Source organism: Ovis canadensis, chromosome 3 (assembly GCF_042477335.2).
Source record: "Ovis canadensis isolate MfBH-ARS-UI-01 breed Bighorn chromosome 3, ARS-UI_OviCan_v2, whole genome shotgun sequence".
NCBI classification, from domain to species: Eukaryota; Metazoa; Chordata; class Mammalia; order Artiodactyla; family Bovidae; genus Ovis; species Ovis canadensis.
In genome coordinates, this window is record NC_091247.1 from 145,845,684 (window position 1) to 145,989,862 (window position 144,179).

General features: G+C 41.0%; 1 protein-coding gene across 6 annotated transcripts; it reads left to right on the top strand.

Annotated features, from left to right (window-relative positions):
- The first annotated feature begins 25,750 nt into the window (after window positions 1-25,750).
- Window positions 25,751-103,310, top strand: SLC38A1 (solute carrier family 38 member 1). 6 transcript variants are annotated; one of them, XR_011255886.1, is made up of 18 exons: window positions 26,021-26,844; window positions 41,196-41,312; window positions 45,807-46,024; window positions 58,420-58,495; window positions 58,784-58,899; window positions 82,277-82,350; window positions 83,741-83,833; window positions 84,155-84,236; window positions 85,263-85,345; window positions 86,776-86,834; window positions 86,954-87,067; window positions 88,451-88,530; window positions 91,626-91,726; window positions 94,062-94,180; window positions 94,737-94,878; window positions 94,970-95,067; window positions 96,870-98,167; window positions 98,338-103,310. XR_011255886.1 is itself a non-coding variant. In XM_069584518.1 (17 exons), the coding sequence occupies exons 3-17, from the start codon at window positions 45,903-45,905 to the stop codon at window positions 96,969-96,971; spliced, it is 1,461 nt and encodes a 486-aa protein (XP_069440619.1). In that variant the 5' UTR covers window positions 25,751-26,523; window positions 41,196-41,312; window positions 45,807-45,902; the 3' UTR covers window positions 96,972-98,502. The 6 variants fall into 6 exon arrangements, 4 of the variants coding, with proteins under 4 accessions (XP_069440619.1, XP_069440618.1, XP_069440620.1 ...); XR_011255887.1 differs by having other exon boundaries at window positions 96,870-98,153; window positions 98,358-103,310; XM_069584518.1 differs by having other exon boundaries at window positions 25,751-26,523; window positions 96,870-98,502.
- The last annotated feature ends 40,869 nt before the right edge of the window (window positions 103,311-144,179 follow it).

Here is a 144,179-nt window from a genome sequence, read left to right on the forward strand (position 1 = left end):
TCTTTTAGGGAAATCCAGGTTTGCACAACTAGGTCTTGAAAGACTTATTCTAAGAAGCTATATGCTTACTCAGGCCAGGTTTGTGATTATCAGGTAAATTCAGGTAAAATAAGGGTTTTTTTCCCTGCTTGACTAGTTTCTAAATTTAATTGAAAAAAATCGTATATATATTTTACAAAATCCATTACAAAGCCTCATTTTGTTGATGTCATCTGATTGTCCATTAAGCAATGCTCTGCATGTAATTCTCACGGCAAAGTGAACTGGCTGTGTTACACTGACATATTCATCTCAACACCAAGCAGAATGAGAAAGAGTGAATGCTCTTAGCTCCTGCTGGGGCTTCTGAGTATAATGTCAACAAGCACCAACTCTTATTGGTGCCAGGCAGCATCATCATATCATTTCATATGCACGTAGGGTGCATAACTACCCAAGGTCACATAGGTAGTTACTTCTGGAGCTCAGATTTAATCCCAGGTCTTTCTGACTTTTTTTAAATTCCAGTCTATTACATTTTTATCCACTCCTTTATAGTGCCTTTATATGTTATAAACCTGGATGAGGGCAAATAAATCTATAAAAACACTTATCAAAGGACCTCACCTGTTTAGAACTCAGCTGTTAGACAAACTTCTTTGAATAGAACAGAGCTAAGAGTGGGAAAGAAACTAAAAGGACCAATATGTGATCAAAACAGATTTTATAAACCCTATACACTAAAATATATGCACATTGCTTATAGGATAATCCCTTGGGTTCTCTCTCCAAGACTTTTTAATTGTGTTAAAATATACATAATGAGATACATGAAATTTACCGCCTTAACCATTTAAGTTTGGTGCTAGTTAGTACCTTCATATTTTTGTGTAACCATTACTACCATCCATTTCCAGAACTATTTTGATCTTACAAGACTGAAACACTATCCCTACTAAACCATAATGCCCCATTACCTCTATCCCCCAACCTCTGGCACCAACCATTCTACTTTCTACGTCTGTGATTTGACAGCTCTAAGTGCCTCATGTAAGTGGAGTCATACATTATTTGTCTTTTTGTGACTAGCTCCATGTTGTGACGTGTTGGAGAATTTCTTTCCTTTCTAAGGCTAAGTAACATTCCGGTGTATGTAGTATCACATTCTGCCTTTCCATTCATCTGTCAATGGACCCCGATTTGCTTCCATGTTGTAGCTATTGTGAATACTGCTGCTACGAACATGGATGTAGAAACATCTCTCCAAGATCTTGCTTTCCATTTTGTGTATGTACCCAGAAATGGGGTTTGCTGGATCATACTCAAATTGTATTTTAATTTTTTGAGGAGCTGCCATAGTATTTCCCACATCAGCTGTATTGCTTCACATTCTCACCAACAGTGCACGAATTTTCCAATTTTTTGCTCGCTATTTTCTGTTGTTGTTTTTTTTTAAATAGTAGCCATACTTTTTAAATACATGTACTGTTCATGACATAAACTTGGGCAAACTCAGGGAGATGGTGAAGGACAGGGAAACTTGGCGTGTTGCAGTCCATGGGGTCGCAAAGAGTTGGACATGACTTAGAGACTGAACAACCACAGCATCTTAATGACTGTGAGGTAATAGCTCATTGTGATTTTGATTTGCATTTCCCTAGTGATTAATTATGTTGAGCATCTTTTCATATGCTTCTCGGCCATGTTGGAAAAATGCCTGTTCAAGTCATTTGCCCATTTTTGAATTGGATTGTTCTTTCCTTTGTGGTTACCATGGGGATTACTTTTAACATCCTAAAGTTATAACACTTTAATTTGGACATGTACCAGTTAACCATAATAACATACAAAATCTCTGCTCCGTTTCATCAGTTGTTATCATAAAATTACATTTTAAAATATTGTGTGTTCAAAACATAAATTAGCCTTTTGGATTATGCAGAAAGCAAGATGTAGAGTTATAGACCAAAGCTACAACAATCATTCTTTTTCTAAAAAAGTATGTTTCTTAACTCATGTAGAAATCAAAAAGTGGAGTTACAAAGCACTTTTACAATAGTACTAGATTTTATAATTGCCCATATATTTACCTTTATTGAGCTCTTTATTTTTTCATACAACTTTCAGTTGCTGTTTATTGTCCTTTTACTTCAACCTGCAGTACTTACTTTAGTATTTTTTGTAGGACAGGTCTAGTAATAACAAGTTCCCTCAGATTTTGTGTATCTGGAAATGATTTAATTTCCCCTTCATTTTTGACAAATAGTTCTGCCGGATGTAAGATTCTTGATTTTTTTTTCTCCTTTTAGCACTTTAAATATATCTACCCACTGCCTTCTAACCTTTGAAGTTTCTGATGAGAAAGTTGGTGATTATTTTATTGAGGATCCCTCATCTGTGACAAGTCACTTCTCTCAAGCTGCTTTCGAGATTCTGTCTGTCTTTTGATAGTTTAACTAAAATGTATCTTGCTGTGGGTCACTGAGTTTATTCTACTTGGAGCAGTTGAGTTTCTCTGATGTTTGTAGTCATGCCTTCAAATTTGGAAAGATTTTTACTATTATTTCTTTACATATTCTCTCTCCTCCTCCTCTTCTTCCTTGACTCCATCATGTGTATGTTGGTCTGCTCAGCAGTGTATTCCAAGTCCTTTAGGCTTTCTCTGCTCACTTTTCTTCAATCTTTTCCTTTCTGTTCCTCGCACTTGATCATTTCCATTGTCTTATCTGCAAATTCAGCGATTCTTGCTCTGTTCAATTCTACTTTGAATCGTTTTGGGTGAATTTTAAATTTTTGTTATTGTCCTTTCCAGCTTCGGAAGTCTTTTTCCTTAGTTAATTTTCATTTTTTTCATCCACATTACTTTTACTGTACTTTAGTACTGTGCTTTGAGCATCTTGAAGACATTTGTTTCAAAGACTATCTAGCAGATCTGCCATAAAGTCTTTTTCAGAAACAGTTTCACTTGCTGATTTTTTCTGTTGAATGAGCCTGACTTTCCTATTTTTTGTATGCCCTGTGATTTTTGTTGGTGGTGGTGAAAACTGGACGTTTGAATCTGATAACATAGAAACTTTGGAGGTCAGATTCTTCCCCTTCCCTAGGGTTGATGGGTTTTGTTTTTGTTTTCCTTTATTTTTTTTTGTCTTTATTTATTTATTTTTTATTATAGTGGACTGTCTCTGTGCCAAGGAGTAAACTTAAGATCTTCTCAGGTCTCTCCTAAGCCTGTGCCTTTCCCTGGGCATGTACAGTAACTTTCTAATCTCCCCTATTTTTCAGTATCTTTTGAAGTCTTAGTCTTTAATATCTGGCTCTCAGAAGGGAAGGAAAAAGAAAACTTACTGTGAAGAAGGGCACTGGCACTTAAATCCCCTGGAAGTAACTTCAGGAAGAGAAGGATCTTGCAACAAAGAGGAAAAGTGCAACAAAAGTTGCCACCCACTTCTTTGTACTTCTATGCTCAGAAGCAGTAATCAGAGCACAGATCTGGGGTATGCCTAATAGAGGATCCTTATTGCCCCCTCTGACTCTTACAAGCTACATACAAGCTTCTCCTGGAATGTGTGCATGGCTGGCTGCCTACCAAGGGTCTGGGGAGTGGGTACTGGGTAGCTGCTGCTGTGCAGTGAGCTGAATTAACTAAAATTAACTGCAATTTAACAGCCACACCCTCCTCTATAAGTTTCAAGTCTTTGACAATTTCCTAAATTCTGAGAAGGTTAATCAGATTCTGCCAGTGCAATTTTTTTTTCTAGGTGGGGTGACATTTCTGGTACTTCCTACTCTGATATCTCCCCAGGACTTTTTACTGTTATTTCACTGATGATTCTGATAAGACTGGATATCTAGTGTCCAAGACACTAGATCAAAAGCAGAAATTCAGAAAGAGGATGGCAAGCAGCTACAGGCAGGCCCTCTGCCTCACATGTTATCAGAATGGTGCCCAGAGCAGAGTTGTCCCTGCCTCAGTGTCCATCATGTTGGCCATCCCTGCCCCACCGGTGCTAATGCTCTGCTGCCCAGACTACAGCCTGGCCCGCCCACTCGAGGACTTTTCTCGCTCTCCGGCGGGGTGGAAATGTCCGCATTTCCTGGCTAGTTGTTTCCGAGAAAGATTTGCCACAGCAGAGATGTTGTACCCCAGGAGATACATTTTTCCTTTTTCTTATTATCATGTTCTCTTTCTAAGTGCTCAGAAGAGCACCAGTTCCTTTCAGCAGTCAGATCCTGCCTGTATTAGAACATGCCTTTATTCAAAGAGAATTTTTACTCTAAAGCTCAGTTGCCTCTTCCTGAATCTTAGTTTTTCTTCCTTCCTTCCTTCTTTCCTTTCTCCTTTTTCTTTCTTCATTGGAGGTTCTGTATTTTACCATTAAAACTTTTTACACCTGCTGACCCCCATTCACGAACTGAAGACTAATTAATTTCCACTGAGTTTCTGGACCAATGTAAGTAAGGAGGCACACTTGGGCATCTGTCCTGCACATACCACTGGAGTTAAATTCCTAGAACTTTCTGCCATAATCAGAAAAATTAGTCTGCCCAGACCATAAGAATACCTCTAGGGAGCATTGCTTCCTAATTCCACATGCCAGCCTATTGGAGGCTTTGCCCTGACTTAGCAAAAATCCTCATACATCATCATTAGCTTTTTACCAAATTAGTGAGCACACACAAGCACACAAGTGTGTGCAGTGCCTACACACAAGCTAACTTTAATATTCAATCCTGGCAATGGTGCAGGAAGACTACTGCTTTCAAATATTGATAATGGCATTGTAAATTGGAACAAGTTTGGAAATAAATATAGCAAAATGTATCCAGAACCAAGAAAATATTCATTGACACAGTAATTCCATAAAATTGTGTATGGTCTCAAGAAGAGGTCATCTAAAATGTAAGAAAAGGAATGTCCTGCATTACTTAACACTAAAAAATTTTAAGAAAATAGTCAATAATAGCGCTATTATAGTATATTTATCTATGGAATCTTATATTGATATTAAAATAATTAATATAAAGTCTATATAACAACATATGATACAATAAGTACCATATGCTTTCTATATTCTAGGCCATAAATTTGCAATGTTGCGGATATTACTTCATAGCTGTCTCACAGTAATTCTATGAAATGGGTATTACCCCCTTGGAAGTCTCTTTTGAATATTCTTCTTCATTTTTCCCCTGCCCTTTTTCAATGATCTCTTTCAGTGACTTCCCTTTTCCACTTAATGGAAGGAGAACTCCTTAAAGAATCTCCTACCTGACTGCAGAGCATGGGATTTTTAATCATTATCCTAAACTGACTCCTACCTAATATGGTGTTAAACAGAAAAACAAAAGGAAATCAGATTACAACTTTAGTATACCCACTACAACTTAGGGTTTAAAGATGTTGCCTCTAGAAAAACACTTATAAGATAATATACATAATTAATGACAGTTGTCCTAGGGTCATGGAATTTTAGAGGGATGATACTTTTTTTTCTTCAGAATTTCTGTAATGCAATTTGACTTTCTTATACTATGAGTATAAACACTTTAAAGTCCCCCAAATGGAAGTAATTTGGTTCTTGAGTGATGGATCATAATTTTCTTGCTCTACAGCATTCTTTATGGTCACTGTAATGTTATTTTCAGAATTTTAAAATATGTTAAACAATAAAAATTTTTGTCTGCTGCGTTTATGAAAGTCACTGTGATTGAAGTTGTAGAGCTTAAGGACCGAAATCATCTAAACAAATGCATCAATATAATGCTTTGTAGGTTTCAGTTTTATGTACATGGACTCACTTGATCTTTCTGAGAACTTCAGTGTTCTGAAGGCTGTCCAGAAAGCCCTGCTCCTAGAGTATCAGGGCAGCCCCAGCCCCACTGGTGCACTGACGAGTCTCCATGCCCTGGAGAAGGACCAGCAGGCACTTGACGGGCGCATCACCAGCCCCATCCACGCACAGCTGGAGACACAGCTGCAGGCTGCAGCTGGCAGAGCCCCTGTAATCATCACCCAAAAATGCTGAAGAGGAAGGCTCTTCTGAAGGTTCTTCCTTCCTTCCACCCCCTCTTTCTGTCCCTCTTGGCTGACTTTTCCACCTCATAGGAAGAGCAGTTCTACTTCATGTCGCTAAACAATCAACAGCTGGTGATGACAAGCTCCTCACTTCTTCCCTGAACTTAAGGCTCTCCCAAACAGCCCAATAACAGGGCAACTGCAGAGATCTTGGGGACTAACACTGCCCCCGCTAGGCAAAATATTTAGCAGAAACTACCGCTTTCCTTCAGATTTAAACACCTAACAGGAAAAACAGAGACTCTAAATGTTGCTTTTCTTTTTTTAAAGCATGGAAGTTTTCTGATTATAAAATAACTACTCAGTGTAGAAAAATAAAAATGAATTTAACGAATAAAATCACCTTAAATCTTATCACCTAGAAATAACAACTATTACATTTTTAATAAATTCCTGGCCTTTGAAGAATATGTGATAAATAAAAACATATATTTATACACATTTTGCTTTCACCATTTGAAAGAATCATACTGGGCATACTATATAGTCTCCTTTATTTTCAGTTAGTATTACTTGCATCTTCTTCTTAATGATGCAGCAAAATATCTTTTTAATGCTTTGTATATAGTATCATAACTTTAGAAGCCATTCCTTGCAGATTTGTTGTAATATCAGCACCATCTGACTCCTCTTCCTGTACTCTGTTCACTCCACTAGAATCCTCATGGGCATTTAACATTCTCTGGCTCAGTGAGAATTAAGCACAGGAAGAGGAAAAGCAGGCCATCTGTGCAGGAAGGTAAAACCAGTGTAAATTAAATGGGGTGTGAAAAAAAGCCACTTATGCTCTTTAAATATGTGCTACTTGAGAAATGCTCACCTGTGTACAGAACTAATCACTAAACACACAGGCTTCAGGTGAATGGTTGGTTCTGAGTGTCCTTTGTTCAAAAAAGCAAAAGCAATCTTATTTTTAAAAAATAATTCTTTATGGCTTTAAAACGATCCCAGAGATTTCGCTCAAACCTTAAACATTCCAAGCATGACAAGCCAAAACCCGAACAAGCCTCCATCCCTGGCAAGAGTTCCATTTTCCTCCCAGCTTTGCTCATCAGCTCAGGATTATTTTGGATTCTGGCTATTTATCCAGGGCTGTTTGCTCACTCACTGCCATCTCTTCCTCCCTGGTAGGTTTTTGCTCCTCCCTTTCTTTTCTATATCCCCCTCCAAACCTCTCTTCTTTGTCTTTACTGGAACACATGTAGCTGATAGAACACTGGAATAGCTGGTGGTGAAGAATGCTGGATCTGAAGTCACACCGTACATCTGAATTCTGTCTGTGGCAATTTATGAAAATCATTAGCCTCCCCTGTCCTTCAGTTTTCAACCGACAAATGGGGCTAACAGTACCTGTCTCAGAGGACTGCGGTCAGGAGTAATCCACTACTTTCTGTAAGGCACTTTTAGAAAAGCGCCCAGCTCACAGTGAGCATTTATTCACTGTTGTTTTTATTATTACTCCTAGAAGAGCTTCCTAGATGTGTTCTCTGCTTTCAGTCTCTGAAGAGTGGTAACAGAATAACTCCAGCTACCTCTGTGCCCATTCAGTGCGTTTTTATGTGCCAACCCTGGCCTGCACACTTCTCATGGTTTGCTTTTATTCTTTATTACAATCTTCACACTGGAAATGACCTTCCATTTGACAAATGCGAAAACTGAGGCTCAGGGAAGTTCCGCAGTCCACCTTTCACAACTTCTTTAAGACATCACAGCATCCTTCTTATACACAGTATTTCTTTGCTAAGTATCTACAAGATAGTCTCTTAACTGCCCCTACATTGCTTCCGCTTTCCAACCGGGGGGATTGGGTTAGTGGCTGGAAATTCATTCTCACTACCACCCAATATGGCCATTGCAAGTCCATCTTCTGCCCTTTCAGCTTCAGTCCTGAGATTACTTTAGATTCTGCTCATGTTTCTTTCTTTCCCCATCACCATATTTATCCTAAGACAATGATTTAAATCTCCTTCTTCTTCTAGAAGTACAGTAAAGTACCCTATCTCTAGTTCTTGGAGTATTTATGTCACCCATATCTTGAATTTCCCTGAATTTAACTACTCTTTTATGTTAGTCACTCAGTCATGTCTGACTCTTTGCAACCCCATGGACTGTAGCCTACCGGGCTCCTCTGTCCATAGACTTCTCCAGGCAAGAATACTGGAGTGGGTTGCCACTTCCTTCTCCAGGGGATCTTCTTGATCCAGGGATCGAACCTGGATCTTCTGCACTGCAGGCAGATTCTTGACCATCTAAGCCACCAGGGAAGCAAATTTAACTATATCCACCTTTGAGAGGAAAATCAATGCACACAGTCAAGGATAAATGACTAGGGTGTGTTGCTGCAATTTTGGAACACAATTTTAAGATTTTTCCAGCCCCTGCCAAGGAAGCATGGAGTATTTGCAGGTGCAATGGCACCCCACTCCAGTGCTCTTGCCTGGAAGATCCCATGGCCGGAGGAGCCTGGTGGGCTGCAGTCCACGGGGTCACTAAGAGTCAGACACGACTGAGCGACTTCACTTTCACTTTTCACTTTCATGCATTGGAGAAGGCAATGGCAACCCACTCCAGTGTTCTTGCCTGGAGAATCCCAGGGACGGGGAAGCCTGGTGGGCTGCCGTCTATGGATTCGCACAGAGTTGGACACGACTGAAGTGACTTAGCAACAGCAGTGAAGGTTAATAGAGTGCCTCTGAGACTTCAGTGGGCACAGGAATCACTTGAGTATCTGGTTAAAATGTATGTTCTGAGATTCTGCCTTTCTAACAGGCTCCCATGTGATGGTATTGGTTCTCCAGGTGGTACTGGTATTTTGAGTACTAAAGGTTGAGTAGATATTCTTAAGGAAAAAGTTGAACAATTAATTGAGGACCATAGAAGAAATTAACTTGTAAAGAGATAGGGAAGCAAGTATAATCTACAAAAGACAAATACTGATCTAGGAAAATAATGATCCAAAGTTTTAAGGGATTTCAGGTATAAACTGAATTGGATGCACTTTTCCTCTTTTGTATTAAGTTTAGACTCTCATTCTGTCTTCCCCTCTTGTGCCCGTATATCATATGAGAGTTATTATTTGTACCCTCTCCTCATATGTTCTGGTCACCCCTGTATTTCATGTCCATCAGTACTTTAGAATCATGGTTAGAGTTCTTTAGAAGTCAGCAGATTTTACAAGTACCTGTGTGAAACATTTAAGAAGTTGTAATGGGTCGAAGGGAAAGAAAGATAGCAAGATCAGGGGGTCAGAATGAGAGAAATTGGAGTAGCCTAGGAGTCTAGAGTAACAACTTCTCCAAACAAAATCTGGGACACATGGTTTGACAGCAGATAACAAAAGTGGGCACAGATCACATACTTGAAATTTCAAAAGTGCTTATGCTGAGAAAGAGAAGGCAAGGCAGATTGGGGCGTCGCTGGCCCCGGGGGAGGGTAGTGCTACCTATAGCTCTTGTTGAATATCTGGAGTTCTTGTCATGTGACAGAGGAGAGGAGAGGAATGGGTAGTGAAGGACAGAGAGAGGATAACCTGAAAATGAAATAAACAGTCCTAGGGGGCTAGAAGCCCCTTATCAGGGATGCTATGGAGGAAATTCCAGCATCCCAGCTTGAAATGCTACGTTTCTATTATGCTTTCAAGATCCAGTGGGGCACTTATTTAGCCACTGGTATATCCAAGGCACATCTAGTCTATTCAGAAAACTTGTCAAGGCCCTCACCTAAACCTATGTCTCCTTCCTCTTTTTAATATGACCCCTGTCTCCCTTTTTTTCCCAACTAAGAATGTGAAAGTGTCTCGGGTTGGGCGGAGGCGGTGGGGGGGGGGAATAGTCAAAGAACCTGACTAGGTAATGGTAGTAACAGTTTCTAAACCAAAACTAGGACCCTTGCTTTGCCCCCTCATCTGGGAAGGGAGTAATAGAGCTGATGTTGGTTGTGTCCTGGCAAACCCTGCCCTGTAACCCAGCACCCCCAGAGGAGCAGCCCCGAGAACAAAACCACATAGGCCTCTGCTCCACCCGCTGTGGGCGTTTCCCAAGCCAGACAGATATTAAGGACGGAGGGGAAGGGCTGGAGGGGCAGAAGCCGTGAAGGAGGCATTGCCTTTTCCTCCTTGTAAAAAATGAAAAGGCCCCCGGGGAGTTTTCCTACCTGAAGTTATCAGCAAACACTTTAATTAGAGTTCATATTTTGTGAAGGCACATTGTTGAAATTGGCTGAAACCAGGGACTGGGCACAGGAAGAGGCCCCAGGGGAGCACTGGTGGGTGGGAATGACGGAAGGAAGGAAAGCGGGCTGATAAGGCAGGTTCAGAGGGCACTGGGGTGAGCCTCCGACTTGGGCTCACTGTGCCACAGGCTGCACATTCCTGCCATCTTATCTTGCCCTTAGATTCTAGGACAAAAGTCAGGTCCCTTTCCCAGGGAAATTCAGCACAGAGAAGGGACTGTAGTGACATGGACTATTTGGAGCTGGTGTATGTGTGTGTGTGTGTGTGTGTGTGCGTACATCCAGTGTGTGTGTGCATACATTCCAGTGTGTGTGTATGTCTCAAGGCTTGTGTGTCCTCAACTACTGTGCCCACAGTGGGAAGGTTTCCCAAGATGGGGTCTATGGGAGGAATGGAGGGTTTGGGTTGGGAAAAACAGGATGAATTCAATTTTGGACATGTTACACCTGAAATCAAGAACTTGGAATATTTTATTTTAGGAGTACGTATACATGCACGTATGCAGGTAACTATAAAAACATAGGTCTTCAAGATGGTCTTGTTCTAGAGGCTTCACGTACATGAACTCACGATCTTCGCAACATTGAAGAAAGATCTGTTATAATCCCCACTTTGCAGGCAAGAGAACTGAGGCACAGTGCGAGTAAGTAACTCGCTCAAGGTCACACGTGCAGTCAGTACAAGGCAGAGCTTGGGCTTGAACTCAGGCTGTCCAGTTTCAGAGACCACTTTTTAAACCAACTGTCTCCCACATTAAATATAAAACAGAGTTAAATAAATGTTCAAGTAAAGCATAGTAATTCTTAATCAGAGCTAATAAGTAGAAAGCATTAAGCGTCAGACTCTATCTAAGCTTGTATCTCAGGTAACCCACACGACAAGTCTACGAGATGGGTACTATGAATATTCTTTGTTTTAGAAGTACAGAGACGCTCAAGGTAACGGAAGTTAAGTCACTTGCCCACATATGCATCTTGCATGTGGACCAGATGGAAACTTGGGTATATTTAGTAACAAAGCCTTTGCTTGTAACCAGGACTCCATACCAAGAGAAAGAATGAACAGTATTAACTTACTCTTTTAGGTTCCTCAATGAAGCCAACAAACAATTAAGAATGTCCTCCTCATCTCTCATTTTCCACTCCTTTACATCACATTCTTTTTAAAAAATATTTATTTATTTGGCTGCACTGGGTGTTAGTTGTGGCACACAGGATCTAGTTCCTTGACTAGGAATCAGTCCCAGACCCCCTGTCTTGGGAGTGCAGAATCTTAGCCGCTGGACCACCAGGGAGGTCCCTACATCACATCTTTTACTTTGCCTCCATTGGAAAGATGAGTCCCCTGTCCATGCCAGCAGCTTCTTTCATCTCCAAAAATCTGTGTCAAGGTATGTGCATCCTCAGTCTCAGTTGCGTCCAACTCTGAGACCCCATGGTCTGTAGCCTGAAAGGCTTCTCTGCCCATGGAATTTCCCAGGCAAGAATACTAGCGTCGGTTGTCATTTCCTATTCCAGGGGATCTTCCTGACCCAGGGATTCAACCTGCTTATCCTGTGTCTCCTGCATTGGCAGACCAGTTCTTTACCACTCCACCACCTGGGAAACCTGTCAGGGCATACCTTATGTTTGTAATGTCTTTCGAATGCTAGCTTGTCAGGCAGCTTGGTAACTCAGGCAAGCTAAAGAAGAAATTAATTGGATAATCATTTTTGTTACTTTGCCACTGATAGGGAACAAAATAGCACAACCAACATGCTAGTAATTGATAAACTCAGTACATCTTATGACTAAAATTGTATATTACTCATCTCTTTTTAATCCCAACAAATATTAAAGGGCCTGATAATCACTCAATAAATATTCATTAAACCACATGGATGATAAAGGTGAATGATACTAGAATGGCAGGATGACTTCTAATTGTTTTCTTCTATTCTATCCCTCATATTTACAGCATATAACAGAAAGAAACACAGGTGCAGAAGGCCAACAGATGGGAGTTCTAATTCCAGCTCAGCTGCTGCCTATGAAATCTCGACTAAGTTACAGTACCTCTCTGCCTTTCACATTTCCCTCTGAAAATTGGGCACAATAGTGTCTACCTTGGGAATAGGAAATGGCAACCCACTCCAGTATTTCTTGCCTGGAAAATTTCATGGACAGAGCAGCCTGGCAGGCTACAGTCCTTGGGGTCTCAAAGACTCTAACAGAACTGAGTGACTGAGCAGTACCAGCGTCTACCTTAGAGGCTGTTGTGAAGGCACAACAGGCAACACACAAGCAGGTGACCTGAAAGTGGGCACTGGTAGGGGTTTGGTCATTTTCTTTCCGTTTCCTCCTCCGCACTGGTCCTCAGCTGCCACCTCTGCAATGCCCTCCATTCTCCCCTTCTACCTGTCCCCCCATCCCCCAACCCCACTTCAGAAAGGCCATAAAACTGAGTGCTCTGTGTTAATATGGACAGACAATTCTTAACATTCCCTGACCAAGAATGTATGTGTACGTTGATCTGCTCCTATTTCTTCCTGGCTTCTTTATATTTTGCTACTTCACTAAAGAGGGGAATGAGAAGAAAAAAAAGGAATGGAAATTCTTCCGTTCTGGTTTTGCGTGCGGACGAGTCAGACAAGACACAACAATGAGGACTTCAGGACGCTTTCTTATCTAGTTCTTATCCATTTATAACATGGAGTGTACTAGGCTGGGTGTTTTTAAAAAATACTTCTCTCAAGATTTGTTTTCTACTTTTACAAATCTTACTGAGTAGGCACTGATGATTGACTCACAACAAGGAAATGATGAGGTCTACTTTTAAGTTTATGCCACAGAGCACACCGTAGGACACTGTCCCTTCCCCCTTCAAGATTGCAGCTGACGGAAACCCTCACTTATCTGCCCCCTTGTGGAAGAATCTGGCGAAAGCAAGCTGATTTGTCCGAAGTCCCTTCCCAGGGCAGTCTGCATCCCATGACTGGTCCATATGGTGGTGAGAAAAATACAATTCTAAAGGACCACCCCAACCTTGAGCTCCCTGTAGGGCTGGCTGAGGATTTCGCTCTAACTGTGTTGTGGCCCAACTACTTCCTCCTCCCTAATCTTGCTTGTTTTCCTTCTCTTCCTCAAGTGTGGATCGCAAGAGCATCTCTGATAAACCTCACACTCATTCATTTCAGTCTCCCCCTGTTTCCCAGGGAACCCAACCTGTGACAGAAGTCTGATTGGTTGATTTTCAAACATTCTTGGTGACTTAGACCTGCAAAATAAGAATGTCAATGTTTACCTGCAAAACAAGAATGTCAATCAATATATTGTGGATAGCTAAAAATTGACTACATGAAAAGTTCCTATATATGCTTACCTGATAGAGAAATGTAATTTACCTAAAAATGGTGTCTTAGTTGTGCATGGTGTCTTAGTTAGGAAAGTTCATATTTTTATTTTAAAAAGTAAGATTGGATTGGCAAAGTTCCGTTTCTACAAATTAATTTAGGAAAAGTTGCTATATTCAGGTTGTTCAGGAGTATGGTATACTTCTCAATGTATTCAGATCTTTATTTATATTTTACACTTTAAAAAATATAGAAAGACAACACACATATTTCATGTTAAGAGAATCCTTGGGTAGTCTAGGTTTTCTTTGTAAATCCTTTATGTGTGTGTTTAAGTTGAATTATAGGTGTGGCAAAAGTTGAAATGTTTGGTTTTATTGACTTAATAATCTTAAATTCATCTGGCATAATAAACTGTAATAAATAATAACATTGAATAAAAGAGGCACCACAACTGAGGAAAGAAAGAATTTTCACAGCTGGCACTGGAATAATAGGTTAGTGATTTGGAACAAATCAGTTTAGATTCTTAAGCCTCCCTAGATGGATTAAAGAAGTAAACAGGTGGAAAAATATCTAAGTCATAAGAACTAAAGCCATGCGCTGGTGAATATTATCTCTGTATAAGCAATTAATTTGTAAGTTTAAGAAAAAAAACCCAGCAATTTATTGACATAGAAATTTCCACTTCTGAACATAAAAAAATAAAAGGCAGACAAAAACAGAAAAAAAATACAGCTATAATTTATGACTTTAAAATATAAAAAGCTTACACATTGGGAATGCATGTAAGAATTAAAGATTTTAAAATTAAAAAAAAAGCTTACACAAATGGATTACAAAACACTAAAATACTGGGAGAAAATACACATAATATACAATTCAGAGAAGAAATAAAAGGTCTAATAAGTGCATTTAAAAAGTTCAACAGAACTGGTAACAAAAGAAATGCAAATTAAACCCAGAAACTTTTCATACTAGATTAATAAAAATGAGTAAAGTTATAATACCCAAGAATGCTGAAGCAGCAAGCCCATGACTACCTTCACATACTATTAGTGTTTCATTGCATACTTTCTTTCAAGAAAGTGATTTTAAACTTCTGGCAAGTATTTTAAAGCATTGCTACATTTTAACTCTAGAATTCCTCTTCTAGAAATTTATCTATGGGAATAATCAGAGATGGGGAAAAGTACCATACACTTCTATAAAAAAGTAAAAATCTGAAATCAATGAGCATGACTGCAAAAGCATATGATGGAATAATTTGTAATCTTAAAATTTTATGGTTTTGAAGAATTTTTAATGAGAGTAAAATGATCAAAATTTAATGTCACAAAAATACAAAACTGCACATGATTCTGATTGTAGTAATGGTATGCACATATGCAAAATGAACTAAATGTCAATAGTGGTTATCTAGAGTCTATCAACTTATAAATGGTTTGGATGGTCTTTTTTTCATTTGACTGCATTTTCCAACTTTTCCATGGTGAGAATAAATCTTACAGTTGTATGTGTATGTGTGTATTTAAAAAGCGAATGAGAGGAAAAGAATTGGAACATATTGTTAACTATTCTTTGGAGGAGCTTGACACTTAAATGGAAGACAAAGGCTATAGCCAGAGAGAAATGTAAAATCATGGGGAATTTCCTCCAAATTTCCCCCCCTCCCTAACTCCTCCATCCTCTTTTTTTCTTTATTTTAATGATAGGAGAAGTTTGAATACTTTACAGTCAGTAGAGAAGAGGATGAAAATACAGTAGTAAAAAAAATAATTGCAGGAGTAAGTTTCCCAAGGAGAGTCAGATAAAGAGCACTGCCAAAGGAATTAATTTTGAACACATTCATTGAACAAGTATTGAACAAACAAATGCCAAGCAATAAGACAATTTCCTTCATTCTGTTCCTTTTCAAAATTGAAAAGGAAGAACCAGTGCATTTCTTTTTTGATCTAAGTTACAATAACAAATATAAAGATACAAAGTTACAATAAATATAAAGTTACATGAAATAACAGTTCATACTTTTATTTTAAAATAAATATAAATATGTAAATATAAAGTTAGAATAACAAATATAAAGAACTGTTGAATTCATTATAAATTGATATTGCTAAGTACTTTGTATCTTAACTATAGGATGATGTCTAAATATTGTTATAAGAAGAGCAAGGAGGAACAACAGGACAAATTAATTTATAACTGTTCTTTTAAAAAAAATTTAATTAGACTCCATTTACAAATGTTTCATAGAGCAAATGTGAATTAGACATGCTGGCACATATCCAGACAAGTCTGGAAGAAAACCCATACTCATTATTAAGGAATGGCCATTTTTAGGGGGTTGGGGCTCTTAATTTTCTAGATAATTCCGATGAGCTAGAACCTTATTGAACTAAATTCTTTACTTAAATTTTTTTGTTTCTTATTGAAGTATAGTTGACTTACAATGTTTCAGGTGTACAGCCAAGTTATTCAGTTTCCTTTATACATACGTGTGTGTGTGTGTGTGTGTGTGTGTGTGTGAACGCACTCAGTCATGGCTGACTCGTTGTGATCCGATGGACTGTAGCCTGCCAGGCTCCTCTGTCTGTGGGATTCTCTAGGCAAGAATACTGGAGAAGGTTGCCATTTCCTCCTCCAGAGGATCTTTCCAGCCCAGGGATTGAACCCACATCCCTTGTGTCTCCGGCATTGGCAGGTGAATTCTTTACCACTGTGCCGCCTGGGAAAGCCTTATACATGTATTGTTTTCCATTACTTAAAAAATGTTTGCTGCTGCTGCTGCTGCTAAGTCTCGGCAGTCGTGTCTGACTCTGTGCGACCCCATAGACGGCAGTCCACCAGGCTCCGCCGCCCCTGGGATTCTCCAGGCAAGAACACTGGAGTGGGTTGCCATTTCCTTCTCCAATGCATGAAAGTGAAAAGTGAAAGTGAGGTTGCTCAGTTGTGTCCGACTCTTCGCGACCCCATGGACTGGAGCCTACCAGGCTCCTCCATCCATGGGATTTTCCAGGCAAGAGTACTGGAGTGGGGTGCCATCGCCTTCCCCTTTACTTATTTAGTTTTGGCTGTGCTGGGCCTTTGTTGCTGCATGGGCTTTTCTCTAGCTGTGGTGAAAGGGGGCTACTTTCTAGTTGTGCACAAGCTTCTCATTGCTGTGGATTTTCTTGCTGCAGAGCACAGGTTCCAGGGCCCGCGGGCTCCAGTATTTGCTGCCACATGGCCTCAGTAGTTGAGGCTCCCGGGCTCTAGAGCGCAGGCTCAGTAGTTGCGGCGCATGGGCCTGTTTCCTTGCGTCATGTGGGACCTTCCCAGATCAGGGATCGAACCCGTGTCTCCTGCATTGGAAGGCTGATTCCTTACCACTGAGCCACCAGAGAAGCCCAACACATTACTTTTTAAACATGGGTTGAAGTTCCTTTTTTCCTTTTAAAAGTGTCATTCGATAAGCTCTTACCCCTGATGTTTTAAAATGGTAATTCATTAGCCACAAGTTTCCAAAAATGGCTATTCATTTTCTTTGTGTATATAGGTTCTCAGGCTTTAAAAATTTAGCTATATGTACATTTGATAAATATTTTATAAATACTTTTATATTCTTCATCATTTTAAGGACCTGAAATTTAAATTCAAGAGAAAAGAATTAGAGCTACTGAACTATAAAGACATTCTACTTATTCATTCATACGTTCATTAATTGGATAAATATTTATTGAGCTTCTATTATGTCTAAGGTGCTTGGAAACAGTTAAAAAACATGCCATCTCCCCTTACGAAGCTTGCAGGCTGGTGGGGGAGATAATCTCTGAACAGATCATTTCGTAGGTTTCAGAAACTGTCATCTCAGGCAAGTGACTTCTAAACTGCCATGACAAAATCAAGCGGCCAAAAGTGGCTGGAGGGGTCCTCCAGCTGGAGGCTCTTGTGGGGTGACAAAGTGGGCTGCAGGGAGACAATATCGCTCCTCCTATTTAGATGAACAGATTGATGATGGCCCTGTCTCAGCTCACATGTTAGATGCAGCATCAATCGCAGCATCCAGGGTATCTTGAGGAAGGAGCACAGAGGGGGACACCGGTGCCCTGGTGAATTTGTCCCTGCTCAGTACATTGCAGTGCATTGCATTTGTGTATGCTCGGTTTAGTGAGTTTATAAAATATATTTTCTGTTTTATCTAGTTTAACTTATCCTCCAAAAATGGACAAAGTAAATTTGAAAGATTCCCCTAAAGAAACTTCAGATGAAAAATAATAGTAATACAAGCATAAGGAAATATGAAAAAGTAGAACTCATACTTTGCTCCTAGAGAGAGTTCTTTTTCATATTGCAAGGTAAAGCAATAACTATCAATCAAATGTGATAAGAAGTCCATCAAAACAAATTCAGAATTATCAAGTAAGGTCCATGAGTTCACTTTTATAACCATTGAAGATGACCTTTATCTAAGTGTACATTTGTAGAGCAACAACGAAATAACAAATCTTTGCAAATTAGTGGATAGGATTAAGAACTGAGTGACTTGGTTTGATAAGTATAGCCAATAGTACTTTGCCTCCATTGAGTCCCCATGTCTCTGTGAGGTTTCTTTTCCAGCTGTGACAGCCATAAAATAAAAGAATCAAAATTAATCAAATTTGGAACCAGAATTGTGAATTGCTGTATCACAGAGTGTTAACTAAGATTTTAAAAATAAAGCATACTCAATAGAATTTATCTTACTAAAATGTTAATATTGTAATAATAATTAGAAATATATTTTAGTAATACAAAAAATAACAAATAAGTATAAACTCCTGCTATTCAACTTTTTTGTGGATGTTTTTATGTATATGATAAATAGGACAATAATACAGATATATTAGTGACAAATATATACAGGTACATATTATGTTGCAGAAGTAAAATCAAGGTGTCTTTAGGTTAAATTAATTTTAAAAAATTGTTAATATATGTTTTTAGGATGACATATGTTATCAATGCCCTTTGATGAGAACTTTTCCGGAAGTGTGTTATTGGAGGCTCATGCCAGCTATGGTCATAAGCAGGAAGGAAAACGAACAAATGCCATTACTATTTAGGAGGTACAGTGACAGGATTGGTGATTATTCCTTTGAAAATGCTCTCTGGATCATGTCCATCACTGCTCCTTGCTAAAATCCTCCGCATAAGGAGGATAGCATCCAAGCAAGGCTCATGTCTTCAGGGGAGCCTCCCCAGATTCCCAGCTCAGCGCATGTGCCTCTGTTACCCCAGAGAGTCATGCTGAGGCTTCTCCCTCACAGCACTTCTCTCCATCTACAAACTTCATTCACTGGCGAGATAATCCGCAGAATGTTGGTACTTCTGAGCTCCGTGAAGGGCTAGCAGAATGCCTGGCATTTAGTAAATGTTAGTGCAAAGAATGCACTTCTGAAAGGTGAAGGAGACATGAAGATACTCCCTTACCTATAGCCTGAACAGCTGTGACCACGGTTGTAGACTTTCACAAGATGGGGTCTACATGGGAAGAGGAGGGTTTGGGCTGGGGGAAAAAAGGATGAGTTCAATTTTGGACATGTTACATCTGAATCAAAAACTTGTGGCGTATTTTACTTTAGAAGCACATATATATGTGTGTGTATTGTTAACTAGAAACATATCAATAAACCTCTCAGTAAAATTATCCCATTTGTGATTATGAAATAGCATTGGATATCTAAAATAAAACTGAATACATAGTCCTTCAAAATCAAGCACACTGAAAATTGCTGGGTATTTCCTATTTTAAGAACAATTACTTAAAATAGAAATTTATTTTAGTAAAGTGTGTTACTCTACTCAAGTAATGAATAGGGCTCTTCCCCTTTTATTGCTTGCCAGAAGAAATAGGGAAAAAAAAAAAGAAAAAAAAAAAACACAAAAAACCCTTCCCAAAGCTACCTTCTCAGCAGAAAAGGCAAACACTATATTTCTGCCCAGCAAGATTTTTGCATCATATATCCTCCCTCTAACTTCCTGAGATGACCTTGCTCTTGTCCTCACCTGAACTAGCTCATGCTATGCATCCGGGGCTTGTTTCAAATTTTCACGCCTTCTGATTTTGTCATTCATTTTCCCATTTTCTTACCTCTATCCTCACTTCCCTTGATACCTCTCATCACTTCCCTACTATTGCTTTAATTTCTCTGGCCCTTGGATGAAGATTCTTTCTCCGTTGTATTGCTTTTGAATACCCAAACTGATAAGAAAGTAAGAATGATCATACTGGTTCAGAACTAAGGAACAGTCAGCCCTGTATTCCATTTCTCAAACTATATCTAAGGGTTTGAGGGTTTAAAGATCTCCCTGAGTCTAGCCACCTGAGTATTTAATTTGGACCTATTATTTAAATTTATGTTATCCTTACTTTGAATGAATACTTTCCAACATGCTTTTTACCTTTACTTGCCTGATTCCAAATCCTGTGCTCTTATCATCTGTGCTATTTGTGAACATCTCTGTGTATTATTTTTAGGATGCAGATTCCCAGAAGTGACACCAATGAGATCTAAGTTCTTCCTATTTATTGCCAAATTATTTTCCAGTAACTAATATTGTTATGTATTAAATACCTAAGATACATTATGACTTACTTGAAATGTTCACACATATTAACAAACATATTTCATATTACCATGGACAGTAGGTGTTATTATTTCCACTTTAAAGATGAGGAAATTGAGGAACAGAGACGTTAAGCAACTCACCCACGGTTGCAGAGTTATTAGGGTGGAATCAGAATTAGAATTCAGAAAATTTCGCTTCAAGGCCCACATTTTAATCACTAAATTATATGTGATTAAATTTAATTTTATCACAAAAAAGTTATAATAACTTATACTGGCACCATTAACAAGTGTAGATAAAATACTCAACTTTGGAACAATTTTACATTTTGACTAGCACATTCGTATGTAGAGCTTAAATTCCCTTTGTCAGTTTAAAATTAAGGTTTGGAGTGGACATGGAGGACTATTTTCTAATACTTTGTCTCCTTACTGCCATAGTGGGAGAACGGATTAGAGGTGTTGGTCCGACAGCTGTTTCAGAATAGAATGAGCATAATGCAATACTCATGCCTGTAAACTGGGGCTTTGAAAATTATTGCCCTGTGCTTATTTCTGCAAAGCATGCAAGAAAGTAACAGATACCACTTATTGTAAACTTACTGTGTGCCAAGCATTGTGGTGAAGATCTGGAGACACAAGAGTCATTCAAACGTCAGATGGGTATTGTTACCTCATTTGGTAAGAAGCTAGGGAGATCCACGCATGTTGATCTGCATAACAATGCGTAAAGGTCAGGTAAATAAACCCCTGGGACTGATCACTGGCTCTGGTTCTTTAGTTTAGCTTCAGTGAATGAGACCATATTGCCATCCAGTCACAATACGGAACAAACCCTACTCTCTGCTCCCCTAACAGATGAAAATTAAGTGACCCTACAAAGCTAACCTGAGCCAAAATCAGGAACAATAGACATTTTTAAAGAGGACTGCGCTGTGATTTTATTTTAAATTCGGTTTAGATTCAGTAGAATTTGTTGACCTCCTGCCAGAGCCAGTTACAGATCTGGAGAGGTAGATTGTCTATTGAGATGCTGGAAGAGATGACAGCAGATCCTGTCACAGTGCTACTGGGGGGAGGGGTGTCTGCTCCAAGGACGGCCCAGACGACTGGGACTCTTAGGTTGCAAAGTTATTCTTTGCTGTAGCTCCTTTAACTCCTATTGTCAAAATATTGTCATCTATGAATGAGACCCAAAGAACATTGAAATGGGTTAATTTGGCAAAGAAATGTGATTACATCCATCAAAAGAAAAACTAGGTAATTTTAAAGACCATCTGATGTTTTAGACCATATTAGTTGGAGTAAAAGACTGATTTCAAAATAAATAACTTATTTTCTAATGAGGTAAGATTTTTTTTCATAGATGGTCATATTACTTCTGTTATAAATAGAAGACATTCAGAACAGTTATTCTGCAAAAACTATACCTACTGATCTATTTTCCATCATTGTCAAAATTCAGACTGTCCTATAACTGATTAAAAAGAGAAAATTATACATATTCAGGAGATAGTTTTGATCCCATTTCAAAATTCATCCACAAAATATATATATAGATCTACCTACCAATATATTTGGACAGCTTTGAAAACCCATGGGGGAAAGCACCTTTTCTTTGTAAGTGCACAGCTCTCCTATTGGGCACGCAGACGGGAAGCATGTACAACCCAGGTGAGTACAGGGTGAAGCTGTGGTGAGAACAGGTGTGGCTCAAGTTCAGGCTGAATCTTGCTGGGGATGTGATTAATTTTTCTTCACAAAGCTGCCACTCCTTCCTGGAACCTTCCAGAAAGGGCCAATGGGAGCTACTAGAAAACTCCCAGGTGACCTGAGGTGATTCAATTCTCTTTTCACACTACAGATTCCTGCTCCAGCCTCACTTTCAGATACAGAAATGTTTCTTTTCTCAGTACCATAGGGCAGCCCACTATATAACCCATTAATATGTCCTGACCAGGTGAGTATCATTTGGGGAAATCTACTCAGTTGCAAAGGTCCACAGTAATTTTAGATACAATCAACAATGCCCTTGGAGCTCATAACTCTGTTACAAAGCAAACTGATTCCTGGGCTGCCTGGAAATAGGGCAGTGTTCCCCATGTGAAGGCAGGAGGTCCTTCATCCTCTTGGTCCTCCAAAGGGGTTGTTCCAGCATCAGGGAACATCTTAGAGCCAGGCACAGAAAACTGGCTTTGGAATCAGTGCTGGATGTAAGACCTAGATATGCCAGTTAGAGCTGAGTGGACTTGGAATAAATTCATTAGACTTTGAATCAGAGGTTATAATGGACTGTACCTCCTACAAATGATGTGAGGATTAAACGAGAGACCATCTATTAGGTGCTTTTGTTGTTGCTTGTCTCTTGAGAGGCACACAGCGAAGAGGAGAGTCATCATCACGATACCCCTTGCTTCCATTTGAGACCACAGCAATTGGGTTTAAATTGCTACTGAGCTACTGAAAGGACCTCTTACAGGAAGTTTCACCTACAAGTGGTTTTGGAAGAAAAGCCACACTGAAGCGACTGGGCACTCTTCCTGAATACCATCCCCATCCTCCTTCCCGGCAACTGTCTCCACAGCAGCTTCTTCACTTCAGCCTCCAAGGGGACATCTACACTCCATTTTCAAATTGTCAACTAAAATCCAGATGAGGGGCGAAGATCTTTCCACACTCAAAGCCCAAGAGTGTCTAGTTGCAAACAGTTGTAGAATTATGGTTAAGCCCGAGCGTGGACTTTGAATTTGGGCCTGAACAAGAATTCAAGCCCCTATCACCACTTACTGTCTTAATGTGAACTTAGCTTCTTCAAACCTGTTTTCTTGTTTACACACAGGCTAATATGGTACTGAGTAATTAAAAGGATAACATGTAATAATATTTACATGTAAAGTGCTTAGCACAGTAGTTGGCAAGGAGTGAAGCCCAATTCAACTACTGAATCGAGTTTGTAAAATGCTACCTTGATTACTATGGTCTTGTAGTATAGTCTGAAGTCAGGGAACCTGATTCCTCCAGCTCTGCTTTTCTTTCTCAAGATTGCTTTGGCTGTTCAGGGTTTTTTGTGTTTCCATACAAATTGCAAAATTTTTTGCTTTAATTCTGTGAAAAATGCCACTGTAATTTAATAGAATTGCACTGAATCTGTAAATTGCCTTGGATAGGATAGTCATTTTAACAATATTGATTCTTCTAATCCAAGAACATGGTATATCTTTCCATCTGTTTGTGTCCTCTTTATTTCATCAGTATCTTACAGTTTTCCGAGTAGAGGTCTTTTGCCTCCTTAGGTAGGTTTGTTCCTAAGTATTTGATTCTTTTTGTTAAAATGGTGAATGGGATTGTTTTCTTAATTTCTCTTTCCAGTCTTTTGTTGCTAATGTATAGGAATAGAAGAGATTTCTGTGCATTAATTTTGTATCTTGCAACTTTACCAAATTCATTGATTGGCACCAGTAGTTATTACTCAGCCATAAAAAGTAATGAAATTGTGGCATTTGCAGAGATGTGGATGGACATAGAGACTATCATACAGAGTGAAGTCAAAAAGAGAAAAACAAATATTGAATATTAACACACATATATAGAAAAATGGCACAGATGAACCCGTTAGCGAAGCAGAAATACACAGATGCAGAGGAGACAGAGTATGGAAAGCAAGGCGGAAAGGGCAGGTGGGATCAACTGGGAGACTGAGACTGACATATACACACTACTATGTATAAAATAGATAACTAATGAGAGTCTACTAGGAGAACAGGGAGGGGGAAAAAAGGTACAATCTGTTTATAAGACATAAGTTAACCTTAAAAAATGCATTACAACATATATTAAGAGCAGACAAATACTGCTTGATTCCACTTATACAAGGTAGCTACAACAGCTGTCAGAAAGTACTTTGGGGGTGGAAAGGGAATGGGGAGTTAAGTGTTTAAGGGAAACTGAGTTTCAGTACAGAAAGCTGAAAAATTCAGAAGATGGATGATGGTGAGAGTCGCAAAACAATATGCATGTACTTAGTGTCACAACTACACAGTTAAATACAGTTAAAATAGGCCAGTCCCTGGTGGCTCAGAGGTTAAAAATGTCTGCCTGCAATGCAGGAGACCTAGGTTCAATCCCTGGGTCAGGAAGATACCCTGGAGAAGGAAATGGCAACCCACTCCAGTATTCTTGCCTGGAGAATCCCATGGATGGAGAATCCCATGGACGGAGGAGCCTGGTGGACTACAGTTCATGGGGTCGCAAAGAGTCGGACACGGCTGAGCAACTTCACTCACTCACTGTATTATATGACTTTTACCACAATTAAAAAAATTTTTTTAATGCTACCTAACTGCAGCCTTAGGTGCACAGAAATAAGTTAAAACCCTAATCAAAAGATAAGCTTTCCATCAGACGATCAGACATGTTCTCTAAACACTGGGGAATATACCAGTGATGATAAGGTAAATATTTCAACCAGCTGATGGAGCCATGCTCGGTCTATTATTTTGCATGTTCAGATTTCCTTATTCATAAGCATTATCCCTGCCAGGCAAAGGGCACACTACTTATAATTAGCAAATTTCATTCTAAATTAGCTTCCTCTAGAAAAGGAGGGGGAAGAAAACCCAACTTTTGGGCGACGTGTATAATATTATTATGATATGGGTACTACTGTGTGTGTGTGTGTGTGTGTGTGTGTGTTTAAACAAACTTGGGAACAAAACTAAGGACAACGTCAAGCAGGCGAGGGAAGCAGTGTCAGAGGCCAAATTTGATCGCAGGTCTGTTTGAGCGAGGCTCCCCATCCATCATCTTCCCCTTTCTGTTTGCAAGGCCTTTCACTTTCTCTGGTTTATTCAACAGCTGGCCTTCTGAATAGGGTTCTCAGTCAGCCATTGTCGAACTAACCAAGACCAATTTCTGCCACTCGACGGAACGAGTATTCTAGTTACGAGGCGTTTGGTTTTCCTCTCGCTTTTCCAGCGGTGACTAAAAAGCCATAGCCACTCCATCAGAGGCTACTCCGTCTGCCCTTTTGAAATGCGCCTGGTAGATTAATTTTTGAAAGATGATTCACCTTCCTTTTCCTGTTTTCATGGAACACGGAGACGCAACCATTCCTGTCAATAGAAGGCTCGAGTTTCCACCCCGCAAATTCGCGCGGCGCTGACTGTCTCATTGGCTGACGCGCAGGTGGGATTTCCTGTCGCCATTTTAAGGAAACACACTGCCCTGCAAGGAAGTGGCCAGTCAGTGCAGAGGGGCTGTGCCCGGAACAAAGAGCAAAAGAAAGGGGAACGGGCCCTGCGGCCCCAGACCCCTCCATCCTGCGCCCTCGCTCCCCGCTGACCCCCGATTTCGAGCGCCCGGCTTCTTGATCCCCGACGCGCCACGCCCGGGGCTCGATCACGTGGGGTCTCCCCCCAGCCCAGAGCGCGCCCCAGCTCAGCAAAACCACGCAGTCCCCTCAACAGAGCCCCTCAGCATAGATCTCGGGGTGGGGGCTGGCCGGGACTGCGGGTGCTGGATCCGGAAGAGGGGAGGCGCCTCCCACTGCGGGTGACGGACGAAGGCTTTCCAGAGGTGCCCGCGCTCCCGGCCGTCCCCGGCCTCCTCCGCGCAGTCCCTCGGGAGCCTCCACGCCGCTCCCTCGCTGCCAGCGGCTGCCACGCTGCTTGCAGGGCTGTGAGCCGACCAGCCACTCCGGCGGCCATCCTCACGCGGCGCCCTTCCCACAATGCAATTCCCCGCGCTCACGCGCCCCGGCCCGGCTCCGGCGCACCCCCAATGCACCCCCAGCCCCCCATCGCACAGCCCTCCTCGCCTCCTTCCGTGCCCTCCCAGCCACCTCCCCTCTCCATCTCCAGGGCCCCCAGGCTGCGGCCACCGCTGCAGCTGGGCTCTGGGCTCGCTGCAGGGCACCAGGAGGGCGTGGGGCAGGTGTCCAGACTGCGCGCACACTCCGCTCCCGGGGCCACCGCCGGCGCTCCCGGCACACAAGCGCCCCGCAACCCCTCCCTCGCTCCCTCTCTTTCCGATGCTCAACCTTCGCCGGCTGCGGTCGCCGCGTCCTCGGCGGACGGCGACAAGGAGGCAGCCAGGGGCAGCCGCCTAGGCAAGAGACACCATGTGATGGGCATCGCTCAGTGACACGCAGCTTCGGTTAAAGAGCGGACGCGCAGGAGGGGAGGCGACGGCAGGCGAGACGCGGATGAATAGCCTGAACAGCTAAACCATCGCGAGCCATGGATGCGCAAGGGCGACGCGTCCCCCAGTAGGAGATGACTGATTTGATTCGAAAACCTCTGCGGCCAAGCGAGCGGATGTGAGTGCGAGCCTGGCGAGTACCGTGTGGGTAAGGGTTGCTGGTGGGGGGAGCTTCTGATGCAATCGGCCCCGAAAGGAGGAGGAGAGCCAGGAGTGCGCGGGCTGGGGCGGCACGCCGCTCCGCCTGAAGGTCGCCGCCCTTCACCTTCCTCGGAAATCCGCCACGCCACGCCGAGCCTCCCCGCCCAGCCCTGGCTGACGGAGGGCACCTTTCATCCGCCAAGGCAGCCAGACCTTGACACAAAGGACATCGCAAGGCTGGGGGAAAATCCGGGAAGGGCGGATACCACTTTCCCCCCCCTTTTTTTTTTGGCCCGAGGTAAGAGGATTTCCCGTTCCCAGGGAGAGCTGAGGGAGCAGCGGTGGGGAGGAAAGGGACGTTTTAGATGTGAGAGGAGGCGGTAACGCAGAAGTCATCCATGCGAGCGTGAAAGGAAGGAGTGCGCGGCTGAGCCGGATGCGGTCGGATTTTGCTTTTACCAAGAGAAAAGTCAGATCCACGGTTCTGCTGACCCCTGCGGCAGTGTAAAGAGGCGCGGAGCCCCTGGTTTCAGCGTTGCGTGGGCTGCGGCTTACTTCTGGGGTCTGTTTTCTTAGTGGCAGATTGTGGTGCCGGATCTGGTTAAATCATTCGCGGGTTAGGGACCACGCGGGTCTAGAGAGCGCGCCGAGGTGAGGGCTCCACTGCATTGCCGAGCAGTGGTTGAGTGCTGGGCATTTGCGGGGAATTTCCTGTGTCTTAGGAGCCCCAAGAAAGGCATGTGATGTGCCCGGGGTTGAGTGTGAGGCCGGCTGGGTCTCGGGGACTAGCCACGGAGCCCGAGTAAACAGGAACACGCTCGCCGGCCCTTCTCGAGCTCTGCCCGGCTCTCAGTAACGGAAAGGATGCGGGTTATGAGGTTGGGGGACGGGGTGGAGGGTGAGGAGGATTATTAAGCGATGCTGGCAGTGACTCACTGCCCTTTCCCGCCCCAAAGAGGTTCTTTCCCAAAGGAAGGAGAGAAAGAGAGAAGTGTCGTTCTGAAAGCTAGGAACCGCTGGAGCTGGCGAACAAAAGGGCACCGATTGCGCGGGGCCCGAGCGCCGAGTGGTCTCCCCAGCACTCCCACCTCTTCCCCCCACCCCCGAATCACCCTCGTGTCCCTAAATGTTACCACAATAGGCATTTAATCTCGGCTGGCGGGTGCCCGGAGGAAAGTGTTCCTTCGCCCCAGTGCACGCCCCCACCACCCGGAGCTTCGGGGTCCTCAGCCCCTCCCGGAACTCGGGGTCCTCAGCACCCACTGGTACCCCCAGGCTACAGGGCTGCCTGGGCGCCGATTCCCTGTGGAAGTGCCCAGCCCTGGGTTTGGACTGAACTGTAGTTAGAAGTACATATGGCGGCAAAAGGAATTTCGCGGTAACCGCGTCCCGGCGTTTCGCCCGTGCCTTTCACAGGCTGTCTTCGGCTTGGGAAGTTGGTGCTACAATTGTGAGTCCTTTGTGTCTGAGCGGGTTTTTATTGCTCTGGTTCTCCGGTGAAAACCTAATTGCCACCAGCATCACATAGTTTCGCGGACGAATCCCTGGTGATGTATTTCATGAGTTGAAAAGACCCCAGCGCTAGGAAACCGTATTTATTTGCGTTTGGAAAAGGATCTGACATCTCTGCCGTGGGTTTAAGACTTTTTAATATAAGGGGAAGGAGAGAATAAATCCATCGTTTGCAGACTCCAGGGCCCAACAAGACTGTAATTTGTCACCTTGATAGAAGAAACTGCGGCAACTCGTGCTTTTTCTGACGTCAGAACGACGACGGAAATAAAACCTGAGCTAGGTGGCTGGCTGGCCTCATTGTTAAATGAATCTCTCACCGGCTGGGTATTCCTGAAATCTATCAGCCAAGTCAGGGCTCTCTCTGATCGTAGTAGGCCCCCTGGATTTCAGTTTGGGCCCCAACTTCAAATTGGCTTTACTCCTCAAGAGTTAGGTAGTTTTCAGTAGTTCCTTAGACATCAGGAAACTCACCTGGTTTGGCGTGAGGTCTTAACTTTGATGAGGTGAATTCACTTTTTTTCCCCTAAACATATTCAATGAGTATTTCCTACTGAGAGTTTATGTGGCAGTTAGCAACTACAAGATAAAGTCCCTGTTTCTGTGAGATATCCCTTCTCCTGGGGGGAGACAGACAATAAATACACCTATAAATGAATGTTGGAGATTTGTTCTTACAGTGAACAAATAAAACCAGATCAATCTCGTGAGGAAGGCTGATGCCTGAGATAGATGACCCTCTAGGTGGGTCTTTGTAAGAGGGTACATTTGTCCTGAGACTAAGAGACCAGGCACCTGATTATTGCCAGACTGTCTTTTTTTTTCTCTCTGGGTGATACAAGAGGGCGAAACTAGTCTTACCATTGTTCCCTAATGCCCAGCACAGAATAACTGCTTAATAAATGCCTGTTGGATTGAGATCTTAATCAAAACATCTTTCACCTTTTAATGCTACTGTTGACCATCCCTTTCTTTCTAGATCTCGTTATTTGTTCCTCTGCTAAGTTGAAGCATCAGAGTCTCTACTCTGCTCCGTCTCTCATGCCTTCTCTTCATTTCTGAGCAGTTACCAGGAACCTGCAAATGACGCATAAACCTGTCTTTTCATCTCCATTCCCACTACCCAGGTTCAGGTCTCTATCACTTGATTTAGACAGGGCAATTTAAGGAGTTTATTGGGATTCAAAAATGGTGAAACAGACATGGAGGTGCCCTGAAGAAACCAGCACTCGGGAGCAGATGCAAGCACGGTGAAGGGTAAAGAGTAAAGTAGCCAGCAAAGGAGGCGTAATGGGCTTCTAGTTGGCCTCCTTGGTATCAAGCTCTGCTCCCCTAATTCAGTCTCCACACTTCCATGGGATCTGTATTTTTTAAACTAATTTTTAATTAATCTTTCTTAAAACCACTGGTTGTCAAAGTCAGTTGCCTACAATTAAAGTCTAAATTCCTTAGTCAGGCACCTGGGACCTTCCACAATCTGTTCCTCACCTCTTTCCATCACTTTCTCCCAGTTCACCCTATGTCCTCCCTGTCACTTTCTGCCTCAATATGGATGCTGATTCCAAACTGGAATGCCTGCTGAAATGCTATATATTTGTGAAAGGCTTAGCCCAAATACCACTTTCTGCCTCTTCAAATAAGTGTTCACTGATCACCTCCTAGCCTTTTCATATTTATCTTTCACATTTTGCACCATCAGTCCAGGTGATGGAAGGTGAAGTAAGGACAGATACTTTGAGTCAAATGTAAATGCCCAGTCTCAACTCACTAGCCTAGACACCTTGGGCAAGTTGTTTGGCATCTCTGAGCCTCAGTTCCCTGCCCCCATTTGTTAAATGGTAGTGATGGTGGTGATGATAGTGGTACTTATTGAGTTATCCTGAAGGGTTAGTGAGGATAATAGATGTGACGAGCTTGGTGCACTGTTAACTCCATAGGTACTCAATTAAAAGAGAGTTCAGGTTTCTCATCTATCAGAGGAGGTGGGGGAAGTTGATCAGGAAAGTTCCCTTACCTCTAATGTTCAATGAATATTTAATCATTTAAAAATATCTTTCTGAAAATGTCTTAACGGAAGCTACCTGAAACTTTTTAGTCCCTGGGCGAACGTGCATCTGTCTATGAAAGGTAGTATGGAGGTGGGGGAGGCAAGTGCATAGAAGGGAGTGAAATCCAAATAGCATCATAGACTTTAGAGAAGGACACCTTAGAACACTGGCCCTAAATTGAGTCTTTTTAAAAAACTTATATCTGGAAGTTGATCGCATTTTAGTCATTGGGTTTCAGCTCAGCACCTGTGTGTTAGGGTTACTTACTAAGCATAAAGGAATCCAGTGATAGGAAAGCAACATGGTTTGGGTAAACTTTGCAAGCACCCAGGTTCCTGTCAAGGAACTCTGCCTCAGGTAATGCTATAGTGTATCTTTGCCTGTAACTAACTGGGTCCCCTTGGGTAACTCAGCTAACATTTTTAATGCCTTCTTTTCTCATCTGTACGATACTAATGACAGTGTCTGAGTTGTGAAGGTACAATGAGAACAGAGCTGAGAATATCCTTGAACAAGTTCAAACTCTGGTAATCTGCAGGTTTAGGATAGGTTAAGATTAATGATTCTCAAAGCAGGCTTCACACCAGATTCACCTAAAGTCTCTTAAAAGCTACCGATGCCCAGACTCCATTTCCAGAGATTCAGATTTAGTTGGCCTGGCATAGAGCTCAGACAGCAGAATTTTTAAAAAACAATACTGGCGTAATTTTTATAAGTGATTTAGATTTAAAAACAAAACAAGAGCAGAAATTAAATGATGACTTACATATATTGTTTGTTTGATAAACCTCTTGGTAATATGGAGTTATGAGCTTGATTGGCTTTTCCCCCGACTTCACAAAACCAGCTGGTTGTTGATATCATGGAGTCACAGCCTCAGGTTACAATTTATAACTTGAATTTTCCCAGGTAGAGAAGCCCGTCAGAGTGATGCAGCCAGGGCCACATAAAGATTTAATGTGTGGATCTCAGTTTCCATCTCTTAGGAGTGACGGAAGACAAAGAAGATTGGAAAAGAAGGGAACAATGGAAAGGAAAAGGAAAGGGAGAGTTTATGGCTCGAGGTCTGGGAGGAGGGGCCTTTGAGTTGGGAGAATGGCAGGACAGAACACAGAGGAAAAGTTGGGCTTGATTTATTGAACTGGTTTTGTTATGTTGGTGACTATAGAACCAAATGAAACCTGTGGGTGTATTTTGTAAGACTTGTTCTCTTTAAATTGTTTGGAATTAGCTGTCAACATTTAAGTATCTGAATTTCACTTAAAACTTGATTTCTGGCATTTCTTGAAAAGAAATAAAAAGATCTGTCTTATTTTTACTGAAATAGACGAGACACATGTTCTCCAGTTTCTTGTACCCAATCTGCTTTGCTCATTTGTCTTACCTACTTGGGCTCCAGCTACATTTGTTTTTAGCTTTTAATATAATCTGCAGATCTTAATATTAGCAACACATTAGAATCTTCTCAAAGCATTTAAAATATCCATGCCTAGATTCCATTCTAGACGAACTGAATCAGAAACTGGTATGTATTAGGGGGCATGTTATCACTATTATTTTTCCAAACCTCCCAAGGTGATTTCTGTGTGTAGTTAGAATTGAGGATTACTAGTCTGCGTCTCCTATTCAAAAGATTTGTCTACAAACCCATCTTATCTCTGAAAGTGATCCATTAAGAAACAGTATATAGAATCATAAATTTAGAGGATTTTAAAACTAGGAGAGATCTTTGAGAGTGCATCTGTTAATCCGAACTTCAGATTTTGCCTGAGAAAAAGTCCAAAAAGAAAAAAAGCTTGTTCAAAGACTGTAACATCATTTAGTATGAATTATGGTGTTTTATTATATTTTCTCTTTTCAAATAAAAGTATATTTTTAAATGTTTACAAGTGATCCTCTTTATATGCACCACTCTGTGGTGCTTTCAATTTGTCATGATTTCTATTTTTCCTAGAGTAGTTTGTTTGGAGTTAGCCAGAACTTAAAAAAAAAAAAAAATAAGTTGCCATTCATTGTTTTTAGTCCAGTAGTAATTCTTGATCAGAGGTATTGCTAGAGCAAAAAGTACATGTGCAGAGAAAGAGACTTTCTCAAAGGTTATAGGAATATATTTTGGGCTCTTTTTGAACTCTGTACATAATTATTTAAATCTATTAATTTTCAGTTGATGAGAAAGATTTTTACTTTTGTGTATTCACACTGCTCAAAGACACTCACTGTTTTAATTAAAGTTAAATTTTTAAATGTAGTGTACAATACAGTCTGTCCTCCTGTATCCAGAGTTGCAGGTTAACTTCATTAACTTCTAAAGTTTATTAGTATTTTCTCTCTTTGAGAAATGAGAATAATTCCAAAAGATCTCAATGGGAAGGTTAACTCCTAGACATCTTAGGCTGGGCATGTTAATAAGAGACATTTGAAAAATCCATTTAGATGAGCCAAAGATTTTAATGTAAAAAATAAAATTGTGAAAGTTATAGAAGAAAACATGGGATGGAACTTTTGGGGGGATAGGCAGTGAAGGCTCTGGAGTAGGAAATGGCAACCCACTCCAGGATTCTTGCCTGGAAAATTCCATGGACAGAGGAGCCTGGCGGCCGACAGTCCGTGGAGTCGCAGAGTTTGGCACAACTGAGCACATCGCACAGCAGTGAAGGAGGCTTTTTTCACTGTAGATGCTTTTTTCACTGTAGACGCTTGTGTACTTTATGAATGGTGTACTGTGTACATGTATTACCTAGTCAAATATTTTCTAATAAAATGAAATAGTTCAATACAAAAATAAAAATAAAACATCATCTAGGAACCTGAACAGATTTCTTGTGGAGCAGGTGTTGGGATACTGTAAACAAGACAGGACCAGGGGTCCATCATTTCAAGGAAGTGAGCTGTTCCTCTCTGCCTCCTGCAGGAGTGGTCAGTCCTTATTCCTCTGTGAGCTTCCTGTAACACAGGGCTTCTCATCCCCAGTGCTCCTGGCCTTTGGGGCCAGATAAAGCTTTGATGTGAATAGCTGTCCTGTGCATTGTATGATGTTTAGCAGCACCTCTGAACTCTCTCTGCTAGAAGCCTACAATACCCCCTCACTTGTGACAGCCAAAAATGTCTCCAGGCATGGCCAATGTCCATTGAGGGCGGGGGCCAAAATGGTCCCTAGTTGAGAACCACTACTTTAATGTAACCCTTTCTGTGGGCTTGTAGAAATCATACCAAGAATTCTTAAACATTCCAGCCATAGTGACTGGGTTGTTAATGATAGATACCTTTCATTAATATAGTGCTTTACAATTTTAAGTATATTACATACTTTGTGCATGCTCAGATCGAAAGTAAAATACAGTGGCAGAGTTAATGAAAACTATATGGAGCAGCTGTACATGTTGCTTTTAACTTATCATCTTTGTTTTCCTGAGAAATTGTGTTTGTGAGGATTGTGCTATATTGTCTGCAGGCAGATGATCAGTTGAGTCATCATTATTGTTAACGTTTTTACTATCACTGTGTATTAGGGAGCTAAAAGGTCTGTGCTCCCTGTCCTCGAGAAGTTGAGAATGTAATTAGGAAAGAGGATAACTCCATAAAGAGATCATGAAAACATATAAGACCCCTTCCTATAATCCAATGAGTATACAAAAGTGCTATGAGAAGTCATCACAGGTAAATAATCACAAGTTGGTCACTGGAGGAAGACCTTAAGAGAAGGTTGGCTTGAAATAATCTTTTTTTAAAAAAACCCACTCAAGCCAGCAAGCTGGGCTTTTTGAAAGAAATGTACTTCAGTGAGCACAGGCTCAATGGGAAAGGAAGTGGCTGAGAAGTATGTTCAGGGCCAAGGTGGGGGGCAGTGAGAGGAAAGCTGAAAACTGCAAAGCAGATCCATTACAGCAGTGAAACGTTCAGAAGGAACATCCTGGGAGAGAAATTTAAAGAGTTAAGAGGGGACTTCCCTGATGATCCAGTGGCTAAGACTCCACACTCCCAAGAAGGCCTGAATTCCATACCTGGTCAGGGAACTAGATTCCACATTCCGCAACTAAGGCTCAGCACAGCCAAATAAATAAATAAATATTAAGGGGAAAAAGAAGAGTTCAGGGCAATCTTGGCTTTGAATTTGCTGTTCCAGGGGTTTGACTAGTAGAAACACTTAGGACTGGCAAGGGGAAAAGAGGAATACGAAAGACATGGATTTTCAAGAAGAATCTGTGTCTGTAAATGGAGTGGGCTGGGCTCAGTAGGCAGCATGGGGGGAAGCGACCAGCCAGGCTACGATTGTGGAGCCAGAAGGAACAAGAGGGAGGAAGGGATGGTATGAAATGTTGATAGGACTCAGAGACTGATTAGATACCTGGGTTCCAAGTCTGAGTGATGAGGGGAACCAACATTATCATGAACAGAAATAGAAAAGCTGACGTGTGAGGTCAGATGGTATGTTCAGTGGGGCACGTGGAGTCGGAGGTAATGACAAACATTCACGTGAAGAGGTCTCCCAGACAGCTGGGGTCTGAAAAGAATTTGTGAAAATTTTTCTGAGCAGGAGGAGGGAACCTGAGAGATTGTCTCTCCCCTCCAGCTTTCTCAGTTTACAGATGAAGAAATAAATGGCATGTTAAGTGACGTCATCATCAGCAAGTAGGAAGTATGACAGAAATCCTATCTCCTAGTTTCTAGAGGAATTCTAGTTTTGTAAAAGGAAAAGCCCTGGGGAAAGGAGATCTGAAAGACTCCCCTGTGGGATGAAGACTGACACTTCAGGCTTGAAACTTACAAAGGAAAGAGTTTGTGAGTGTGTGAAGGGAAGGGGGGTGGGGCTGGGGCTGCCCCACACGGAGCACAGAGGCTGGGAGGAGGGCAGGAGCTGGCAGTGGAGGCTGGAAACAGTTCCCCTGAGAATGCGGATGCTTGCAGATGCAGTGAGAAGCAAGGTGGTGGGGTTCAGGAAACAGTGTCCCTCCTGCGCAGGGAGGTGAAAGGCTGAGAACTGAGAAAAGGCCTCTTGCCTTGATTAGGAAGAGGTAGCAATAGTCGCAGTGACAGTCGCCCTCGCTTACCAGAACCAGGGCAGGCACAGACCCAGTTGCAGAAGCTTTATAGTGACTCTGCAAGGTAGATACTGTTTTATCTCCATTTTACAGATGGCAAAACTGAGACAGAAGTGAAGTGAAGTCGCTCAGTCGTGTCCAACTCTTTTCGACCCCGTGGACTGTAGCCCACCAAGCTCCTCTGTTCATGGGATTCTCCAGGCAAGAGTACTGGAGTGAGTTGCCATTTCCTTTTCCAGGGGATCTTCCCAACCCAGGGATCAAACCCAGGTCTCCCGCATTGCGGGCAGATGCTTTAACCTCTGAGCCACCAGGGAAGCCCCTAAAACTGAGACAAAGAGATATTAACCTGCTTGCCCAGAGACAGCACAGCTCCTGAGGGGTGGAGCCAGGATTTGCCAGTAGAACTAGGATTCAAGGGAGCGATGAGAACAGGGGTAAGCTGTTTAGACTGTTGGCAGCAGACACAGGAGCAGGCTGATTGTTCAAAGTCGCTTTCCAAATATGGAGCTAAGCGTGATTGACAGAAGCTGGGGGAGCCAGCAGAGGGAGAGAGGGAGGCCAGGTCCTAGCAGAGCCGAGACCAGGAGCACTGGCTAAGTCATCAGTGTTGAGTAAGAAGAGAGAAAACACCTTCTCTTCTGAGACTGCTCACTGAATCCCAGTCTTTCACTACTGAAGGTCATTCCCCACCTCCCAAGGACCCTGGGTTTTCAAAGATTGTATCCACTCTAAGTTTTTATTTTAGTTGAAGTATAATTTATATGCAGTGCAACAGCTGGATCTGAAGCATACTGTTTAGAGAGTTTTGACTATAATTTCAGTTCAGTTCAGTTCAGTCGCTCAGTCGTGTCCGATTCTTTGCGACACCATGAATTGCAGCATACCAGGCCTCCCTGTCCATCACCAACTCCCGGAGTTCACTCAGACTCACGTCCATCGAGTCGGTGATGCCATCCAGCCATCTCATCCTCTGTCGTCCCCTTCTCCTCCTGCCCCCAATCCCTCCCAGCACCAGAGTCTTTTCCAATGAATCAACTCTTCGCATGAGGTGGCCAAAGTACTGGAGTTTCAGCTTTAGCATCAATATTAATTCACTTCCCACTTTTGTTACTCTAAGATATATAACATTGCCAGTCAGAATCTAGGATTATCACACCAAGTTAAGGCAGTTTTGCCAAAAGTACGGACTCATGACATTGTGATTAAACTGTTTAGCCTGTTTAAGGCCTTTTGAAATATAGTGAAGCAGCTCATAGATTATATTATTACCATCTGAGAGTCCAGTGAGCCAGGGACCCCCAGTATGTAAATAGACTCACTTGGTTATGGGAAGAGATGTCGTGGGAAGAGTCGTCAGGAAGATAGAACCATAACTGGCCTTATACTTAACAGATTCTCAAAACCACTGACCTAGCTGTCGTAATTCATTCCCAGGAGCTGAACTAGGAGAGGTATGATCTTATTCTTCTTAATCACCAATAGTCATTCATAGCAGTTTTGCACTTAAGTATACTTGACTGGATATTTGGCTTCCAAGGTGGTGCTAGTGGAAAAGAACCTGCCTGCCAGTGCAGGAGATGTAAGACTCAGGTTTGATCCCTGAGTCAGGGAAGATCCCCTGGAGGAAGGCATGGCAACCCACTTCAGTATTCTTGCTTGGAGAATCCCATGAACAAAGGAGCCTGGCAGGCTACAGTACGTAGGGTTCCAGAGGGGGACATGACTGAAGTGACTTAGCACACATGTGTCGCTGACTATTTAGTGTCATTTAGGGGTTCTTGTTATGTTTTAGATGTGATTGTGATATGGTGGTATTGTTTTAAAAATGGATCTGACTTTTTAGAAATATGTATTGAAGTATTTACAGATGATACCTGGAATGTTTTGTAAAATAATTCTAGGTGATGCTGGGAATAAAACTTCAACAAGACCGGCCTGAAGTTGGTACATGGGGGTGCATTATTATGTTATGTTCACTTTTGTATATGTTTAAAAGTTCTCATAATAAAAAATTTCAGAGATTGAAAAAAATAAAATTAAGAATATCAGTCAGGGTTTAACTGCATATAAACAGAGATCTCTTGTATGTTAAGCAAAAGGGATTGAATACAGGGAATTAAAACCTGTAAAATTGCTAGAAAAGATGGCAGACCAGGCTTTGGGCTCAATCTCTAGGAATAAACACTGAGTACCACCACTCAGCTCGCCTAAGGGTCTTCTCTTATGCCTCCATCAGGAAGCCAGCTTCTCATTGTTTGAACTGCATCCTCCGGGAACACATCACTGAGGCCAAATCTGATGGTCAGGAATTCACCACCACAGTTGTTGGCTGCAGAGGACACCTTTGCAGCATCTGCTAAAATTGTACCAGCAGAATGGGTACCAGCTCCCACCACTTTGCTCTTTATTGTGTGAGTGCTAAGTCACTTCAGTTCTGTCCAATTCTTTGTGACCCTATAGGCTGTAGTCCGCCAGGCTCCTCTGTCCAGGGGATTTTCCAGGCAAGAATACTGGAGTGGTTGCCACTTCCTACTCCAGGGAATCTTCCTGACCTAGGGATAGAACCTGGATCTCCCGCATTTACAGGAAAATTCTTTATTGTTTAAGCCACCTGGAAATCCCACCTTGCTAATCAATAGATTGGGGGATTAGTTCAATTCAGTTCAGTCGCTCATTCGTGTCCTACTCTTTGTGACCCGATGGACTGCAGCACGCCAGGCTTTCCTGTCCATCACCAACTGCCACAGTTTACTCAAACTCATGTTCATTGAGTCAGTGATGCCATCCAGTCATCTCATCCTCTGTTGTCCCCTTCTCCTGCCCTCAATCTTTCCCAACATCAGGGTCTTTTCACATGAGTCAGTTCTTCGCATCAGGTGGCCAAAGTATTGGAGTTTCAGCTTCAACATCAGTCCTTCCACTGAATACTCAGGACTGATCTCCTTTAGGATGGACTGGTTGGATCTCCTTGCAGTGCAGGGGACTCTCAAGAGTCTTCCCCAACACCACAGTTCAAAAGCGTCGATTCTTCGGTGCTTAGCTTTCTTTATAGTCCAACTCTCACATCTATACGTGACTACTGGAAAAACCATAGCCTTGACTAGACGGACCTTTGTTGGCAAAGTAATGTCTGCTTTTTAATATGCTGTCTAGGTTGGTCATAACTTTCCTTCTAATTTGGGGGATTAATAAGCAAAAATACAATTTCAGTTGCAAAGACACTTTGTGATAGATTGGCCCAGTCAGTATGTGTTCCTACTTCTTTCTAGTCCAGTTCTGCAGTGGATGAAAAATTGAAAACTACATTTCCCACATTCATTTGCAGCTACACTTCTAGAGAGGATTTAGATTCCATCAATTTTGCTTTCTGTTCAGTTCAGTTCAGTTCAGTCGCTCAGTTGTGTCCGACTCTTTGCGACCCCATGAATCGCAGCACGCCAGGCCTCCCTGTTCATCAACATCTCCCGGAGTTCACTCAGACTCATGTCCATAGAGTCCGTGATGCCATCCAGCCATCTCATCCTCGGTCGTCCCCTTCTCCTCCTGCCCCCAATCCCTCCCAGCATCAGAGTCTTTTCCAATGAGTCAACTCTTCTCATGAGGTGGCCAAAGTACTGGAGTTCAGCTTTAGCATCATTCCTTCCAAAGAAATCCCAGGGTTGACCTCCTTCAGAATGGGCTGGTTGGATCTCCTTGCAGTCCAGGGGACTCTCAAGAGTCTTCTCCAACACCACAGTTCAAAAGCATCAATTCTTCAGCGCTCAGCCTTCTTCACAGTCCAACTCTCACATCCATACAAGACCACAGGAAAAACCATAGCCTTGACTAGACAGACCTTAGTTGGCAAAGTAATGTCTCTACTTTTGGATATGCTATCTAGGTTCGTCATAACTTTTCTTCCAAGGAGTAAGCGTCTTTTAATTTCATGGCTGCAGTCACCATCTGCAGTGATTCTGGAGCCCCAAAAAATAAAGTCTGACACCGTTTCCACCGTTTCCCCATCTATTTCCCATGAAGTGATGGGACCGGATGCCATGATCTTCGTTTTCTGAATGTTGAGCCTTAAGCCAACTTTTTCACTCTCCTCTTTCACTTTCATCAAGAGGCTTTTTAGCTCCTCTTCACTTTCTGCCATAAGGGTGGTGTCATTTGCATATCTGAGGTTATTGATATCTCTCCCGGCAATCTTGATTCCAGCTTGTGTTTCTTCCAGTCCAGCGTTTCTCATGATGTACTCTGCATATAAGTTAAATAAGCAGGATGACAAGATACAGCCTTGACGTACTCCTTTTCCTATTTCCAGTCTGTTGTTCCATGTCCAGTTCTAACTGTTGCTTCCTGACCTGCATACAGATTTCTCAAGAGGCAGGTCAGGTGGTCCGGTATTCCCATCTCTTGAAGTATTTTCCACAGTTTATTTTGATCCACACAGTCAAAGGCTTTGGCATAGTCAATAAAGCAGAAATCGATGTTTTTCTGGAACTCTCCTGCTTTTTCGATGATCCAGCGGATGTTGGCAATTTGATCTCTGGTTCTTCTGCCTTTTCTAAAACCAGCTTGAACGTCAGGGAGTTCACGGTTCACGTTTTGCTGAAACCTGGCTTGGAGAATTTTGAGCATTACTTTACTAGCATGTGAGATGAGTGCAATTGTGCAGTAGTTTGAGCATTGTTTGGCATTGCCTTTCTTTGGAATTGGAATGAAAATGGACCTTTTCCAGTCCTGTGGCCACTGCAGAGTTTTCCAAATTTGCTGGCATATTGAGTGCAGCACTTTCACAGCATCATCTTTCAGGATTTGAAACAGCTCAACTGGAATTCCATCACCTCCACTAGCTTTGTTCGTAGTGATGCTTTCTAAGGCCCACTTGACTTCACATTCCAAGATGTCTGGTTCTGGATGAGTGATCACATCATCATGATGTGGTTGTTTTACGGTTGTTTAGTCTTTGTTTTACGGTACAGTTTGGTCTCTATCATGCAAATGTTTTATTATTGTTACTTTATATGAAAAGGTCTTGCTTGTTTCAGTAGGCTGTATGTGCTTAGTCCTCAGTCATGCCCAACTTTTTGTGACCCCATGGACTGCAGCCTGCCAGGTTCCTCTGTCCACGGGCATTCTCCAGGCAAGAATACTGGAGGGGATTGCCATGCCCTTCTCCAGGGAATCTTCCTAATCCAGGGATCGAACTCAGGTGTCCCACATTGCAGGTGTGTTCTTTACCATCTAAGCCACCAGGGAAGGCCAAGTATACTGGTGTGGGTAAGCCTATCCCTTCTCTAGGGGATCTTCCTGACCCAGGAATCGAGCCGAGATTTCCTCCTTCGCAGGCAGATTCTTTACCAGCTGAGCTACCAAGGAAACCTGTAAGCAATGTTAAATTCTCTGTATAGCCTCTTCTTCGATATGTATCACCATGAAGAGTAGAGAAGTTTATGTTTTTCACATGGGTAGTATTAGTAAAATGTACCAATAAGCATACCAAGATAATACTGCTTCTTAAGAATATCTCTGAATTTTGTGGTGAAGGATCAGAAATGTTCTGTGCTTAGTCAACTGTCATTTGTAACCTGTTATAGACGCTGGGGGATAGTCATTGTAGTTGGGTTAACATCAAAATCTTCACGTGATGATCTCATTCAATCTTATAATTGACTGTACAGTCTGATAATTGCTTCTGTGCTTCAGTGAAACTGTAATTCTTTTGTTTCTTAAACTTGACCGGCACTTCCTGTCTCTTTGTCATGGGCCATGTTCCCCTTCATTGAGAAGTCTCAGCTTAGGGCCCGTCTCCACCTGTTGTCTCCCATCCACCAGGCACTGCGACTGGCCTGCAATAGCAGGCTGGATGTCAATTTATGGCACAGTCAAGCAGTTAAGGAGCATTTTCAGTAATGATGTAGAACTGTGTTATGGACATAACTCAGGATGGGAGACTATATCTTGTTAAGTGAAAAAATACATCTTAAAAACTCTGTGGTATGATTTCCATTTTTGTAAATGTACATATTTTTTAAAAATCTGTACTCATTCTTTTCATTTAACAGATACTTATCAAGTGTCTACTGTGCGCCAGGCACTATATCTATGTGCATAGAAAGACCCCTGAAGCTGATATTCCAATATATATATACAGTGATCATCTCTGCTTGCTGAGATAACAGGTGATTTTTTTTTCTTTTTATTTGTTTTTTCCTTCATTTGCAAGCTTGTATTTTCTAATTTTTCTACACATATTATTTATTAATATGGAACAAACATTTTTTAAAAAACATGTCTATTTTTCAAATGTGTACTATGTAGTATTACATGAAAAACAATAGACTAAAAACACTAAAATCTCAAAGTTAATAAAAGAGAGATAAAAAGGAAGAAAGAAAGGAAAAGAAAAAGAAGAAAAGAAGGGAGGAAAGAGCACATTAAACTTTAACAGTGGCCCATTTTGGGTGTTGGGTTTCTTGTACAATGTTTGTTCTAAAGATTCTGCAGTGGGTATATATTAGCTTTAGAACCAGAACTTTTTTTTCCCCCCCCTTTTTCAATAGCCAGTTCAAATGTGACTTTTCTGTGAAACTGCCTCAGATCCCTGAATTTGACACTTTCAAGCTTTTAAAATCCTTTCATCACCTCAATAAATATACGATAAACTGAATGGGTAGTATTTTCTAAGTATGGCCTTAACATTTTTAGTGACACATGTCACTAATTCTGTTACTTTTCCGCATTTTTCCAGTTTTTGTTTTCAAGACTAAGTTAGATTTCAGATAGGCTATTTCACAACAATAAAAATTTATTCTTAAAAAAAAATAGGAGATTACAACGTAGACAAAACAGAGACTGACAAAAAGCTATGTCAGGACAGAGCAGGAAGACAGCGACCTGTAAGGCAAGGAGAGAGGCCTCAGAAGAAACAAGACTTGCCAGCACCTGATTTTGGACTTCTGGAACTGTGAAAAAATGAATTTCTAAGCCAAAGGCAAAAATAAATGTATCCTATGTGATTAGCTTAGTACTGGCATTTGCCCAGTACTGACATAATTTTAACAGCCAGAACTTCATCTATTCTTTCTGTTCTTTTCCTCTTTTGTCCATTGCACACGCTCGTGTGTGTGTGTGTACCTAGTATATATTTGTATACACACATGTATATTAATATAAAAGTTTGGATACAAACAGTAGACCCAAATCTGTTGTTAGTCTCCTTTTCCTCTCCTTAGAAATTTTTCATCTAGTACCCTATTTCCTACAAGTTTATGGAGAGAAAAGGACTCCTTAGCCCAGATTGGAATCGCCATCCACTGAGTGAACTTTCTAGAAGCCCTGCAGGATCGCTTCAATAACCTCTGAGGGAGTCATTTAGGTGAGAGCCAGGGTGGCAAGACTCCTAGGAATGACCCAGTCCGATCCACTTGTGTGGCTTTCTTTAGGGGGAGCCAAAAGGTGACGGGGGCTTTAGCCTTTTTAATGCACTTCAACTTTTGCAAAGAAAACACAGGCTGTAGACATTGCTGCTGTGTGAAGGCACTAAAAGCAATTAGTCATGGCCCAAGCTCTAGCACCGCCACCCTGGCTGGAAGAATCAGCTCGGAGCTGCCAGGTTGGCTTTAAATCAGGAGTTCAAGGAGGTTTGGTCTCTTGTCCCTGCTTCCCGGTTTCCAGAAGAGGCCCTGTTCTGCAAAAAGGGTGAGCCTTCTGGAACCTGAGGTAGTAGACAGTATTTATCTTGTGGAAGCTTTAAAGGATCCTGGAACTAGGGAAGTCTTGTTCTAAATGTGTGAATGAAAAGGAGTAATGTGTGGCCTAGCTGTTGGGAAGAGAAGAAAGAAATTCTTGAAGAATTATCATTCCAGAGTACTTTCTGAGGGTCCAGAAAATATTACCATATTTTTACTATTTTAAATATTACATATTTTCAGTATTACTTCCTGGGTATTGTAGGATGCTTACATGGGCGCATTGGAGTTTTCACTCTTGACTGGGTTACAGTTGTGGAATTCAGGGTCAGACAAAATATCAAAACATCATCCAAGGGGGTTTACCATTGGAGGTGAAAAAAAACAATTCATGACATTCTGCTTCATCCCTTGGTCCCCAGGCTCCCATACCTTTACAGGCCTGACTTTGACAGTTGCATTTCCTTCTTAAAAGGATTCCTGGACCCAGTGCCAACATGTGCATATGCGTGGTTGTGCGTGGGTGTAGGCTTCCCCATACCAACAGTTGTCGACCCAATTCTGACATTATCTACCAGTAGATAGAAGGAGATTCTGCAGGTCAAGGTCTTCATCCCATGAGACTGCCCTCCACTTCAGACGCCATCACAAGTCCAGGTTGTCACCTGTGCTGCTGACTGACTGGCCATAAGTCAGAGGTTTTCATGACCTTCTCGTTGGGTTCCAGAACAGCTGGAACATCTCGTTGGGTTCCAGAACATCTTCCAGAACAGCTCACAGAACTCAGGAAAGCCTGTTTACTCACTTCGTTACCCATTTATTACAAAGGATATCAAAGGATACAAATGAAGTGAAAGTGAAAGTCACTCAATGGTGTCTGACTCTTTGGGACCCATGAGCTATACAGTCCATGGAATTCTCCAGGCCAGAATACTGGAGTGGGTAACCTTTCCCTTCTCCAGGGGATCTTCCCAACCCAGGGATCGAACCCAGGTCTCCCACATTGCAGGCAGATTCTTTACCCGCTGAGCCACCAGGGAAGCCCGAAAGGATACAGACCAACAGCCAAAGGTAGAGGTACAGTGGCGAGGTCCTCAACAAAAGAGCTTCTGTCCTTGTGGAGTGTGGGGTCCAGGACGTGGGGGAGTTCTGGGTCCCTAGTATGGGTGCTCTTTGAACCTCCTTTATTGATTTTTTTTTGCGGCTTCATTACATAGGCATCATTGATGAACTCATTGGCCATGAGTGATTGATTCAAGTTCTCTCCTCTCCCCTGAATTCATGGATGGGACTGAAAATTCCAGTCCTCTAATCAAATGTTTGACTCCACTGGCAACCAGCCCCCATCCTTAGGTGCTTTCCCAGAGTTGTCTCATTAACATAACAAAAGACATTTATCACTGTTACAGTGTGTGTAAGTCGCTCAGTCTTTGCCACCGCATGGGGTGTAGCCGGCCAGGCTCCTCTGTCCATGGAATTCTCCAGGCAAGAATACTGGAGTGGGTTGCCATTCACTTCTCCAGGAGATCTTCCCGACCCAGGGATCAAACCTGGTCTCCCTCATTACAGGCAGATTCTTAACTATCTGAGCTCTAAGGGTTTGGTGAGCTGTGAGCCAGAAGTAAGAACAAAGATCAAATATGTATTCTTTCTAACAAATCGGAGCTTCCCTCATAGCTCAGTTGGTAAAGGATCCATCTGCAGTGCAGGAGACCCTGGTTCGATTCCTGGGTTGGGAAGATCCGCTGGCGAAGGGATAGGCTACCCACTCCAGTATTCTTGGGCTTCCCTTGTGGCTCAGCTGGTGAAGAATCTGCCTGCAGTGTGGGAGACCTGAGTTCAGTCCCTGGGTTGGGAAGATCCCTTGGAGAAGGGAAAGTGAAAGTCACTCAGTCATGTCTGACTGTGACCCCGTGGACTATCGAGTCAGACATGACTGAGTGACTTTCACTGTATGATAAATCACAGTATCACACCTCTGTGGCCACCTGCTTTTTGATTTGTGATGCTGTGTGTCTGAAACTCTGTAGTGACAGTGCTCAGTTGCTAAGCCTGACTTGTGTCTGACTGTTTGCGACCCTATGGACTATAGCCTGCCAGGCTCCTCTGTCCATGGAATTGCCCAGGCAAGAATACTGGAGTGAGCTGCCGTTTCCTCCTCCAGGGGATCTTCCCAACTGAGGCGTGGAACTCTCATCCTCTGCGTCTTCTGTGTTGGCAGGTGGATTCTTTACCACTGAGCCACCTGGGGAGCCTGAAAGTCTTATATTAATGGTGACCCCTTTGAAATTTAAGTCACAGTCATCCATGTCGGGGAAAATGTGAACTCGGCAAGTCTTTCATTTCTGTGAGGAAATATAGTTTCAGGTGGATTAACCTAAATCCCCAGGGTATGAGTTTTTAATTCCCTAATTCCCTGACATGGAGTGATTTCATTGAAGAGATTGATTTAATCTCTTGCAGTTGATGGATAAACTGTTAGCTAAATTTCAAAACACAGATTTGTCCTTTGCTGCTTGACCTCCAAGTTGGGTGGTTGATCCTGCATGATGCCATTTATTGAGGATTTGCATTTTTATTAAACCGGGATTGCTAAATCAAAGGTGCTTTTGTGTCTGTTCAATCTGTACCCAGGTATGTGTGTGCCCTGTGGTCTGATGCATTAAAACAACTGAATCGCTTTCCTTTTAAACTTACTGCTTCATAAAAGGGCATCTCTATTGCCTAAAGATGACATGGTATTTCTATAAACGTGAACATAAAGATTATGGGACATGACTCCTTTTATAGTTAAAAATATAGGGAGATTTATGAAAAACATAAAATTTACAGTCTCTATAATTTGATGTGCCAAGATTGCTTTAATACATTGAATAACAAAATGTAAAAGTTATTTTATTAGTAAAGTAATTGTTTGTGTATAATAGTTTATTTTTAATCAGTAGTATTTTATGCTTAATTATTTTTCCTTGTGTTGTATTTTAGGGGTGTCAGCCTTATATTTTTGCTGCTGTCCAGTTGTAAATACTCTCAGAAAAAGAGAATTTGAACCCATTTTTTGACGACAGGTAGTTTCTAAACATGATGCATTTCAAAAGTGGACTCGAACTAACTGAGTTGCAAAACATGACAGTGCCCGAAGATGATAACATTAGCAATGATTCCAATGATTTCACTGAAGTAGAAAATGGTCAGATAAACAGGTGAGTATTTTTCCATTAACACTTTCTCTCCAATGAAAGAAATGTCTCTAAAATATTATTCTGGTTTTTCAGTTATTCTCTTGAATTATTCATTACTAAAGTTACGCTCTATTTGAAGATGTAATTTGAATTTCATATGTGACATCTGTTGGGCATAGTCTGCAATAGCAGATGAAGCAAATAGGAAAGGAATTTTATTCATCCTTTCGAATCTTTCAATTGAGTCTAATAAAAATGTATAAATACATTGGACCCCAACCAGCCCTAACTTTTCAAAAGCTTTATGCTTATGAATTAGACCAACTGTTGGAATTTAGCTGCATGCCATCTGAATGTGTACTACAGTCATCTGGCTTCGCCCACATTTTAATCAAGAAATGGTCAAAGTCTCGTTTGCCAATGTTCCCATGTTAAAATGACAAATAGGTCATTACAAGCGTCATTTGTAACATGGATTTTAAGTAATAATAACATAGAGCTCAATGCCTCTATGAGAAACTAGAGAAATAGTACATGAAACAGAGAGAAATAAAGAGATACTGTGAGTGAGGGGAGGTAGGGGGCAGATAGGAAGAATGCTGGCCTGGCAGCTCTCACCCTCAGCTGTGACCACAAGTCCTTCCAACCCTTGGGTCCTGTGTTTCTTAAGTTACAAGAGTAGGACTAAACATAAATATGTATATGTATATATATTTTAATGATTCGGGGCATTATCTGACCTGATTTTATTTTTTCTAATTTATTGAAGTGTAGTTGATTTATATATTGTGTTAGTTTCTGGTGTATGACAGAGTGATTCAGTTTTACATGTATATACACTCTTTCTCATACTGTCTTCTAGTATGGTTTCTCATAGGATAAATTGAATGTATTGAAATTGAATATATTGATAATTCCCTATGCTATACAGCAGGACCTTGTTGTTTATCCATTCTGTGTATAGTAGTTTGCGCTTGCTCACCCCGAGCTCCCTGTCCTTCTCTCCCCCGCCCCCTTCCCACCGACAGCCACAAGTCTGTTCTCTGTGTCTGTGAGTCTGTTTGCATCTCATAGATAAGTTCACTTGTGTCGTATTTTTAGATTCCACACATAAGTGATAGCTTATGGAATTTATCTTTCTCTGCCTGACTTACTTCGCTTAGTATGATTATCTCTAGGTTCATCCACGTTGCTGCCAGCTCATGTGGATCCCTATCGGAAAGCTTTTCAGCTTGGGAGTTTGTGTGTGGTTTGTTTGGAGTTGAGGCCTCCTAAAAGGCTGGGAGAAAAGTGAAATATGGGGGACTGCTTATTAGAACATAGACCATGCTGCACTTGGGAGGGCAGGATCAAAAGGAAATTGGGAAGGAGGAGGATGAAATTTTGTCAGCTAACCAGACCTCTCTGCAGCAATCCTTTCTGATAATCTCTGCATTCTGATACAATGCGTAATTGAAAGTCAGGAGCAGGATTGGGCTGCCCTCATTTACATACACTCAGAAGTTTCAGCCCCCTCTCCTCCTTATTCTCTTCCTTAAATGTTCTCAGAGATTAAGTCTCTAACCCAAATACTTCCTCGCTACCATCCAAGTATCATTTACTGTGCGGTGATATTTCTTATTGTTGGACCCAAGTTTGCCTCTTTCACCTTTTCTGCGTAATTATTAAGAATAACTGCCATTTCTTGAGTGCCAGTTTTCATTATATATTACACATATCCTTAGAACAACCCTTACAATATCATGCAATGTATTCTTTTCCAAATAAGAAAATTAAAAAATTCAGTATACCAATAAGAATGTGGAAGCTCAGAGAAATAAAATAACTTGCTCAAGGGCTCATACAGGTCTGTAAGAAATCTGTCTTTCTACCCTTTTCTGCTGCCTCTGATTAAAATGCTCCGGCATAAATGAACAGGATAGTTCCTACTCTCAGTTTAAACCCGGCTAAACTCTACTAGTACTGTTTTCTGCTCTGGGTTCCTGGGGTGTTCTGTAGTCACTACTGATTTCCAGTGAACAATGGATGGGACATCCATCAGCTGTTTCACAAGTAGCAAATTTTGGGTTTGTAACAGCTTCATTCCCAAATCAGTGTAAGCCTTGAGGACCTTAAAATGAGAGTCTTTTATAATATTCAGTTCAGGCTCTGAACTTGATCTTTAAGGGTTTTACTATGAAAAAGTATTGTTTTGGATGTGATAACCCCTTGCAATAAGAGAAGGCACCGCTTCTCACTCCTTTGAGTGCCTGCCAAGAGAGCCCACTTGCCTACCAGGCATGGGCTGTACAGCCTTGTAGTTTTTGGAATTTGATTCCACTGTTACAGATGCAGTGTGATGCATTTATTTATCTCCCCTCTTTGGTTGACATGGTTTATGAATCTTGCTTCACTTTTGGCTGTAGACCAATAAAAATTAAAAATAACATATTATAGCATGAAGCCCAAAAGGTAAGTAAACATCAGAAAAGAGCCCCCACCCCCATGATTTCTGTAAAGCTACACCTGAGTACCTCTGACTCTTCTGGTAGCTTTTTCACATTGGTGGGAAGAAGGTAGGCCTGATTATATGAATCTAAGAGAATCCTCTCCCAAAACAGTGAACTTCTAGGTAACGATGCATCTTTGTAAGGAAGCTAGAGAAAATGTTGAAAGCAAATGTTGACCCCTGATTACCTGGCATCCAGCTGATAGCCTTGCCTGGAAACTTCTCCCCCTAGGATACTTTAAGAAGCATTTTTTAAAGTTTAGTTAAAAATAGAGTAGAGCCCTTTGGGTATTAGGACTCCTGCCCTTCTTCCAGTTCAGTTGTTTTATTTCATGCCCTAATTTTTGGAGTTGTAGTCATAGAAATCGTGCCCGACTCTCTTGTGATCCCATGGACTGTAGCCTTCCAGGCTCCACTGTCCATGGAATTCTTCAGACAAGAGTCCTGGAGTGGGTACCCATTCCCTTCTCCAGGGGATCTTCCCTACTCAGGAATGGAACCTGGGTTCTCTGCCTTACAGGAGAGTTCTTTACTGTCTGAGCCAGACAGCAGAAGCCCTGCAGTCATAGAAATCTACCCCTGAAACAGCAAAACCTTTTGAAATGTCCACTGGGCCAGTATTGCTGACATTTTAATGTGCATTTGAAACATCTGGAGAACTTGTTAACCTCCAAATTCTGACTCGGTAGCTCTGGAACTGGGCTTGAAATTCTGACTTCCTGCAAGCTCCCAGGTGATGCCTTTACAATTGGTCTGTGGACCTCATTTTGGGTGAGAAGCTCTAGACACTCCTCAGATGTGATCTTCTGGAGAGGAGGAACCATCTTAACCATCTTTATATCTCTTATACCTTGTTATGATACTATAATGGTGCCTGGTACAGGGCAAACATCTCAAAGCATTTGTTAAATGAAAGTGACAGAGACAGACAGAGCTGTTAAGTACATGGTTTGGATTTCAACTTGTATTGAATGCTAGCTCTATCCATAGGTCTTGTGTGATCTTGTGCTTTGAGCCTTAGTTCCATCTCTGTACCACAAGCATGAAAATAATACCTGATCTCCTGGGATTGCTCGGGAATATTAAATGCAATGCTGTTTGTAGGTTAAGGACTCAAGCTGTACTATCAGCCAGCTTAAGTTCAAATCCTGGCTCAATGGGTTAGTTATTAGTAATGTAACTTTAGTCAAGTTACTTAATTTCCATAAAACGGAGCTACTTATTATGAAAAGAGATGAGAAAACTCATTTAAAGTACTTGGCACAGGGTCTGGCAAGATATGGGAAAGTCTCTAACAAAATTACAGACCTCTTTCTTTGGCAAGCACATCTTTCTTCACCACCCACGGACTAACAAAACTATTTTAGGTTTGGGGTGATTGTTGGTTATCGTAATCCTAAAGTTGTTGAAATAGTCATAGATGAAACTAACTCTATCCAGGCAAATATTCACATATTTTAATATTTATATACTGTTCTTCTCATCTCCATGTATAGTTATTGTTGTTATGACCCAGGAAGCTTGTAACAAAATTTGAGAGTCTCTCCTTAAGGTTTTCCTTAATGAGAAACTCTTGCCACTACACACTTGCATCAGCCTTTTTCCTCTTGGTCCCTTATCTTTCAGAGTTGATGAACTACGTTTGGATTGTTGGGAGGAGTCTTGAAAAGTTATCACTTCTTTTCTTCTAATGTCTTTCTGTACCTTTGGGTAGAAGAGGCTATAACTTTTTCTTATATTCAGTTTTCATGTTGGAAAATTCTTCCCTCGCTTTAGTCACTTCTGCTTCAACAGAAGTCTGTTTTCTCCTATTTTCTGTCGAGTTTATCCACCGAATAAGGCTTTGTTCACCTCTCATTCTCTTTAAATACCTACTGTTTCTTTAATTCTTTCATGTTTTCCAGTCTCTTTCATACATGCTTTTTCCTCCTTTTCTCTTTCCTTCATATAGAATGTAGTATTTATAGGGGAGGAGCTAGGAAAGGTTATTTAAGTTCAGCTATTCATCTCTTTTGTGTTATAAATCCTCCAGTGAAACCCTATAATCTAGTAAGAACCTGACTGGTGGAGATTAAAACAGGAAGATTATTTTCCCATTGTACAACCCATCCTTAATTGGATTGTTGTTGTTGGTTTATTTTTGGTTTTAAATAACTGCTCTATATTGCTTGCCTCCTTCACATACCTCAGTATAATGCCTACATCCTTTTTTAAGGCTTTGTCTATTGAAGGTCAGCATGACAGCCACTGTAGATTTTTGTTTTGTTTTGTTCACAGAACAGTTGCCTACCTAAGAGTTGATCGAATTCTGATTTATGGGTACAGACCAACCCAGCAAAAACTCTTTCTTAACAGTACTCTTATCATCCTGAGACCACATGTCAAAGACATCTTCTCCAATAGCCCATTTTTAAGTCAATAACGAGGTCTTTGCCAGAGGTCAGTGCTTTTTTAACAGGCAATTGCAGTTTTAAAATGGTAAAATAACAGAAACTTGTGATAAGCCGCTGACCTAGTTATTGTAAGCACACTTTTCCATCACAAAAAAAAGATTGTTTTTGTTGTATGTGTGTGTGTTTAAGTTTGCAGCAATACAAAGCAAAGATTGAAAAACAAAAGAGAAAAAAATGTGGAAACACCATAAAGAAAATACAGAGGCTTTCTTTGAGTACTTCATTCTTACCGAGCAAGATTTCCCCTATAGCCTAAGCCAGTCTGGTTCCTCAATAGAAGAGGAACCTTAGATTTATGGAGGGTTCCTCTGAGTTGCTAATGAGAGGGGCAGGTACTTAGAAGGAGTGATACATGACGCCACCCCTCTGACTTCGAGATTAGTGCCTATGCCACAGTTGGTGCCACAGAAAAATCGTAAATGGTCAGAGTCAGAAGAATCCGTTCAATTGAGAGTATCCAGCACACACACAGAGGATGAGGGTCGTGCACCAGGCAGGAGAACACTGGCTTAGAGGAGGAAGGAGGGTCTTGTGAGGGGAGAGTGCATTCCTAGTGGTACTGCTTTTCTCCAAATGCCCTGGTCTTATCTCCGTCCTCACCGCCTCTTGGGAAGACCATTTGGAAGAGCAGGGGGAGCTAAGATTCAGTTCAGTTCAGTCGCTCAATCGTGTCCGACCCCATGAATTGCAGCACACCAGGCCTCCCTGTCCATCACCAACTCCCAGAGTTCACTCAAACTCATGACCATCGAGTCGGTGATGCCATCCAGCCATCTCATCCTCTGTCGTCCTCTTCTCCTCCTGCCCCCAATCTCTCCCGGCATCAGAGTCTCTTCCAGTGAGTCAGCTCTTCGCCTGAGGTGGCCAAAGTACTGGGGTTTCAGCATTAGCATCATTCCTTCCAAAGAAATCCCAGGACTGATCTCCTTTAGGATGGACTGGTTGGATCTCCTTGCAGTCCAAGGGACTCTCAGGAGTCTTCTCCAACACCACAGTTCAAAAGCATCAATTCGTCAGCGCTCAGCTTTCTTCACAGTCCAGCTCTCACATCCATACATGACCACAGGAAAAACTATAGCCGTGACTAGACAGACCTTTGTTGGCAAAGTAATGTCTCTGCTTTTCAGTATACTATCTAGGTTGGTCATAACTTTTCTTCCAAGGAGTAAGCATCTTTTAATTTCTTGGCTGCAGTCACCATCTGCAGTGATTTTGGAGCCCCAAATAATAAAATCTGACACCGTTTCCCCATCTATTTCCCATGAAGTGATGGGACCGGATGCCATAATCTTTGTTTTCTGAATGTTGAGCTTTAAGCCAACTTTTTCACTCTCCTCTTTCACTTTCATCAAGAGGCTTTTGAGTTCCTCTTCACTTTCTGCCATAAGGGTGGTGTCATCTGCATATCTGAGGTTATTGATATTTCTCCCGGCAATCTTGATTCCAGCTTGTGCTTCTTCCAGCCCAGCATTTCTCATGATGTACTCTGCATAGAAGTTAACTAAGCAGGGTGACAATATACAGCCTTGACGTACTCCTTTTCCTATTTGAAACCAGTCTTTTGTTCCATGTCCAGTTCTAACGGTTGCTTCCTGACCTGCATATAGGTTTCTCGAGAGGCAGGTCATGTGATCTGGTATTCCCATCTCTTGAAGTATTTTCCACAGTTTATTTTGATCCACACAGTCAAAGGCTTTGGCATAGTCAATAAAGCAGAAATAGATGTTTTTCTGGAACTCTCTTGCTTTTTCCATGATCCAGTGGATGTTGGCAATTTGATCTCTGGTTCCTCTGCCTTTTCTAAAACCAGCTTGAACATCTGGAAGTTCACAGTTCACGTATTTCTGAAGCCTGGCTTGGAGAATTTTGAGCATTACTTTACTAGCGTGTGAGATGAGTGCAATTGTGTGGTAGTTTGAGCATTGTTTGGCATTGCCTTTCTTTGGGATTGGAATGAGAACTGACCTTTTCCAGTCCTGTGGCCACTGCTGAGTTTTCCAAATTTGCTGGCATATTGAGTGCAGCACTTTCACAGCATCATCTTTCAGGATTTGAAATAGCTCAACTGGAATTCCATCACCTCCACTAGCTTTGTTCATACTGATGCTTTCTGAGGCCCACTTGACTTCACATTCCAGGATGCCTGGCTCTAGGTGAGTGATCACACCATCATGATTATCTTGGTCGTGAAGATCTATTTCGTACAGTTCTTCTGTGTATTCTTGCCACCTTTTCTTAATATCTTCTGCTTCTGTTAGGCCCATACCATTTCTGTCCTTTATTGTGCCCATCTTTGCATGAAATGTTCCCTTGGTATCTCTGATTTTCTTGAGGAGATCTCCAGTCTTTCCCATTCTGTTGTTTTCCTCTATTTCTTTGCATTGATTGCTGAGGAATTCAGCAGTACCCGGAATTTGCAGGCCAAGCAATTTGTACTGAAAACTTTCAGTAGGAGCGCTAGTAAAGATTTTTGGGAAAACCTATTAAGCTTGGCTGCATAAAGTAGACGGAAAGAGACAGAATTGAGAGGCACTTGAGGCACAATGTGTTTTAATAAGCTTTTCATGGTTACTCATCACAACAGCTCTGCAAGTCCCTTGCATTATTTTCCTCCTGTGGAAGCATTGCAGCAGGGAGCCAGCAGGCATGCAGGGGCTTCATCTTTCTTTGCTCCTGTTGCAGCCTGTGACCCTGTGGAATGCCCCTGCATCCTGGTGCCTTGATCCATTTTTCTCTGTCAGCTTTCTGCCCCAAGTCTGGGGTGCACAGGCAGGCCAGGAGCTTAGACCTGCCATAACAGGAGGCTTATTGGTGTTTGGTTTAGTTGATTTGAAAATGTTGGGGATTTTCCCCTTTATTTAAAAATAATGAAAATTCTCTTTGGAAAGAAAGTCCCTCCACAAGAAAGGCAAACGGGACCTTCTGGATAATGATTTGGCAGACTTAAGTTGGTTGTTAAAATTAATCTGATTACATGCAGTCTTTTATTTAACAGCAGCACTCAATAAGAGTCCATTTCATTTTGGCAAGTCCAGCACCCCCGTTTCCTTGGGCTGCCAGGATGGAAAGGAAGGTTGCTCTCCCTTGTCCCTCTCCAGCCAGATCTGTAAACCTCAGTTCTGTGGAAAGATTTAAAATGTTAAGGGTAAAAGAAGGGCCAGGGTTAGAGTACTGTCAGATGGGTCTCCAGAGAAGTGGCTTTATTATGTCATTCTCTTGCTAATACCCTGCCATGCTGTTTCCCAGACCTCAGCCTTTAAGATTCCTCTGGCTAATCCCACCCAGTAATGGTTTTTCCTTGTCTGGCTTCCTTATCTCATCTCCGTTTTGCAAGGTCTGATGTTCCTAGTCTGGTGTTTTGGTCTGTCATTGTCATTCAGTTGCTATGTTGTCATTAAGTCGTGTCCAACTCTTTGTCACCCATGGACTGCAGCGCACTAGGCTTCCCTGTCCTTTACTGTCAGAGTTGACTCAAACTCACGTCCATTGAGTCAGTGATGCCATCCATCATTCCCATCCTCTGCCACCCCCTTCTCCTGCCCTCAATCTTTCCCAGTATCAGGGTCTTTTCCAATGGGTTGGCTCTTTGCATCAGGTAACCAAAGTATTGGAGCTTCAGCTTCAGCATCAGTCCCTCCAATGAACTGGTTTGATCTCCTTGCTGCCCAAGGGACTCTCAAGGGTCTTCTGCAGCACCATAATTTGAAAGCATCAATTCTTCGTCACTCAGCCTTCTTCATGGTCTCACATCCATACAGGACTACAAGAAATGCTCCTTAAGTGGAACATCACCTCCTGTGTTTCAGGAGACCAAGGTTTTCTTCACTTCCTTTTCATTTCTGACAGTCACTGGAAAGGTCCTAGGCAAATGCAGACGCTGAAGGAAATCACCCACAGATTGTGTTGCTCATACCAGGTGGTGGCCTCAGGGGAAGTTCATAGTTCATATGTTGTCTGCCTTTGGGTTTATCCAGGTGGAAAAAGCAAACCTGAAGAATATGGATTCAAGATGAAAAAGGTAGATAAATAAAACCAACATTGATGATATATATCTTTCATTAAAAAAATGGTTTACTATGAAATACAGCTTCATTCAGAAAAGCATCTGAAAATGTAGAGTTCAAAAATACATGCTTCTTTAAAACAGTCTAGTTCAAGTGTCTTTATATTTATTAGTGAAAAATTTATGGGTTAGTTCTTACTAAAATCAGATGATTAAATGTCCAGAAAAGCCAAAAAGAATTCCTGTTTTACTATTACATGTAGCAGTTTACTTATGGATGGACTTTTCCTTGTCAATAGCACTTCTTTTCTTAATGGGAAATTTTTTAAATTAGAAATTTAGGCCATAAAGTTCTAATGTTAATCCAAATAATATATTTGCTTGTTCTTAGAGCATTCTGATTGCCTCCTTCTGTATGTTTTGTATACACTTGATTCTACTCAGCCTGTCTGAATCTTCCCCAGATTCAGAAAGTGTTCCTTTCATTTTGTGCCTGAAGCTGTACTGATATTTTACATGTGCTCTCATGTAACTGTCCCAGTAACACTGTGAGACAATGCAATAGTGTCATTCCCATTTCACAGGGGTAGCATACTCACGCCCTCAGGACAAGTAAGGACTGAGCTCAAGGTCTGAATCCCTTTAGGCCCTAGCTCTGCCCCTGACCATGGACCATATGCCCCTCCTCATCTATCATAATTTCCTCATCTTAAGTCCATTCTGAAAGAGATCAACCCTGGGATTTCTTTGGAGGGAATGATGCTGAAGCTGAAACTCCAGTACTTTGGCCACCTCATGCGAAGAGTTGACTCATTGGAAAAGACTCTGATGCTGGGAGGGATTGGGGACAGTAGGAGAAGGGGACGACCGAGGATGGGATGGCTGGATGGCATCACGGACTCGATGGATATGAGTCTGAGTGAACTCCAGGAGTTGGTGATGGACAGGGAAGCCTGGCGTGCTGTGATTCATGGGGTCGCAAAGAGTCGGACACGACTGAGCGACTGAACTGAACTGAACTGAACTCCTGTGGGCTAGTGTCTACATCACTTATGACACACTCCATGCCTCCCACATTGCCCATATATAAGCAGGTGCTAAAGTAATGTTTCATGGGGAAAGAGTTATTTTCCATTTGTGCAGGGGTGAGAGGAGAGAATTCCTGTGTAATAACTTTGTACTCCAAGAATGTGAGCTTATAAAGAGTCCTGTCTCCAGTATCCTTTTTAAATGCCAGCCTTATAGTATTTTTGACCTTATCTAATGTTCCATTAGAGAAAAATCTATATAAAAGTTAACTTGCATTGCATATAGTGTTTTAATTCTTTGGTATTAAAATTACTCAAAATCTATAGCTCTTTTTGACTTAGAGTTGTCTTTTGTTTCCTCTCAAGATGAGCATCTACTGTTTGCACTGTTTGGTACTAAGTAGCAATATGTGAACCGTGAACTCCCTGCTGTTCCAGCTGGTTTTAGAAAAGGCAGAGGAACCAGAGATCAAATTGCCAGCATCTGCTGGATCATGGAAAAAGCAAGAGAGTTCCAGAAAAACATCTATTTCTGCTTTATTGACTATGCCAAAGCCTTTTGACTGTGTGGATCACAAGAAACTGTGGAAAATTCTGAAAGAGATGGGAATACCAGACCACCTGACCTGCCTCTTGAGAAATCTGTATGCAGGTCAGGAAGCAAGAGTTAGAACTGGACATGGAACAACAGACTGGTTCCAAATAGGAAAAGGAGTACGTCAAGGCTGTATCTTGTCATCCTGCTTAGTTAACTTATATGCAGAGTACATCATGAGAAACGCTGGACTGGAAGAAACACAAGCTGGAATCAAGATTGCCGGGAGAGATATCAATAACCTCAGATATGTAGATGACACCACCCTTATGGCAGAAAGTGAAGAGGAACTCAAAAGCCTCTTGATGAAAGTGAAAGAGGAGAGTGAAAAAGTTGGCTTAAGGCTCAACATTCAGAAAATGAAGATCATGGCATCTGGTCCCATCACTTCATGGGAAATAGATGGGGAAACAGTTGAAACAGTGTCAGACTTTATTTTTTGGCTCCAAAATCACTGCAGATAGTGACTGCAGCCATGAAATTAAAAGGCGCTTACTCCTTGGAAAGAAAGTTATGACCAACCTAGATAGCATATTAAAAAGCAGAGATATTGCTTTGCCAACAAAGGTCCGTCTAGTCAAGGCTATGGTTTTTCCTGTGGTCATGTATGGATGTGAGAGTTGGACTGTGAAGAAAGCTGAGCACTGAAGAATTGATGCTTTTGAACTGTGGTGTTGGAGAAGACTCTTGAGAGTCCCTTGGACTGCAAGGAGATCCAACCAGTCCATCCTAAAAGGGTGTTCGTTGGAAGGACTGATGTTGAAGCTGAAATTCCAATACTTTGGCCACCTCATGCAAAGAGTTGACTCATTGGAAGAGACTCTGATGCTGGGAGGGATTGGGGGCAGGAGGAGAAGGAGACGACAGAGGATGAGATGGCTGAATGGCATCACCAACTTGATGGTCATGAGTTTGAGTGAACTCTGGGAGTTGGTGATGGACAGGAGGCTTGGTGTTCTGCGATTCATGGGGTTGTAAAGAGTCGGACATGACTGAGCGACTGAACTGAACTGAGAGTGAGGGATGTAAAAGGGAATGAGGCAAAGTATCTGCCCTTGGAGCACTTTTAGTTTATTAGGTAAAACAAGAATGTGAGCAACTAATCCTGACAAAAATTAAAAGTAGCTGTGAAATTAAAAGACGCTTGCTCCTTGGAAGAAAATCTATGACAAATCTAGACAGCATATTAAAAAGCAGAGACATCACTTTACTAAGACCATAATGTCAAAGCTATGGTTTTTCCAGTAGTCATATACAGATGTGAAAGTTGGACCATAAAGAAGGCTGAGCACTGAAGAATTGATGCTTCTGAATTGTAGTGCTGGAAAAGACTCTTGAGTGTTCCTTGGGCAGCAAAGAGATCAAGCCAGTTAATCCTAAAGGAAATCGAGCCCGAATATTCATTGGAAGGACTGATGCTGAAGCTGAAGCTCTAATACTTTGGCCACCACCTGATGTGAAGAGCTGACTTATTGGAAAAGACTCTGATGCTGGGAAAGATTGAGGGCAGGAGGAGAAGGGAACAACAGAGGATGAAATGGTTAGATGGCATCACCAACTCAATGGGTATGAGTTTGAGCAAACTCCAGGAGATAGTGAAGGACAGGGAAGCCTAGTAGGGTCACAAAGAATGGGACACAACTTAGCAACTGAACAACAAGAACAGTCCTGACCAAAACAAAAACAAAAAAACAAGTCAGTGAGAGCAGCTGGATAGGACTATAAACTCTTAGATAACTGATTGATAATTTTTCATGCATGATGTTTTGGTAAATAATAAATCATTCAGTCATGATGTTAAGCTCCAAGTCATCATAATGAGATTAAATCATTATGCTTCTCTTTACAGCAAGTTTATTTCTGATCGTGAAAGCAGAAGAAGTCTCACCAACAGCCACTTGGAAAAAAAGAAATGTGATGACTATGTAAGTGTCATTTTAATAAAGTTTGCTTATTTCTTAAATTACAATAATTGCAACAGATGTTTTTAATTCATCCAGCATAGTACCAAAAGCGTAGCTATTTACTCACCAAGACATTCCTCGGAGCCTGTGTATTCTGTCCTGAAACCCATCTGAAAAAATAACTAGATCATGACGAAAGAATTCCTCGAGTTTCATTTCCCTGTTGGTTCCTGATAGTGCTTTAAAGGCTTTGGAGTGATGATCTTTCTGGAGGACTGTTTTGTTTAGTGTGACTGTGTCTCTGTTCAGATTCCAGGAACAACCTCCTTGGGCATGTCTGTTTTTAACCTAAGCAATGCCATTATGGGCAGTGGGATTTTAGGACTCGCCTTCGCCCTGGCAAACACTGGAATCCTGCTTTTTCTGTGAGTGTTGACACAGCCATACTTTCCATTTGTGTGTTTCTGTTCATACCCAGAAGACATTGGAAATATTTTTAAATGGTTCTTATTTCTTTTTATGTTTTACTAGCTTGACTAAGTTATAGTGCATACTTTTGTATTGTTTGTTTGAATGGTTTTTTTCGAAGAAGCACCTAACATTTGTACAGCTAAGAAAATAGAAAATCGTTTTATTAATCAAAACTACAAAAATAAGTACTTGTAAAGAGGATAAGAGATTTGAAAATAGCACTTGTATTTTTGGACACTTGACTTGTCACTTTAAATCTCAGCTAAATGGTGAAAATACTAAGAGGTGTTTAATCCATCCAGTCACCACTTTGGTATTTGAACTGCTGTGGGACATAAACTATATCCAAAGGTAACTGCAAATTTGTTTGTAAGAAATATTCAAGAAGCACAGAAGTTTTCAGTGGTTTAAAGATGAGAAAATAGGGTGTACTTTACCCCTGAGTTCAGTGAAAAGAAAATGGACAGTTTTCTTTCACAATAAATTCATCTCAAACTGTTGAAGAAGACTTTCTGCAAATGTACAGAGGGCTTAATTTCAGTTAGAAATCATTGTTTTTGCCAGGAAAATTCCTACCCAATCTCATTCCCCTCTCACACCTCAAAGGAGTATCAGTAGTGCTTTGCCTGCTGAGGCTAGTACAAAATGCCCTTCTCCTGGGATCTTGCGTTTTTGCCCTTGACAACACTTTCCCTCTTCATTGGGTTTGCCCAATAGTCCTCATTGTTGTATCCATCATTTCTTTGGAAGCATTTCTGGAAAGACTACTAACCCTGCAGATTGTGTTTATTTCTTTAGAAAGACTTAGAAACCTGATAGAAGTACATTGCTACCCATCCCACTACTCAGGCATCAGAAATGCCTACCCAGGCTGTGCTATAGGGATTAATATTCTTACTTTTGTGTGTAAACCCATTAGAGGTGTCCTTCCTAGAATCAGAGCAACTCTGTGTAGGACAGTGAATCTAATATGTTGCCTTCCTTTTTGTCAGCCTAATTCAGGAAACCCTCTTCTCTTTATTGCCCAGACTGAATCTTTCTGGGTGGTCTTTCTGTGTATGTATATCTTGAGCCAAGTGCCAGGTTTTAAAATGACAAAAGGTGAACAAAATATTTCTATGGTGATATTTTTTTTTTTGTATATGTGAAACTCTGACCCTGTGAGGATACCATAGATGGAGTTTGAGTAGCTGCACTTGTGATTTTCAGTGCATTGACATGAAACCCCTGACTGCTAGTCTCTCTTTTTAAATGGTTATGTAGTCCAGCAAGTAACTTAGCTACTGTGAGCTGGAATTCCCTATGCTTTGAAGCAAGAAAATTGCACTAGAAAAAAAATCTCACAACTCTATTTACCTCCAGAACCTTATAGTTCTGTGACAATTTTCAGTTGTTCCAAAGCTGGAAGGAAGTTTGGTTCAAATGTAAGTGTTTTACATTGATTTCTTTCTTTTTAGCTATTGTAATATACAAAGTGTCAATTCTTTAATGAGGATAATGAGAAAATTCTTGTGGCTTCTACTCTATGCCAGGAACTACTCAGAGTGTTTTATGCTGAGTCCTGACAAGCCTATGAGGCAGGTGTTACTGTCAGTTCCCAGTTTCACAGATAAGGGAGCTGAGGCTTAGAGAGGAGACTTCAGCTCTGGAATCTCTCTTTGTCACCATCCTGGTAATTCCCTCCTCCTTTCTTCTCTGCTAGATCCTTTGTTCCCTGTATTTTCATTTCTTGCTGTTTCTGGATTTACTTCCTTGCGTTTGCTGCTGAGAAAGGGTAAATAGAAATAAAATTTCTGAGACCTTCATATCTGAAAAATATTTTTATTCTGCCTTCATCATTGATTGCCTAGATATAAACGCTATCTAGTTTGGCTAGATATAAACTCTCTATTGGCAGCCATTTTCCTTCATAATTTGGAAAGCATTGCTTCATTCCTTCCTAGTTTTTTTTTTCTGTTATGAAGTCAAAATGCTCCTGATTCCAGATCTTTTATATTTAGCCAGGGTTTTTGTTTTTATTTTGTCTCTCCTGGAAACTTGACAGATCTCTTTGTTCCTAACGTTCTGCAGTTTCGCAGTGATGTGTCTTGCTGTGCATCTCTTTTCATCCATTGTCTCAGGCAACTGGTACAGCTTTTCATTTAGAAATTTATGGTCTTCAGTTCTGGAACATCTTCTTACATTGTTGTCTTGATGAATTTCTTCCTGCTCTTTCTCTTTTTCTCTCTTTCTAAAACTGTTACCAAGATTTTAGACCTTCTGAACTAGCCCTCTAACTTTTTATTCTTTTCTTTATTTAATTTGTATACTTTGTCACTGTACTTTCTGGGATATGCCATCAAGTTTTTCTCCAACTCTTTACTGAATGTTTTATTTCTTCTTCTTTTTTATTTACAGGAGGTTTTAAACATTCTTTGAATGTTCCTTTTTTTATATTATTTTGTTTCTGTTTTATGATTTCATTGTTTTCCCTGAGGATTCTAGTGATCATTTTTCTCTATTATGGAAAATTTCAAACACCAAGTACAGAATCGAAAAGCTCCCCTTATTCCCTTTATCTCATGACCTTTTAGTTTAGTCAGCCCCTTTCCCAGGTTGTCTTGAAGCAAATCCAAGCCATCATTTCATTCAAAAATATTTCAGTGTATTTCACTAATATATGGCTGTAAAACATAACCATAATATGTCATACCCAAAAAATTAACCACAGTTCCTTAATATCATCAAATATTGAAACAATATTTAAATTGCTCTGATTATCTCATTTTAAAAAAACAATTGGATTGTTCACATCAATACTCAAATAAGGTCCATACAGCACAAGTGTTTGGTATGTGGTTTAAGTCTCTGAGTCTGTAGGCCCCCCATTCTCTTGTATTCTCTTCTGTGCAATTTATTTGTTGAAGAAGCTAGGGCATTGGTCCTATAGAGTTTCTATAATCTGAGTTCTGCTGACTGTACTCTTGTGATGCAAGCTGACTTTTCTGTTTTGGACTCTTTTCATTTTAGAATCTTGCCTTAGATGTCAGGTTGTCCCTCTCTATCTGCTGTATTCAAGAATTGCCAGGGGGTGGGGGGAGAACGAGGCTAATTGAGATGTGGTATACATGAGTGGAGCTTGCTGGAAATAGCTTAACTAAAGATGCTGTCAGTAGCCCTTTTCTTGGGGAACCAGCCATGTCAGTTTCTCCTTGGCTGTTCGCATCACCCACTGATCTTCCTGTAAGGCCTGGGCATTGCTGCCGTCTTTCTGGGGACCAAGTAGAGGGAAATGGCTTGGGGGAGTATATCTGTGCATGTGTGCCCCCAATCCTGGTTTTCATTGCAGTACCCCTCCCCCACAAGTTGTACTGGGTCTCTCACTTGGAGACTTACAGTTTATACGTTTCAGAGAATATATTTATGTATCTTTTGCCTAGATGGGAGAGGAGCAGTCAGCTCAATTTACAGAGTAGATACCTGGTCTGAGGAATCTAGCTATTTCTTGAAGTTTGACAGATCCTCTTTATTCTAGCTCATCGTGTCCATTGTTGCCCACTTCCAGTAATGCCCCCAGGCCCTTTGGGAATTCTCTGGTGTAAACTGGTTTGGCTTTCTCCACTGCAAATTTAAGTTTCAGATCTGTCTGCTTTCCAGCTTCTGAAACTTTGTAATTGTCTCTTTTCTCGTATTCTTACTAACCTAGGAGTTTTGTGCCTTAAAAAAAAAAATCCCTTTACAGGTTTATTGGAGCAGGGGAAGCAGGGGTAAATTCCAGCGTTCCATCAACCATTCCCAAAATGTGGTTGATTTTTAGTTACACTGGTTCAGGGATAAGCCTCGTCTTATGACTCTTCAGTTTCTGATTGAGGCGAAGACTTAGATAAAGGTGATTTTTATAGTTGTAGGAAGATCTCCTCTGGATAAAACCATCATAGGTTGTTTGGTTCTTTGTAAGATCCATGAATAGCCAGCACCACACACCAGATCTTCAGGGTAAAGCTCATGAAGGTAGTTGTATAGAGACCCAAACTTACAAGTTTTTCACGGAAGGCAGAACTTTCCTACCTCAGAACAAGGGTTCACTCTGTGTTGTAAACCAGCTGCTCCCACAGCTGCTCAAAGCCAAGAAGCAGTTGGCAGGATGAAGATAATTCATGTGGTACAGGGCCCTGTTCCAGATTCTTATTGGCCAACACCGAGAAGGAGTCGAAGCCTGCCCAGTCTTCTTTAGAAAAGCAGCTGGGAAGGCTCCTCTGTGTCTCACTGAGGCCGGACTCTTCACTGGGGTCATCTGGAAACTTGCTGGGGTGATTGCTTTTCCTTGGATGAGATTGGGGCTTATTTGGGGGACCTGACTATAATGGCTATCATTCATGTTTAAAGCACATCTGATTCAGTTAGATTCAGTAAATTCTGCCGTATTATAAGAATACTGTGAGGATTTGTGTTATCCAAAGCCTTTCTGAGGCTTTATATTGGCATCTTAAGAAACAGGAAATATGGTCATGGGGAATCTCTGCTTACAGTTGTTCTGAATGTATATGTTCTTTGTTAAAAAAATAATAATAATAATGGGGCTGTTCCCTGAAGCAGCAATTTGGCGATGTGCTGAGTGTTAGATGCTCAGTTGTATCTAGCTTTTTGCAACTCTGTGGACTGTAGCCTCTGTCTGTGGAATTCTCCTGGCAAGAATACTGGAGTCATTGCCATTCCCTTCTCCAGGGAATCTTCCCTACTCAGGGATTGAACCCAGAACTCCCACATTGCAGGCAGAATCTTTACCATCTGAGCCACCAAGGAGCCCGTGAAAGTAAGGGTGAGATGCTCCTATTGAATCAAGTTTTCCTAAGAATGGGGTCCAAGGGAAAGGCAGTGGATACTGAAGAAATCTCTCTGCACTGTATTCTCCTCCTCTCTTGCTAATCTCTTTGCACAGCTTCCCCATAACTTCATTATAGCAAAAGTTGGATTAAAAGTAAATATTAGCATGGAAGAATGATGGCTTTTGTTTTGTTTGTTATTTCACATTACCATCTCCCAAAACAGGAAAGTTGCATTTTCTGAAGATTTCTATTAAAGGCCTATATTTTATAGAAAATTAATCTCTGAAGAGCATGTCATCTCACTGTGCCAGGTGAATGAGAGGTTAATTACACTATATAGAAGCTGATAAAGTAATAAATGCTTTATATTTTTCCTTAACTTCTTAGCATGTATTATTATTTTAATCATGTAACCTTTAAGTTTAAAACCATGAAAAAGAAGAATGTAATTCATGATATTCCTAGGAGCTCAAAGAGATATCACAGTTTATTGTAAACACTGAGTTTGTAAACTGTCTGTTCAAAATGATCATTGTGAAATAACATTATAATCTGCGTGGAATAATGATTTAAATTTTATTTTGGCTGATTATTACTCCTGCCTATTTTTGGTGTTTTCCATTTTCTGTCTCACTTAGGTAGTGGTGATGAGAATAAAAAGGATAATGTCTAAAAGCACACTTTGAAAAATGACATGCAAGAAAACATGTATTAATTAGTAACGACCCCATCAAGCTCCTTTAAGAAACTAATGAGTGTGAGTATAGACAGGCAGGGTGGATAGAGAGAGGGAGATGGAGAGATAACCAGGAGTGCCTGGTACATAGTAACACTATGTCCTAAGCATTTGCTAAACTATTAACTAGGTAGCTACTAAATAGTAGGTAACATTTGTTGAACAGTAACTATATATGCCATATTATCTCATCTAATCCCCATAGCAACACTGTGAAGCAAATATTACCCCCATTTTAATGATGAAGTAACTGATGTTTAATTACACCTTAGAAAGTAGGGGAGCCAGAGTTGCATTCAGGATCTCTTGACTCTAGAACCTGAGTGACCTAAAACACTATGCTGCCTTTTAGTGATGCCTTCAGAAGCCAAACTTACATTATTAATGTACTTCTTGAGACAAATCTTATTATCAATGGGTATTTGCAAGTTAATCCCTTAACTCTTCAAAATCACCTTGTAAAATCAGTCAGTACCCTTGAACCACTTTACTGCTGTTCCACCAAGAACCATCACCCACCTTTTTTGTAATGAAAATAGATAGGAATACCAAGGATACCAAATTGTGTGTTGGGGGTGGTCAAGTTCCTGGTCGCAGCAAGTATAATACATGCCTCATGTGTTCAGTCACCTAGTCATATCTGACTGTTTGTGACCCCATGAACTGTAGGCTGCCAGGCTCCTCTGTCCATGGGATTTCCCAGGCAAGGTATTCTTGCCTGGGAGTGGGTTACCATTTCCTCCTCCTGGGGATTTTCCCAGTCCTAAGCTGGGTCTCCTGTGGCTCTGCACTGGATTCTTTACCACTTGAGCCACCTGGGACACCCTAGACAAGCCTCAAGTATGTTGTAAAACCAGTAGGCTTTGTGAACTGCTTCATATTTGTCTTTACCTGTGCTTGCCTTTGCCTCATGCGCTAGTTAAGATTGCTCACTGCCCTTGAACCTAATTCCTTCCAGGACTTTAACTAAACTTTTTGTAATTAAGAACTGAAAACCAAGAAATAGCAAAGTCAAATAACATCAAGTTCATTATTAGGGAATTGGTTAAATAACCATACTAGTTCCATGAAATGGAATATTAGACTACTATTTAAAAGAGTGAAATAGACTTATATGTCCTGGTATGGAAAAATTTTCCAGGGATGTTATTATGTAGAAGCAAACTGAATATTTGGTGGAAGTGAGCATGGGGATAGATTGCGTATATGTACGTTTATTACATAGACTTTGTGGGGAAGGTTCACAAGAAAACTGTTGACAGTGGCTACTTCAGGAGTATGACACAGGGCCTGGGGGCAGAATGGGAGTGGAAAGTTTACACTCTTTAAAGTATCTTTTTCACCATATGCTTTAGGGGAAGAAACTAGTTAAGAAAATTGTTTTTTAAAGAACTTAAAACCACTGCAATGAGACTTTTTCTCTTACCTACAGAAAACTTGAGAAAAAAATAATTCAGTGTGGTTATTTAGACGACAAGAGCTAGAATGAGCCATCAGTACAGTGCCACCTGTTCCAATCTGCATTTTCCCCTCATCTTCCTGCAGACTGCCTCTGCATCAGCCACAGAGGCCACCAGGACTGTGCACATCACCTTGGCCTTTCCACTACCCAGTGGGGGCCATCCCACTCCCATACCATCCCTGTGCTTCTGAATCTTGACATTCCTATAAGACCCAGGCCAGATGCCATCTACAGAATGGTTTCTCTGATCCTCCAAGATACAGGGAAGGATCTCCCTTTCTTCTTTTTTTGGTGTAGCCTTTATAGCAAATAGCACTTCCATTATTTAGGGCTTCCCAAGTGACGCAGTGGTAAAGAATCTGCCTGCCAGTGTCAGAGACACAAGGAATATGGGTTCAATCCCTGGGTTGGGAAGATACCCTGGAGTAGAAAATGGCAGCTCACTCCAGTATTCTTGCTTAGAAAATGGACAGAGGAGCCTGGTGGGCTACCATCCATGGGATCACCCAAGTTGGACATGACTTAGCAACTCAGCACAAGCACCCATACTTCCATTATTTAGGCATATATATTCTATTTCCTGTTGAGCACTGTCCCTACAAAGGCAGGATTAATGTCTAATTCTTCCTTATCTCTCCTCCCCACCATAAAATCCAAAACAGTGCTTGCCTATAGCTGATCTCAATAAAGTTTTCCTGAAATGAATGAATGACTATGTAAGAATTAGCTTAGTCTTACAAAGGCTTTAGGGCAAACAGTGTCCCTTACAATTTTGCAAACTTATCAGAAGGAAAAAAATCAGCTATGAGATTTCGTTCACCCTCCAATTTTAAGTAGGCTGTGGAGATGTAATGAAAATTATAGAAGGTTAGCCAGGGACTCACCACCCTTTGGTTACTTTCTTGGGAATGCCTCCTTCATTTGAAAAATCAAAATAGAGACTGTTAAGAAATACTGTATGAGGTTAGCACTGCATCGCTAAAAGGGCATTTGTTGCTAAATTGCTATTTGCAGAAAGGACAGTAATTTTCATTGTCAGTTTATAGCAATTACCTTCACTTTGTGGTAGATTGTTTGTTCCAATTATAGGTAAAGTCCCTCTCTTAATATTTACCTTTGTAGATGGTTATCATTATCCTACCACCAAAAAGATGCAACACAGTATTGCTTTATAATCACAGTGTTTGCAAACAAATCAGTAAATAGCCATTCAGTAAAGATAAATCTAAAAAATGAGGAATGCTATAAGCCAAGATCAGACTACCAGATGCCTTCTCTAGTGTTTTACAGTTCAGCCTGCATAAGGGGTAGGCAGAAATGGAATTAGAACAACAGACTCATCAACACATTGCCCTCAGTCCTGTTCATATATTATGGTTATTTGATCATTACTGTCGTATCACAAATATGAGCTTCTTGTTCTATCAGGAGATTTACCGTCTTAAACAACTAGCTCAGCATAGCTCTCTGGAGTCTCTCAATCTTTTTCTGCAAATTTTACCAAATTGGAGTGAGATTGCAGTGTACCTTTGCAAATATTCTGCATGATCTTGTACTTCCATTGCTTTATTACTTCAGATATATTCCTAAAAGTTTGAATCATACCCACCAAAGATGATAATTTTCTCTTAGCCATAACAAAGATGGTCTGTGTGATATTTGTCAAGTCATTCCTGGTAAATGTTGAGTTGTCTTCTCTGGGGGCTCTGAAGCAGGCAGTTCTTTGCCTCCTAAGGAAAGACCAAATTGGATGTTGTGATATCAAAACAAGCACAATAAAGAGGAAGTCAGTAGGAAATGCTGCTCTTCTGATGATCCTAGGAGGTCCCTGGGTAGAGGCTCACTCATCTTCCATCTTGTCAGTCACTTACTTGTTTTCAAAATTCTTTGAGTTATGGTCTCCGTTCCTTAGAAATGATTTGAAGAGAAAATTGTTGTCCTTCAGCTGGCAGCAAATATCATTGGACTCAGTCTCTTGTTTGGGAATAATGATACTGGAAGGGGAGCAGTGGCACATTCAGCCTTGCCAGCATTTGAAATACATGTAGAAAGGACAGCAGCAGTGCCCTTGAACTCTATTGAAATTCACTGGATGAGGAAGCTTTTCAGAAATGGGGAAATAGGAAAGGGGTTAGTGTTGTGCTAAAAATGAGTGCCTATTTTGTAAACAGAAGGAGTTGGCAAGTGTAAGAGATAGGTCCCACCCACTGTTTTTAAAAATTGAGTGGTTATGCTTAGTTGATGAATCATCTGAGATGAGTCTGATAAGGGCTGCCAAGAGGTCGATTCTCTTGGCCCCAGAGATACAGGAGTGGTGTGTGTGTGTGAGTGTGCATGTATGCATAAATGTGCAGCATGTACACTGAGTCTTCACTCAGATCTTCCTATGCTGAGTTGCATCCAGTGCCCTGGTGCTACCCAAGGGCAACAGCGCGGCCCCATTTGGGAGCCCTATGTTTTTCTTAGTCTGCATGAAGCAGCTTAACTAAACTGCCTGAGGTTTTAACAGTACTATTCATGGCCATGATGCATAGAATGCCTTTAATGTTTACTCTTCTGGGTTACAGTAAGACCGATGTGTCGCACAGTAGGTCCAAGTAGTCCAGAAATTTGGATTTTCCAGATTCGCTTGAACTCACTGAGTAGCAGGTAGTTCAGTAGATTGGAAAACTGCCCTGGTGTGGGCCAGTTAGTCTGGCTTTGTTCTATGGCTCCAGGCTTCACCTTTGGTCAGGCACACTGTATCAGTGATCTACATCTGTATCAGGGTCAGCAAACTATAATCTACAGACAAAAGCCACCTGCAGCCTTTATTTGTATGGCTTGCAAGACGAGAATGGCTTAATTTTTTTTTAAGGGTTAAAAAATGAAGATACTTATAAAGTATGCATTGTTTCATGGAGTCTTTATAACAATTCTATTTCTCACCCCATTTTACAAATAAAGAAGCTAAGATTTACAGAGGCTAAGTAACTTGCCCAGGATGACACCAGTTGGGAGTGGGAGAGGAGACGGGAGGACAATGATGATGTATTCCTCTTAACTCACCTTAAGTGTATGGGTTGTTACCTTGGAAAAAGAAAAAGTGTGAATTGAGCCTGTATTCCACTATTCATACTGGAATGGAAGTCCACACAGTCCAAGCATAGCAGGTTCCTTTACCTAATGGTTATATGGAATTCTTTCATCACTCAGGGGTCACATCTTTAGAGTATAATAAAGGCAGCATCATTTTGAAAGGTAAGGATCTAAGTTTGAGGAGAAGGGAAGCCAGTGATCCTTGTGGAATGGAAGGAGAGGAAGGAAGCCATTTCTCAAGTTAAAAATGGAGCGCTCACAAAACCCACAGCCTTCTATCAACAACTATAGGCAAAAAACAGGAAGTGGTGGTACATGGCTTTCTTTCTTGCTGATACAGCTTCCTCATTTAAACTCAGACCTCCTCCTAACTTTCTTAGCTTCTCAAAAGCATCAACTAAACTGATAAACACTATTTCTATCTGCATATCTCTTTTAAAAACTTCTCTCTATATAGGATTATATTAGATATTATTTGATTTGATCACCAGTGATAGACATTTCTTGCCTTAGACGAAACAAAGTACCTAATCAACAGTGTTCTTTTGTCAGATAGAGTTTATCAGTTTAGTTGATGCTTTTGAGAAGCTAAGAAAGTTAGGAGGAGGTCTGAGTTTAAATGAGGAAGTTGTATCAGCAAGAAAGAAAGCCATGTGCCACCACTTCCCATTTTTTTTGCCTATAGTTGTAACCAGTCCATTCTGAACGAGATAAGCCCTGGGATTTCTTTGAAAGGAATGATGCCACCTCATACGAAGAGTTGACTCACTGGAAAAGACTGATGCTGGGAGGGATTGGGGGCAGGAGGAGAAGGGGACGACAGAGGATGAGATGGCTGGATGGCATCACTGACTCGATGGATGTGAGTCTGAGTAAACTCCGGGAGTTGGTGATGGACAGGGAGGCCCAGCGTGCTGTGATTCATGGGGTCACAAAGAGTCAGACACGACTGAGCGACTGAACTGAATCCACAGTGAGGCTAGTTTAAGAGAACCTTTGCACCACAGAATTTAGATTTGCCTACAAGAAAAGTAATGGAATTGTACAAATAATTGATCCTCACCTGTTCCCTGCCCAGCCTTTAAAAACCATCCCTTTAATTCTCTTGTTCACTTTGTAAATATTACAAATAATCACATGCTACCAGATCCTAGTGTGCTGGTCTTCTGATCCTCAGAATGTTGAAATTTAATCAGGGTGTAGTGACTAAGAAGTCCATTTTGGGACTGAATAACTAGATGTTTCTGCTCTTTTCCATAAGTATTTCATGAGTTCCTTAAATTAAATGGGAATTATATTAATAAGCTTTGGGCTTAAACAGATGTACACCCCCCAAAAAAGGGTTTGGAATAATGATACTGGCATTTGAAAGATTCTTTATATTTTTTATTTTAATACTATTATTGTAAAAGTAAGATAATCATTAAGGCCATTTTGAAAATGTATAAAATATAAAAAAATCACTCAGAGTCTGTTAAAACAAGCTCAATTATTAATGCTTGGATACATTTTAATCTAAGTTTTTTTTGTCTTCTGCTAGGGTCTTGCTTTTCACACTGGTATTCTTCTGTGGACATTTGACTTTGGCAGACAGTAAAGCATGGTGGATAAAGACTCTGGAGTTCGACTACCAGAGTTTGAGGGCTATGATGCTGGCTTTGTGACCTTGGATAAAATATTCAACCTCTCTGAACTTTAGTTTCCTTATCTGTAAAATAGGTAGTAATAGTACTATTCATAAGTAAAATACTGTTAAAGGTGTTTAGTGTGGGCCTGACAGAGTGAATATTTAAGTTTACTGTTCTGTTCAGTTCAGTTGCTCAGTAGTATCTGACTCTTTGTGACCCCATGGACTGCAGCACACCAGGCCTCCCTGTCCATCACCAACTCCCAGAGCTTGCTCAAACTCATGTCCATCGAGTTGGTAATGCCATCCAACCATCTCATCCTCTGCGTTCCCCTTCTCCTCTTGCCTTCAATCTTTCCCAGCATCAGGGTCTTATTGTTAATATAAATTTATTGTTAGCAGTGATCAACAAAGTGCTTAATTATGCTGAATTCTCATTGAAGTAAATGAAAGCTCTAGGAGGTGCATTTGTTATGTAAAAAATAATTTTGAATTTTTCAAAATATTTTAAATTTTCTCATGAATTAGAGCAGCTTGTCCCTCTCTCCTAATTTTCAGGCGTGTGTTCTTCCATTTAAGTTCTCATCAAAAAAAACTTCTTCTGTGTGCCCTTTCCTCTCCACTTAAGCCTCTCCCACTGCCATCACTACCCAGACCAGAAACTATACTACACCACCCACTCTGCACGTACCCTCCAGACACGCTGCTCCAGACCACAGCCTCCTCAACTTCCCTCCAGGGACTTCCCTTTGGATACTCCCAACTGTGCCTTGTATGTCATTTAAGACCTCTGTGCTTCTTTCCCTGTCCAGCTTAGATGTCACAGCCCTTCACTTAAACTCCTCGCTTCCCCATGCCTGAAATTCCCTTCCTCCACTGGTGCTGTATCACACTAGCCTGGAAAAGCCCTGAACCTGAGCTCCCTGACCACACAGATGAATGACATTTCAAATTCACCTCATTGGGCTCTCCAGCCCTTCCTTCATCCCCAGCAGGCACTCTGCTCTCTTCAGCAGTATTTTAAAATATGGATGTGAGAGTTGGACTGTAAAGAAAGCTGAGCACAGAAGAATTGATGCTTTTGAACTGTGGTGCTGGAGAAGACTCTTAAGAGTCCCTTGGACTGCAAGGAGATCCAACCAGTCCATCCTAAAGGAGATCAGTCCTGGGTGTTCATTGGAGGGACTGATGTTGAAGGTGAAAGTCCAGTACTTAGGCCACCTGATCTGGAGAGCTGACTCATTTGAAAAGACCCTGATGTTGGGAAAGATTGAGGGCAGGAGGAGAAGGGGACCACAGAGGATGAGATGGTTGGATGGCATCACCGACACAATGGGCGTGAGTTTGGATGGACTCCAGGAGTTGGTGATGGACAGGGAGGCCTGGCGTGGTGCGGTTCATGGGATCACAAAGAGTAGGACACGACTGAGCGACTGAGCTGAATTCACTTCATAGAGATATTTCTTATATGAAGAGTTGAGGGTGGAGTGAAAGAGTGGGGAGAGTCAGTGGAGATGAGAGGTGAATGAGAAAATGGGGAAGGTGGAGACAGCCTGGAAATGTGGAAGAAAGGTGGGAGGTAGAAGAGAGCTTGGGAGAGGCCAGCATCACAGGGAAGCACTGGAGAAAGATGATTGGCCAGGAAACAGAGCTTTTCCTACACTTTGTTCAGTTCCCTTGTCCTGGGGCTTTACATTTTCTTGCAAATATTCTGCCTTAATCAGCATCTCTGTCTATGAGTTTGAGAGTGAGGGGCTACAGTTTGGTGGAACACGATGTTAGATAAAAGCAGGATGAGTAATAAAGACCACTTTCTCTCCAGCGAAGTTTTCACATGGACTATTCTAATGATGAGGATGGCAAAAGTTTAATATTTTTTAAGGAAATAATTCATTTATTCATCAAATATTTATTGGTACATTTTATGTGCCAGACACTCTCCCAGGCACTGGGGATTTCAAAGGATATAGAAACAGAGATACCTGCATGATAAAATAACGTTAGAATGTCAGAGTATTTTTCAATTCAAGAAAGCTTTCGTGGGCACCAAGTCACAAAGCACTGGTGCTCTGGCTCCATCTCAGGTGCCAGCACGCACGCGCAGAGCCCCACAGCTCTGCGCTCTGTCACAGAGACACGTGCAGGCAGAGCAGAAAGGCATCCGCGGCCACCTGAGGCCTTAGTGTAGGGATGCTAGTAAGATCATTCTTTCCTGAGTGACTTGGTCTGAGAGAAAAACACCAGCTTGTTGTTCGGTTCTTAGGCAGGGGCTCTCCAGATCTCACAGGAAGCTGGTGTTCTTTTCTGGTGAGGAAAGAAGAGGAGCTACAGTAATGATTCACCTAGTAACTGCTTACTTTCACAGCCTCCCTTGTGATAAGAAAGAGCTGTTCACTCCTCCCTTCTAGGTCTTCTTCCTTGATCTTGATGTTCTCCCAGCCTCTGCCTTCTCAGATGAACAGCCGCTACTGGTGTAGAATGCGGTTAGTAAAGTCTTCCTCTTGGACACCCTCCCAGGAGGGTGCCCTGGCCCTGAGTTCCCAGAGGACCACTTCGGGCCAATGCAGACCCGACTCTGCGTGGCTCTGAGCCTCGGGCCGCCGGAACTCTTGCCGAGATGCCTGTGCCCACCCCTGGTTGCCCCTGTGTTCCCTTTTCTTCTCAAAGCAGAACTGAAAAGAGACAGGGAATTACCAGAAACCTAGCTTTTTCCTAAGAACTTGCAGAAAGGGCAGTGCCCTAAGGTTGGGAGTGCAGGCGGAGGACGGGTCAGCTGAAAATAGGCCCCAGATCCACTTTCCTAGGACCAGCTCAGCTCCTTGTTTGGGCTGAATTGACTATAAAAAGGAAGATAATAACTGCACTCTTAAGGTTTGGGTTGGAGGACTAGGCCTAGGAATTCACAGGGTTCCAAGTGTCAGGGTCTCTCAAACAAGCTCAGGCCTAGCCCTTGGCTCCAGTCACAGCACTCTGCCAGCCAAGACCTTTACTTGGAAAATCCAGCTTGGCCCCCCATCCCTGACCCCCACACTCACACCCACCCCTCGCAGTTAGGTGCGGACACTATTGCTCCTTGCTGAGCTGGCTTGTGGATTGTACTTCAGAGGTATAAAAGTAGTTGATATAATAAGTTACCAGCCTGAAATGCCATCACCTGGTAAGAAATAAAACAGGCATCTCTGGACATTATTTTTTAAAAAGGTTTTATACTCTCATCCAGGTTTAGATAGAAGAGGGGAGATTAATTTAATTTAATTAATTAAAAGGGGCCCTGTGGTCAACTTCAGGGCTCCTTTGGAAGAAAGGACATGGCAGTTGGGGAGGGGTGTGAAGTTAAAAATAATTTAAAATATATTTATCCTAATGAAGTAAGTCATGCCCTAATACCCTTAGGAAGTCAACCAAAGGAAACAGACAGGACTCACTTTCACGCTGAGAGTCGGTCAGGGCCCCACAGGAATGGCATTGGTTCAGCTGTAAATGCTTCCCTTCAGCCCAGTCTCACATGGACAGCGGTGGGGTCCGTGTTCCGGGTAATCCCACTGAGCATGCAGACAGTGTGGCAGGTGATATGGTGGCGCTGGTCCAGAGGTTGTGAGAAATAAACACTGAGGTGGACGTGCCAGAGGACCAGAGCTCATAGCTTTACATCGTGGCTACTCTAGGTGCAGTCCATGGACCAGCAGCATCAGCTTACCTGGGAGCTTGGGAAAAATACAGAACCTGACGTCCCATCCCAGTCCTGCTGACTGAGAGTCTTCAGTTTAACAAGAACCTAAGGAGATTCAGATAGACTCGAAGCTTGAGAATAACTGCTTTAAACTCTGGCAAGGGAGAGGACAGGGAGAGTCATGCTGGGAGGATTGGTTAAGGGTTCTCTCTTTTTTGAGAGAAGTGGGGCCTGGATGAGTTGAAAGCCCTCACCTGCGTGGCAGCCTTGAACACCCCCATCTGAGCTATTTCTGGATCCACAGCAGTGATGGCTGCTTCATCTTTACCTCTTTCAAGGGCTCTGACGCTCGGTTAGAGGATGTCATATGATTTCTTGTTATATAGCTGGGCTGTTAAAAAGATAGTTTCATCTGCCTTACAGTGTTGTGAGGTTGGGTTTTATTCTTTTTTCTTTGTTTTTTTGAAGGTATAACTTATAAAATTCCTAATTTAAATTAAAGGATGTAGAATTGGATGAATTTACCCAAATACAGTTGTGAAATCACTACAGCCATGGTATAGAACATTTCAATCATCTTAAGTGTTGGTTCCATTTATTGTCACAGCTTTCTATTTCATTAGCATAAAATACTTTTAAAAATGAAAAATTTAAAAATTAGCCATATAATCTTTGTATATATTATAGAAGAACAAAGAATCACAGTCCTATAAATATGTTTCAAACAATGACAGATAAATGTTTTTAAAGTAGATGTTTAGGTGTTCATTGTTTAATGTATGAGACAAAATTTTCTTGCAGCAAATAGAGGAAAAATGTCTCTGAATATATTGCCAGAGGACTGAAAATTGACAAATTCCATCCCAGGTTTCAAAAGTGGTAAAAAGTAGAGCCCAAACATCATTCCAGAGCAAATTACTAAATAGCTTATTTATGTGCAGTTACTGCAGAAAATATTGCTCCAAGGGCCAAATAAGTATGTCCTAAATAGTCATGCTAAACTAGTTTATCTTTTGAAGAATGAGCTGGTAACACAGGGAATACTTCTCAATACTCTGTAATGATTTAACAAGGAAAAGAATCTTAAAGAGTAGATATATGTATATGTATAACTGATTCACTTTGCTGTACAGTGGAAATTAACATAGCATTGTAAATCAGTTATACTCCAATAAAAATTTTAAGAAGAGTGAAGTGGCAGGTCACAGGACTGGCTTAAGCAGAGTGTACCATGGTTTTTGTAAGATATTTGGCAGAATCTCACATGACTTAAAAATGAGATTGTAACCTTTGTAAAGTCACTTATTCTTAGGTAAGCGTCTGCTGTGTGTGATATTATAAGTATAGGTAAATAGGACAGGCCATGAGTGCATGCTTAGTCACTCACTTGGGTCTGACTCTTAGTGACCCCATGGATTGTGGTCTGTCACACTTCTCTGTCCATGGAATTCTCCAGGCAAGAATACTAGAGCAGATAGCCATTCCCTTCACCAGAGGATCTTCCCAACCCAGGGGTTGAACCCATGTCTCCAGCATTGCAGGTGAATTCTTTACCATCTGAGCCACCAGGGAAGCCCTAGGACAGGCCATGGCTGTGAATTAAACCGTCATGGCCTGCCCTACAGTTCAGTGGCGGAGACACATAATAAAGCAATCAAACAGATTCCTCTGGCTGCTGGATCCAAGAAAATCAAGAAAAAGGAGACAGAGAGATTATCACAGCTGCCCAGAAATTAAAGATGATAGTGGCTCTGATTTGAGTAGTGGATGTGGGGATAAGAAAAAAACAGAAGTATATGGATTGGGGTTATATTTTGGAGGCAGAAATAAGACACTTGCCCGACACGAGGGACGAGAGAGTGGATGAGAAGTCAGGGGTGATGTCTGCTTGGAGCAGTTGTGTGGACAAGGGGCCACTTTCCAGACGGTCTTGTTCCATTCAGAGTTAGAACCACACTCAGGATGAAGCTCAAGTCTTCTTGGGTGAAGAACTGGATGAAGGCAAACTCAAGATAGGAAGCTGGATGAGGTAATTGATACATAAGTAAAAAGGCTCAACAATTTAAAAAATATCGGGAGACTGGAAAGATAAAAGGTATTGAAAATAAGTACAGACCCTTATACTTGACTTTTCAAAAAGCGCACAGGATGGAACTAGGAAGACTGGCCTAACTGCAGTTCCTACCAGAAACTCAATAAGAATGAAGTGTGACCTGCTTCCATAAAAACGAAAACCAAAATAGGTCGACTTAAAAGAAGCAGGGTGTAAAACACAAATTAATCATCTTATTGTGCTTTGCACTTTTTGGACCAAAACTAATGTGAGACCATCATGCACACAGCCATTAAAAAGGATGGATGAACAGCTGAAAGTACTAGAGATGTTCAAGTCAACGAGCACTGTCTTAAAATGAGCACTGTAAAATGAGCACCGTCAGATGGACTTTGAGGTGGAAGAGGGGATAGATTTCAAGTAGATTCAAGTAGGTCCGGAGGGTAAAATAAGGACTCAGGATGAAAATAGCAGCACTGCTTTCAGCTCAGCCTCAGTTCCAGTGCACAGCACTTTCCAGAATCAGGACGGGTGGTACTTGTGTCTCCTGATAGGAGACCTGGCAGACCTATAAGCCTTTGTGTTGGCACAGAGCAGAGAGGCTTCTCATCCTAAAAAGCTGGGCAGGGTAGTCTCTCAAGGTCTCTCCTGAGTCCAGGAGTCTAGAATTCTGTTTCCTAACCAGGGTTTCAGAAAAACATCTCTTTCTGTTTTATCAACTATGCCAAAGCCTTTGACTGTGTGGATCACAATAAACTGTGGAAAATTCTGAAAGAGATGGGAATACCAGACTACCTGACCTGCCTCTTGAGAAATCTGTATGCAGGTCAGGAAGCAACAGTTAAAACTGGACATGGAACAACAGAATGGTTCCAAATAGGAAAAGGAGTACATCAAGGCTGTATATTGTCACTCTGCTTGTTTAACTTATATGCAGAATACATCATGAGAAATGCTGGATTGGAGGAAGCACAAGCTGGAATCAAGATTGCTGGAAGAAATATCAATAACCTCATATGCAAATGACACCACCCTATGGCAGAAAGTGAAGAGGAACTAAAAGCCTCTTGATGAAAGTGAAAGAGGAGAGTGAAAAAGTTGGCCTAAAGCTCAACATTCAGAGAACAAAGATCATGGCATCTGGTCCCATCACTTCATGGGAAATAGATGGGGAAACAGTGGAAACAGTGTCAGACTTTATTTTTCTAGGCTCCAAAATCACTGCAGATGGTGATTGCAGCCATGAAATTAAAAGACGCTTACTCCTTGGAAGGAAACTTACGACCAACTTAGACAGCACATTCAAAAGCAGAGACATTATTTTGCCAACAAAGGTCCGTCTAGTCAAGGCTATGGTTTTTCCAGTGGTCATGTATGGATGTGAGAGTTGAAGCACTAAAGAACTGATGCTTTTGAACTGTGGTGTTGGAGAAGACTCTTGCGAGTTCCTTGGACTGCAAGGAGGTCCAACAAGTCCATCCTAAAGGAGATCAGTCCTGAGTGTTCATTGGAAGGACTGATGCTAAAGCTGAAACTCCAATACTTTGGCCACCTGATGTGAAGAGCTGACTCATTGGAAAAGACCCTGATGCTGGGAGGGATTGAGGGCAGGAGGAGAAGGGGACGACAGAGGATGAGATGGCTGGATGGCATCAGTGACTCGATGGACGTAAGTCTGAGTAAACTCCGGGAGATGGTGATGGACAGGGAGGCCTGGCGTGCTGCGATTCATGGGGTCACAAAGAGTCGGACACGACTGAGCAACTGAACTGAACTGAAAGGGTCGGACACGATTGAGCAACTGAACTGAACTGAACTAGCCTCTTGGTTCTCAGGTGACACAAAATCTAGTGGAGTGTCCCTGCACCATGTTTACAAAGTATCACTGATGCATCAGGGTTCTCAAAATTCCTGACCGCATTCCTCACAAGACTGACCCCCGCCTCCACTGCTTCCCCAGGACCTGTGTCCAGTCATGTTCTAGATCCCCTCCTCTTCAAGGCTGAACATCAGTCTGGACTGTTCATACCTTGACAACTGTCTGGTGCTGAGATTTGCTTCCCATTGAAACAGGCTTTTTTCAGTGAGCAGCTTTTGCCCCAGCCATATGAAAACTTTTGGTCAGTGGTTAGCAATGTGAAAGGTTTCCCAGGTGGAGCAATGGTAAAGAATCCACCTGCCAGTGCAGGAGATGCAAAGGAATGCAGGTTCAATCCCTGGGTCGGAAAGATTCTGTGGAGTAGGAAATGGCAACCCACTCCAGTATTCTTGCCTGGAAAATTCCATGGACAGAAGAGCCTTGTGGACTATAGTCCATAGGGTCTCAAATAGTTGAACACGACTGATCGACTGAGCATGCACACACGTAGCAGCATGAAAGCTTATATGACACCCAGATGAGATGAAAACATGAATCACTTCTGTTGCTCTTAGTTCAGGGATACCAGCTTATGTTTCTCCTCCAGGAAACCAAGCTATATGTCCAGATGTTTACTTGGATAAATGTCGTGTCCGACTCTTTGCGAACCCATGAACTGTAGCATATCAGGCTTCTCCATCCATGGGATTTTCCAGGCAAGAGTACTGGAGTGGGTTGCCATTTCCTTCTCCAGGGGATCTTCCCAACCCAGGGATTGAACCCAGGTCTCCCGCACTATAGGCAGACGCTTTACTCTCTGAGACACCAGGGAAGCCCAAATAAGGGCACAGTTATGCTCAAAATAAATGTTCAAATAAGTCACTTTTTTATCTCAAGTCATTCTTCCTGGTCTTTCTTTTAGATGTCAACTCCCACTGGAGCCTCTTAAACTATTCTGGAATCTGTGATAACTGATAACCTTATCACTTCTAAGAATCTAAATAGGGAGGTGATTTTTCTAAATTTTAATCCCATTAGTGCTAGATTCTGTTACAGGCTAAAGCAGTCTTAGAGTTTTAATATATACAGAAGTTGCCTCTTAGTGCCAACTTAGAAAAAACTTTTTGCTTTATATTAGCTTTCAGTCTTGGAAGGGAAGGTGTATATGTTTGAAGGCATGAAGAAAAGGGTCTTCAGGGATTGGCTATCAGACTTACTATGGGGTCATTTGGTTTGGGGTGTGGCCTGATAGCTCTCAGACATGGAAGCAAGGGGCTTGTCATCACTGTGGGATGACCTCAGTTTGCCAGTGTTAAGTGTGGGGAAGAAGATAGCTGAGTTTCCTGCTAAAATCTTCCCTGATCAACCCTTTTCTCCCACTTGGAAAAGAAAAGGAAGCGATATGCATGCGTGCGTGCTGAGTCACTTCAGTGGTGTCGACTCTTTACGACCCTGTGTACTGTAGCCCTCCTGGCTCCTCTGTCCATGGGTTTCCCAGGCAAGAATACTAGAGTGGGTTGCCATTTCCTTCTCCAGGGGATCTTCCCGACCCAGGGATTGAACCCAAGACTCTTGCATCTCCTACACTGGTAGACGGGTTCTTTACCACTGGGGCCACCAGGGGAAGCCCTGATACAAGTGCATCATCTCCAAAGAAAGTCCACCCAAAAGAAAGGCAAAGTGGCTTCTGGTATGAGAACTCCACATGGTCCTAGCTGGGGGAACAGATGTTTCCTTAGAATCTTTCTTTTGCTACTGAATACCCAGTTCTTCGGGCTGAGGGCCTGTGGTTAACCGTTAGGTCAGTCAGTCAGTTCAGTCGCTCAGTCGTGTCCGACTCTTTGCAACCCCATGAATCGCAGCACACCAGGCCTCCCTGTCTATCACCAACTCCCAGAGTTCACTCAGACTCATGTCCATCGAATTAGTGATGCCATCCAGCCATCTCATCCTCTGTCGTCCCCTTCTCCTCCTGCCCCCAATCCCTCCCAGCATCAGAGTCTTTTTCAATGAGTCAACTCTTCACACGAGGTGGCCAAAGTACTGGAGTTTCAGCTTTAGCATCAGTCCTTCCAAAGAAATCCCAGGGCTGATCTCCTTCAAAATGGACTGGTTGGATCTCCTTGCAGTCCAAGGGACTCTCAAGCGTGTTCTCCAACACCACAGGTAGACATTAGTAATTATCCCTCCTGCCAGGTATGTATTTTGAGAGGTCATACTCTTTACTCCATAGCTCGGGGCCAGTGGTAATATGCACTCTTCTCCCCAGCTCAGTTCCAAGAGAGTCACTTGAGCAAAGGACAAAGTCGCTCCAGAAGAGCACATGGCTAATCCTCAAGTTCCGCCCACTCAGCCTCCAGTTGGGAAGCCCAAGCTCTCTGTGCCACACAGAAATAAATGCCCTGTGGCCTGGCCTAGGCACATGCAGAAATTGCCATTTAGGGTTCAGTGTCACCGTGAGTGAACTCGGAGTGAAACTCAAGGTCTGCTTCCTCAACATAAATATTATCTTACAAGATGAAAGAGAAGTCATAGCGCAGTTGTGTCCTGTGTCTTACTCTGTGGCGTATCAAGTCATGTTCCACTGCTTATCTCAGAACTGCTCCATTGCTTAATAAATGCTTGCTCTCAGCTTTTCATGTCCCTCAACCAGAATAAGTAATAAGGGACTTACCCTCTTATTCACCCTCTTACTCTGAGATCTGAGTCAATACATATCCAGATGCACTTCCTTACAGTCATACCTAAATTCCCCTTTGTTAGCTGGTCAGTTGTACCTTCACCCAAAGGGTTAGGTTTTCTGATCTTTCCCCCAGTTTTTGTTTTATGTCTGGTGAGCCCTGTCACTCTTACGTGTCCTGGCCAGTCTCTGGCCCTTCATCTTCTCCGCCCTTGACTGTCTTTGCTCCCCCATTTATCTCCCCATGGTTGAAACATAGGCGAAACAAAATGCTGCAAGACAGGGGAAAGCTAAGAAGCTGTCTTTCTGCCTGGGGCAAGGGAAGGCACCTGAGGAGGTGGCATCTCAGCAGGGGTTCAGCAGGTGTGTGGGATGTGGGGAGGTCGGGGAAGAGGCCCTTGCAGAGAGAACTGCACAAGGTGCCAAGCACTGCCCAACAGAACTTGCCAGAAAAATAATTGCCATAATTACTCAGACATGGAATCAATTACACTAAAGCATTGTTTCCAGGACATTTTTCCCAACATCAGGAAGTGAATGGTTTCATCTAGAAGACTGGAATTTTGTTCTTGTTAATAAATAAGCTTTATTTTCAATTTTTAGGTCTGTTTTAACCAAATGATTCTGAAATCTGTGTCATCTCCCACATCATTTTTAACTGTGCTTTTTTCTTGAGGAAGGTTCGGCCATGAGCCAGATGTACTAAAACAAAACCATGAGTTCACCATTCAACCGTCTTTTCATCACAGCTGATTGTCAGAATTTTCCCATCCATTAAAGGAGGTTCTTTTAAGAGACACTGGGAGCAAAAAAAATAAAAGTGAATTATCTCAGTGGTTTATTTATTCAGAAATAGCCATAGAGCAAATAGATGGAAAGAACCCTAGACACCATTTGCCTTTATATTATAGGCAAGGAATCTAGGAATGGGAGACCTCAGGCGAGGTGCCCAAAGTCACGTCGCTGACCTAAAGGTCGCTTCATGCCTTCCTCTCCCCTCCCCCACCCATCCCTTCTCACACTTCCTCACTTAGATGTCACAGAAAGTGTACCATAGACCACAAAAGCTTTCTTTCACAATGTTGTTTTAAAAGTCACCTCAATTGAAATGATCCCAGAGTGCCATTTATATTTAAGCTTAGAATTTCGTAAAAGATTTGAATTCTTGGAGTTACAGTCCAATGAGCAGTTCTTTACTTGGTAGAACATTTTTATTGAAGATGTTAATGAGGGTGTGACTAATAGGTTCCAGTATTTGGATTCTATCAGTGAATAGTGCTAACCTACGAATCAGCCTTGGCCTTTCCACAGTTTACAGTAGAGTCTTTATAGTTATCACAAGACTTATTTTCTTTGCTTTAGGGTACTTTTGACTTCAGTAACACTGCTGTCTATATATTCAATCAACCTGCTGTTGATCTGTTCAAAGGAAACAGGTAAGCTGTTTGTAAAGCCAAAGTGATAAATTCTCACAGTGACATTATGAACAAATGATACTCTCCCTGTTCAACAACTTGTATATTAAAGAAAAACAGTACTTTGACCTGTTGTCGCTGGAAGACCTATAGTGGTATTTACTTAGAGTAGATACAGGAACATATAAATGAACTTGTTATGAATAATAAGCAAATAACATTGCAATTTAAAGAGAACCCTCAAATATACTTGCTTTTCTAGTTTAAGATGACTTCATTTTAAAGACCTTGGTTTTTCCTCAAGTGTTTATAAATTCAGACCAAGGATCCCATGCTTTTATATTATAGGCTCCAAGGTTTTAAAAGTAAACAGAGCTTTCATTCTCTTTTGTGCATATTCCAAGGAGAAGATGTGACTCCCGAGCAATGTGGGCGTCAGTGTGCTGTGAAAAGACTTTAAGTTCTCTGGGCAGTGTAATACCTGAAGTGTTTATTTTCTATTCCTGGGACACTGGATTATGTTTGTAATACTTTGACTTTTACGTTAGCTAAAACCACATTGGCCAACCATTACTGTATATAGATGACTCCATTTAACTGGAACATTTTGTAATAAACTGTGGATCTAACCATTGTCTAGTTTAAACATCAGTCTTACGAAAGAATAAACAAAAGTTTAATTATAGTCTAACCCAATTTCTTTCTGTGAACCTTTTGAAAAATGTGAGCTGAACTGTTACAGAAACATAAACCCATTTTTTAAATGAATGGTTTAACATTTGTTGAGATGAGCCGGTTGAATACTTCAGAATTTTGCTATAGCCTAATTATTCTCTCGAAAGAGTTATCTGCTGCTGTCTTTTGTGAGTGTCAAATCTCTGAAATAAAGATCAAAATTCTAATGTTGTGGTTATTACATGTTTTTATGTTGTTACATTTAGAACCCACAAGGCATTGTTGGAATATTATTATTCCTTGTTAGCCTCATCAGTTCAAAAGGAACCTTTCTTCCCATCAGGGTTTTTATTTTTAAATCAAATTTTTATTTTAATGATACACACCAGACCTGAAAATAAAATTAGAATGGGAATTCCCCCCAGTAAAGTAGGGAGATTTTTGAGATAATTAAAATGAAAATAAGGCTTATGACCTAATCACTTACTTGTAATGCTTTTGTAGCCAACCTGAAAAAAAAATGGTGGTCACGTCTGACATTTTTAAAAGTTAACAAGTTATTTTTGTTTTGTAGTGAGAATCCCTTAATCCTTGCAAAGCCAAGAAGACTATGTATATGATTTTTGATAAAGACCCAGTAACTTGGGGAATAGTCAATAGAATGGTGAAATCTTGGCTATTTTTAATGTAGGGAACTCATCATTTTTTCTGTTCTCAACTATGGTTTTTTAAACAGGCTGCATGGTTTATGAAAAGCTGGGAGAACAGGTCTTTGGCACCACAGGGAAACTCGTCATCTTTGGAGCCACCTCCCTACAGAACACTGGAGGTAAAAAGATTGTGTTTCCTATACATTAAAGTTGTGAATGTCATTACTATTTTTTCTAGTCTCAGTGGTTGGGTGGCCACATGAATTTTAACACAATTCAAGCAGTGTCATTCTCATTGCTACAGTTGTGCAATGAAAGTGAAGCAGAGACAGTAGTCACTTACAACCAGTTACAGTTACAGCCGGGGTACTTGGACAGTGTCTACAGCCATCTTTATGTACTACTGAAGGTTACTCTAGAGAGAGTCTGGTCACCTTTTGTATAGCTTGCAACATGAGCCTCAGTATCTTCTTTCTAAAAATGTTCTCATTTTCTTCTAGCAATACTGAGCTACCTCTTCATAGTAAAAAATGAGCTACCTTCTGCCATAAAATTTCTAATGGGAAAGGAAGAGGAATTTTCGTAAGTTATAGACTGTTGTTTAAAAGATAACTAAAATGTTTTTAATTGAAATGTGGGCTAATAACCCAAGTTTTTGTTCTATGAAGACTGCAGAAACAGAATTTTCCCTAGGCTGTTTTTTCTTGGTTTCCTGTTTCTTGTTTTTCTTGTTGTTTCTTGTTTGCTTGGGGGTATATAAATGAAGGAAGCAAGGAGAACCGTTTGAATCTGAGCATTTAAAAAATAGATCCATCGGCCGTGCTAAGACGCTAAGTCTTGCAACTTCCCAAGAGCTTGAAATTGACATCTAGTTTCTATGAAATAAAACAGACATGGAGTATTTTTAATGCAGAAATAGAACATGCAAAATTAAGATCCAAAATTCTTCCTTAAAGAAGAGACAGAACATTTTGGGAACAGAATTGACATGAGCCAACCTCATTAAAGGTCCAGCTAACCTTGGAAGATGTTGCCTCTGCATTTGGCACACCGTTATGTTTTGACTACCTCTTGTTGAACAGTTCTTGTCAGTCTTAGTTTCTCTGTCTTCTTTCAAGGGAGAATTGTAGGAGCCAGAGTCTTAGTGTTCTAGCATCAGGATTCAAGGTCAAATACAAGCGATTAGGGAGAAAGCAATGCCTACCCGTGGTGACTTATTTTTTGACGATATTCACCAAGCCAAGCAAAAAGGAACTTTCTCTTTAAACAATTGATAAGACAAGTTGTAATCTGACAAAACGTAATGTGTGCATTCAGCTTTAAAGTCATATAAATAATTCAGAGGAATGGCACACTTAGCCAGTGGGGAAGAGCAGGGGGAAAGCAGTATCTCTTCCTCAGTCACATGGAGAGACAGATGATAGTAAATGACTAGTGGTTGGCCTAAAGTGTTTAATAATAATTAACAATTAATTTATTTGTAATAATAATTACAATTAATGGTAAACACTAATAATAAAAACACTTTTTTAATATTGTGAAATTTTACTTGTGAGAAAAAAAGTCGCTTTCTAAGAAAATATGGCTATCTGCTTAAATGCCTTCCAGAGCCTGGTACGTGGATGGCCGCCTGATGGTGGTGGTAGTTACCTTTGGCATAATTCTCCCTCTGTGTCTCTTGAAGAACTTAGGTAAGATCTTGCTTTTATCACAGTCTCTACAGCACTCAGATGAATCAGAAACCTAATAAAAACAAACAACTTTGCTCCCTACTTTGACTTGTAGGGTAAAGATTGAATAATAAATTGTAAGTATTAATGAGGCACGACTTTAATAGGGGACAAAAACACTGGCTTGTATGCGACTTTGTAAGCAGTCCCTCTTCTAAGCCATGGAAGTGTAAAGGGGGTCCCGGGGCCAGCAGCAGAAAATGCACTGTCTAAAAGCCCAAAGTCCAAAAAATGGAATTCTCCTCATAGAAGGTCTTACACACTCTGATTGTTTAGATGGACAGAATTTCACAGCTAATACCAAGACAGAAAGTGGCTTGTATTTTTACCCAGAGGAGAAGAGGACAATAGAGGACAAGATGGGTGGATGGCATCACCAACTCAGTGGACATGAATTTGAGCAAGTTCCAGGAGATGGTGAAGGACAGGGAAGCCTGGCAGTCCATGGGGTTGCAAAGAGTTGGATATGACTGAGTGACTGAACAGGCAAAAATTGATACTATGAATCAATCTTAAATGATCAGAGTCTAACCAGTCTCACTGAAGGGAGAGAGAGAAGTGAAAAGTGGTAGATGATCACTAAGCCATATCCACTTGGTTTTGACATTTTTGCATGTGTGCTTATATTTGGAGACAAGAACCCCTGATGTTATGAAAATTTCATGTGTGAAATAATGCAGCCAGACCTCTATCCAGTCCAATGCCCCTGAAATGCATTTCCTTATAATTCTGGGCTCATTCGAGGCAGACATTTCAAGTTCTTACCGCTACTTAATTTTCTGGTTTCTGAGTCTGTGTTTAAGCTTTTCTGTGTATATATAGCTCTTTTTAGTGCTAATGGAGAAAGACTCTTCTCCCCCAGAGGTAAGAACCGTGCAGCCCCCAGAGACCACTTAACTCTGCCTTTCTGGAGCTTATGGTGCTCAGAGATCTCCCAGGCATTCTAAGGTGAACAAGGTCGAGTGCCTCGGGTGCTCAGTTTATCCCTAGAAATCACTTCATCTCTTCTGTGCATATTCAGTATGTACACAGTAAGTACATAATCAAGAACTAGTGAATGGATCAAGGAGTAAATGGATTTGGTTATAGGAATTCATTGGAACACAGCAGCAGAGACTATAGCCAAATTTGGGAGGCTCTTTTCCCCTGGGTTCTGGAAATCTGCATTCTCTAGTGTGTCAGGAAGAACTGGAATCAAAGCACATACTACTGTATTGTTTTAATTTAAAGTTACCATTTTTTTTGCCAAATAAGGTAGCCCTATCAAATAGAAAATCTTATATTCATATTAGCATGTATGGATATTATTGGAACCCCAAACTGTGCTTGAAATAATGCATTGAAAGAGATGATGATAAAATAATAATAATAATTCTTTAAACTCTTTTTAGGTTATCTTGGCTATACGAGTGGATTTTCCTTGAGCTGTATGGTTTTTTTCCTAATTGTGGTAAGTGCTGGTTGAAATGGTTGGCCTGGTTTTGCCATAGTACGATGCTACGTAATAATTATGCATTATTGGTCTTTATTTGATAAAGTTTGTTTCTCCTTTATTTTTTTTAATGCCAGGTTATCTACAAGAAATTTCAAATTGCCTGTTTTGTTCCAGAGCTAAATTCAACAAGTCCTAATTCAACAAATGTGGACATGTGTACGCCAAAATATGTTACCTTCAATTCAAAGGTACATTTCTTGTCCTTTAGATATAAAAATAGGAGTGTTTTTACAAAGGACATTGTGTTTCTTAAACTTGTTTTAATTAAACTGTCTTTGACGTATTTGTTCTCAAAGGAACAGGGTACCACAGGTTTCAAATGCCACAATCCATTTAATGACCTTGAAGAAATATACAAATGGTGTATTTCATGCTCCCCTTGACCCAGTTTAGTGTAGGACAACCTAAAGTATTCTCTGTGAAAACCTCTTTCTGCACAGTTATCTCAGCTCTGCTATTTCTTACAGTTCTTTAAAAACAAATTAATAACATCCTTAGCCTGCTGCTTCTTCTTCTCTTAAAATTAATTTTTTAATAGGAGGATAATTCCTTTACAATGTTGTGTGGGTTTCTGCCAAACAACTTGAATCAGTCCTGACTATATGCATACCCCTACCTTTCGAGCCTCCCTCCCACCCATCCCCATCCCACAGCTCACTGCTTCTGTCTCATAGTGACAGAAAGGAATACCTCAAACTTTAACTTAAAGTTATACTTTAACTGTACAGTTAAAATATAGACTCTACCACAAATTGACACTTCAAGGAACATTCATAGGACATATTGGGGAAGGGTAGACTATGGAAACAGTCAGGCTTGGATTTGAATCCTCAGGCAAATTGTCAACTTCATTTGTAAAACAATGATTCTATTGTGTATCTTATAGGGTTTCTTAGAATGTGCCTGATACCTTACTTGGGCAAAATTATGGCATGAGAAATGTTACTTTTCCCTTCTTCTCTGCCAGCTTCTTTTTGCATAAGAAGTTACTATATTGAATTATCTTTTTCTGAGAAACTAATTTAGATTGATCTCTCACTTGCTCTCTCTTTAAACTCTTAAAAGTACCCCAAAGTAGTAAAGTAGTTTTCTTTTAAGAAAGTCATTTTCTTTTTAGATGCCATATTTAAGTCTGACTGCTGCACCCCTTATAAAGCACAGAGCAGTGAAACGAAGGCACATGTTCTGGCTGTGTTGCCTTGCCTGTCTTGGAGGGAGCCAGGAGAATAGTGCTGGTCTGTCTCAGGACTGTGGGGACTCAGCGAAATAACAGAGGAAAGTGCTGGTAACCAGCTAGTGCCACAGGTGACGCAACGCCTGGGGGATGTAAGATACACTGTAGGTGAGCCTGGCTGTAAAACCCCTCTCTGCCAAGTGCCTAATGTCTCAAGCTAAATAAGCTGTCTTAGAAAAGCTACTCCTATTTTAGATATCAAAGCTCCCCTAATAACCAAATAATCCAAGGATTCTGAAGGGCTGTCAGATAAAAAGACAATTCAGAAATACTGGAGCAATACAGTTTTTATGGTAAAAATGCCTTTCCATAATGTTTATTTTTTCTTCTCGAATAGACCGTGTACGCTTTACCAACAATTGCGTTCGCTTTTGTCTGCCACCCGTCGGTCCTGCCAATTTACAGTGAGCTTAAAGAGTAAGAGATTTGTTTTTGTTTTTGTTTGCAAACTGAATCATTTTATAGCCCCTCATTACTAGACAAGTGCTGTATCAAAATAAATGGACTCATATCATGAACTTCAACATTTACTTTGTCATTCTTGAGCAAGACACAAACCTGCAGTATATTTTGGCCATAAATGTATAAAAAGTGTTTATTATGTGGGCTTTTTCTTATTAATTCGGTTTTTCAAATACTGTGTTACTTAAGAGAGTTCAAGTGTTTGTGTTGCTTTATATTACTTGTGATTAGTTTGCAGATGAATAATGGTCATCTTCAGATTCATCTGTGAACCACTGAATACATTGTATATGATTTGCATTTTGGTTTAGTTGGAAAAGGTTGGTAAATCAGGCATGAAGGAATGAACGTTAAGACCACAAACTGGACAGAAGAATATTGTTGTTCACTTTAAACTGTTGCAGTGATTATGGGTTAGTTTTTGATTGCTCTTCTAAGAGAACGAAAGGACTGCTTATGAATTCCCTCATGGGTTCTCTTCTTGGCCTACTGTTATCAGACTTTCTACATAAAAATATTTATCATGTCATAGTCTCTTTTTTTGAGATAACTGGTTTACAACTTACATAGGTTTCATGTGTACAACCTGATATTTCTACTTCCATACACACTATGTCCTGCTCACAAAAATATAGTTTGCATCCATCACCATACACTGGATCTCCTTTCCCCATTTTGCCCTCCCTCTACCCCTTCCCTGCTGGTAACCAATGCTCTATTCTCTGTAGCTACATCCTTGTAAATTTATTCCTAGATATTTTATTCTTTTTGTTGTACTTGTAAATGAATTGTTTTCTTAATTTCTCTGTTATCTCACTGTTAGCATGGCAAATTTTTGTATGACTTTGTACCTTGCAACTTTACTGTACTTGTTTATTATCACTAATAGTTTTTTGGTAGAGTCTTCAGGGTTTTCAGTATATAAAATGATGTCACCTGTAAATAGTGACAGTTTTACTTTATTCTTTCCAATTAGGATGCTTTTTATTTTTTTTCTTCCCTAATTGCTCTGGCTAGGACTTCTGCTATTAGGTTGAATAAGAGTGGTAAGAGTGGGCATCCTTGTCCTCTTCCTCATTTTAGAGGGATAACTTCCATTTTTCATCATTTAGAGTGATGTTTGCTGTGGGTTTGTCATTGCTGATATTTTGTTGAGGGGTTTTGCATCTATATTCATCAGAGATATTAGCCAGCAATTTTCCTTTTTTGTGTTGTCTTTGTCTGGTTTTGGTATCACAAAGATGTTGGCCTCATAATATGTTATGAACCATTCCCTCCTCTTCAGATTTCTGGAAGAGTTTGAGAAGGATAGGTATTAAATCTTCGACTGTTTGGTACAATTCACCGGTGAAGCCCTCTGGTCCTGGACTTCTGTTTTTCCGGAGGTTTTTGCTGACTGCTTCAATCTCTATACTAGTGATGGGTCTGTTCATATTTTCTGTCTCTTCATGCCTCAGTCTTGAAAGGTTATATGATTCTAAGCATTTGTCCATTTCTTCTCGGTTGTCCAGTGTGTTGGTGTATAACTTTCATAATACTCGTCCCTTGTATTTCGATGGTGTTTGTTGGTACTTAGTCTCTTCTGTGTCTGATTTTATTTATCGGGGCCTTCTGTCTTTTTTTCTTTGTAAGCCTGGCTAAAGGTTTGTCAATTTTGTCTTTTCAAAGAATCAGTTCTTAGTTTCATTGACCCTTTCTATTGTCTTTTTATTTTTAGTTTCTATTTTATTTATTTCCACTCATTTTTATTTCCTTTCTTATACTGACTTTGGACTTTGTTCTTCTTTTTCTAGTTTCTGTAGGTGTCAGGGTAGATTGTTTGACATTTTTCTTGTTTCTTGAAATAGGCATCATGGCATAGTCTTAAGCTCAGAAAAGATTAACAGTATAGTTATCTGTTTCCATTTTGAAATAAAGATGATGTTATTCAGGGTTGAATTCACTCATGATTGTTCCTCTTTCATTTTAAATTGATTTATGACTAAGTTTTGAAGTATTTACATCTGCCTATCTTTGCATACATTAGTCCTGCTTTATGATCTTATATTTAAGGTTTCTTCGGCATCTTTTAAACTTCATAGTCCTGCTTTTAGTTTGTAGTTTTCTTATGTGGGTACTTCTCAGTTTGTCTTGTTTTCCATACTTCCTGTTATGACATAGTCAAATGCCGTGCTTCTTGGTGGCCTACTCTTTGAGTACAAGTCTTGGAGATTAATTGTTTTGGCAGCTAAAGAAACTTAGAGGTTCATGCCAACTCCCAAGATCAACTCAACCTAAGAGAGAGAGAGGCTTTCCTTATCCCAGCTGTGAGTTCTTGGGCACCAATTGCTGTGGAGACATACAGGCTTCCCTGAGGCTGTGTGAGTGCGTGCGTGCTTAGTCACTTCAGTCCTGTCTGACTCCTTGTGGCCCCGTGGGCTGCAGTCTGCCAGGCTCCTCTGTCTATGGGATTTTTCCAGACAAGAATACTGGAGCGGGTGGCCATGCCCTCCTCCAGGGGATCTTCTCGACCCCGGGATGGAACCAGTATCTCCTGCACTGCAGGTGAATTCTTTACCCACTGAGCCACCTGGGAAACCCTCCCTGAGGCTATTCAGTGGGAAAATCAGACCTTAAATAGCAGCTTTAATGACAAAACTCGCAAAGTCAAATTCTAGCTCAGCGCCTGATCTCTGGAGCCAAGAAAACAGCATTGGAACTTATTCTGCCTTTTTCCTGTGCATCCTGAGTGTGGAGATAGTATCAAACAAATGTTAAGAAAATACACTCTGCCCTTCAGATGAGAACGCAATATTCTTTCAGAAGAATGGGGAAGAACATTCAAGGGATTGTTTGTTCCATGGCTCTTTCTCTCACAATACCCAATCAGTGTAAAGAAGGTTATTGGAAACTGGCATATTTGGTATAATTACTGGGGGTAATTACAGCAGCTCAAATCAGCCCAAGCCTGATAGAAAGAATGTTAAGTTCCATTCTTCAGGGTTAATATTTGTGCTTACATTCAATAACATGGTTTTTAATTTCTCAAATTTCTTTTTCTTTGTTTTTAGTCGATCACAGAAAAAGATGCAGATGGTTTCAAATATCTCCTTTTTCGCCATGTTTGTTATGTATTTCTTGACTGCCATTTTTGGCTACTTGACATTCTATGGTAAGTACCTTCTGTCGGTACCTAAATATAGGTGTTAGTAAGTGAATTATTAAAAATCAGTATCAAAATATGTACTGATATTTCAGTGTCATAACCCCCAAAAGCAACAAATCTATCCATTGATTTTACTGATCTTTTCTTCTGCTTAAAGCAAATGGCTATGGTTCCTTTACATATTCATGCTGACTATGCAATAGAATAATTACTGAAACAACATGCCATAATTTTTTCTAATACTGTCCTTAAAAAAAATGCATTTTATAAGCATGTCACCTTTACTAAGGAAGGTTTAGAACTATATCAGAGAAGGCTTTCCTAATTGCTGTTGTGAACTGGGTCATTTTCCATTAATAGAAAAGAGAGACAGAGACAGATTTTGAAAGTGAGAAAGAGTAGAGTGCTACACTCATGACATTGTGCGTTAATTAAGAATAAAACACCTGATTGTTCAGCAGCAGGTGGAGCTTTGCTTCAATATGAAGCAATGACAGAGTTAAATGAAATCTGGAAAAGAACAGAGTTTCATTTGTAACTTTTATTGCCCCTGTATGAATAGTCTACCTTACTGCCTCTTCATCCTCTCCTATTCCAGTCATCCTGCAGGTTTATTTAACAGCTTTCATTATCATTACAGTTTGGGACCTGGTTTAAATTTGAATACATAAATTTCACATTACATTCCCTATTAAATAACATTTCTTTCTTATTTTTTTCATAAACACAAATGTCTCAAAATTTAAACACATTTGAGATAATTAATTCAGCCTGGAAAGGCTTCCCTGATTATACAGTTGTATTATTACCATTACCAGAATCCTCACAGCTTGTAGGACCTAGTTCCCCAACCAGAGGTTGAACCCAGGCCTTTGGTGGTGAAAGCACTGACTCCTAACCACTGGACCTGCAGGGAATTCCCTAATTACTGTTTTCACAAGCAGTGGAGAAGAGCATTGTCTGAGGAATCCATAAATACCACATTTAATTTCTTCATAAAGATGGTGTTCTCAGGTTTCCTGCAGAGTTGCAGGGCTTGGGGGTGGGTAAAGGGAGGGAAAGAGAGAGAGAGAGGCTAATATTAGTTGACTGGTCTCACTGTGGCCTTGTTCAAGCTATGATTTTTTTCTGGCAAATCCATTTTTTTTTCCACATAGAATAGAATACCAAAGCCTTTCAATACTCTTAGGTCCAAGAAAAAAAGCTCAGCTATTTTTAGATGGTTATGAATTTTGAATCAAGGAAATTACAACTAAGGAGATTTTTATTATAATCTAGGATCCTTTTTCTAAAATTGAAACCTGTCTCTGGCCCAGACTGTTAAATGGAACTGGAATTCCACACCCTGAACCTTGAGATGGGAAGGGAACAAAACTATCTCTAGTCAAAGGAGTGGATTTTTGGGCTGGAGACAAAATGGCAGAGTAGAAGGACCTTGAGCTTAGCTCCTCTCCAGAGCACATCCAAATTACAACTAAGTACTGTACAGTCATCGATCAAGAAGAGACAGGAGTGGGCCTTCCTTGGTGGTCCAGTGGCTAAGACTCCACGCTCCCAATGCAGGGGGCCTGGGTTTGATCCCTGGTCTGGGAACTAAGTCCCACATGCCACAACTAAAGATTCTACACACAGCAACTAAGACCTGACGTAGCCAAATGAATAAATAAAAATAAATGTTTAAAAAACAGCAATTATTCTTTTAAAAAGGGCAGGGGTGAGCTTTTTCTTGCTCAGTGACTGCTTTTCTAGCTTTGATTGTCTTTGAAATGACACTTTCTGAAGTTCAGTGTTAAGAAAAAGTTCAAAGTGGTTGGTATATAAGCTTTATGAAGAAAACATATCTGGAAGAGAAGAATGAGTTCCTTGCAGCAGTAAAGTTCCATGGGCACTTCTGCTTGGATGCTGAGTGATAACAGAAGTCTTTGAAAGAGGCTCCAGGTGGCCTGTAGCCCACGCAGCTAGACTGAGGCTGATGGACGTTGTTGGATGAGTGGCACCAAGTGGAAGAGAATCCAGATGAAGAAGGGCTTTGTGTTTCAACCGTATGGTATTCCTAACCTCAGCTCACTCCTAGGTTTAGTTTAGTGTAAATTACACTCTGTGTAATTTCTGGTGATTATTCTTACACTCTTTTTTGCTGCAGGTATGGACAGGTGGGGCATGTCTCACATGGGGGATTTTGCTTTTCAACTTTATAAATTGAATAGACACTTCTGTCCCCAGAACATTGTTTTCCTTGCCTCCTTTAGTTTACAGATCCTTTGTGGTTCAGAAAACCCGTCACTCCATGATAATTCTTCTGTCTTGTTTTAATGCCCTTTCACATTCCGCCTCATTTTAGAAAGCGTGCAGTCCGACCTCCTCCACAAGTATCAGAGTAAGGATGACATCCTTATCCTGACGGTACGGCTGGCAGTCATTGTGGCCGTCATCCTCACCGTGCCCGTGTTATTTTTCACGGTGAGTAAAAGGCCTTAGTGCAACCTGAGAAAAGCTGAGGGCTCCTCTTCCATGCTGCCTTCAGGAGCCACTTGCAGAGCAAGGCTGCTGTGGGGAATTCCTGCATCATTGAAACTGCCTCAGGGAAGACTCTCAAGGGTCTTTGGAAAGAAAGTAGGATCAGTGAGTTAGGGTAGGCTTCTGACAGATGAATCAATTTTGATTAATCTATCCCCCCTCTTTACAGAGAGATGTAGATAGACTATTTGAATCCCAGTCATCCAAGGCAGGGCAGTATAGAAGGACCAGAAGAGAGTGCTCAGTCACAGATAAAATAGAAACTGTCCCCCGCCCCGCCCCGCCCCCTGCAAAAGAAAACTACCTGCTCATAAAGAAAAGGACTTTCCATCTTATGTCCAGCCCCCTGGCTCCCCAGACAGTTAAGCCATCTATAAACTCACGAGGTGTGGACTGAACATGTCCAAATGCCTATACCCCAGTCCGTCCATAACTGATGAGAAACACAAAAGGCATCGAGCTGGAGGCATGACAGAACCTTTTGTTTCTTTTTCTGCAGGTTCGATCTTCTTTATTTGAACTGTCTAAGAAAACAAAGTTTAATTTATGTCATCATGTCTCGGTGACCTTCATACTCCTGGTTATTATGAACTTGTTGGTGATCTTCATACCCTCCATGAAGGATATTTTTGGAGTCGTTGGTATGGCTTTCTGACCTGCCACTTATTCTATGATAGCTGTTTAGAAAGTTAAACTTTCACAATGGTAACCTCAATTTTTCTTATTTTCCAGGCGTTACATCTGCTAATATGCTTATTTTCATTCTTCCTTCATCTCTTTATTTGAAAATCACAAGCCAAGGTGGGGATAAGGGAACTCAGCGAATTTGGGTATGTCTCATGCCAGCCACTCTCATTTTTCTAATTTGTTTTTCATTGAACTGTCCTAGGTAAATAGTCCATCTCCACCAACCAGTACTTACAGTGACCTCAAAAGGAGGCAACCATCCTAGTGTTTGCCCATTCGGGAAATTTAAAATATCATATCAGGATCTTCTCCATGCCCTCAAAATATCTTCAGGTTCTGTTCCTTTTGTGTCAGAGTGGCCAGCCAAGAAATTAGACATTGATCATCCTTTGTCTCTCCAGGGTGATGCCTTGTCATTAGCAAGATCTGAAGTGGAAAGGGACTCAAAATTTTCTGCAGTCCACTGTTTCTGTATAGTCCCTGGTCCTGGAACTCCATCCATCAGCCCAGGGGACCTGCAATGCCTTAATTGAAACAGCTGAGTTAGCATGGAGTCTTTTTATGATTTGACAGAAATGCTTTGGAGCAACAGACCTGGATTCAGAAACTACCTTTCCATATTGGAATTCTTGTTTCCAGGTCTGGTGAAGCTCAAGGGCATCTTGAAGGTGGTGCACTTGGAGACAGTGAGGGAAGCAGGGGTGAAGTGGCTGCTGCATGAGCACCTTCTGGAGCACCATTATGTTTGGCCCTGGAGAAGGCTTCTCGGCCGCCCTCCCAGATAGTGTAAGCACTCCAGCCACACACGTTACCTGAGTCAGCAGACCCCGATGAGGGGTGTAGGCGCGGGGGAACATCCCTGTGTATTTAGAGGAGGCATCGTTGATGCCACTGGAGCATCCGCTTCCCCAACAGGACTATCCCTAAAGCCGTAAATCTCAAATCCTTCTAAATCTAACCAGTGGGGGCTTCATGAGAATAGAGAGGAAGGACCAGTCTTCTGGTCGCGGACTTTCACTTTTTGCGGGAGGGGGGTGGTTTGATTAAATTTTGGTAGTAAACTTAAGATTCAATCCGACAGTGGTGGAGACCTACTAATCATGAATCTCTGGGCCTCTCTAACCTTGCTCCCATTATAAAACCACTGGGAAGATCTACCAAATAGCATTAAACAAGAGATCCAGTCTATGTAGGGGCTCACTGGGAGTTACACCAGACCGGTGATGGTGAGCCTGGATGCAACCCTCTCAACCCCACTCTCCGCCCCCTCCCCTTCCCATAACAGTGTCTCCTTCTCCAGACTCCAGCTCAGCACCCCCTGGCTCTCATGACGCTTCATCCTTCTCCCTGAATTTCAGCTCTCATTGGAAACTCCCAGCACCAAGCAATTTTAAAGCTTGTGCTCTCCAGGTTTTAGATTTAATAACCTGCCCCCTGGGCCTTCATCAACCCTTGAAATCATTTAATTTTGTATACCCATTTCCTGTCTCACTCGATCAAATCTACTCTGCTTTTAGATATCCTTTTAACACTTTTTCAAACAGAAATGTTTACCTGCCAGTGATAAACTAGGCTGGTTGATGACATGACCTGTATGTTGTCGAAGGATGATCTTTTTTGTTTTTTTTCGTTTTCATCTTTAGTCTGGAAGAAGCTAGCAAGAGTAATACCCAGTCAGTTGTAGAGCAGACTCACTCTGAGATGACCATGAAGTCAAGAGTAGAATACAGAGGATGGTTCTGCACAGCTAGTTTTTCTTAGTATCCCATCCTTGGAGAATCAGGTACACGAAACTTTAGAAAGAATCTCACAGTTCGATAATAGATGTAACCAACCAAATATGAGGGGACACGAAAAGAGAGGGAAATCATTTTCGTTTTTTCCCAGGTGTACGTGGAAAATGTTTGCTTCCCTGAAAATAACCCTTGCCTTTCTGTTACTCCAGGCTGCCCTTTTCTTGGCTCTGGGGGTGTTGTTTTCCCTGGTAAGCATTCCCTTGGTCATCTACGACTGGGCCTACTCATCAAGTGGTGACGAAGGCCACTGAGACCAGCTGAGAAAAACCGTCAAGTTACCACACATCAGCAACCCTTCATCACTTCGTCTGCAAGTTTACAGAAGCAAACAGAAATTTACAAGATACACAATGAAATAATACTTTGGAAGCAAAACAAGAGACCTGTTTCTATCATGCCTCATGCCCCTCCAGGATTGGGGATCAATTTTAAGATTGTGGATTTTTTGGTTCCAAATTTCATGCAATCATATTTTCCAGTACTTTTCACAGTTGATTGTTTTTCACTCTACTAACTCTATTTTTTTGTGATTTCATCGTCTCTTAGAACTTTGAAGACATGATCATCCATCGTGTTTATTTATTGTACATCCAGATTCTGAAATAATTTTCCTACTGATGTTCAGCTTATATCTGTACCTTTTTAGCAGAGAAAAGAATCTTGAATTGTATATATTTATTTTGCTTTACAGAAAAAAATGGTTTCGTAAATAATTTGCCTATTTTGGTTAAAATAGCACATAGGGATAATCAGATGAGAGTCACAGGGCACATACCCTTGTTGGATCAGAGAATGCCCAATATTTGAGGCAGCTCTGATCACCTGGCAGGCGAGCTTCAGCAGCTCATGACCTCGCTGGCATTCCATCCACTCTGTGCAGAGACCTTCTCTAGCGAGTGTTCTCAGCTCGGAAAGGGGTGGGAATGATTCTTACCTTGGTAAATATACTGAACTACACATATGGGTTATCTAGCAAATGAAGTTTTGTTTCCCTCTGTCAAAGTTACTCTATATAATCTGAGTCAGCTTTTGTTGGGGAAGACCCACGACATCTTTATAACAAATTGAGAAGCAAGAGTCCTACAAAAAGATTGTCCAAAATGCATGAGGAAATATTTTTCAGATACAGATAGCCTTCAGCCCAACAACTATATTGTTGAAGGGGGAAAAACATTTTCTTAAATTATAAACCCAGCAGCTTCTACTCATGTCCATCAGCTTTTTGCACAGAAAATCATGTGTATCTAACCAAGGCTGATCTAGGGAAAGTAAGTCCTGTTTTATATTAGGTACTTTGCGGGGTGGGGGCGGGGGGGTGGTCTTTAAAATATTTGTTTATACCTATGAAAGTGTTAGTTGCTCAATTGTGTCTACCTCTTTGCAACCTCATGGACTGTAGCCCACCAGGCTCCTCTGTTCATGGACTTCTCCAGGCAAGAAGACTGGAGTGGGTAGCCATTCCCTTCTCCAGGGGATCTTGCCCACCCAGGGGTTGAACTGGTGTCTCCTGCATTGCAGGCAGATTCTTTACTGTCTGAGCCACCAAGGGAACCCATTCTGCCTGCAGTACAGAAGACCCTGATTCCATCTCTGGGTTGGGAAGATCCCCTGGAGAAGGGAATGGCTACCCTCTCCAGTATTCTTGCCTGAAGAAGTCCATGGACAGAGGAGTCTGGCGGACTATAGTCCATGAAGTTGCAAAGAGGTGAACACAACTGAGCGACTAACACTTTGTATCTATAAATTTAGGTTATTGCAAATACAAGATTTTTGTACCTTAAATAAGCCTCATTCCTATTTCTTCTCCACTAGCCATCCGTCCAATCTTGAAAAAAGAAAAAGAGCCTTCAGAGGTGATTTTGAGGACTGCGTGTGATGAAAGCACTGTGTACCTTTCTCCCCCAAGATGGGGACTTCGGTGGCAGTGCTGTCCCTCTCCTCATCCCTGGTCAAGGGTGGGCTGTCACTGCCTACCTGATGCGACCCACATGGGGGACAGAGTTGCTGACACTCTTACCCCAGCCCCTCTCCTAAAAGCAAGTGAAGGAAATTCCCGAGAGACTGCAAAAGAAGAGAAGTTTGGGGCACGGTAGCTTGAAAAGGCATTGGGGACAGAATAGAAACCCAGTACCACATTCCCCCTATGCTGGGCCATCACCTGTGCTTGGATTGTCTGTGTCACACAACGAGAAGCATGTGTACCCTGAGGGCTAGTCTCTTGAAACAGGGCTTGTGTTATATCTACATCCTGGTTGAATTCAACAAACACGTCTGTTCACTGAACAGATTTCTTATCCAGAGATAAGTAGCCTCTAACCACAGACTCTTGGCAGAGTTTTGAGGCACTTAACTCTGGGCTTTGTTCCTCCTGCACTGAGGCCTCCACACTTACCAGGAGTAACACAGAACTCTCCCCTCCCCTTTACAGACTAATATCCCATACAGAAAGCATCAGGATCATTCCTGACCCTCTTGGGGGAAAAGGAAAGATTATTTTCTGCCTGTCTTAGTAGTATCATCATAGCTTCTAATGTCATGCTTCAGAATTACATCCACAGAGATCAGAGTTCAGGTATTTAGAAATGAGTACCTACCTATGTATGAATTCCTAACCCAGTGAAACCCACAGACATTTCTGTCCTTCTCAACAGTCTTCCATAAATAAGCAGAAGAGAAACTCAACCAAACAAGATGCCTGGGCCTTGGAGCTTGTCCGGGGGCGCCCAATCATGTAATAGCTAGATAGTGGATGACCCTCCATTAAAAAAATACAAATTTCATTTGCAAGCTATATTAGGCTACTTCCTGTTTTCTTCATTAACTTATAAAAATTCACTTTCTGCCCATATAGTCAGTTTAGAAGATTATCATTAGCTCTTGGGATGTATAGTGATATTTTTGGATCTTTGGATTTTATGTGTCAGAACGGGATTTTTTAAATTATTTAAAATATGCTTATTTAGAGGAGGCTTGGGATATGTAGTAATATTTTTGGATCTCTGGATTTTATGTGTCAGAACGGGATTTTTTAAATTACTTAAAATATGCTTATTTAGAGGAGGCACTTGTTGATGTCTGCACTACTACAGGTTTTTAAAACCTTCTTTGTATGTTTATTTAAGTTTATTGTTGACTTAATATAATAGACCCTACTGTAATTTGTCAGATATCAGTGATTAATTTCATGATTTGTGTGGGATTAGCTGTAAAGTGTACTGTTCTTATTCTTCTTCAGAGTAGTGAACCCTTAGCCAAAAATACATGTACCACAGATGTTAGGTAGAATTTAAATCACACAGTCAAGTGCTGTACAAGTTTTTCTGCTATGTGAGTAGACTAACGAATTTTATACCTTAAGCCTTTGGGAGCATATTTTCCTTGGGGAGACGGGATCTCAGCACCAGTGGACAGTGCTAGGTTCATGCTTTGGGGTATAAACTGTTCTCTAGTTGTAATAACATAGCACACTGTAAATCCCTAATTTCCTTCATGTTACTTATTGGAAGTGAGGACAGCAGCATACGTACAGGAAAGAAATTCAGTCTTGTTAATCATAGGCAGTCCCCAATTTATAAGCTAGTGCAGAGCCAGCTTATAGGCAGAGCATAGTGCAGAACTGTCGGTTGGTGGTTTGCAACCTGAAATGTATTTTCCTTCAGAAACCAAGTTACACATGATGGTTAGGCCCCCAGACCAACTAGAAAAGATAATCTAAACTCATAGTTTAGCTGAAATAGGATACTATATTAACAAGATTGCTAAGGAATCTAAGCAATGAATATGATTTTTTTTCCTAGCAGATGTTTGCTCAGAGTTGCTGAGAATCTACCCCTCATGTTGTTAGTGGAATCTGGATCAACCGCTCCAACCTCACACTGCCTGCTGGGTGGTGGCACCAGAGTAGCCACCAATTAGAAGTGCCCAGATGGCCTATAGCTGGGTCCCCAGCAAAGGAAGGGGACCAGGTCCAGGGCAACCAGAGATCTTATAGGAGGAGGAGGGTTAAGGAGGAGCAGGGGTCCTCTGGTGGGCCGTACATCACCAGGGACATCTTCCGCTGCCACCCCTTTCTCTGGAGGCTCAGGCCTCGCCTGCCTGCTTCTGTCTGTAGGACCTTTTGCTCCTGGAGTTTATTTCCTTCACGCCCACTACCATGGATGATGTCACTGTGTATCTTCTCTTGCATGCCAGTCGCTGACGCCAGCACACAGCACTTTCAATGGATTTAGTGCTAGGAAGTCATAGTTTAACTGCCCAGTAGTCAAAGAGGGGTCAAAACCTCCCTACCCACTTTTCCTCTTACATTTGCAGACCCTGTTGAGAAAGACGTACGTGGGTGATGGCCATAGAGCTTGGGGTGGACTAATGGCTGTGATAAGGTGTCATGGTATTTCAGAGGACACCTTAGCAGTCACCCCAGAATTAGCTTCTTTCTAGAGTTGGATTCAAGCCTCTAAGTCAGTGTTCCTCAAAGTGGGGCTCCCTAGATGAGCAGCATCAGCATCACCTGGGAACTCGATGGGATGCATATACTCAGGCCTCAGCCCAGACCAAATAAGATCAGAAACTTTGGGGGTGGAGGTCCAGTAAACTGTATTTTATAATCACTCCCAGTGATCTTGGCACAAATCCAGTTAGAGACCCACACAGCCAATTCATCTCTCCTTTTTCTCCCCATTAGTCCTATCTGTCATTCTCAGACAGTGGTTCTTGGGACTTGAGGGATAAGAATGGGAACCAGGACTTACGGAGGGGAGAAATGCAGCCCCCTTCCCACTGGAAATGCTGGTATAGGTGCATCATTGCAAATAAGACTGCCTGCACGGGGCCTGAGACACAGTAAGGTTACAGTTTTGGCAGCTGTGAAGAAATGAAAATGAGGTGTTTTAGATTTTTTTTTTCTTTTTTGAAAGCAGTTAAAAGATACACCCTTTGTTAGAGGAAATAGTGAATTTAGGTCAGAAGTTTCTCTAGAATGTTTGGGTTCATCATGTGATGATCAATCCTATCCTCCCTTTAAAGGGAGTTCTCTGCTGAAAGGGGCTACAGACTGCTCTGAAAAGGTTAGTGCTCCACTCTGTTTCAGCGGATCAGAGTGCTGCATGGCACATCTTGTTGGGTTGGGGGTGCGGAGGAGATTGGTGAAATGATCAGGTATTTGATTTTATGCCTTTATTGCAAAAGCCATCAATTTCCCTCTGTTTTTCAATGTAAATTGGCTTGAGGCTTAGGATGTAAACCTTAAGAATGTAATTCCTCCATTCCAGTTCATGGTAAACTTCTATCCACTTTCAAAATAAAGATTGAGATTTTATCATTTAAAGATGTTAATGTTTTCCTTAGGAATGGCAAATCTGAGAATCTTTTAGCAACAGAACACCATTCCTCTAAAATACAGTGAATTCTTTATAATGATCTAAGGTTTTCAGATACAAAATTGGGGACGAGGTGGCTGACAACTGAAAAATACCACTAAATCTTAAAGGAAAAGTTCTTGAAAAGCATGTAAAATTCACAGGGCTCAGACCTCCTTCTTTAGAGTTTTCTCTAAGGAAGGACTGTGAAACTGGGCCCATGTGCATACAGGCTTGAATTCGTGTTTTTTAAAGGAAGAATCTATGCAGTTGAGGCTTATTGTAGGAAATACTTCATTTGTATGTAAATACATTGTAAATAAATAGGAGGCTGTATATTTTTGAAGTTGTTGATCCACATTGAAATAGAAGTTGCTAGTATCTGCATATCAAGAATAAATGTCTTCATTGATATTAGTGGTTTTGTTTGGGAATTAGAAAAATTTACATTCTCTCCCAGGTAACATAGTTCTCTGAATGTAAACTTGGAACCTACAAATCTTACTTGTTTAGAGAGAGAAATGTCTGAGAAATAGTTATGTTGATTTCTTATACTGGTATTAAGATTAATTATTTCAAAGCTAGTCCTCTGAGCTATAAATACTAAGGAACATTTTAGACCCAAATTATTGCTGTATAGAAATAGAATACCCAGAATAATAAGTTATTTCTTCGCAATACTGTTTCACTGTTAACACTGATACTACTACACAGTATTTATGAAAACAGATGTTGGGGAGGAGGAATGTTTTTTTTTTTCCAAAATTGAATTTCTGTTTCCCAAATCCCTTTGAAAGGGAAAGACCTGAAAATTAACTGTGAGCACAAATTTGAAAGAAAGGGGAAAAAAAAGTATTATTTTATCAAGCTTTTGAAAGTCTTGCATGTTTGCCTTTTCAGTGTCCACGCCAACATAGGATGTCTTAAGCAATTTTTTTCCCCAAAAGACTTGAATCTTGATCGCTGGTATGTAATCTACTCTAGAGTTCAGTGTATTCTAGACTTCATCTACCTGTAGCACACCACTGATTTACTAATGTAAAACCTTGTCAACGAGTTTCAGATGGATGATTTAAGTGAGTCACATGTCAGAAAACTTTGTCATTCATGGTTGATTAAACACATAGTTTTGTTTTTTCCCCCCAGGATGTGGTGTAAATAAAGACATGTAAAAAGTTCTGTTGTAAAGCTGCTCTTTTAACATAGTTTTTAAGCATTAAAATGTGGAATAAAGCATTTATGAATTTTTGTGTTCATTCTTCTAGGGTACAATACAAAGGTGGCTCAATGGCTAAGAATCTGTCTATAATGCAGGAGACATGGTTCGATCCCTAGGTTGGGAAGATCCCCTGGAGGAGGAAATGGTAATCCCCTCCAGTATTCTTGCCTGGATAATCCCATAGACAGAGGAGCCTGATGGGGAGCCATGGGGTTGCAAAGAGTTGGACCTAACTGAATGACTAAACACGCACACACACACACACACACTAACTAAAAGGGCACGGGGAGTAATTGGGTACTTGCTAAAATCACTGTTTGGGATTGTTGGAGACAGATTTGCCATACTTGTCAGTGTTTTGGGACACTGAGAGTTCATGGAAGCTTATATTCAAGTGTCCAAACTTTAAAAAATGCTTCCAGTTCTACTAGTAAGCAGAAATGCATGTTTGTTTATGGCTTTAAAAATAATCTTGTTCCTGTGACAATGTTATTCCAACCAACTGATTTATTTTCAGAAAATTGAGCATGTAATAGTTCTTCATTACTGGTCAGGACATAGACTTGGATTACTGTGATATTGCATGGTTTGCCTTGGAAATGAACAGAGGTCATTCTGTCATTTTTGAGATTGCACCAAAGAACTGCATTACAGACTCTTCTGTTGACTATGAGGGTTACTCTTTTCCTTCTAAGGGATTCTTGCCCACAGTAGTAGATATAATGGTCATCTGAGTTAAATTCGCCCATTCCAGTCCATTTTAGTTCACTGATTCCTAAAATGTTGATGTTCACTCTTGCCACCTCCTGTCTGACCACTTCCAATTTACCTTGATTCATGGATCTAACATTCTAGGTTTCTATGCAGTGTTCTTCACAGCATCCACTTTGCTTTCATCACCAGTCACATCCACAACTGGGCATTGTTTTTGCTTTGGCTCCATCTCTATATTCTTTCTGGACTTAGTTCTCCACTCTTCTCCAGTAGCATATTGGACACTTACCAACCTGGGGAGTTCAACTTTCAGTGTCATAACTTTTTGCCTTTTCATACAGTTCATAGGGTTCTCAAGGCAAGAATACTGAAGTGGTTTGCCATTCCCTTCTCCAGTAGACCTCGTTTGGTCAGAAAACTAAGATCCTGGCATCCAGTCCCATCACTTCATGGCAAATAGATGGGGAAACAATGGAAACAGTGAGAGACTATTTTCAGTTTCAGTTCAGTTCAGTCACTCAGTCGTGTTTGACTCTTTGTGACCCCATGAAATGCAGCAGGCCAGGCCTCCCTGTCCATCACCAACTCCCGGAGTCCACCCAAACCCATGTCCATTGAGTCAGTGATGCCATCCCGCCATCTCATCCTCTACCATCCCCTTCTCCTCCTGCCCTCAATCTTTCCCAGCATCAGGGTCTTTTCCAGTGAGTCAGCTCTCCACATCAGGTGGCCAAAGTTTTGGAGTTTCAGCTTCAACATCAGTCCTTCCAGTGAATACCCAGGACTAATCTCCTTTAGGATGGACTGGTTGGCTCTCCTTGCAGTCCAAGGGACTCAAGAGTATTCTCCAATATCACAGTTCAAAAGCATCAATTCTTCTGTGCTCAGCTTTCTTTATATCCCAACTCTCACATACATACATGACCACTGGAAAAACCATAGCCTTGACTAGACGGACCTTTGTTGCCAAAGTAATGTCTCTGCTTTTTAATATGCTGTCTAGGTTGGTCATAACTTTCCTTCCAAGGAGTAAGCGTCTTTTAATTTCATGGCTGCAGTCACCATCTGCAGTGATTTTGGAGCCTAGAAAAATAAAGTCAGTCACCATTTCCACTGTTTCCCCATCTATTTGCTATGAAGTGATGGGACTGGATGCCATGATCTTAGCTTTCTGAATGTTGAGTTTTAAGCCAATTTTTTTGCTCTCCTCTTTCACTTTCATCAAGAGGCTCTTTAGTTCTTCTTCACTTTCTGCCATAAGGGTAGTGTCATCTGCATATCTGAGGTTATTGATATTTCTCCCAGCAATCTTGATTCCAGCTTGTGCTCCCTCTAGCCCAGCATCTCTCATGATGTACTCTGCATAGAAGTTAAATAAACAGGGTGACAATATACAGCCTTGACATACTCCTTTTCCTATTTGGAACCAGTCTGTTGTTCCATGTCCAGTTCTAACTGTTGCTTCCTGACCTGCATACAGATTTCTCAAGAGGCAGGTCAGGTGGTCTGGTATTCCCATCTCTTTCAGAATTTTCCACAGTTTGTTGTGATCCACACAGTCAAAGGCTTTGGCATAGTCAATAAAGTAGAAATAGATGTTTTTCTGGCACTCTCTTGCTTTTTCCATGATCCAGGAGATGTTGGCAATTTGATCGCTTGTTCCTCTGCCTTTTCTAAAACCAGCTTGAACATCTGGAAGTTCACAGTTCACATATTGCTGAAGCCTGGCTTGGAGAATTTTGAGCATTACTTTGCTAGCGTGTGAGATGAATGCAATTGTGCGGTACTTTGACTTTATTTTGGGTGGCTCCAAAATCACTACAGGTGGAGACTGCAGCCATGAGATTAAAAGATACTTGCTCCTTGGAAGAAAACTATGACCAATCTAGACAGCATATTAAAAAGCAGAAACATTACTTTGCCAACAAAGGTACCTCTAGTCAAAGCTATGGTTTTTCCAGTAGTCATGTATGAATGTGAGAGTTGGACTATTAAGAAAGCTTAATGCCAGAGAATTGATACTTTTGAACTGTGGTGTTGAAGAAGACTCTTGAGAGTCCCTTGGACTGCAAGGAGATCAAATCAGTCAATCCTCAAGGAAATCAGTGCTGAATATTCATTGGAAGGACTTGATGCTGAAGCTGAAACTCCAATATTTGGTCACCTGATGAGAACTGGCTCATTGGAAAAGACCCTGATGCTGGGAAAGATTGAAGGCAGGAAGAGAAGGGGACGACAGAGGATGAGATGTTTGGATGGCATCACTGACTGGATGGATATGACTTTGGGCAAACTCTAGGAGTTGGTGACAGACAGGGAAGCCTGGCATGCTGCAGTCCATGGGGTCACATGACTGAGCAACGGAACTGAATAGTTCTTCATGTGCCAGTAAGAACTGGTTCCCCCAAATCTCAGTTCACTGCATTGTTCTAAGATTATTTGTAAAAGCTAAAACTCAGTGGTTAAAGACAACTGAGAATTCTAAAAAACAGAAAAATACTTCCAGTAGGAGTCTATCTGATCTGAAGCACATTACAATTCTCCAATCCTTAATAATCAGAATAGGTTGAACATAATATTTTCTTCTTAAACTCAAGTTCAACTTTATGAGTATCAGTTTCTGTGCCATCTTGTAGGAGGGACTCTAGTCTTTCTCTGCCCACATTGTAACCACTCATAAAATAGGAAATCTTATCAACACTTCCATTTCTCCAGGAACTATTGAAGGGAAAGCTCCTATAGCCTGATTTTTCCCTTGTCCATCATTGGCTCCTCCCCATGATTTTAGGAAAGTGTATCCGACCAAGGTGGCAAGATGGCCATAGTCAGATGTCTGCATTTATCTGTGGACAGGGTTAGTGCAGGAACGACCTGCACCTCAAGGTATGACTGGGTGTGAGGTTGCTCTTGGCCCTCACTGGGCTGCCCTGGAGACAGCTCATTCTGCAGGGCCACCTTCTCGCCCATGTGGATCTCAAGGTGGAAATTTGGAGACAGGAGTCCAAGCTGTGGATTCCAACCTAGCTTCATTATCAATAAAGCTGATACTTTTATCCTTATGTGCCTCCTGACTCCTGTTTCTGTTTCTTAACCAAAACCCCAGGGACAAAGGGTGTGAGTCATTTCACTTTCAAACCCAAGCAGCTGTAAAAGTGCATTAGAATACGAGCAGGTTTTGTTATGAACCGAAAGTTCTGGTCCTACTGTACTTTTAACGGCTCTGACTGCTTCCACTACCATTCCATGCTAATGTTCTATTCTGCCCTATTTTATACACAATTGTTTGGGTATGGGGAGAGTAACCCATAATGGAATAAACTATGGACTTCCAAAATGGAATAAACTATGGACTTACGGACTACCTTGCAACTTAGAAGACCTGCTTGCTTACCTTCTAGATTCATAATTAGATTCTCTCATTAGCGTAGTCTGAGAAGTTGATCAGGCCCAAATGACTGAGCCAATTTTTGTATACTAGTGTTTTATCTTTCATTATTTCTAATTTTAGACTGATCCAAATTGGCAGGACAATCTGTTCTTCAGTAGTTGGCATAACATTAAAATAACCTGCCAAATTATCAAAATGCGTTATAAAGCAATAACACTTAAAACAGACTTATGATGTGGAAATAAATAGATCATAATAGAGAACACAAATAACATCAGAAAAGTGGCATTTCAAATTAATGAGGAAAATAAGGGATACTCAATAAATGGTGAAAAAAAATGACTTAGTTTTATGAAGATAATAAAGCTGCATCCTTATATTGCCCCTTATATCTTAAAAAAAATGCTCATCCAAAAAACTTTAAAACACACAGGTAAATATGCTTTTTTTTTTTTTTTTACAAATGTAGTGCTATGACTCTCATATAAAGTAGTCAAGTGTCAAAATGTTTATTTAGCTCATTATTAATAAAGGAACAAATAAGATGTTTTAAACTGGTTCCAAGGAGAATTCAAAGAAAAGAGACATATATGAGCAACAAAGGATGCTGAAATGAATTTGCTAAAAGATGTAAAACTGGCTCTTTCCACAAGGAGAAATCATTACATCTCCATCAGACAGAATTCATTTGCTTCTCTGGGCAATAATCATTCTGGTCTCTATTAGGTTTCTGCAATTTACAGGGTTATGAAACAACTCAAAAACAAAAAATGAGCAAAATTCATTTGGAATCAGAACTCAGAAGGGACATCTAGTATTACACAGAAAACCTACTAATTTTTTCTTTTTTGCTCCTTTTAAAACTTCAAATTCTTTCCAAATTTTCTTAATATCTTTCCCCTTTTTAACCATAAAGTCTCTAAGATTATTTTTGGTCATTAAAAAAAGATGACCTTGTTAGGTTTGACCTGGTAATTCACATAGGTGCAGTGTCAGTTAACCAAGCAGACTTTCTTGGGGCTTCCCTGGTGGTTCAGTGATAAAGAAAATGCCTGCCAATGCAGGAGACTCAGGTTCAATCCCTGGGTCTGAAAGATTACCCTGGAGGAGAAAAATGGCAGACAACTCCAATATCTTGCCTATGAAATCCCACGGACAGAGGAGCCTGCTGGACTACAGTCCATGGGGTCACAAAAGAGTGGAACATGACTTAGCTACTAAACAACAACAGGGCTTTCTTGGGTTTGTGTTGTACAACTACTGGAGCTCTGAATTGCACTTTTAAAAGTCTCTATCATTTGCCAGCTCAAGCCTAGGAAGGGCTTCCCTGGTGGCTCAGAAAGTAAAGAATTCACCTGCAATGCAGGAGACCTGGGTTCAATTCCTGGGTTGGGAAGACCCCTTGGAAAAGGGAGTGGCTACCCACTTCAGTATGCTTGCCTGGAGAATTCCATGGACAGAGGAGCCTGGAGGGCTGCAATCCATGGGGTCACAAAGAGTTGGACACAACTGAGTGACTTTCACTTTCAAGGCTAGGAAATCAAGCCCAAGAAATTCCACCATACTTTGCCCATGTTGCCTATAAATTTGAATGAATTCCTCTTTATGTGAGTTCCCAAATTTGCTAAGGAGTCTGGTCTTCTAGAAAGTGCCCTTTCTCACAGTCTATAAGGATGGTGCAAGAACTGGCTTTCCTGGGATGGCTTTGTTGGCACTGGCTTCATAAGTAAAATCAACCTATGTTCACTAGAGGTATTCAATTAAATGAACATCCTTCACAAATACAACATTCCCAGAAATTTATATACAATTTTTTTCAATTATATACTGGTAGAAAGGAAGCTATGTAAGTAACTATACATTGCTATGAAAGAGTAAAAGAACTTGGAGCTTCTTAATTTATTGATGGTGGGAAGATCAATGAGTTTAATTTCATTTTACAAAAGCAGAGTCTAGTGAATTAATGTAGATTAAAGATAGCTTAAAAAGAAATAGAAATGGCTTCCTTGTTTATCCGGAAAAGAGTATTAAAACAGTCTCAACAGAACCACAGAAAACTCCCTCATTAGCGCCTTCCATCCTGTGTAATTGTGCTCTGCTGGATCTTGGTTTAAGGTTCTGCTGACATAAACTTATCTGCTTCTGGACTAAAAGGAGTCATGGAAAGTCACACTCACTTCACAGGTACAGCTTGAAAGTTATCTAAGTAACGTCAGCCCAGAAACTTGTACCCAAATGTCTATTCTGTGAAAGTATCAGTAGTTTAATATACGTGGCAAGTCCTTTTCCATGATGCAATGGGCCTCTGCATCTTTGCTTTGTTGTTGCTGTTCAGCCTCCAAGTCATGTCTGACTCTGCAACCCCATAAACTGCAGCACTCCAGGCTCCCCTGTCCTTCACTATCTCCTAGAGTTTGCTCAAACTCATGTCCATTGAGTCAGTGATGTTATCTAACCATCTTATCCTCTGTCACCCTCTTCTCCTTTTGCCCTCAATATTTCCCAGCATCAGAGTCTGTTCCAATGAGTTGGCTCTTTGCATCAGGTGGCCAAAGTATTGGAGCTTCAGCATCAGTCCTTTTGATGAATGTTCAGGTTGATTTCCTTTAGGATTGACCGGTGTGATCTCCTTGCAGTCCAAGGGACTCTCAAGAGTCTTGTCTAGCACTACAGTTCAAAAGCATCAGTTCTTCAGTGCTCAGATTTCCTTATGGTCCAACTCTCACATCCATACATGACTATTGGAAAAACCACTTTGACTATGCAGACCTTTGTCAGCAAAGTGATGTCTCTGCTTTTTAATATGCTGTTTAGGTTTGTCAAAGCTTTCCTTTCAAGGAGCAAGTGTCTTTTAATTTCATGGCTGCACTCACCATCTGCACTCATTTTGTAGCCCAATAAAATATAACCTATCACTATTTCCACTTTTTCTCCTATTTGCCAAGAAGTGATCAGACCAGATGCCATGATCTTTGTTTTTTGAATGTTGAGCTTTAAGCCAGCTTTTTCACTCTCCTCTTTCACCTTCATCAAGAGGCTCTTTACCAATAGCTGATTCATGTTGATGTTTGGCAGAAAGCAGCATAATATTATAAAGCAATTATCCTTCAATTAAACAAACAAATAAATTTAAAGATTAAAAAGTCTCTCTAGTTCCTCTTCACTTTCTGCCTTTAGAGTGGTATCATTTGCATATTTGAGGTTGTTGATATTTCTCCCAGCAATCTTGATTCCCACTTGTGATTCATCCAGCGCTGCATTTCGCATGATGTTCCCTGCAGGGTGACAATACACAGCCTTGACATACTCCTTTCCCAACTTTGAAGCAGTCCATTGTTTCATGTCCAGTTCTGTTGCTTCTTGACCTGCATACAGGTTTCTCAGGAGACAGGTAAGGTGGTCTGGTATTCCCATCTCTTTAAGGATTTTCCAGTTTGTTTTGTGATCCACACACTCAAAGGCTTTACCATAGTCAAACCTGGTCAATGAAGCAGAAGTAGATGTTTTTCTGGAATTTCCTTGCTTTCTCTATGATCCAGTGAATGCTGGAAATTTGATCTTTGATTCCTCTGGTTTTTCTAAGCCCACTTGTATAACTGGAAGCTCTGAGTTTGTGTACTGCTGAAACCTAGCTTGAAGGATTTTGAGCATAACCTTGCTAGCATGAAAAGTGAGCACAATTGTATGGTAGCTTGAGCATTCTTTGGTATTGCCCTTCTTTGAGATTGGCATGAAAACTGACTTTTTCCAGTCCTGTGGCCATTGCTGAGTTTTCCAACTTTGCGGACATATTGAGTGCAGCACTTGGATTTTAAAAGTTCAGCTGGAATCCCATCACCTCCACTAGCTTTTTTTTTTTTTGTAGTAATGCGTCCTAAGGCTTACTTGAACTCACACTGCAAGATGCCTGGCTCTAGGTGAGCGAGTATACCATAGTGATTATTCTGGTCATTAAGACCTTTTTGTATAGCTCTTCCATGTTTTCTTGCCACCTCTGATTAATCTCTTCTGCTTCTGTTGGGTCCTTACTGTTTCTGTCCTTTATCGTGCCCATCCTTGTATGAAATGTTCCCTTGATATCTCCAATTTTCTTGAAGATATCTCTAGTCTTTCCCAGTCTATGGTTTTCCTCTATTTCTTTGCATTATTCATTTAAGAAGGCCTTCTATCTCTCCTTGCTATTCTCTGGATCTCTGCATTCAGTTTGGTATGTCTTTTCCTGTCTCCCTTGCCTTTTGCTTCTCTTCTTTCCTCAGATATTTATAAAGCCTCCTTGAACAACCACTTTGCTTCTTGCATTTCTTTTTCTTGGGTATGGTTTTGGTCACTGTCTCCTGTACAGTGTTATGAGCCTCCATCCATGGTTCTTCCGCCTCTCTGTCTACCAAGTCTAATCCCTTTAATCTATCTGTCATTTCCACAGTATAATAATACCGGATTTGATTTAGATCATACATGAATGGCCTAGTGGTTTTCCCTATTTTCTTCAATGTCTGCTAAAGAGATCCAGACTTTGACCTGCAGCTTATAGCAGGACCTCAGACCACTTTCAAGAATCATAGAACCTGTTTAATAACGAGACTGAAAAGCTGTGGTTAATTTCCTAGGTAACTAATGGTTTCCATTCTATCTTAATTATTCTTCCAGAAAACCTTAAAGAGCCATGTAGTATTCCACTGAAAGTACACCCAGTAATCTTTTTTGCCTATTCCAAAGCCTTTCAGAGTTTTCCTATCACTATCTATGTATCTATAGGACTTCCCTATAGTTCAGATGGTAAAGAATCTGCCTGAAATGCAGGAGACCCGGTTTCAATCCCTGTCAGTAACATCCCCTGGAGAAGGAAATGGCTGCCCACTCCAGTATTCTTGCCTGGAGAATTCCATAGACAGAGTAGCCTGGTTGGGTACAGTCCATGGGATCGCAAAGAGTTGGACATGACTAAACAGCACACAGATATATGTATCTTATATATACAGTATCTTGGAGAGGGGAAGGCCTTTCTGCATACAAAATGCAGATGTCACAAAGAAAGTAATTGAGCTATAAATATTTTTAAACTCTCTATGGCTTACAAAGTAGCAAAGTGCAGAAAAAAAAATTTCAAATAGATGAAACTAACATTTGCTACACGCCAGTTGCGACTACTATGACCTGACTCTCAAATTTGAAGTGGAAATTATTCAAAGTATTCCCTTGATCATATTACCAGGATGCTCCATGCTTCCTTTCTGATAGTCCCCATTCCAAATTGCCCAAGAACCCTTGAGGCATTTAGCTCCAGAAGTGCCTGCTTCCAAACTCCAGGCAAAAGCGAACTTCCAAGTGAATTTGATCTGCTCACATCAGGCTTTCATCCCACTGCAGTGCAGTTTCTGTGGCTGCCACCCAGTGTTGCTGTTGAACACTGGCGCTGCACAGTTTGTTAACGTGCCTCTACTGTCAACCGTGGTGCCCTGGCTGGTCCACAACTCGTCCAGGGTTGAAGCCACAGAGAAAGGATGACTAGTGCAGGCAGTGCTATGGTGACTGCCACCTTGGGAGCCCAAGCAAAGAAGAGCAGTTTGCCAAAGCTTGTTCCCAACTCATGCCCTCCAGGCTGTCTGGCTTAGGCAGGACTCCCATTATAGCTGCACATGGTATCAGGGTCCACTCTTCCCCTCCCCTCTCCACCCCGCTGGGTATTTAAACCTGATATTGATGCCAGATCTCCATTCTGTATGTCCCTCATGGTGAGTTCCCCTTTAGGGAATCTATGACAGAGGTTCTTAAAGTAGCAAAATTCAGAAGAGAAGGCACTGGTAGCAGAATTAATCCTGTCTTTGTGATGTCTCTGCAAATTTGCCTGACTTTCCAACTGCCATTGTTTCGATACCTCAAGGGATGTTTGGCTTCAAACAGTCACATTAAACCACAAAAATATTTCTGGTACAGTTCTCCCTTGAGGGGATGCCTGTATGTTCGGCTCCTATTTAGAACTTTAGAGAGGCCGTTCCATTGATTTTTTCTTCTTTGAAAGTTGCTAAACTGTATTCACAAAGAAACAGTTTATAGTTCTGCCTACCCAGTCCTTGGCTACATAGCAGAGAGCTAATCTCCTTAATGAATCAAAAGCTTTTAAAAATCAGTAAGAAAAAAAATTAAATCCCCATAAAAAATGGGCTACAACAATGTAAAAAGGAGCTACCAGAAAAAGAAACACTTGAAATGGTGCCCAATCTAATAATCTAACTCATAGGTAAATAAATGTAGTTTATAACATTTATATAACTTTAAAATTTTTACTTTCATCCTGGCAAAGATTAAAGCAATTGCTAATGTAATTCTAGTAAGGATGTAAGAAACAGCCATTCTGATATGCAACTGATGACAGTATAAACTGTTGCAAACTTTTTAGAGATAAATTTGGCAATATCTGTTAATATTGTAAATACTCTTAACTTTTGCCCATCAATTCCACATCTGTGAATTTTTCTAACTCACAAAAAGGTACAAAAATAAATGAGTAATATACTATCAGATCCTCATCTATTCATCCCAATTCATATTCCTGTCTCTCTTTTTTCCCTGCCTCTGCTTCCCTTCAGCTGTTTCTTTGTCTCTTCATACTATACTCTTGAACAGTCCTTATGTTAACACTTCCCCACAAGTAAACCCAGCCCCACCTCCATATTTTTCATATTCAGGCTCCCAGTCAGCCTAGCTCCACATCCCAGATAGAAATGAGAGACATTTTCTGATCTTATGCATCAGAAAATTTTAATTGGAAGATTCTTGTTCAACCACAGCTTGATTTTTCATAGCTAGTTCCAAAATAGGATGGGTAACTTTTATATATTTTGTGAATTTGTTGTTGGTGTTGTTTAGTTGCCAAGTCTTGTTGGACTCTTTTGCAACACCATGGACTGTAGCCTGCCAGGCTTCTCTGTCCATGGGATTTCCCAGGCAAAAGTTGGTTGCCATTTCCTTCTCCAGAGGATTTATGCTAGAGTCTGTCTTCAGGCCAAATTTAATCATAAAATCTATAGTCATATAACCAGAGATATTTTCAAAATTATCCAAAACTTAAAAATAAGACAAAGAAAAGAAAGACATAATGTCGAACTGGGACATTATTTATCAGTGCCACCCACATATTATTTAATCATCTATAGGAATGTGTCGTGTCCAATTGTTTTTGTGACCCCATGAACTGCAGCCTGCCAAGCTCCTCTGTCCATAGAATTGTCCAGGCCAGAATGCTGGAGTGGGTAGCCATTCCCTTCTCCAGGAGATCTTCCCAACCCAAGGATCAAACCTGGGTCTCCTGCATTGCAGGCAGTTTCTTTACCATCTGAGCCACTAGGGAAATCCACTACTGAGTATATAGGCCCAGATTTTGTGATAGTCCATAGCTTATAATATTACAACATATATAATTACATTTGTGATATTTAAATGTAATATGTAATTATATATTTACACATGCAATTTATAATGTATGATTGCATATTTATATATGAAATGCATATTTTTATATATAATGTGAAAATATTGGAAATCATAATTTTAAATATCACATGTTAAGTGTTGATTTATAGATTTTTGTCTGAGAAGAAAATTATTTCTGCCCAGTCAAAATAAAACCTGAAAAGCTTTGTATTTAATTTAGCAATCTTATTCTATCATTCTTTACTGTTACTATTGTTCAGTCCCAAATTATGTCCAACTATTTGCGACCCAATGAACTGCAGCATGCCAGGCTTCTCTGTCTTTCACTGTCTCCCTGAGTTTGCTCAGATTCATGTCCATTGAGTCAGTGATGCCATCCACCCATTTCATCCTATGTCACCCCTTTCTCCTCTTGTCCTCAGTCTTTCCTTGGATCAGGGTCCCTTTCAGTGAGTCTGCTCTTTGCATCAAGTGGTCAAAGTATTGGAGCTTCAGCTTCACCCTCAGTCCTTCCAATGAATATTCAGGGTTGATTTCCTTTAGGATTGACTGGTTGGATCTCTTTGCTGTCCAAGGGACTCTCAAGAGTCTTCTCCTGCATCACAGCTTGAAAGCATCAATGCTTCAGCCGTCTGCCTTCTTTATAGTCCAACTCTCACATCCATACATGACCACTGGAAAAACCATTGCTTTGACTATATGGAACGTTGTCAGTAAAGTGACGTCTCTGATTTTTAATACATTGTCTAGGTTTGTCATAGCTTTTCTTCCAAGGAGCAAGCGTCTTTTAATTTTGTGGCTGCAGTCACCATCTGAGTTGTTTCTACATTTTCCGCATCTATTTGCGATAAAGTGATAGGACCAGATGCCATGATCTCAAGTTTCTGAATGTTGAATTTTAAGTCAGCTTTTTCACTCTCCTCTTTCACCTTCATCAAGAGGCTCTTTAGTTCCTCTTCCCTTTCTGCCACTTAAGTGGCATATATATCATCTGCATATATGTGGTTGTTGGTATTTCTTCTGGCAATCTTGATACCAGCTTGTAATTCATCCAGCCTGGCATTTCACAAGATGTACTCTGCATATAAGTTGAATAAGCAGAGTGACAATACACAGCCTTGATGTACTCCTTTTCTCAATTTTGAACCAGTCTGTTATTCTATATCCAGTTCTAACTGTTGCTTCTTGTCCTGCATACAGGTTTCTCAGGAGGCAGGTGAGAGTCCCATCTCTTCAAAAGTTTCCACAGTTTGTTGTGATCCACACAGTCAATAGCTTTAGCATAGTCAGTGAAGCAGAAGTAGATTTTTTTGGAATTCCCTTGCATTTTCTATGATCCAGCGTATGTTGGCAATTTGACCTCTGGTTCCTCTGTCTTTTCTAAATCCAGCTTGTACATCTGGAATTTCTCAGTTCATGTATGCTAAGGCCTAGCTTGAAGGATTTTGAGCATAATCTTGCTGGTATGTGAGATGAGTGCAATTGTACAGTAATTTGAGCATTCTTTGGCATTGCCTTTCTTTGGGATTGGAATGAAAACTGACCTTTTCCAGTCCTATAGCCACTGCTGAGCTTTTCAAATTTGCAGTTTACCAGTATCATCTTTTAGGATTTGAAATAGCTCAGCTGGAATTCTGTCACCTCCACTAATTTTGTTCATAGTATGCGACCTAAGGCCCACTTGACTTCACACTCCAGGATGTCTGGCTCTAGTGAGTGACCACACCTTCGTGGTTCTCTGGGTCATGAAGATCTTTTTTGTACACTTCTTCTGTGTATTCTTGCCACCTTTTCATTCTTTTTAAAATGCTGATAAACAACCAGTCCCTAAGAATGCCTTTCAAACTGGTTTTATTATCTTACTTCAGATTGGCTGTGTATTACCTTGAGCTTATTCCTTCTATTAAGAAAACTTTAAGATGTGAAATTCCTACCACTGTTATGATATTTTATGTTGCCATATTCACTGTTCCCTCAAGCATAGATTATCTTTTATCTTTGATTCTCAACCTCTTGTTCATAATATGAACACTCTGGACACAAAATAATTTTTGATACTTTTTTTGTGGGCAAAATTTTTGATACTTTTTTATGGACAAATATTGAAAGTCCAATTTTTAAACGTACTACACAGATCAAACAAAACACATCTGAGAGCGAGATAGGTCTCTGACCACTAGCTGGTGCCTATTTCCTTCTCAGGCTTTGGAAACAAACTAGGTCTATATGACTATCTCAGCACTTGGAAACCGGGTATCAGAGGAAGTAGTATGTACTGTCCCTGCCTGTTGAGAAGATGGCTCTTCTCAGTAGTTGAGAAGCAGTCTTTTCAGCTCGGGGAAGCAGCTTACTTTTCACTTTTCACACATCAAAGTTTACATCTGAGGTATACATGTGTTTTCCTGTGGAAAAGCATGAAGGTTTGGAAGAGTGGAAAGGAAGGTGTGAAATCTAGTTTCCTTTTTTTAAAAAATATAAATCTATTTATTTTAATTGGAGGTTATTTACTTTACAATATTGTGTTGGTTTTGCCACACATCAACATGAATCTGTGACAGGTGCACACGTGTTCCCCATCCTGAACCCCCCTCCCTCCTCCCTCTCCCTACCATCCCTCTGGGTCGTCTCAGTGCACCAGCCCCAAGCATCCTGTATCCTGCATCAAACCTGGACTGGCGATTCATTTCTTATATGATATTATACATGTTTCAATGCCATTCTCCCAAATCACCCCACCCTCTCCCTCTCCCACAGAGTCCAAAAGACTGTTTTACACATCTATTGTCTCTTTTGCTGTCTCACATACAGGGTTATTGTTGTCATCTTTCTAAATTCCATATATATGCATTAGTATACTGTATTGGTGTTTTTCTTTCTGGCTTACTTCACTCTGTATAATCGGCTCCAGTTTCATCCACCTCACAGATCCCTTTGGCACACAATGTCCTTATTCCTGTATTTCCACTTGCCAGTGGAGCCCTCTGTGTGGCCCACATGCCTGAGGAGGCAGAACCTCCCCGTGTCCCACAGCAGATGAGCAATGACCGACAGGTGTGACATACTGCAGCTTAGTCCCCCTGTGGAATCAGATGCCTGATGTGGAGGCCTACCGTCTGCATAGCTCCTCTGGGGGCCAGGGCAGTTTTCCTTCAGACATCTGTGATCAGTTCTGCCCAATTCCTTGCCTGACTCCTTCCCTTCCCAGTCCTACTCCCTGACTACCACCACCCCCCCGCCCCCGCCCCTGAGGGTTCTTCTTAGGAATACTTCTTAATAAAGCATCCCTACACAAATTCTGCTTAGGATTTGCTTCTAGGGAACCCAATTTAAGACACCAAGTTTGCCTCAGCTTCCCAGGTGGCACTAGTGGTAAAGAACTCTCCTGCCAGTGCCGGAGCCATAAGAGATGTGGATTTGATCCCTGGGTCGGAAGATCCCCTGGAGGAGGGCACGGCAACCCACTCCAGTATTCTTGCCTGGAGAATCCTATGGACAGAGAAGCCTGGCAGGCTACTTACTGTCCACTGGGTCGCAGAGTCAGACATGACTGAAGTGACTTACCACACACACACACATTATAAAATAAATGATCTGAGCTTTCTAACAAATCAAAATCCTGGGGATTTTATGTTTTGGGGGGTTTTGGGTGGGGGGAGTAGTGCAGTCCTGGGGACCTTCTTCCCCTCATTCAAAGTCAAAAAACAACAATCCTTCTGGAATGAAATATCCTTATCAATTTTCCAGAATTTCTTTTCTCTGAACAAGATAGCCACAAAACAAATGACACAGAACAGCGCTTTTTGTAAGAAAGGGCCCGCACGAATGACAACAGGATTTCCAAGTGCCCCCAATAAGCCCACTCAGGCCCCTCTCAGAATCCTCTGGAAACCCTCTCGGCCACATCCTCTTTTCACATAAGATCCTTGCGGGAGACACTGCAGTGTTTCTGTGTGTTGTGTGGAGTAAATGGCAAATACTGTACTGCCTTCACACTGAAATTCCAACTAAATATCCTTCAGATCATAAGTTAATGACCTGTCACACCTCAGTTCAATAGCTCAGTCTTGTCTGACTTTTTGCGACCCCATGGACTGCAGCATGCCAAGCTTCCCTGTCCATCACCAGCTCCTGGAGCTTTCTCAAACTCATGTCCATTGAGTTGGTGATGCCATCCAGCCATCTCATCCTCTGTCGTCCCCTTCTCCTGCCTTCAATCTTTCCCAGCATCAGGGTCTTTTCCAGTGAGTCAGTTCTGCACATCAGGTGGCCAAAGTATTGAAGTTGCAGCTGTCACATCAGTGTTTAAAATCCTCCAGTGGCTTTCTATATTACTCACAGAAAAAGCTGAAGTCCTTCTCTACATGGGGTGTTTCCGTGGTATTTTAAAATTTTATCTATCCACCCCAATCTGGCCTCCCTGTTCCTTAAACATATCAAGCATGCTCTGACCTCAGGGCCTTTGCACTAGTTATCCTTTCTCTTGATGAAAGTAAAAGAGGGGAGTGAAAAAGCTGGCTTAAAACAACATACAAAAAACTAAGATCATGGCATCTGGTCCCATCACTTCATGACAAATAGATGGGGAAACAATGGAAACAGTGAGAGACTTCATTTTCTTGGGCTCTAAAATCACTGCAGATGATGACTACAGCCATGAAATTAAAAGAATCTTGCTCCTTGGAAGAAAAGCTATGACCAACCAGGACAACCTACTAAAAAGCAGAGATATTACTTTGCCGACAAAGGTCCATTTAGTCAAAGATGGTTTTCCCAACAGTCATGTATGGATGTGAGAATTGGACCATAAAGAAAGCTGAGTGCCCAGGAATTGATGCTTTTGAACTGTGATGTTGGAGAAGACTCTTGAGAGTCCCTTAGACTGCAAGGAAATCAAAGCAGTTCATCCTAAAGGAGATCAGTCCTGGGTGTTCATTGGAAGGACTGATGCTGAAGCTGAAACTCCAATACATTGTCCACCTGATACGAAGAACTAACTCACTGGAAAAGACCCTGATGCTGAAAAACATTGAAGGCAGGAGGAGAAGGGGACAACAGAGGATGAGATGGCTGGATGGCATCACTGACTGGATGGACATGAGTTTGTGCAAGCTCTGAGAGTGGGTGATGGACAGGGAGGCCTGGCATGCTGCAGTCCATGGGGTCACAAAGAATCAGACACAACTGAGTGACTGAACTGAACTGAACTGAACTGATTCTTTATCTTGTTATCGTTTTCTCATAGTTATCCACATGGTAGTTAACCTCCTTGCTTTCAGATCTCTTTCTCTAAGACCCTCTGACCATTCTATTTAAAAAATAGCAACTCATCTAAGACTCATACCTCACTCTATATTGTTGTTCAGTCACTAAGTCGCATCTGACTCTTTGCCACCCCATGAACTGCAGCACACCAGGCTTCCCTGTCTTTCACTATCTCTCAGAGTTTGTTCAAATTCATGTCCATTGTGTCAGTGATGCTGTCTAACCATCTCATCTTCTGCCTCCCTCTTCACCTTTTGCCTTCAATCTTTCCCAGCATCATGGTCTTTTCCAATGAGTTAGCTCTTCACATAATGTGGCCAAAGTATTGAAAGTTTGACTTCACCAATAGACTTCCAGTGACTATTCAAGATTGATTTCCTTTAGGATTGACTGGTTTAAGCTCTTTGCAGTCCAAGGGACTCTCAAGAGTCTTCTCCAGCACCGTAATTCCAAAGCAGCAATACTTCAGCACCGTAATTCAAAAGCAGCAATTCTTCAGCACTCAGCCTTCTTTATGGTACAACTCTCACATCTGTACATGACTACTGGAAAAACCATAGCTTTGACTATACAGACCTCTGTCAGCAAAGTGATGTCTCTGCTTTTTAATATGCTGTCTATGTTTTTCATAGCTTTTCTTCCAAGGAGCAAATGTCTTTCAATTTCATGGCTACAGTCACCGTCCACAGTGATTTTGAAGCCCAAGAAATGAAAATCTATCTCCACTTCCATTTTTCCCCCTTCTATTTGCCATGAAGTGATGGGACCAAACACTCTGATCTTAGTTTTTTGAATGTTGAGTTTTAAGTCAGCTTTTTCACTCTCCTCTTTCACCCTCATCAAGAGGCTAATTCCTCTTCATTTTTTGCAGAGGAAATACGTTAAAGTGGTATCATCTGCATATCTGAGGTTGTTGATATTTCTCCTTGCAATCTTGATTCCAGCCTGTGATTCATTCAGCCAGGCATTTCATGTGATGTACTCTGCATATAAGTTTAACAAACAGGGCTATAACAATATACAGCCTTTCATACTCCTTTCCCAGTTTTGAAGCAATTTATCATTCCTTGTCTAGTTCTAACTTGATTCTTGACCTGCATACATGTTTCTCAGGAGACAGGTAAGGTGGTCTGGTATTCCCATCTCATTGAGAATTTTCTACAGTTCGTTGTGATCTGTACAGTCAAAGGCTTTCATGTAGTTAATGAAGCAGAAGTAGATATTTTTCTGGAATTCCCTTATTTCCTCTATGATCCAAAGAATGCTGGCAATTTGATTTGTGGGTCCTCTGCCTTTTCAAAACCCAGTTTGTAGTCTGGAAGTTCTCAGTTCATATACTACTGAAGGATTTTGAGCGTGATCTTACTATCATGCAAAATGAGCAGTTGTATGGTAGTTTGAACATTCTTTGACATTGCCCTACATCACTTTTCTTATTTTCTTTTTGTTGCTAGAATTCTTATCTCCATCTGAAATGCTTTATTTTGTTCATTTATTTAAGATATGTCTGTCCCTGTCTGAACTGTAACTCATAGAGGGCAGTACGAGTATATTCAGTTGCTCAGTCATGTCCAACTCTATGAGACCCAGTGGACTGTAGCCCACCAGACTCCTCTGTCCGTGGGATTTTCCAGGCAAGCATACTGGAGCTGGTTGCCATTTCCTCCTCCATGGCATAGAAGGCAGGGTTATGTCTATTTCATTCATTGCTGTAATCCCAGCAACTGGAATAGGGTAGGTGTTCAATAAATATTCATTGAATGAGTAAATTAAGGTGTTTACATTAAGTCATTTTCCTCCTTAAAGTGTGATAATCTGATTCAGCATTCAATTTTATGCTTCCAGATTTGTTTTTCTCTCCCTTTACAAAATTTTTAAGTTTAATTTGAAATATTTTTAATAGGTATTTTTTAAATTATAAACACCTCCTTGCAACAAGGCAAACTTTGTACAGATGCATTAAGAAGTAATTAATAATCTCTTATAATCTGCTTTCTGAGGCAGCAGTAATTAATGCCTTTTTCCTTACACTCATACAGATCTCAAATAGATATGGGGCTGAATTTGTTTTTAGACCACTAGACTAACACTAAACGTGAGAAATAAAAATTTAAGTATGGTGGTTACACACATAGATTCCAAAAATATGTATTGGCTCTGCAAGCTCAGACATGTTACTTAATATTTTGATGCTTGTTTTTGCCTTTGTGGTAGTAATAACAGAATCATTCCATAGGCTTGCTGGGGGATTCAATGACTTAATTAAAACAACAACCAAAACTTAGAATAGTATATATTGTACTGTAAGTATAAAGTACATGATTTAATTTTTTCCCCACTTAACAGTAGAGCTTGGATATCCCTTTAACAAAGTACCTATAGATTTAACTCATTCTGTGAATAATTTCATAGCATTTCCTGGTATGGAAAAGCCAGAGAAATTATTTTTTTCAGTGTTTCCCCTAATGATGGACCTACAGATTTTTACAGTTTTTACCAGTATATACAGGACTAAAATAAATGTGTAAGACTGCAGGTCCTTGAAAATTGATGTATTATTTCTCTAGGATAAAAATCTCAAAAGTGAGATTACTGTGCTGAAAGGTCTGTGTTTATTTATTTTTAATAGAAATTGAAAAATTACTCTCTAAATGGTTATAATAATCCACTTCCTCACAAATAATATAAATTTGCCCCTTTATATATATATATATATATATATATGTATATATATATATATATATATTCCCCTTTTCTGCATTTTCACTAGACCTGGACACTGGGACACTTTTTAAAAGATATATATTTATTTATTTCACTGGGCTGGGCCTTCACTGCAGCATGCTGGCTCTTAGGTAGCAGCATGCAGATTCTTATTGGCAGCATATGGGATCTAGTTCCCTGACCAGGGATCAAACCTGGGTCCTCTGCATTGAGAACTCAGAGGTGTAGCCACTGGACCACCAGGGAAGTCTGACACTGGGACACTTATGAAGTTTTGCCAAGTTGTAACCAATAAATAGGATCGTGTTTTTATTTTAAATTTCTAAACTGTTAATCAAATTGATCATTTTGTCATATATTAGCAGTTTTCATTTCCTTTTTAATGAAATGCCTATTGATATTCTTTACCAATTGTCCAATAGGATTTTAAAAATTGATTCTTATAAAAAGGGCCAAAGGAACACTTTATTACATGTATTGTTAAATATTTACTTTTCCCCAGTCTGCTGTGTTTGTTTTTGGACTTGTGATATATTGAATCCTTTTATTTTCTGCTTTCATATGATCAAATATAGATATTTTTACTAGATGGCTTTAGGTTTTTCTGTATTTCTAGACTTTATAAAGAAATTATTTCTTAGTACCAAGTAATAAAAAAATCTTAAAATTTCATCTAATGTGTTTATTATTAATATTTTGTTTAGAATATTTAAGGTCTTCAACCCATGTGAAGTAAATTTGTGTGTGTGAGAGGTGGGGATATAACTTTCCATATAGATTAATGGGTTGGTAAGTCAGTAGCACTTATCATATAAACCACTCTGTCTACTTTTTGTTAAGTTTTCAAGTATATTTTGATCTGTTTCTGGACTTTCTATTCTTCCCATCAATTTTTCTAGTCCTATGCCAAAGCCATCTAATTTACAGTTGTTTTCTCTAATTTACCATCTTAACCATTTTTTAATTTTTAAAATACTTTTTATTTATTTTGCTGCATCTAGTCTTGGTTGCAGACGTGGGATCTTTAGTAACATCATGAGTAAACATATATTGCAAAAGAATTCTTCTCATTTAGTAAATTAACACCCCCATCACCTCAAATATCTATCCTTTTGTGTGTGTGAGAGAGAAAACAGGTAAGTTCTACTCTCTTAGTGAATTTCAATTACACAACACAGTGCTATCAACTATAGTTACAGTCATTTCATGCTTTGATAATTGGGAAGGCAAGCACCTCTTAATCCTCCTTTTAAAAAAGTATTGGTTACTTTTAGATATTTAATCTTGCCTCTTGGTTCTAAAATAAATTTTCTTAGATTTTTTAAAGCCTTTTGGAATTCATGATGGAATGACAGTACACTAATCTTATTTTATTAGAGTATTAAGAATAGACTTTAAAACATTGAGTCTTCAGTTCAGTCACTCAGTTGTGTCTGACTCTTTGCAATCCCATGGATGGCAGCACGCCAGGCTTCTCTGTCCATCACCAACTCCTGGAGTGTACTCAAACTCATCCATCGAGTTGGTGATGCCATCCAACCATCTCATCCTCTGTCATCCCTTCTCTTCCTGCTTTCAATCTTTCCCAGCATCAGGGTCTTTTCCAATGAGTCAGTTCTTCAAATCAGGTGGGCAAAGTATTGAAGCTTTAGCTTCAGCATCAGTCCTTCCAATGAATATTCAGGACTGAGTAGGATTTACTAGTTTGACCTCCTTGCAGTCCAACTCTCAAGAGTCTTCTCCAACACCACAGTTCAAAAGCATCAATTCTTGGGCTCTCAGCTTTCTTTACATCCAACTCTCACATCCATACATGACTGCTGGAAAACTATAGCTTTGACTAGATGGACCTTTGTAGGCAAAGTAATGTCTCTGCTTTTTAACATGCTGTCTAGGTTCGTCACAGTTTTTCTTCAAAGGAGCAAGCGTCTTTTAATTTCATGGCTGCAGTCACCATCTGCAGTGATTTTGGAGTCCAAGATTTCCTCCCATCTAAAACAAAAATCTCTCTCAATTTATGTAGATCTTATTGTATATCTTTCAGAAAGACTTTACAATCTGCTTCATACAGGTTCTCTGCTGCTGCTGCTGCTAGGTCGCTTCACTCGTGTCCGACTCTGTGCGACCCCATAGATGGCAGCCCACCAGGCTTACCCGTCCCTGGGATTCTCCAGGCAAGAACACTGGAGTGGATTGTCATTTCCTTCTCCAATGCATGAAAGTGAAAAGTGAAAATGAAGTCACCCAGTCGTGTCCGACTCTTAATGACCCCATGGACTGCAGCCTACCAGTCTCCTCCATCCATTACCTTCCCTTTAAAATTATTCCTAAGAAATTTATAGAGCAACAGGAGGGCCCAGATGTCATGTGTACAACACTAAGTGATGATCTGGGAATAGATCCTGATCAGGGCTCTTAGTCACTTGATCTCTCCACATTCAAGGCTTTCGTTTTTTGTTTTTAATTGAAGGATAATTGCTTTACAGAATTTTGTTGTTTTCTGTCAAACCTCAACATGAATCAGCCATAGCTATACATATGTCCTCTCCCTCCCATCTTTCTCCCCATCCTACTCCTCTAGGTTGAATCAGAGCCCCTGTTTTGAGTTTCCTGAGCCATAGAGCAAATTCCCATTGGCTATCTATTTTACATATGGTAATATAAGTTTCCACGTTACTCTTTCCATATATCTCACCCTCTCCTCCCCTCTCCCCATGTCCGTAAGTCTGTTCTCTATGTCTGTTTCTCCACTGCTGCCCTGTAAATAAGTTCTTCAGCACCATTCTTCTAGATTCCGTATATATGTGTTAGAATACAACTATAAACATCTTTCTCTTTCTGACTCACTTCATTCTGTATAATATGTTCTAGGTTCATCCACCTCATCAGAACTGACTCAAGTGTGTTCCTTTTGATGGCTGTGTAATTTTCTATTGTGGATAGTACCACAGCTTCTTTATCCATTCACCTGTCAATGGACATCTAGGTTGCTTCCATGTTCTAGCTACTGTAAATAGTGCTGCAATGAACAATGGGATATACGTGTCTCTTTCAATTTTGGTTTCCTCAGGGTATATGCCTAGGGGTGGGATTGCTGGGTCATATGTTGGTTTTATTCCTAGTTTTTTAAGGAATCTCCATACCATCCTCCATAGTGGCTGTATCAACTTAATTCCCTCCAACAGTGCAAGAGGGTTCCCTTTTCTCCACACCCTTTCCAACATTTATCATTTGTAGTTTTTTGATGATGACCATGCTGACCAATGTGAGGTGATATCTCATTGTAGTTTTGATTTGCTTTCTCTAGTAATGAACAATGTTGAGCATTTTTCATGTTTGTTAGCCATCTGTATGTCTTCTTTGGAGAAATGTCTGTTTAAGTCTTTTTCCCACTTTTTGATTGGGTTGTTTGTTTTTCTGGTATTGAGTTCTATGAGCTGCTTGTATATTTTGGAAATTGATCCTTTTTCAGTTGTTTCATTTGCTATTATTTTCTCCCATTCTGAGGATTATCTTTTCACCTGGATTATAGTTTCTTTTGCTGTGCAAAAGCTTTTAAGTTTAATCAGGTTCCACTTGTTTACTTTTGTTTTTATTTCCATTACTCTAGGAGGTGGGTCATAGGGGATCTTTCTTTAATTTATGTCATAGAGTGTTCTACTTATGTTTTCCTCTAAGAGTTTTATATCTTCTGGTCTTACATTTAGGTCCTTAATCCATTTTGAGTTTATGTTTGTGTATGGTGTTAGGAAGTGTTCTAATTTCATTCTTTTAAATGCAGCTGTCCAGTTTTCCCAGCACCATTTATTGAAGAAGCTGTCTTTGCCCCATTGTATATTTTTGTCTCTTTTGTCAAAAATAAGGTACCCATAAGTGCATGAGTTTATTTCTGGGGTTTCCATCTTGTTCCATTGGTCTTTATTTCTGTTTTTGTGCCAATACCATACTGTCTTCATGACTATAGCTTTATAGTATAACCTGAAGTCAGGAAAGTTGATTCCTCCAGCTCCATTCTTCTTTCTCAAGACTGCTTTGGCTATTCTGGGTCTTTTGTGTGTCCATATGAATTGTGAAATTTTTGTTCTAGTTCTGTGAAAAATGCCATTGGTTATTTGATAGGGATCACATTGAATCTGTAGATTGCATTTGATAGTATAGTCATTTTCACAATACTGACTCTTCCTAAACAAGAACATGGAATATCTCTCCATCTGTTTATGTCATCTTTGATTTCTTTCATTAGTGTCTTATAATTTTCTATGTACAGTTCTTTTGTCTCTTTAGGTAAGTTTATTCCTAGATATATAATTCTTCTTGTTGCAATGGTTAATGTGATTGATTCCTTAATTTCTCTTTCTGATTTTTCATTGTTAGTATATAGAAATGCAAGTGATTTCTGTGTATTGATTTTGTATCCTGCAGCTTTGCTAAGTTCACTGATTAGTTCTAGCAATTTTCTGATATTATCTTTAGGGTTTTCTATGTACGGTATCATGTCATCTGCAAACAGTGAGAGCTTTACTTCTTATTTTCTGATCTGGATTCCTCTTACTTCTTTTTCTTCTCTGACTGTTGTAGGTAGGATTTCCAAAATTATGTTGAATAACAGTGGTGAAAGTGGACACCCTTGTCTTGTTCCTGATATTAGGGGAATGCTTTCAGTTTTTCACCACTAAGAATAATGTTTGCTGTAGGCTTGTCATATACAGCCCTTATGATGTTGAAATAGGTTCCTTCCATGCCCATTTTTTGAAGAGGTTTAATCATAAATGGGTGCTGAATTTTGTCAAAGGCTTTTTCTACATCTATTGAGATTATCATATGATTTTTATCTTTTAATTTATTAATATGGTGTATCACATTGATTGATATGTGTATATTCAAGAATCCTTGCATTCCTGGAATAAACTCAACTTGATTATGGCATATGAGCTTTTAGATGAGTTGCTGAATTATGTTTGCTAAAATTTTGATGAGGATTTTTGCATCTATGTTTATTAGTGATATTGGCCTGTAGCTTTCTTTTTTGTGTGTTGTCTTTGTCTGGTTTTGGTATCAGGGTGATGGTGGCCTCATAGAATGAGTTTGGAAGTGCTCCTTCTTCTGCAGGAAAAGAGTTTTTTGAAAGTGTTTTAGAAGAATAGGCATTAGCTCTTCTCTAAATATTTGATAGAATTCTCCTGTGAAGCCATCTGGTCCTGGGCTTTTGTTTTTTGGGTTTTGATCACAGCTTCAATTTTAGTGCTTGTAATCGGGTTCATAATTTCTATTTTTTCCTGGTTCAGTCTTGGAAGATTGAGCTTTTCTAAGAATCTGTCCAATCTTACAGATTATCCATTTTATTGCCATATCGTTGTTCATAGTAGTGTATTATAATCCTTTGTGTTTCTGCATTGTCTATTGTAACCTCTCCTTTTTCATTTCTAATTTTGTTGATTTGATTCTTCTCTCTTTTTTTCTTGATGAATCTGGCTAAAAGTTTGTTAATTTTATCTTCTCAAAGAACTAGCTTTTAGTTTTATTAATCTTTACTATTGTTTCTTTCATTTCTTTTTTATTTATTTCTGCTCAGATCTTTATGATTTCTTTCCTTCTACTAATTTTGGGGTTTTCTGTTGTTCTTCTTTTTCCACTTGTTTTAGATGTAGAGTTAGGTTGTTTGTTTGATGTTTCTCTTGTTTCTTGAGGTAGGATTGTATTGCTATAAACTTCCCTCTTAGAACTGCTTTTGCTGTATCCCATAAGTTTTGAGTTGTCATGTTTTCATTGTCATTTGTTTCTAGAAATTTTCTGATTTCCCTTTTGTTTTCTTCAGTAACCTGTTGGTTATTTAGAAATGTGTTGTTTAATCTCCATGTGTTTGTGTTTCTTAGTTTTTTCTTGTAATTGATATCTAGTCTCATAGCATTGTGGCTGGAGAAGATGCCTGATACAATTTCAATTTTCTTATATTTACTGAGGTTTGATTTGTGACCCAAGATGTGGTCTATCCTGGAGAATGTTCCATGTGCACTTGAGAAGAAGGTATATTCTTCTGCATTTGGATGGAATGTCCTGAAGATATCAATGAGATCCATCTCATCTAATGTATCATTTAAGACTTGTGTTTCCTTATTAATTTTCTGTTTTGATGATCTGTCCATTGGTGTGAGTGGGCTGTTAAAGTCTCCTACTATTATTGTGTTACTGTCAATTTCTCCTTTTATGTCTGTTAGTGTTTGTCTTATGATTGAGTTGCTTCTATGTTGGGTGCATAGATTCTTACAATTGTTATGTCTTCCTCTTGGATTGATCCCTTGCTCATTATGTAGTGTCCTTCCTTATCTCTTGTACTTTTCTTTAAGGTCTATTTCGTCTGATATGAGGATTGCTACTCCAACTTTCTTTTGCTTCCCACATGCATGGAATATATTTTTACATCCTCTCACTTTCAGTCTATATGTGTCTTTAGGTCTGAAGTTGGTTTCTTGTAGACAGCATAAATGTGTGTCCTGTTTTGTATCCATTCAGCCAGATTGTGTCTTTTGGTTGGAGTATTTAATCCATTTACATTTAAAGTAATTATTGATATATGTGTTCCTATTGCCATTTTCTTAATTATTTGGGGTTGATTTTGTAGATGTTTTTTCTTCTCTTGTGTTTCTTGACTATATAAGTCTGTTTAACATTTGTTGTAAATCTGGTTTCGTGGTACTGAATTCTCTAAACTTTTGCTTGTCTGAAAAGTTTCTTATTTCTCAATTAATTTTGAATGAGATCCTTGCCTGGTACAGCAGTCTTGGTTGTAGATTTTTTCCCCTTTCAGTACTTTAAATGTATCTTCTGGCCTGCAGAGTTTCTGCTGAAAGATCAACTGTTAAACATATGGAGTTTGCCTTGTATGTTACTTGTTGCTTCTCCCTTGCTGCTTTTAATATTCTTGTGTTTAGTCTTTGTTAGTTTGATTAGTATGTGTTTTGTCATGTTTCTCCTTTGGTTTATCCTATATGGGATTCTTTGTGCCTCTTGGATTTGATTGACTATTTCTTTTTCCATGTTGGGGAAATTTTCAACTATAATCTCTTCAAATATTTTCTCATACCTTTTCTTTTTCTCTTCTTCTTCAGGGACCCCTATAATTCAAATGTTGGTACATTTGATATTATCCTAGAGGTCTCTGAGACTATCCTCAGTTCTTTTCATTCTTTATACTTTATTCTGCTCTTCAGATGTTATTTCCACCATTTTATTTTCCAGCTCACTGATGTGTTCTTCTGCTTCAGATATTCTGCTATTGATTCCTTCTAGAGTATTTTTAATTTCAGTAATAGTGTTGTTTGTCTCTGTATGTTTATTCTTTCATTCTTCTAGGTCTTTGTTAATTGTTTCTTGCATTTTCTCCATTTTGTTTTCAAGGTTTTTTATAATCTTTGCTATCATTATTCTGAATTCTTTTTCAGGGAGTTTGCCTATTTCCTTTTCATTTATTTGGACTTCTGTGTTTCTAGTTTGTTCCTTCATTTGTGTAGTATTTCTCTGCCTTTTCATTATATTTTTTAAACTTATTGTGTTTGAGGTCTCCTTTTTGCAGGCTTCAAGGTTGAATTCTTCCTTCCTTTTGGTTTCTGCCCTCCTAAGGTTGGTCCAGTGGTTTGTGTAAACTTCATATAGGGTCAGATTTGTCCTGAGTTTTTGCTTGTTTCTTTGTTTGTTTTCCCTCTGATGGGCAAGGCTGAATGAAGTGGTGATCCTGTATGATGATGATTGGGTTTGTATTTTTGTTTGGTTTGTTGTTTAGATGAGGCATCCTGCACAGGGTGCTACTGGTGGTTTGGTGATGCCAGTCTTGCATTCAAGTGGTTTCCTTTGTGTGAGTTCTCACTATTTGATACTCCCTAGGGTTAGTTCTCTGGGAGTCTAGGGTCTTGGAATCAGTGCTCCCACTCCAAAGGCTCAGGGCTTGATCTCTGATCAGGAACAAACATTCCACAAGTGGTTTGTTATAGCAGTAAGTGAGATTAAAACAAATGTCCAAAAACAAGAAACCAAAGATGAACCCCAGAAAAATGGCAGTTACAAAATCAGGTAAATAATAATTAAAATAATGGAACATACACATATACATATACACCCATGAGCAAAGTCAAAACAATCCAACAAAAATAAAATACAGGATATTGACCTGGTGAACAAAGGAAATAAAAATTTTATTTACCAGTTAAGGGCAAAACTAACTTAAGCACAAACTGGAAAACAAAACTAAAGCAAGGTGCCAAGTGGGGAATAAAGCAATGAAAACAAAACTATAACAACAATGAAAAATGTGACTGAGAAAAAAAAAAAAGCAAAACTCAAAAGCTTAATTAGACTTCATAGTGCCAATAAAATCAACAACTACACCGGGGGGGGGGGTGGGGGGGAAGGAAAACAAAAGGAAAAAAAAATTTCCAAAAAATCTAGAGAACAAATCAAAACATAAGAATAATAAATGTTTTTCTTGAATCCTTGCTGTCAGAGTCCTTTCCCTCGCTGGGAGTCACAGTCCACCTCACCTCCCTAAGATGCCCTCCAAAGCTTTGCTGATCTCTGGACCTGCTGTGGGGGCAGCTCAGATTCTAATCTGGTCCTACTCCTGTGTGTTCTTGCCTCCAATGTCCACAGCTATCAGAACTAGTACATCTTTTGTGGGAGTTCTCAGTGATCTTTTATATATTCCATAGATGCAGAGTCTGCCTAGTTGATCATGTGGATTTAATCTACAGCTTGTACAGCTGGTGGGAAGGTTTGGGGTCTTCTTCCTTAGCCACACTGTCCCTTGGTTTCAACTGTGGTTTTATTTCCACCTCTGTACGTGGGTCATCCACTGGGGTTTGCTCCTGAGGCTGCCCTGGAGGACTTGGGTTTGCCCCTGTGAGGGCCAGCTATGGAGGTGGTGCAGCTGCTTGGGCTGCAGAGCTTCTGGCAGCACCAGGTACTCAGGGGAGTTGGCGGCCAGGGCAGCAGGAAATATAGTTCTCTAGAAGGGTATGTCAACCAGTATTGGCCAATACACTCCAGTATTCTTGCCTGGAGGACCCCCCACCCCCACCCCCACCCCCAACAGAGAAGCCTGGCAGGCCACAGTCTACACAGCTGCAAAGAGTTGGACACTACCGAAGCAACCCTGTGCACACAGATGCTTGACGATCTTTGTCTGTGGCAGCTCTACCCTAGTGAGAATTGAGCATGAGGGTGGTGAAGCTGCTTGGCTTGCAGACACCCTGGCGGAGCCAAGAGAGCAGGGACACGGAGTGCCTTCACCACAGGACTTATGGCCTCATCAGACACTTTTGTCGAGCCTCCTGTAGCTGGCAATCAGAAGGCCTATTTGGCCAGTCTTTCTCCATAGCTCCACATTTCAGACACTTAGACGGCTCCCTTGCTTGGGGTCCTCTGTTGTTCCTCACATCAGCCACATAGAGGGAGCCCCCTGGCTGGGGTCCTACTCTGTAGTTCAGCGCATCAAGCATTTGATGGGTCAGCCTCTCCATTGTTTAGTTGCTGATGCTGGTGTGTTGGAAGAGAGAGGCTATGGTGATGGCTCTACCCCCTACACGTTACTCAGCAGTATCGCCTTCTTCCATGGCTATGGGGCTTTTCTCCATGGGCATTTCCCACCACCATCTCCTCCCTAACATCCCCTCGCTCTGTCTCTCCACAGTCAACAGCAGCCCTTACCCTGGGATAGCTCTACAATCCCTAAACTCCACCTCCCAGTCGCTGCGCCTTCTAGGGGACCTGCGTCCCTGTCCAGGGTATGTATGGCTGTGGTAAGGACTGTCTGGTTCTCATTCCATTTAGGCTGCCACAGATCAGCTGTTTCACTCTTAAATGTTTCTCCTCTGACTCAGACAATTGTCCCGATGTGAGGATTGGACCCCTGCTTCAGTTCCCCCACCTGCCAAGGGCAGATCCAGTCCAACTAACACTCTTGTTTTTTCCCCTAGTTCCTTCATCCTACCGAGTTTTGTGTGGTTCTAGGTATTCTTTTCCACTGCTTAGGTACTCCTGTCTGTTCTTAGCTGGTTTTCTGTATTCACTTCTATGTCTGAAGTTGTATTCCTGACATATCCATAGAGAGATGTATTCTACATCCATCGACTCCTCTGCCATCTTGTTCAATCTCTGAAATAATGGCAATGCTTTTGTTTTTCACCCTAACCCAGCCACTCACTCACATCATAATATCAAGAATGTGTTGTCATCAGTAACTGCATCTCCTGCATAATCTCAATTCCAAGAACTTCCCTGGTGGCCCACTGATTAAGAATCCACAGTGCAATGGAGGGGACGCAGGGTCTATCCCTGGTCGGGAACTAAGATCCCACATACCATACAACTAAACCTGCACGCCACCAGCTAAGCCCAGGTGCCACCAACTACTGAGCTGGTAGACCACAATTAGAGAATCCATGCACCATAAGGAAGATTCCACATGCTGCAACTAAATAAATAAATAAATAAATTTTAAAAATCTCAATTTCATCCGTCTCACTTTTTGACCATCACCTCCTGCTTTAACCTCCTATCATCACTCCTTCTGCTACCTGAATGACAACTATGTTCTCCCCTGACCAGATGGCGATTCTTTTCTATTCTCACTGTTCCTCATGCCGTTCACATCCTCTTGTCCTTCTTTACCTATTTGAATGCATCAGTTCAGTTCAGTTCAGTCACTCAGTCATGTCTGACTCTTTGCGACCCCATGGACTGCAGCATGCCAGCCCTCCCTGTTGGTCACCAACTCCCGGAGTTAATTCAAACTCATGTCCATTGAGTCAGTGATGCCATCCCACCATCTCATCCTCTGTTGTCCCCTTCTGCTCCTGCCTTCAATTGTTCCCAGCATCAGGGTCTTTTCAAATGAGGCAGTTCTTCCCATCAGGTGTCCAAAGTATTGGAGTTTCAGCTTCAGCATCAGTCCTTCCAATGAAATATTCAGGACTGATTTCCTTTAAGAGAGACTGGTTGGATCTGCTTGCAGTCCAAGGGACTCTCAAGAGTCTTCTCCAATACCACAGTTCAAAATAATCAATTCTTCAGCACTCAGCTTTCTTTATAGTTCAACTCTCACATCCATACATGATTACTGGGAAAACCATACCTTTGACTAGAAAGACCTTTGTTGGCAAAATAATGTCTCTGCTTTTTAATATGCTGTCTAGGTTGGTCATAACTTTTCTTCCAAGGAGCAAACGTCTTTTAATTTCATGGCTGTAGTCACCATCTGCAGTGTTTTTGGAGCCCCCCAAAATAAAGTCTGACACTGTTTCCACTCTTTCCCCATCTATTTGCCATGAACTGATGGGACCAGATGCCATGATCTTAGTTTTCTGAATGTTAAGTTTTACAACATTTTCACTCTCCACTTTCACTTTCATCAAGAGGCTGTTAGGTCTTCGCTTTCTGCCATGAAGGTGGTGTCATCCTTATATCTGAGGTTTTGATATTTTTCCCAGCAATCTTGATTCCAGCTTGTACTTTATCCAGCCCAGGGTTTCTCATGATGTACTCTGCATATAAGTTAAATAAGCAGGGTGACAATATATAGCCTTGAATACTCCTTTTCCTATTTGGAACCAGTCTGTTGTTCCATGTCCAGTTCTAACTGTTGCTTCCTGACTTGTATAGAGATTTCTCAAGAGGCAGTTCAGGTGGTCTGGTATTCCCATCTCTTTCAGAATTTTCTGCAGTTTCTTGTGATCCACACAGTCAAAAGCTTTGGCATAGTCAATAAAGCAGAAATAGATGTTGTTCTGGAACTCTCTTGCCTTTTCCATGATCCAGCAGATGTTGGCAATTTGATCTCTGGTTCCTCTGCCTTTTCTAAATCCAGCTTGAACATCTGAAAGTTCATGGTTCACGTACTGTTGAAGCCTGGCTTGGAGAATTTTGAGCATTACTTCGCTCACGTGTGAGTTGAGTGCAATTGTGCGGTAGTTTGAGCATTCTTTGGCATTGCCTTTCTTTGGGATTGGAATGAAAACTGACCTTTTCCAGTCCTGTGGCCACTGCTGAGTTTTCCAAATTTGCTGGCATATTGAGTGCAGCACTTTCATAGCATCATCTTTTAGAATTTGAATTCCATCACCCCCACTAGCTTTGTTTGTAGTGATGTTTTTTAAGGCCCACTTGACTTCGAATTCCAGAATGCCTGGCTCTAAGTAAGTGATTACACCATCGTGATTATCTGGGTTATGAAGATCTTTTTGGTACAGTTCTTCTGTGTATTCTTGCCACCGCTTCTTAATATCTTCTGCTTCTGTTAGGTCCATATCATTTCTGTCCTTTATTAAGCCCATCTTTGCATGAAATGTTCCCTTGGTATATTTAATTTTCTTGAAGAGATCTCTAGTCTTTCCCATTCTCTTGTTTCCCTCTATTTTTTTTTGCACCGATCACTGAGGAAGGCTTTCTTATCTCTCCTTGCTATTCTTTGGAACTCTGCATTCAAAGGGGTGTATCTTCCCTTTTCTCCTTTGCCTTTCACTTCTATGCACAGCTTTTTGTAATGCTTCCTCAGACAATCATTTTGCCTTTTTGCATTTCTTTTTCTTGGGGATGGTCTTGATCCCCACCTCCTGTACAATGTCATGAAGCTCTGTCCATAGTTCTTCAGGCACTCTGTCTATCAGATCTAACTCCTTGAATCTATTTGTCACTTCCACTGTATAATGGTAAGGGATTTGTTTTAGGTTATACCTGAATCCCACATTCAACCATTATAATGACTCCTGTGGATATTGACTTGCCTCCCTTGCTCTCTCTCACTTCAGGGTCCTCATCTGGCAGAAGCATAGCTCTGGTCAGACTGGGTACTCTCCTATGTTTGCTCCTGCAGAGCCCCTCTGCATCCTTCTGCACTCTACTCTGTGCACTGGGAGCTGCCCTTTATAGATGCTTCAACACGGCTTCCTCACCATTTAGCAACCAGTTAGGTTTAGTCAATGAGAGGCACTGGCAAGAGAATGGAGGGCAGAAGAAAGAGAAGTAGGGGTATTAATTCCCTGCTCCCTTTGTAACAGTCTGCAGCTCTGCAGTGGCTAATTTTCTCTTAGGCCACAGCTCCAGATCAGCAGGCCTTTCCCCTGCAGCTGTACTACTCAGAAAGTTCTGATGACTATTATTCTTCTTGCCCTTTCAGCGTTGGGGTAGTAACAGCTCTCTGCTGTTGCTATCCCTAGGATGCTTCTGCACTGTTGTTGGTTCCCTTCATGTTGCACTTACCTTTCAAGACTGTCCTGCCATTTAATTGTCCTCAATCACTCTTCTTGAGAGTCACTTCACTTTTCTCCCTCAGTTAAATCCAGCTGAAAGCCTACTCTGTGCCTGCACCTGTGTATATAACTTAATATGACTGGAGGAAAACCACAAACTCTTGACAAGTTGCACTATAAATTTATGATCAGGAATCACAACTGGGTCCCTACTGGCTACAGGCAATCACAACTTTTATTACATGTTCACTCATTCTCCCACTCTCTCAAGCAAAATTTTCACACCTTCTCTCTTCTGAAACCCCAAAACCTCATCCTCTTCTTCAGTCTCAAGGGAATATTTTATTTCCTACTGCACTGAGATAATTGAAGCATCAGAAGAGAACTTCCCTAGACTCACACCATCTCTTGTACCCTCCTACCGGCATTATCTCCCAGATATTCAGCTTTCCTGCTTGTTACCGTGATGAACTATCTGAACACTCTACAAAGTCAGCCTCTGTACTTGAGGGACCCACCCTCCTTCACCTAATCAAGGATATTGCTCTAGCAATTTTCCTTTGTCTCTTCCATACTATTGATCTTCCTCTCTATTGGATCATTCTTAATAGACATACTAGCATGTTTATATTTCTCCCACTTAAAACTCAGCCATAAAAGTGAAAGTGAAAGTGTCTGTCACTTAGTCGTGTCCAACTCTTTGCAACCCCATGGACTGGAGCCCTCCAGGCTCCTGTGTCCATGGATTTTCCAGGCAAGAATACTGGAGTGGGTTGCCATTCCCTTCTCCAGGGAATCTTCCCGATCCAGAGATTGAACCCAGGTCTCCCTTATTACAGGCAGAGTCTTTACCATCTTAGCCTCCAGGGAAGCCTATGACACAATGACAGCCATAAAAACACCACTTTTAACTCCTTATTAGCAATTGCCTCTTTTCTTTTCCTTTCCCTTTGTAGCAAGGTTCCTAAAAATAATTGTCTATATTTACTGTCTCCAATTACATTCCTTTGATTCCCCTTGAACCTGCTTCAGGCTTTAACCCCATTATTCCACCAAAATTGCTTTTGTCAAAGTGAAAAGTGAAAGTGAAAGTCACTCAGTCGTGTTCAACTCTCTGCGACCCCATGGATTATACAGTCCATGGAATTCTCCAGGCCAGAATACTGGAGTATGGGCAGCTGTTCCCATCTCTAGGGGATCTTCCCAACCCAAGGATCAAATCCAGCTCTCCCACATTGCAGGCAGATTCTTTATCAGGAAAGCCCAAGAATACTGGAGTGGGTAGCCTATCCCTTCTCCAGTGGCTCTTCCTGACCCAGGAATCGAACCAGTGTCTCCTGCATTGCACATGGATTCTTTACCAGCTGAGCTCACTGGTATTAATTACAGTGGTCAGACCTCAGGCCTCAACCTGTCAGCAGCTTAACCTGCCTACCTCTCCCTCATACTCTCCAGAATATCACAGTCTCTTACATTTCATACTATTCTGGTTGTTTCTTCTCAGTTTCTTCTGCTAGTTGGTTCTCTTAATTTACCCTGTTAACTTTAGAATACTGCAGAGATCAGGTTTTGAATCTTATCTTCATCTACATCTAGATAACCTCTGGCAGCTCCATATATTTAAATAAAATCTATATGTTGACAACTCCCATATTTTATATCGCTCTTGAACTCCAAGCTCATATACTTTAGTGCCTACCCAGCATCTCCAAAACAAACCTCTTGATTTCCCCTCATTCCCTATACTTGCTCCATGCCTCCTGCTTCCCTCAGTTGATGTCAACTCCAATCTCCTGGTAAATCAGACAAAAAATTTGAATATATTCCTGACTTTCCCCATTATTATCTCTTGTTTTATCCTCTTCTATTATCCACCTGTTCAATTTGTTCCAGCTACACTGGCTTCCTGACTGTTCTTTGAACACACACGTCATATCTGTGTCATAGGGGTTTTGCTCTTTGCAGCTCTTCCCATAAATATCCTCTGGCTAACTCCCTCTCATCCTTTTAATCCTTGCACAATTCTCACTTTCTTAGTAAGGCTTATTCCGACCACTCTTATGTAAGGCCACCACTCATACACATACATATACATAAATGTCCCTTGTCCTAGTTTTTTGTTTCCTCTTAACAATTGCTGTCTAAGTAAAGTTTATTGCTTGTTGGCTGTCTCCCTACTGGAAGATAAGCTTTGCAAGGTCAGCAGTCTTTCTATTGTGTTCACAGATGTATCCCAGTCTTAAAACTGTATCTGTCACCTAATAGGGACTCAAATACTGAGTAGCACTCAAATTATGATGAGTGAATGGAAGGTGATTTCAATGTTAAATTCTGCTGGTTTGAGGTAAGAATCTAAATCTGTTCACATCCTGCTAATTAAAAAAAAAAAAAAATGGGGTCAAGACTGGACCAGATTAGAGCTTATAGATATCGTCTACCTCAAAGGATTTAGATAGGAGAGTCTGGTCAAAGCAGAGGTAGGTGAAAGGAAAGGGAGAAAAGGCCTGCGGCTTCTCTCAGTCTTGGGGCAGTGTAAGGCTCGACTGAAAGCCCTTTGTCAGTTCTTGAGTTTATGTGAAGAAAGTGAGAAAGTCAAAGGTTTATTAATGGACATTTCCTCTACTAATGAGGAAATAAGCATCTCAGAATATGTTTGTTGAAGATATTTAGTTTAGAAATTATAGATGTGCATGTGTGTAGAGTGTTGCTGCTGCTCTCTACTTTTCCTGAATATAATTTTTATAAGACAGAAGGAATAAAGCAATATATAAGCCTTAGTCAACAAACGGGTTCCAAAGTTTCTGTGTTCAGGTTTGTCTTTCCAACTTCCAAAAATTTCACTGTCTGAAGAAATGTTGTATTAGCATCTGCCATCATTAATCCTCTCTTGTATGGCTTCATTGTCTTTCAAAGCATGATCTCTGGACTACCTGAATGAAAATATTTGGATGTCTCTTAAAAATGCAGATTTCTGAGTCTTCCCAAGATCTATTAAGCCATACGGTTGGGCCAGGAATCTGCATGCTCAATAAACTCCCTGGAGAGTTCTGGTGCATGTTAAAGTTTGAAAACCTTTTATCATAGGTGAAGGGACTTACTTTGCCCTAGTTTAATTTGTCTATACTATTTCATCTTTTATTCTGTGTCTCATCTTTTTTAATGTCACTCTTTAAAACATAAAAAAAGAAGGGGGTGGTCCTAAGATGGTGGTGGAATAGGACAGGGAGACCACTTTCTCCCCCACAAATTCATCAAAAGAACATTCCACAAAACAAAATTCCACAAAACAACTTCTGAATGCCGGCAGAGGACATCAGGCACCCAGAAAAGCAACTCATTATCTTCAAAAAGAGGTAGGGAAAAAATATAAAAGACAAAAAAAGAGACAAAAGAGGTAGGGAGGGAGCTCCATCCCAGGAGTGAAGTCGCTCAGTCGTGTCTGACTCTTTGCGACCCCATAGACTGCAGCCTGCCAGGCTCTTCTGTCCATGGGATTTTCCAGGCAATAGTACTGGTAGGAAGGGAGTCTTAAAAAGAGAGAAGTTTCCAAACACCAGGAAACACTCTCACTGCCAAGTCTGTGGCAAGCCTTGGAAGCACAGAGGGCAACATAACTGGGAGGATAAATAAATAAATAATTAAACCCCACAGATTACGAGCCCAATAGTAACTCCCCCAGTGGAGAAGCAGCACAGACGCCTGCATCCACCACTAGCAAGTGGGGGCTGGGCAGGGAGGCGCGGGCTGCAGTGCTTTTTAAGGATCTGGCCCAAATGCCCCAAGTGGAACCAGAGCGAGCTAACTTGGGCTAGCAAACCAGACTGTGGGATAGCTACCATGCAAAAAGCTCTAACATAGACACCACCAGGACTGCGCACAGAACAAAGGAAGGAACAGAATTAGCCGGCTGCAGACCATCCCCCTCCGGTGACAGGCAGCCAGAGCCAGAAGGGCCAGAAGGGGGCAATTGCAGCCCCAGAGAGACATTATCTAGGAAACTGCAAGCAGGCTTCTTTGCTAACTAAGACTTCTTGGGGTTCTGGACAGTCATCATCCGCCTGAGAATGTGCACCAGTTGTACACCCAGAAAACTGAGCAGCAGGGACAGGAGAGGTGATAAGTCACAGCGACAGCACTTGGACCTGGGAAAGGCACAAAATGCAAGCCCAACCAAGTCTGCGCATCTGAGGACTACCTGAGTGCCTGAACCTGAGCGGCTTAGACCGGGGCGGGGGAGGGGAGGGCGGTGTATGCAGCCCAGGGCCAGCCTCAGATGGTTCCCAGCAGAGCAACCTTGAGCCTGAGCTGTGTGCACTGTGAGCAGGGGCAGGCCCAGTGTGGCTGAGACACTGCGAGCACACGCCAGTGTTATTTGTTTGCAGTGTCCCTCCCTCCCCACAGCACGACTGAACAAGTGAGCCTAAAAAAGTGTCCACCACCGCCCCCCTTGTGTCAGGGTGGAAATCAGACACTGAAGAGACCAGCAAACAGAAGAAGCTAAAACAGAGGGAACCACCTTGGAAGTGACAGGTGCAATAGATTAAAACCCTGTCATTAGTACCGACTACATAGGAAGGGGCCTATGGATCTTGAGAAATATAAGCCAGACCAAGGAACTATCTGAAAATGAACTGACCCCACACTGCCCACAAGAACACCAGAGAAAGTGCTAGATATATCTTTACTATTTTTATGATCATTCTTTTTTTTTCTTCTTTTTTTAAACTTTTTAAATTTTTAAGTCCTCTATTACTCCTTTAATTTTCATTTTTATAACCTACTATTACTTTTCAAAAAAAGACCCTATTTTAAAAGAAAACTTCATATATATATATATATTTTAATAATTCTTGTGACTTTGTTTTTTCTTCTTCTTCTTCTTCTTCTTCTTTTCTTTAATATTGTATTTTTGAAAATCCAACCTCTACTCTAGATTTTTAATCTTTGCTTTTTGGTATTTGTTATCAATTTTGTACCTTCAAAAACCCAATCTTCAGTACCCACTTTTACTTGAGAGCGATATTACTGGCTTGACTGTTCTCTCCTCCTTTGGATTCTCCTTTTACTCCACCAGGTCGCCTCTGTCTCCTCCCTCCCCCTTCTCTTCTCTACTCAACTCTGTGAATCTGTGTGTTCCAGACAGTGGAGAACACTTAGGGAACTGATTACTGACTGGATCTGTCTCTCTCCTTTTCATCCCCCTCTTTTATCCTCCTGGCCACCTCTGTCTCCTTCCTCCCTCTTCTCTTCTCTGTATAACTCCATGAACATCTCTGAGCGGTCCAGACTGTGGAGTGCACATAATGAAGTGATTACTGGCTAGCTTGCTCTCTCCTCTTTTGATTCCACCTCATCTTATTCGAGTTACCTCTAACTACCCTCCTCCCTCTTCTCTTCTCCATGTAACTCTGTGAACCTCTCTGGGTGTCCCTCACTGTGGAGAAACTTTTCATCTTTAACCTAGATATTTTATCAACTGTGCTGTATAGAAGGAGAAGTCTTGAGACTACTGTAAAGATGAGACTGAAACCAGAAGCAGGAGGCTTAAGTCCAAATCCTGAGAACATCAGAGAACTCCCGACTCCAGGGAACATTAATCGATAGGAGCGCATCAAACGCCTCCATATCTACACTGAAACCAACCACCACCCAAGGGCCAACAAGTTCCAGAACAAGACATACCATGGAAATTCTCCAGCAACACAGGAACAGAGCCCTGAGCTTCAATATACAGGCTGCCCAAAGTTACTCTAAAACCACTGATATCTCATAACTCATTACTGGACACTTCATTGCACTCCAGAGAGAAGAAATCCAGCTCCATGCACCAGAACACCGACACAAACTTCCCTAACCAAGAAACCTTGACAAGCCACCCATACAACCCCACCCACAGTGAGGAAACACCACAATAAAGAGAACTCCACAAACTGCCAGAATACAGAAAGGCCACCCCAAACTCAGCAATATAAACAAGATGAAGAGACAGAGGAATACTCAGCAGGTAAAGAAACAAGGTAAATGCCCACCAAACCAAACAAAAGAGGAAGAGATAAAGAATCTACCTGATAAAGAATTCCAAATAATGATAGTGAAAATGATCCAAAATCTTGAAATAAAAATGGAATCACAGATAAATAGCCTGGAGGCAAGGACTGAGAAGATGCAAGAAAGGTTTAACAAGGACTTAGAAGAAATAAAAAAGAGTCAATATATAATGAATAATGCAATAAATGAGATCAAAAACACTCTGGAGGCAACAAATAGTAGAATAATGGAGGCAGAAGATAGGATTAGTGAAGTAGAAGATAGAATGGTAGAAATAAATTGAATCAGAGAGGAAAAAAGAAAAACTAATTAAAAGAAAGGAGGACAATCTCAGAGACCTCCAGGACAATATGAAACGCTCCAACATTCGAATTATAGGAGTCCCAGAAGAAGAAGACAAAAAGAAAGACCATGAGAAAATCCTTGAGGAGATAATAGTTGAAAACTTCCCTAAAATGGGGAAGGAAATAATCACCCAAGTCCAAGAAACCCAGAGAGTCCCAAATAGGATAAACCCAAGGCAAAACACCCCAAGACACGTATTAAAAAATTAACAAAGATCAAATACAAAGAACAAATATTAAAAGCAGCAAGGGAAAAGCAACAAATAACACACAAGGGGATTCCCATAAGGATAAGAGCTGATCTTTCAATAGAAACGCTTCAGGCCAGGAGGGAATGGCAAGACATACTTAAAGTGATGAAAGAAAATAACCTACAGCCCAGATTACTGTACCCAGCAAGGATCTCATTCAAATATGAAGGAGAAATCAAAAGCTTTACAGACAAGCAAAAGCTGAGAGAATTCAGCACCACCAAACCAGCTCTCCAACACAAGGACATTCTCTAGACAGGAAACACAAAAAGGGTGTATAAACCAGAACCCAAAACAATAAAGTAAATGGCAACGGGATCATAGTTATCAATAATTACCTTAAATGTAAATGGGTTGAATGCCCCAACCAAAAGACAAAGACTGGCTGAATGGATACAAAAACAAGACCCCTATATATGCTGTCTTCAAGAGACCCACCTCAAAACAGGGGACACATACAGAGTGAAAGTGAAGGGCTGGAAAAAGATATTCCACACAAATAGAGACCAAAATAAAGCAGGAGTAGCAATACTCATATCAGATAAAATAGACTTTAAAACAAAGGCTGTGAAAAGAGACAAAGAAGGCCACTACATAATGATCAAAGGATCAATTCAAGAAGAAGATATAACAATTACAAATATATATGTACCCAACATAGGAGCACTGCTATATGGAAGACAAATGCTAACAAGTATGAAAGGGGAAATTAACAATAACACAATAATAGTGGGAGACTTTAATACCCCACTCACATCTACGGATAGATCAACTAAACAGAAAATTAACAAAGAAACACAAACTTTAAATGATACAATAGACCAGTTAGACCTAATTGATACCTATAGGACATTTCACCCCAAAACAATGAATTTCACCTTTTTCTCAAGTGCTTACAGAACCTTCTCCAGGATAGATCACATCCTGGGCCATAAATCTACCCTTGGTAAATTCAAAAAAACTGAAATCATTCCAAGCATCTTTTCTGACCATAATGCATTAAGATTAGATCTCAATTACAGGAGAAAAACTATTAAAAATTCCAACATATGGAGGCTGAACAACACACTGCTGAATAACCAACAAATCACAGAAGAAATCAAAAAATAAATCAAAATATGCATAGAAATGAATGAAAGTGAAAACACAACAACCCAAAACCTGTGGGACACTATAAAAGCAGTGCTAAGAGGAAAGTTCATAGCAATAAAGGCACACCTCAAGAAACAAGAAAAAAGTCAAATAAATAACCTAACTCTACACCTAAAGCAACTAGAATAGAAAATGGAGAACCCGAGAGTTAGTAGAAGGAAAGAAATCTTAAAGATTAGGGCAGAAATAAATGCAAAAGAAACAAAAGAGACCATAGCAAAAATCAACAAAGCCAAAAGCTGGTTCTTTGAAAGATAAATAAATTTGACAAACCATTAGCCAGACTCATCAAGAAGCAAAGAGAGAAAAATCAAATCAATAAAATTACAAATGAAAA

Excerpts from the sequence above, each read along its gene's own strand:
- SLC38A1 (XM_069584518.1), top strand. The coding sequence starts at position 45,903 with ATGATGCATTTCAAAAGTGGACTCGAACTAACTGAGTTGCAAAACATG. Across the intron at positions 58,900-82,276 it reads ACTGGAATCCTGCTTTTTCT|GGTACTTTTGACTTCAGTAA; the intron begins GTGAGTGTTGAC and ends TCTTTGCTTTAG. Across the intron at positions 85,346-86,775 it reads GTGTCTCTTGAAGAACTTAG|GTTATCTTGGCTATACGAGT; the intron begins GTAAGATCTTGC and ends AACTCTTTTTAG.